Source organism: Mobula hypostoma, chromosome 13 (assembly GCF_963921235.1).
Source record: "Mobula hypostoma chromosome 13, sMobHyp1.1, whole genome shotgun sequence".
Taxonomy (NCBI): Eukaryota; Metazoa; Chordata; class Chondrichthyes; order Myliobatiformes; family Myliobatidae; genus Mobula; species Mobula hypostoma.
In genome coordinates this window covers 84208586-84352764 of record NC_086109.1, presented here as the reverse complement: position 1 = coordinate 84352764, position 144179 = coordinate 84208586, and the positions used below count along the sequence as shown (strand labels likewise).

The 144179-nt window shown below is 40.3% G+C and overlaps 1 protein-coding gene across 4 annotated transcripts; it reads left to right on the top strand.

The window, feature by feature from the left end:
• The first annotated feature begins 24458 nt into the window (after positions 1-24458).
• Positions 24459-125773, top strand: LOC134355745 (monoacylglycerol lipase ABHD2-like). Of its 4 annotated transcripts, none has more exons than XM_063066092.1 (11): positions 24459-24516; positions 46230-46330; positions 48550-48758; positions 71362-71537; positions 72395-72562; positions 84257-84440; positions 98179-98271; positions 102169-102282; positions 104593-104662; positions 106362-106446; positions 115648-125773. In XM_063066092.1, exons 3-11 carry the CDS (start codon positions 48553-48555, stop codon positions 115848-115850), a joined length of 1299 nt encoding a protein of 432 aa, XP_062922162.1. In that variant the 5' UTR covers positions 24459-24516; positions 46230-46330; positions 48550-48552; the 3' UTR covers positions 115851-125773. The 4 variants fall into 4 exon arrangements, with proteins under 4 accessions (XP_062922162.1, XP_062922163.1, XP_062922165.1 ...); XM_063066093.1 differs by having other exon boundaries at positions 24468-24516; positions 46227-46330; XM_063066095.1 differs by lacking the exon at positions 24459-24516 and adding an exon at positions 24599-25946 and having other exon boundaries at positions 46227-46330.
• Positions 125774-144179: the final 18406 nt, after the last annotated feature.

Sequence of the window (144179 nt, the reverse complement as noted above, 5' to 3'; positions counted from 1 at the left end):
ATAATAAGTTATTATTAATATTATTATTATCTTCAAAAGGCGATGCCTCAAAAAGGCAGCATTCCATCACCCAGGATGTTACCATCAGGGAGGAGGTACAGAAGCCTGAACACACTCAATGTTTTAAGAACAGCTTCTTCCCCAACACCATCAGATATTTGAATGGACACTGAAACCATGTACACTACCTCACTATTTTTTTTTGTTTCTTGCTCTCTTTTCACATTACTTATTTAATTTAATTTTATTTATATATTTTTTCCTATTATAATTTATAGTTCTTTATTTTGTATTTCAATGTACTGCTGCTGCAAAGCAATGTATTTCACAACTTATGCTGTTGATATTAAACATGATTCTGGATAAATTTAGGCATGATTGTGTGCAAGGCGAAGTGATTCATTGGTTAGGTATTGGAGTAGCTGGATAATCATGTGACTGGGTTATTGTGTGACCAAAAGATAATGTTACTAGAACAAGCAATTGGGTAATTATGTGTCTGAATGATCATGTGACCTGGTTTATCTGTGGTAGGGAGAGTGTAGCAAGAGATCACGTGTCCAGGTGATGGAGCAAACATGGAGCTGTGAGCTGGGTGATCAAGTAAGACCATAAAATATAGAATGGCTGAATTAAGCCACTCAGCCCATCGAGCCTGCTTTGCCATTATATCATGGCTTATTTTCACTCTTAACTTCATTCTCCTGCCTTCTTCCCATAACCTTTGATCCCCTTACTAATCAAGAATCTATCACCTTCCGCTTTAAATACTGTATACTGAATGTCTTGATCCCCACAGCTGCCTGTGGGAATGAATTCCACAGATTCATCACCCTCTGGCTGAAGGAATTTCCCCTGTTCTAAAGGGATGTCCGTCTATTCTGAAGCTGTGCCCTCTCGTTCTAGACTTCCTCACTTTTGGAACCACGTCCACTCTATTTATGCTTTTCACTATTCAATAGGTTTCAATGAGATCCCCCCTCATTCTTCTAAACTCCGGTGAGTTCAGGCCCAGAACCACCAAACGTTCCTCATACATTAACCCTTTCACTTCTGGGTCATTCTCGAAAATCTCCTCTGGGCCCACTCCAATGCCAGCACATCCTATCTTAGATTTGGGGCCCAAAACACCTCACAATATTCCAAATGTGATCTGATCAATGCTTTATAAACCTTCAGCATGGCATCATATAAGGCCCAAAACTTCCCACAAAACTCCAAATGTGATCTGATCAATGCTTTATAAAGCTTCAGCATTACAGTACATCCTTGCGTTTATATTCTAGTCCTCATGAAATGAACGCTAACATTGTATTTATCTTCCTTACTACTGATTCAACCTACAAGTTAACCTTCAAGGAGTCCTTCATTAGGACTTCCAAGTCCTTAGTAATTGAGTTCTCAGGTCTTTAGGAAAGGACAGGTCAGGCAGATACTATGATCTGGTAAACGTTTACAATTTGACTTTCAGAAATCAAAATAAGGACATAGGAAGGAAGGAAAGGTACATTTGCATCCAGAGTTTCTCCGGTTAGCGGACGATTTCCCTCCACGCCTCTCTGACATCGTGGGGAATCGCGTTCGAGGTAAGTTACAGCAGTGGTTTGCCATTGCTTTCTGCTGGGTGGCTTTCCATTTCCGTACATTGCCTTTGCCAGTTCAGTGCCTGCTAGAGTGGCCACTAGTTGCGAGCAATTAATCAACTGAGAGTTAGGCTAATTGGTTATTGACAGAGAGAAAAGCTGCTGAAGGAACAGTGGGTCAGGCAGCATCTGTGGAGGCGGAGGGATAATTGATGTTTAGGGTTGAGACCCTGCATCAGGACTGAGAGTGGGAGGGGAGAGAGTCAGTGTACTTATATGAGGCTGAAGCTGGCAGGCGATAGGTAGAAACAGGCAAGGAGAGGGGTAATGGGCTGATGGAGCTAGATGGGCGGAGGGAGGGGATAGGTGGAGTTAGAGACAAGAGGTGGAGACAACAATGGGCATCAGATTCTGGATTCTGTTAAGTAAGGGAGGGGATAAATGGACTCGGACATGGGCAGATGGAACCAGTGGGGGAGGGGAAAGAAATGGGTAATGGGTGATGGAGGTTAGAGAAATGGAGTGGGGGTGAGAAGACATGGGTGCATCAGAGGGAGAGAGAAAGGAACACCAGGAGGTGGGGTGTGGTGCAGTCAACTGAAATCAGAAAATTCAATGTTCATACCAGTGGGTTGCAGATTATCCAAGGAGAATATGAGTTCAGTTCCTCTGGTTTGTATTTGCCCTCTCTTCCAGCAGTGCAGCAGGCCAGGGACAGACATGTTGATGTGGTTGGTTGGCTGTCTGAAAACCTGAACAAAACTCAGAAAAGGATAATGTACTGTGTTTTGGATTTAATTCAGTGGTCAAAGTTCAAAGTTCAAAGTAAAATTTATTATCAGAGTACATATATGTCACCACATACCACTCTGAGATTCATTTTCACGCGGGCATACTCAGCAAATCTAGAGAATAGTAATTATAAATAGGATCAATGAAAGAACAAATAGAACATAGAAGGCAACAAACTGTTGAAACATCTCTTTACTGGACATCTTTGGAAATGCGGTTTTCGTTAGCCCCTCACTAGCAGCCACTGGACTCTGCGGCGAGAAATCCAACTTCCTCAGGCTTCATACGTCTAGGGTGTACCTGACTTTGGTCCCGCCAAAGCCGTGAGGTTGGGATGTCTCACCCACCCAAACCCTGCTTTGTGTGAATGCTGCGTGATTTACTGTCCCCAGCAATCGCCCGTTGGCAAGAAATAACAGATCGTACACTGCATACAATTATAAAGAATGTTAACTTAAGCAACCAGTTACTAAAGGAAAGAAAGAAAAAAAACAAAAAGAGCCCATTGTACTTAAACTATCACATGTGCACGGTGGAGATCAAATCTTCCAGAAGCCATTGTTTTTGATGTACACACTGCACCTTCCAAAAGTCACTCAAAATCCATCTCGAGCAAAAGGGCTCCCCCACAGGAGTATTGGTCCTTCTTCCTTGAAGCCATTCATCTGCACAAAGCACCTTGTGCAACAGGGATGGCATCCTCAGCCATCTTCCCTCCTGTCTTCTCCCAGCTCCCACCAACAAAGACCTCAACTCACACCAGTATCCCTCACTAAAACTCCCCGCCCAGCCTAGGGGAATATTCTCCTAGTTCCACCATCCTGATTGGCTGACACCACATTGCGAAGTTGAACAACAAAGCCCCTTATCTCAACTAAAATTCAAACAGACAGAAAGAAGAACAGACTGGTCTTACAGCACTGCTAAAACAAAATACCTACAGCATAGCTGTAAAAATCTTAACTAGGGCATTACCTGTGCAAATGCAAATATAAATGAATAGCAATAAATAATGAGAACATGAAAATAGTTATTGAAGTGAGATCATTGGTTGTGGAAACATCTCAATAGATGAGTGTAGTTATCTTCTTTTGTTCAAGAGCCTGATGGTTGTGGGGTATAACTGTTCTTGAACCTGGTGGTGCAAGTTCTGAGGCACTTGTACCTTCTACCTGATGGCAGCAGTGAGAAAAGAGAATGGGCTGTGTGGGGAAGATCTTTGATGATGGATGCTGCTTTCCTGTGACAGCATTTCATGTAGATGCAGCTAAGCAGCCAATGAATGCTGTAGGATTGAAAGACTATTGTAATATGGACAGTCACCACAAATGAGCTTTTGTGTAGCTCCTACTTAAATAGCGATTGGAACACTGGCTTATATTATCTGAAGAAGAGGAAGTGGACGGGAGCAATTGCTGCGGAGGCAGGATATTTAGCAAGCAAGTTTGTCACTAAGTTGCTGTCAATAACCTTGTGGGCTTACTTCTTCTCTTAAAATGTCAACAGTAAACAATAAATCACTTTTTCCAGTGTTGCAACATTTAGTTCCTTTTTTTTTTGTTTCAATTGCCCAATGTTTCTGCATCTGAAACAAAAACATAGAATGCCGGAAGTGTTCAGGCAAGTCCTGTGGAAAAAAGATAGATGTTGGATTGCAAAATGTCAACTCTGTTTCTCTTCCCATTTATGTCGTCACCTACTGAATGCTTCCAGAATATTCTGTTTTGGATGATTACCATCTGCAGATTTTCCTCTACTTCTTAGTATTGTTCATCACTATCTTTACCCCAACTACCACCATCCCAGCATGTCCACCTGGCCACCCATATTCTGTACTTCATAAGAACGTAATCAACAGTAGCAGGTAGAGGTCAGTTAATCACTCAAGAAAGACCTACTATTCAATAAGATTATGACTGACCCAATCTTGGCTTTAACACAATGTTCCCACTCTCTTACCACCCCATTATTCCCTTGTAGTTCAAACATCAGACATCAGAGTCACAGTGGTGGCAAAGAGGCTTTGCTAATGAAATGACATCATAGGAAGTGGAAGAAGGAGAAGGCCATTGTCAACTCCCAGTCCTTCTCCACTATTTACTAAGATAATGGCCAGTCTTCAACCTCAAATCCATGTTCCTGCTTAACATCTGCATCCCTTCACTTCTCTATTGTCTAAAATGTTCAACGAAACTAAAGTTCTTAAAAGATGTAGTGCAATGATAGATTAGTGCAAGTCATTGATTAAAAGTCATCTTTAAGCAATCAATTTTTCAGATTTAGGATCTTGGATATTACAGGCATGCCAACTCAGAAAAAAAAACACAAATAGAACTGCTATGGTCTTTCAAGCCTGAACTTGAAGCCACGCTTAAAAAATTACCCACATGGTCTACTTGGATAATAACCATTCTCAATAAACCAATGTGTAATTGAAGGGTATGGCAACAGATGACTTATAGCTTTTGACTTTGGAATTATTTTCAATTCAGCTTATTTAACTGGAAAATGCTGATCATAGGTCAATATATGCTGCTTCAGAAGTATTTCTAAACCATTAATTATTGCCTTTTTCATATGTTTCGAATGTTAAGCTCTATAACAACCTACCAATGCTCTCCACTAAAAGCGAGGCGAGAAGATTGCAACTAGCGGGGCGCTGTCTACGCCACCCCGAGCTGCTTGCCAGCCTAGTCATCATATGGGAGCCCAAGCACGGGAAGATGAACCCTGGGCGCCCTCCCAAGACTATGGACAACACGCTCCTAGAAGACAGCGGCACAGCTAATGTAGATGAACTGAACACACTGATGAGGGAGAGGGAGAAGTGGACAGTCCGTCATTGTGTCCAATGCCGGCCCCCTAGGCTTGAGTCGACGTAGTAGTAGTTTTTCATATGATTGTTTTACGTTCCACTCTCAAAGTCGAAAATCTAACAGCCAATCATTGTGGATAGCTTTGCCAGATGAGAAGGAAAGAGACCAGCCTAGGCCTGATAGATCAGATAGACATCCAGCTTTTCCACTCACTACTTCCCCCTACTGGCCAGGATCAACTATCTTGGGTCCCTTTGCTTTGTGCATCCCAGTGGCACACTGGCATCAGGGATTATCACTCTAAGTGTGTCCTGTTTTGTTCGAAGAAACTTAGTACCTCTTGTATGGAAAGGACGTCTCATGGTGCTCATCTCTTCTGGTTTTTGGATGCAACTTTCCTACATTCTCCCAAACTCCTAAACTTTGCCATTAAGAATGAAAAGGGTTGCAGATGTTTGGGAAGTACTGCAGCTTCCTCTCCATCCTGATTTGGAAATATGTCAGCAGTCCTTCATTATCCTGCAACCCATTCCTGGAACTCTCTTCCTAACAGCTTTCTAGAAATACCAAAAAAAAAAGGCATCCGTTAGTCTTGCGAGACCATGGATCTGCGCCCGGAAAATCTACACTTTCCAGGGTGCAGGCCTGGGCAAGGTTGTATGGAAGACAGGCAGTTGCCCGTGCTGCAAGTCTCCCCTCTCCATGACACCAATGTTGTCCAAGGGAAGGGCATTAGGACCCATACAGCTTGGCACCAGTGTCGTCGCAGAGCAATGTGTGATTAAGTGCCTTGTTCAAGGACACAACACATTCCCTCGCCAGGTCGCTAGTCCAATGCCTTAACCACTTGGCCACGTGCCCACACAGAGGCCACATGAAGTACCAACAACTTCACAAATGCAGGTAGGGATGAACATTAAGCATTGACCTTGTCACTGCTGCCCAGATCCCCAAAAAAGGAGCTTCTGCACATCACTATTATTAATATATGCAAAATAATATTATCAAATAGAGAAGTTGTACAGTTTAAGCTGCTTCTTCCACACAGAAATGAATATCCCAACAGACTTTTGTAAATCATCACTATTAATAAAAATGAGAAAGTCTGCAGATGCTAGAAATCCAAAGCAAATCACACAAAATGGTTGAGAAACTCAGCAGGTCAGGCAGCATCTATGAAAATGAATAAAAGGTCGACGTTTCCCTTCCCCTACCCTGCACCTTTTTATTCTGCCATCTTCCTCCTTCCTTCTCAGTCCTGAAGAAGGGTCTCAGCCTAAGATGTCGAATGTTGAATTGACTTTATTTCTAACGTCCTTCACATACACAAGGAGTAAAATTTTCTATGTTACGTCTCCACCTAAATGTACAATGTGCAATTTATAGTAATTTATAATAAATTGTATATACAACAGGACAGTCAATATAGCGTAGAAATAGAATTGTATCACACACAAAAATGCTAGTGAACGCAGCAGGCCAGGCAGCATCTATAGGAAAAGATACAGTCAACTTTTCGGGCCGAGACCCTTTGTCCTGACGAAGGGTCTCGGCCCAATACATCGACTGTACCTCTTCCTATAGATGCTGCCTGGCCTGTTGCGTTCACCAGCACTTTTGTGTGTGTTGCTGGAATTTCCAGCATCTGCAGATTTCCTCGTGTTTGTATCAGCGTGAATTAATCAATTTGATGGCCTGGTGGAAGCAGTTGTCCCGGAGCCTGTTGGCCCTGGCTTTTATGCTGCGGTACCGTTTCCTGGATGGTAGCAGCTGGAACAGCTTGTGGTTGGGGTGACTCTCGTCCCCAGTGATCCTTCGGGCCCTTTTTACACACCTGTCTCTGTAATGTGAAGAGGCGGGAGGAGAAGATGGCGGCGCATCGCAGCACGCGCAGCCTCTCCGGTGAAATGATATCGTATTTGTTAAATAAGGTACCGTGCACAATTCTGATTTGATGGAGACAGTCATGAGAAGCTCAGAGGAACATCTGGAGAAACTTCTGAAATGCCCGGTTCGCTGTCGCTGCTACTGTGCAATCGAGAATCTCTGGAGGGAAAGCCCCATATCCGCGGCTTTGCCTGCTGCTGGCGACCGGGGCTGGGGTCGAAGCGCTCAGCAGAGACGGTGCTCGGTGCTCGGTGTCAGAGGGCTGGTCGGAGGCTCGAAGTTTTCGGACGACTCAGAGTCGGACTGTGGTCGGGCATGGCAGGGAGAGTTTTCTTCCTTCTCCCGTCTGCGTGAGATGTGGGACTTTCAAGAGACTTTGAACTTTTTTACTGTGCCATGGCCTGTTCTTCATCAAGTTACGGTATTGCTTGCACTGTTGTAACTATATGTTATAATTATGTGGTTTTTGTCAGTTTTTCAGTCTTGGCCTGTCCTGTGTTTCTGTGATATCACACCGGAGGAATATTGTATCATTTCTTAATGCATGCATTACTAAATGACAATAAAAGAGGACTGCGTGTCCTCATAATCTAAAAAAAAAGTCCTGAGTAGTGGGAAGTTCGCATCTACAGGTGCGCTGGGCTGTTTGCACCACCCTCTGCAGAATCCTGCGATTGAGGGAAATACAGTTCCCATACCAGGCAGTGATGCAGCCATTCAGGATGCTCTCAATTGTGCCCTGTAGAAAGTCCTTAGGATCTGGAGACTCATGCCAAACTTCTTCAACCATCTGAGGTGAAAGAGGTGCTGTTATGCTTTTTTCACCACACAGCTAGTGTGTACAGACCAAATGAGGTCCTCGGTGATGTGTATGCTGAGGAACTTGTTCACCCTCGCAACCCCAGATCCATTGATGTTAATAGGGATTAGCCTGTCTCCATTCCTCCTGTAGTCCACCACCAACTCCTTTTTTCATTCATTTCCGTAGATGCTGCCTGACCTGACGAGTTCCTCCAGCGTTTTGTATCTGTTACTATTAATGAAAAGTTGTTTTTTCACACAGAAAATAGAACATTACAGCACAGTACAGGCTATTCAGCCCACAAACTTATTCCAACATTTCAACCTACTCTAAGACCAATCTAACCCTTCCCTCCCATATAGCCATCTGTTTTTCTGTCATCCATGTGCATATCCAAGAGTTTATTAAAACCCCCTAATATATCTGACTCTAATGATTTGGATAAATTGATAGCTTTGTGGCCAGGTTTGAAGGTGATACAGAGATTGGTTCAGGGGCAAGCAGTGTTGAGGAAGCAAGGCGTCTGAAGAAGGCCGTAGGCAGATTGGAGGAATGGGCAAAGTGGCAAATGGAATACATTGTTGGAAAGTGGTGGTCATGCACTTTGGAAAAAGGAGTAAAGACATGAACTATTTTCTAAATGGGGATAAAAAACAAAAATCAGAGGTGCTGAGGGACTGGGGAGTCCTCATGCAGGATTCCCTAAAGGATAACTTACAGATTGTGTTGGTAGTAAGGAGGACAAATGCAATGTTAGCATTCATTTTGAGAGGACTAGAATATAAAAGTAAGGGTGTAATGCTTTGGCTTTAAAAGGCATTGGTCAGACCGCATGTGGAGTATTGTGAGCAGTTTTGGACCCCATATATATGAAAAGATGTGTTTGCATGGGAGAGTGTCCTGAGGAGGTTCACAAGAATGATCCCAGGAATGAACAGGTTAACATATGACTAACAAGAGAAAATCTGTAGATGCTGGAAATCCAAGCAACACAGACAAAATCGAGAGGAACTCAGCAGGCCAGGCAGCATCTATGGAAAAAAAGTTGAGGAGTAGATTTGAAAGGTGGGGGGAGGGGAGAGAGAAATGCCAGGTGATAGGTGAAACTTGGAGGGGGAGGGATGAAGCAAAGAAACATAGAAAATCTACAGCACAACACAGGCCCTTCGACCCACAATGCTGTTCTGATCAAGTACTTTAGAAATTACCTAGGGTTAGAGCTAGGAAGTTGATTGGTGAAAGAGACAGAAGGCCATTGAGGAAAGAAGAAAATGGGGGGAGGAGCACCAGGGGGAAGAGATGGGCAGGCAAGGAGATAACATGAGAGAGGGAAAGGGGATGGGAAATGGTGAAGGGGGGTGTTGGAGGCATTACTGGAAGTTTGAGAAATCGATGTTCAAGCTATCGGGTTGGACACAACCCAAACGAAATATAAGGTGTTATTCCTCCAACCTAACCATAGCCTTATCCCGATAGTGAAGGAGGCCATGGATGGACATATTGGAATGGGAATGGGAAGTGGAATTAAAATGGGTGGTCACTGGGAGATCCTGCTTGTTTTGGCGGATGGAGGATAGATGCTTGGCGAAGCGGTCTCCCAATCTATGTCAGGTCTCACCGATATACATGAGGCCACACCAGGTGCACCAAACACAGTATATGACCCCAACAGACTCACAGGTGAAGTGTCGCCTCACCTGGAAGGGCTGTTTGGGGCCCTGAATGGTAGTGAGAGAGGAGGTGTAGGGGCAGGTGAAGGACTTATTCCGCTTGCAAGGATAAGTGCCAGGAGGGAGATCTGTGGGGAGGGACGAATGGACAAGGGAGTCGCGTAGGAAGCAATCCCTGCAGAAAGCAGAAAATGGGGAGCAGCGAAAGGTCTGTTTGGTGGTGGGATCCAGTTGGAGGTGGCAGAAGCTTCGGAGAATTATGTGCTGGACGCGGAGGCTGGTGGGGTGGTAGGTGAGGACAAGAGGAACCCTATCCCTGGTAGGGTAGCAGAAGGATGGGGTAAGAGCAGATGTATGTGAAATGGAAGAAATGCGATTGAGGGCAGCATTGATGGTAGAGGAAGGGAAGCCCCTTTCTTTGAAAAAGGAGGACATCTCCTTTGTTCTAGAATGAAAAGCCTCATCCTGAGAGCAGATGCAGTGGAGCCATAGGAATTGAGAGAAGGGGATGGCGTTTTTACAAGTATCTGGTTGGGATGAGGTATGGTCCGGATATCTGTGAGAGTTGGTTGGTTTATAATAGATATCATAGATATGGTTTATAATAGATGTAAGCTGAATCCAGCGATAGAGACAGTGAGATGGAAAAAGGGAAGGGAAATGTCAGAAATGGGCCAGGTGGATTTGAGGGCTGGGTGGAAGTTGGAGGCAGAGTGGATGAAATCACTGAATTCAGCATGGGTGCAGGAAGCAGCACCAACGCAGCTGTCGATGTAGCATAGGACAAATGTGGGATGGTCACCGGTGTAGGCTTGCAACATAGACTGTTCCACGCAGCCAAAAAACAGGCAGGTATAGCTGGGACCCATGCAAGTGCCCATGGCTACTCCTTCTGTTTGAAGGAAGTGAGAGGGCCCAAAGGAGAAATTATTTAGAGTGAGGACAAGTTCTGCTAGGCGGAGGAGAGTGGCGGTGGAGGGGAATTGGTTGGGTCTGGTGTCCAGAAAGTAACTGAGAGCTTTGAGGCCTTCCTGGTGGGGGAATGGAGGTGTATAGGGACTGGACATTCATAGTAAAAATAACATGATGGAGGCCACGGAATCTGAAATCCTTGTAAAGATCAAGAGCGTGTGAGGTGTCACAGATGTAGGTGGGAAGGGACTGAACCGGGGGCGGGGGGGGGATAAAAAGTTGAGGCATGCAGATATGAGTGCAATGGGGCAGGAACAAGCTGAAACAATGGGTCTACCTGGACAAGCAGGTTTGTGGATCTTGTGTAGGAGGTAGAAACTGGAGATGCAGGGTGCAGGAACTGTGAGTTTGGTAGCAGTGGATGGGAGATCCCCAGAGTCAGTAAGGTTGGTCATGGTGTGGGAGACAATGGCTTGTGTTTCTTTGTGGGGTCCTGTTCGAGGGGTAAGTAAGAGGAGGTGTTTGAGAGTTAGCGCTGGGCCTCAGCAAGGTAGAGGTCAGTTCGTCAGACTACTACAGCACCTCCCTTATCTGTGGGTTTGATGGTGAGGTTAGGATGGGTGCAGAGGGAGCGGAGAGATGAGCGTTTGGAAGGAATGGGATTGGAATAAGAGAGAGGAGTGTTAAAGTCTAGATGGTTAATGTCCCATCGGCAGTTGGCAATGAAAAGGTCCAGAGCAGGCAGAAGACCAGGGCGGGATGTCCAAGAAGTGGAGGAGGGTTGAAGATGGAAGAAGGGGTCATCGGTGTGGGGTGGGGAGACCTTGCGGAAGAACAGTTCAGCATTATGGTGGGCGCTGAACTCACTGATGGGTGGGCTCAGGGGAACAAAAGTGAAGCCCTTACTGAGGACAGAACGTTCTCTAATAAAAGTAAGGCCTTCACTGAGGACAGAACTTTCGGTAACAAATGAGGCATGTTTGATAACTTTGGGATTGTACTTGCTGGAGTTTAGAAGAATAGTGGGGGATCTCATTGAAATCTATTGAATATTGAAAGATATTCAATAGATGGAGAGAGTCGATGTGGAGAGAATGTTTCCTATAGTGAGGGAGTCTAGGACAAAACAGCACAGCCTCAGAATTGAGAGATGACCATTTAGGACAGAGATGAGGAAAATTATTTTAGCCAGAGAGTAGTGAATCCCTGGAACTCATTGCCACAGGTCAAGTCATTGAGTATATTTAAGGTGGAAGTCGATAGGTTCTACATTAATCAGGCCATCAAAGGTTACGGGGAGAAGACAGGAGAATGGGGTTGAGAGGGATGATGAATCAGCTTCGATAGAGTGGCAGACTCAAAGGACCTAATGACCTAATTCTACTCTTATGTCTTATGGTCTTATGGTAATACTTTTTGTCTCAGCAATCTGAAGTTCATTGTCACCATCAAGTAGTCCATAGTCTTTACTTTGGTCTGACAGTGTTACAATGTGCACTGACGGACAACTGAACCCAGGTGCGGAGGAAGACAGAGTCCCACGTTGAGATGGAGATTAGTTTATTCAACAAAGCTCCAACTGAACTTTGTTAGCTTGGCAAAGCGACACCATTAGACAAATCATTCTCGAAACACACAGAAGGACCCCCGCGATAAGCATTAATTGGGAGTCCACGTTAAATAGTCACAGTTGGCTGAAAACCCATGCCAGTCAAAATAAGTTTAATAATATTAAACAGAAAGCACAAGGGCTTAACGACTCTAGATAAGATGACAATCACCAAATACAAGTGCAAATTTGGGAGGATTCATGATAGTACCTCCCTCCCTATTGCCGACATCTGATAGCCCAGTGAGTCCTGGGGAACTCAAGGCAGAGTTGGTAAATTCAAGGCAGATCTGATGCTCTCCAAACAGGGCTGGTAAATTCAAAATAAATCTGATACTTTCAAGACAGGGCTGGAAAATTCAGGAACGTTGCACATAACTTGGAAACAGACGTGAGAGTACAGAGGAACATCTGGATAAACTTCTGAAATGCCCGCTTCGCTGCCGCTGCTACTGTGTGGTCCGGAATCTCCGGAGTAGAAGGCCCCTAATCTTCAGCTTTGCTTGTTTTGGCGGGCGGGGCGAGGTCGAAGGTGCTTGGCAGAGGATGGCGCTCGGGAGGCTGTATCGGAGGGGCTGGCCAGAGGCTCGAAGTTTTTTAATGGGTGGACTCAGTGTCGGCTGTTGTTGGGTGCTTCCAATACATCGGCAGTTGTTGGTGCTTGGAGGTTTATGGCAGCGAGTTTCTCCCTTTTGCCGCCTGCTATCCGGGACTCAGGAGTAGATTGGGACTTTGAAACTTTTTTTTTACCGTCTGCTCTTCATCAAATTATGGTATTGTTTTGCACTGCTGTAACTATATGTTATAATTATGTGGTTCTGTCAGTGTTAGTCTTTGGTTTGTCCTGTTTTTCTGTGATATCACTCTGGAGGAACATTGTATCATTTCTTAATGCATGCATGCATTTCTAAATGACAATAAACGAGGACTGAGTGTTCTCATAATGTAAAAACATAGAATCAAACTTGGGAACACAGCATCAAACTCAGAAACCTGCGATAGTCCTTGGACACCTGGAATAGTCCTCAGAAACTTGGAAGATTCCCTGGAAACCTGGAGGGCCATGGGAGACTCAGGAAATCTTCATGAGTTTGTACGTAGACTAGAGAAGCGTGGAATGTGGACTTGGGAAACTCAGAACTCAGGGCCATCACTGAAAACGGAAGACACCCTTGCCTCCAGCCAACCGATGTCAAGCTGCTGTTGAAACTCTACTGGATTCATTTATGGCACGGGGTCCTTCTGTCACGATGTGCGCAGGCAGGTGACTGAACCCAGGTATGGAGGAACAACAGACTCCCATGCTGAGACAGAAACAAAAGTTTATTCATTTGAACTCCAACTGAACTTCAGTGGCTTGATCAAGTGACACTGGGAGATGAATCATTTGCAACACACACAAGGACCCCGCGATAAGTGCTAATTGGGAGTTCACTTTAAATAATCACAGTAGGCTGAAAACCTGTGCCAGTCAAAAAAAAACTTGACAAGATTAAGCAAAAAGTACAAGGACATAACGACTCTAGATAAGATGACAATAACAAGGTCAGCGGGGCTCTTGACCGAAAGAGTCCCAGATCTGTTTTATTCATTTGGATAATCAGGACCTGATCAGGATCTTGACCCAAAATGTTAACTGTTTATTCTCTTCCATAGACGCTGTCTGACCTGCTGAGTTTCTCCAGCATTTTCTGTGTTGCTCTGTATTTTCACTATCTGTAGAATCTCTCGTTTTTTTTATCTTCATATTCATATTTTGTTAAATATTTTCTCCCACCTTTGTCAAGTCAAGGAAAAGCATGGGAAATGAAGGAAACATCCAGTTGCAATTTTTCAGAAAATAGTCTCAGCATGGACGCCGAATATTTTGAATGCAGGTCATAGCTTAAGAAAATGCTGGGAATGTGAGGTAGATAAAAAATCAGCACTTTGAAATCAAATCAAGAAGAGCAATTCATAAACACAAGAAAGTCTACAGATGCTGGAAATCTAAATTAACACACACAAAATGCTGGAGGAACTCAGCAGGTCAGGCAGCATCTATGGAAATTTTTGCAAAGGAATTTAATGTAAAACCTAAACACTCAAAGTGATCAGATATTTTGTGAATGCATTGTGCAGTTTCCATAAGCTGTGAGGTCTCCTCGCTGAAAATTATGTGCATTGGTAAGGAGGTTGCCAGACATGCATTCCAATGGCAAAGGACAAATTATACACAAATTGGTGTCACTTGCACAGAATTTTAAACACCCAAGGCCAGTAACACAGTCACGTCTTGATGTCGCTGCATTAGTTAAAGGACTACAATCTTAAAAATTGGGTGACTGGGAGAGTGAGGTCAAACAAAAAATAAATGGCTTTATTCCTCACTTTACTACCCACTCACCGACAACTTTTGGGACCTTCTTGTGTCCATTAAACACCAACAATTAATAAGGACTCAGATATGTTGCATGTTTACCAGTCATGCCTTAATATCCAGATATCTGATGTTTTCTAAACTCCCCTTCCCCACTTCCCACTCTCATTCTCAATCCATGTCTGAATTTTCCTACCATCCCTATGTCTAACTTATTTTCCTCCACTAACTCTGAAATGGGACATCCAACAAGGGTAATCAATTAGGAGTATTATAATCAGCTGGAGTATTTTGTCTATTTCTTGGGCAACATGCTTCAAAGTTTAGTGTAATCAATTACTCTTTCATGTATTAGGATCATCTTAGATTTATGTCTTTAGGTTTTTTTATTTGCTTAAACTTGCTTCTGTAGCAACTTACCCAGTAATGCAACCATAGCATCCCCTTGTGATCTTCTTTAGTCACTGTTGTGAATTATATCTTCAATCTCTCCAGTTTGCTTCAATCTGTGATCTTATTTGTTCTTCAGCAAAGATGAATGTACATTGCAATTAAGAGCTCAAACTGCTCAGCAGAAAATTTCATATTTTATACTCACATAATAATACCTAAGAAGTACACACAACCCTCTATGAATGGATTTTAGAATCCTCCTGCCAGTGAAATGATTTAGAGTCAGAGTCATAGAAAAGTACAGCACAGAAACAGACCCTTTGGCCCATCTGGTCTGTGCTGAACCATTTAAATTACCTACTCCATTCGATATGCACCCTGACCATAGTGTTCCATACCCCTACCATCCATGTATCCATCCAAACTTCTCTTAAATGTTGAAATTGAGCTTGTATGCACCACTTTCACTGGCAACTCGCTCCCCACTCTCATGACCCTCTGAGTGAAGAAGTTTCCCCTCATGTTCTCCTTAAATTTCTCTTCTTTCACCCTTAACTCACAAACTTTAGTTGTAGTCCCACCTAAGCTCAGTGGAAAAAGCTTGCTTGATTAACCCTATCTACATCGTTCATAATTTTGTATACCTCTATCAAATCTCCCCTCATTCTCCTACATTCTGAGGAATTACGTCCAAACCAATTCAATCTTTCTTTATAACTCATGTTCTCCAGTCCCAGCAAAATCCTTGCAAATTTTCTCTGTACTCTTTCAACCTTATTTATATCTTTCCTGTAGGTAGGTGAGCAAAACTGCACACGTATTCCAAATTAGGCCTCACCAACGTCTTATACATCTTCACCATAACATCCGATCTCCTCGAATCAATACTTCAATTTATGAAGGTGAATGTGCCAAACGCTTTATTTAAGACCCTATCTACCTATGCCGCTGCTTTCAATGAATTATGTACCTGTATTCCCAGATCCCTTTGTTATACCGCACTCCTCAGTACCCTACCATTCACTATGTAAGACCTACCCTGGTTGATCTTATCAAAGTGCAACATCTTGCACTTGTCTGCATTAAATGCCATTTGCCACTGCAAGCTCTGATGGACTTCCACGCTGCCCACTGAACCCCCAATCTTGGTATCATCCACAAATTTGCTGATCCAGTTAACCACATTATCGATCAGATTATTGATATAGATAACAGACAGTAACAGACTTAGCACTGATCCCTGTGGCACTCCACTAGTCACAGGCCTCCAATCAGAGAGGCAACCATCTACTACCACTCTATGGCTTCTCCAACAAAGCCAATGTCTAGTCCAATTTACTACCTCATTTTTGAATGCCGGGTGACTGAACCTTCTTGACCAAATTCCCATTCAGGACCTTGTTAAATGTCTCGCTAAAGTTCATGTAGACAACATCCACTGCTTCGCCTTCATCCACTTTCCTGGTAACTTCCTCGAAAAACTTAAAAAGATTACCACGCACAAAGCCATGCTGACCATCCTTAATCAGTCCATGTTTATCCCTTAGGATACCTTGCATTTACTTTCCCACTATTGATGTCAGGCTCACCGGACCACAATTTCATGGTTTATTTTTAGTGCCTGTCTTAAACAGCGGAACAGCATTAGCTATCCTCCAATCCTTTGATACCTCTCCTGTCACTAAGGATGATCTCTGCTAGGCCATCTGCAATTTTCTACACTAGCCTCTTACGGGGTCCAAGGTCCTGGGGATTTATCCACACTAATTTTCCTCAAGACAGTGAACACCTACTCCTCTGTAATCTGTATAGAGTCTATGACCTCGCTACTCTTTTGCCTCCCTTCTATAGACTCTGTATTAATCTCCTGAGTAAATACAGATGCAAAAGAATCCATTTAAGATCTCCCCCCATCTCTTTTGGCTTCACGCATAGCTTACCATTCTGATCTTCCAGAGGACCAGTTTTGTCCCTTGCAATCCTTTTGCTCTTAACATACTATATCTTTAGAATCCCATGGGATTCTCCTTCACCTTGTCTGATAAGGCAACCTCATGCCTTCTTTTCGCCCTGTTAATTTCTTTCTTTTAAGTTTTCTCTTGCATTTTTATACTCATCAAGTACCCCATTTGTTCCTACCTGCCTTAACCTGCTATGCACCTCCTTTTTTTCTTAACCAGGGCCTCAAAATCTCTTGAAAACCAAGGTTCCCTAAACCTGTTATCTTTACCTTTTGTTCTGACAGGCACATACAAGCTTTGTACTCTCAAAATTTCACTTGTGAAGGCCTTACACTTACCAAGTACACATTTGTTAGACAGCAGCCTGCCCCAATCCCACACTTGCCAGATCATAAGACCATAAGATACAGAGGCAGAATCAGGCCATTTGACCCATCATGTCTGCTCCACCATTTCATCATGGCTGATCCAATTTTTCTCTCAGCCCCAATCACCTGCCTTCTTCTTGTATCACTTCATGTCCTGACCAATCAACCATTGCCTTAAATATACATGAAGACTTGGCCTCCACAGCTGTCTGTGGCAAAGAATTCCACAGATTTACCACACTCTGGCTAAAGAAATTTCTTCTCATCTTCATTCTAAAAGGACGCCCCTCTATTCTAAGGCTGTGTCCTCTGGTCTTAGACTCTCCGGCCATAGGAAACATCCTTGCCACATCCGTTCTCTAGGCCTTTCACCATTCAACTGGCTTCAATGAGATCATCCTTCATTCTTCTGAATTCTAGTGAGTACAGGCCCAGAGCCATCAGACACTCTTCATATGACAAGTCATTCTATCCTGGAATCATTTTCATGAACCTCCTTTGAACCCTCTCCAGTTTCAGCACATCCTTTCTAAGGTAAGAGGCCCAAAACTGCTCACAATACTCCAAGTGAGGCCTCACCAGTGCTTTAACATTACATCCTTGCCTTTCTCCAGTTTAGGAACTAAAGCTGTGGACCTGCCTTATCTTTTACAGTATTTACTTTAAAACTAATGGCATTGTGAGCACTAGATACAAAATTTTCCCCTTCACAAACTTCTGTTACCTGCCCTAATAGCAGATCAAGTATTGCATGCTCTCTCACTGGGATTTCTTTGTACAGATTAAGGAAACTCTCCTGAACACATTTGACTGACTCTATCCCATCTAGCCCTTTTACAGTATGGGAGTCCCAGTCAATATGTGGAATTTTAAAATTGCCTACTATAACAAATTTATGTTTCTTGTAACTGTCTGAGAACTCTCTACAAATTTGTACCTCTAAGTCCTTTGGACTGTAGTGTGCTTCATAATTTAGCCCAATTAATGTGGTCATAACTTTCTTATTACTCAGTTCCACCCATAGGGTCTCACTAGGTGAGTTCAGTCTGTCCTGACCGAGCACAGCCAACATTTTCCCTGACTAGTAACGCCATTTCTCCCCCTTTAATCACTTCTGATCTGTTGCATCTAAAACATGCAGAACCCCAGAAAATTGAGCTGCCAGGCCCACCCTTCCTGCAACCAAGTCTCACTAATGGCTATAATATCATAATTCCATGCGTTGATCCATGCCCTGAGCTCATCTGCCTTTCCTGCAATACTTCTTGCATTGAAATATATGCAGCTCAGGATATTTGTCACACCATGCTCAAACTTTTGCTTCCTGTCTTTGTCTGAGGTCTTACCAACATTTGTCTCCACAACCTCTCCATTATCCGGTCTGGCACTCTGGATCCCACCCCCCCCCCCGCAATTAGAGTTTAATCTGCTCCTGTACAGCGCTAGCAAAGCTTCCTGCCAGGATATTAGGCACCTTCCAGTTCAGGTGCAAACTGTCTCTTCTGTACAGGTCCCACCTTCCCTGGAAGAGAGCCCAATGATCCAAAAATCTGACTCCCTCCCTCCAACACCAATTCCTTTGCCACATGTTAAACTGTATGATCTTCCTATTTCAGGTCTCACTAGCACATGGCACAGGTAGCAATCCTGAGATCACAACCTGAGAGGGCCTGCCCTTTAACTTAGCACCTGACTCCCTGGGTTCGAGCCCCAGCCGAGGCAGCGTGTTGTATCCTTGAGCAAGGCACTTAATCACACAGTGCTCTGCGATGACACTGGTGCCAAGCTGTATGGCTCCTAATGCCCTTCCCTTGGACAACATTGGTGTCGTGGAGAGGGGAGACTTGTAGCATGGGCAACTGGCTGTCTTCCATACAACCTTGCCCAGGCCTGCGCCCTGGAGAGTGAAGACTTTCCAGGTGCAGATCCATGGTCTTGCAAGACTAACGGATGCCTTTAACTTCCTGAACTCATTTTGCAGAACCACATCACTCTTCCTACCATATGACAAGCTGCTCACCATCCCACTTAAGAATACTGAGAACTTGATCCGAGATGTCCTGAACCCTGGCACCCTGGAAGCAATATCCCATCCAGGAACCTTGTTCTCATCCACAGAATCTTCTTTCTGTTCCCTTATCTAATAAATCCCCGATCACCACAGCTCGCCTCTTCTTCCCCCCTTCCTTCTTAGTCACAGAGCCAGACTCAGTGCTAGACCTCCTCTGCTAGGTCATCCCCCCAAGAGTATACGAAGTGGTAACCTGTTGTTGAGGGGGATGCCCACAGGGGTACTCTGCACTGGCTGTTTATCCCACTTCTCCTTCCTGACTGTCACCCAGACCTCTGTGTCCAGCTTGGGTGTAACTACCCCTCTGAATGTCTTATCTATCACCCCCTAAGCCTCCCAAATTTGTTCTTGTCATTTTGTCAAAACTACTTGTAATGTTAGACATCATTTTAATCTCACTTTAAATTTCTCCGCCCTTGGGATCTTCTGAGCGTCTCCACAGGTTGGAATCCCCTCACTCGCTGCCTTTTGGAACTCACTGCCTGTTTACTTGGTGGTGCTGTCAAGAGGTAATTAGATTCGCAGAGTAACAGAGTGATACAGCATGGATACAGGCCCTTCAGCCCAAAGAGACAATGCCAACCATATTGTCCACTTTCCAATCTCAATTTTGGTACTATCCCTTCAGCCCCCTTGCCTCCATGTACCTATCCAAGTTGTCACATGTGCAAATCCAGAACGTGTTGTCATTTACACTGTAGCTGACTAGTAAAACGGACTAATTACTAGAGTGAGCCACACCAATATGTAGGACTTCAGAACATCAAATGATAACAGCAGATGCTGGGAGCACTCGACAAATCATTATCTCTGTTTCAGACCCATCATTTCTATAATATCTCATCCTTTGTGATAGTGGCTCATTTTTTTTCTTTCTTCTATAGTATGGTCTTACTTAAACATCCCACAGCCCTGCTATTAGCAATACACACTCAGTGGCCATTGTAATAGGTACACATGCACACCTGCTTGTTAATGCAGCAAATTTCAGCTGAGTATGTAGCATCAACTGAATACATAAAAGCATGCAGACATGGTCAAGGAGTTCAGTTGTTGTTCAGATCAAAAATCAGAATAGGGAAGCATATGAGTTTGACATGAAATGATAGTTGGTGCCAGATAGGGTGGTTTAAGTATCTCAGAAACTGCTGATCACCTGAGATTTTCATGCACAACAAATTTTAGAATTTCAAAAGAAAGGTATTGAAAACAATAGGAAAATCCAGCGAGTGGCAGTTCCATGGGCAAAAATGCTTCCTTTGTTTTCTTTGTTTCATGGCTATCTGGAGAACAGAAATCTCAGAAACAACAAATTATGATTATGAAGACACGTAGTCCTCTTTTATTATCATTTAGTAATGCATGCATTAAGAAATGATACATTATTTCCTCTGGTGTGATATCACAAAATACAGGACAAACCAAGACTGAAGAAACTGACAAAACCACATAATTATAACATGTAGTTACAAACAGTGTAACAATACCATAACTTGATGAAGAAGTCCGTGAGCACAGTAAAGTTCAAAGTTTCTCAAATGTTCCATATCTCAGGCAGACGGGAGAAGGAAGAAAAACTCTCCCTGCAATGCTGATCACAGTCCGACTCTGAGTTGCCTACCCTCCGAAAGATTCCTGACCACACAGTAACGACGGCCGTGGACGGGCATTTCAGAAATTTCTCCAGATGTTCCTCTGTGCTTTCACGTCCATTCTCCATCAAATCAGAATTGTCCACGACCCCTACTTAACAGATACAATATCATTTTTTCACCGGAGGGCTGCGCACGCGTGGCGCGCTGCCATCTTCTCCTCCCGCCTTAACACAGGCCTGTGATATTAAACTAACTTAAGACTATTAACAGTACAAGACATGGAAAGTATTTTGACGCAAACAACAGGAATTCTGCAGATGCTGGAAATTCAAGCAACACACATCAAAGTTGCTGGTGAACGCAGCAGGCCAGGCAGCATCTATAGGAAGAGGCGCAGTCGACGTTTCAGGCTGAGACCCTTCGTCAGGACTAACTGAAGGAAGAGTGAGTAAGGGATTTGAAAGCTGGAGGGGGGGGGGAGATGCAAAATGATAGGAGAAGACAGGAGGGGGAGGGATATAGATGCTGCCTGGCCTGCTGCGTTCACCAGCAACTTTGATGTGTGTTGCTTGAAAGTATTTTGACAGTTGCATTGCAGCCTGACATGGCAACTGCGCTGTTCTTGACTGACTGAACCTGCAATGAGTGGTGAACACAACCCAATCTATCATAGGTTCATCACTTTCATCCATCTGGCCCATCTTCACATTGCTTCAGGAAGGCTAATTGTATCATCAAGAACACCTGGTCATTAATTTTTATCTCTTCTACTTTCTGGGAGAAGATACAGGAGCTTACCTGTTGCTTTTGGTTCTTTGCAGGAATGGGACTCGCTCTCAGGGCCTCACGACCGGCCGTTTTTCCATATGCCAAGGATGCAGCCTAGGAGACTAGCGTGCCTTTGGGGTGCTGGACTTTCGTGGCTCTGGAGGCAGGCGGATTCAAGGTCGGTGCCACCACAGAAAACTGGTGTGTCGTGGGAGACGGAAGGTTGTAAGCAGCGGGCTGGCTGCTGCCTGTGTGCCCAGAGACCCAAGATCTTTGGGCACAGAGCTCGGAAAAAGCGACACAACAGACTTTTGACACCATAAATCAGCGAGTTGATTTGTTATGTCTCCTTTCTTTTTCCCTCATTAGGGAGAGAGAGAGCCTATGAAGAAAAAGAATTTCAGGATGTATACTGAATACATTTCTCTGTCAACACACATCAAAGTTGCTGGTGAATGCAGCAGGCCAGGCAGCATCTCTAGGAAGAGATACAGTCGAGATGCTGCCTGGCCTGCTGCGTTCACCAGCAACTTTGATGTGTGTTGCTTGAATTTCCAGCATCTGCAGAATTCCTGTTGTTTACATTTCTCTGTCATTGGATTGAACCTATTGAATCTATTGAACCTATTGAGCTTGAAAGTTTCTATACACTAGACTTAAGAACAGCCAAGATGAGTGTGATCCAGCCAGCTTGGGTGAGGTGCCAGTGTTTGCATAGTCTCTGGAAGACTAAAAGCGCACGTGGTGAAATATTTGTGTGGACTCAGCAGTCTCCTCGAGTTTTTCACTGATGGATATTCATTGGAAACACTGAAATACATGGTCTTGCACCTCATTGTCTGCCTGGACTGCACTTTCTCTAAAACTGTAACTCAGGTACATTCTGTATCTCGTTATTGTTTTTCCCTTGTACTACCTCAATATAATATGATGAAGTGATCTCAGAATGCAAGCAGAATCATGCTTATTATCACTGACGTGTGTCATGAATTCTTTAATTTGTTGCAACATTACAGTGTAAGACACAAGAATTACTATAAGTCACAAAAATAAATAAATTGTGTGAAAGAGGAATAGAAAGAGGAAAAAGGGATCTGTGGGGAAGGCATGCCGGCATGTAAAACAAAATGCTTCACTGTACTTCGGTACATGAGGCAACAATAAACCAATCACCAATTACTTGAAGAGAGTCTTCATTAGAATTCAGATTTTTTTCATTGTTTGCTCCCCTCTAACATGTTCAATTTTGGCCTCAACAACCCAGATTTTGGGTGGTGTTGTGGAGATACTTCTCTGCCAAAGTAGGTATATGGTGATCCTTCTCTCCGCTAGCCTATAAGTCACCCTTGGGCAAACTGTAGCACCTGATTAGCACCCCCCTCCCTGTTCAGGGTCACATGAAGCCATGGGAGCAGGTCGTGGATAGTTGTATGAGCAGCTGGTGCATATCACAAGTCCTGGTTATGTGACCACTGATGCCAAGCAGACAATCTCTGAAGAGTATCGATAATGGCTAGGGTAAAGACACGGCTCAGAAGAAGGCAATGGCAAACCACTTCTGCAGAAAGATTTGTCAAGAACAATCATGGTCATGGAAAGACCAGGCTCATCCGCAGCATACAACACGGCACATAATGAATGAATGAACACCAATTTTAATTGTTGCCTTCAGGTATCAGGGCCTTAGGATTTGTAATTCCCTTTCCAAATCTCTTTACTCCTTTACAGCTATTTTCCTGCCATAAGCTCTTTAAGGACTAAATGTTTGTCCAAGCATTAGGACAGGGGTCAGCAGCCTTTTTGCCTCTGTGGGCCGGATCGCGTATTAATGAGCGGACGGTGGGCCAAGTAAATGCCATAAAAAACTTGAAATATGGGAATTATTCATTTAAATACATCTATTTATGTTTTGCCTCAAATTAATGAATAACGCATGCTAGAAAATCACTTGTGCTTAAGGTTGTCTACCCCTGCATTAGGACATCAGCCATGTAGCCTTGCGTTAATTTTATTTGTTTAAATAAGCACATTTGTTAATGATTAATGTGAATATTTGCTATATTAAAGGTGCCATATATGTCAAAGTTAGTGATCAAGTTTCAAGTGCTTCTTTTTAGCTATTATCCAACTGAGGCACAGCGGTAGACCAGATAATACCACAGTCTCACAACTCCCACCACCTAGGTTCAATCCTGTTATCTGTATGGACCTTGCACATTCTCCAGGATTTCAACCCAAAACATTTGGGGCAGTTCCTTTCCCTTCAAAGATCCTGTTAGACAGATTGGGTTCTTCCAGAACTTGATTCTGATTCTGAAATAAGTGGGGAAAATTGGATGGACAAAATTGCACGAGAATCAACAGGGCAAATGGCCTCCTTTGTGATTGTTGGAAAAGGAACGTGTGTACTCCAGGTATACAATTTAACCAGGGTAGGCATAATGATAATCTTTTGGAGACACCATGGTCAGTTATGAAAAATTCTGTCTTGAATGTTCAACATTTCCAGTAATTCTAATTTACTTCAGAAGTGAATTGTTAACTCTGTCTTGACTTAATAAGTCATTGATTACTCTTTTGATTTTAGATTTCTACAGTACTTTTGCTTTGATATAAGGGTTCCAGACATCTTACTTTCTATTGGTTGACTGCATTGTCAATCATCAATATTGTGTTGAATCCAATGGGTGATGAGCGGCAAATAGGGAGAGAGAGACAGGAGGCTAGACCTATACTTGTGACGTAATTAGGACAAGGGCGGCTCGGTAGCTGGTCGACGGGCTTCCGCAATGCCCAATAGTTATTCAGAAGTCAGCGATGGAGGCGGGACTATGAGAAATTCAGGCCAATGACGGTGAGTGGTGTCCGTTGGGCGGGACTAGTTCATTGCCCGGCGTAGAGGAGCCGTTCGGTGGCGTCTCGGCTCAGAGGTGAGGAAAGTGCTGGAATGTGAGGGGAGGTGGGGAAATGAAAGGGTGGGAGGGGGTGGTGTCTCTATGGAGGAGAAATGGATGCAGTCGGAGTGTGGGCGCTGGCCTGCGGGTTTCAGGAATAGGAAGCGCCGGCATTACACCACCCCGTCAGCTGCTGGCTGGCCTTTCCCCTCCTGCAGCCGCCGGCCAGTATCTTTCTCTCTTTACCCGTTAGCCTCCCTCAATAATCAACTCCTACCCCTTTCACTCACACCAATCACCCTATCCTCTGTCAGTCACCCTCTCCACACCCCCCCGATCAGTCACCCCTTCCGTCCGCTTCCCCTCCCCCGTTAGTCATCCCTTCCCCTCCCCCGTTAGTCATCCCTTCCCCTCCTTCGTCAGTCACTCCCTGCCCTTCCACTTCGGTCTCCCTTTTCAGTCCCTGTCAAGTCATCCCCTTCCCCTCTCCATCAGTCACCTCCCTTCCCACCGATCAGCCACCCCCTTCCCTCCCCTCTCCCCCGATGAGTCACCCACTCCCGATCAGTTACCCCCTTCCCACCCCTTTAGTCAACCCCTTCCCCCAATCAGTCACCCCTTCCCCTCCCGTCAGCCATCCCCTTCCCCTTGTCAGTCTCCCCCTTTCCTCCCCTCCCCATCAGTTACCCCCTTCCGTGTCAGTCACTGGCTTCCCCCCTCAGTCATCCCCTCCCCTATCATGTCAGTAACCTCTCTCCTACCCCATCAGTCACCCTTTCCCCTCCACCATCATTCACCCCTTTCCCCCGATCAGACACCTCTTTCCCTCCCAGACAGTCCCTCTTCCCGCCCCCGTCGGTCACTCTCCTCTCACCTCCATCAGTCGTCCCCTTCCCACCCCTGCCAGTCACCCCCTTCCCCTCCGTCAGTTACTCCCTCTCCCCCTGATGTTGCCTCCATCCTACCCCTGCTGGTTTCCCCCCTCCTCCTATCATCACCTTTTCTTCCCCCTCCCCCCTCAATCATTCCCATTCCCATCAATCATCCTTTGTTCCTGCATTAAGCATCCCCCTCTTACTCTCATCACCCCACTTTCCCTTCCCTTCCTTATCTCTGCGGTCACTAGCCTTTGCCTCCCAGCACCTGAGCAGGCAAAAAAGTCTCCATTTCAGTGCTGAAGGAAGTTAAGGCCACCGTCTCTCTATTCATTCCTGTTTGCTATTGCATTCCTGTCTGTTTGAAGCAATAATTGAATTGCCATTGGAAGCCTGTTGTGTTTTACATTTGGCCCATCCTACTTCTGGAGAGTCAAGCACAGAATTGGAAGTTGCCAACCTGCAGTGGTTCGTTGCATTCACCAGCCTCTGATGTAATTCTGAGTGATAATGGAGCATGGGGTAGATAATGTCCCTTTGTGGTCAATCTGGTCTCTCTCTTCCGTCCTATCTGTTGGGGGAATTCTACCTGTAAGTTAAACAGATGAGAAAGATGCTTTTTTTCTCAATGTGATTACACTGGTTTTAGTACCTAGACTGTGAGGATTCAGTTGCTCCTTAGCTTTTGATTGAGTACACAGCCTGGGAGAAAGTTGTACCAATGAGGAAAATATCACTGCACCTACTTAAAAGTCAACCTGTGGGGATGTTTTTAGTTACTTGCTTTCAATACTTTTAAGGTTCCTGTGTAAACTAACTTTACTAAAAGTGTTACAAATATCTACTATATTTTAGATGTATGTTATTAAACTAAAACTTTGTGAAATAGTTTTAAGGGTCCATCATGTCAGCTATTCTATTGCCTTTTTGATATTACATCAATAGGGAAATTTTATATTTGTCTTTTATTGTAACGGGGTAAACCACATTCTACATTCAAACAGGTATGCATAACAAAATGGACTATGTAGGTGTCTGCAGTTTGGGTGATAACTTTTTGGTTTAAATATTTTTCTTATGGAATGGAAACCAAGATACTGGATTTCAGATGTTTTATATAAACCAGAAACCTTTTCTCAAGATTGTGGATCAGTTAACTTTTCTTTCACTGAAAATGTTTCTTTTAATTTTGAACTGTTTCCATAATCACTCCCTGTGACAGATAAACTGAAAAAAGATCCAGTGCTTTTCCGGTATATATGATGAATAAACTCTTCTTGGGCTTCCAGTCAGGTACAGGTATTGATTATAACCAACGTTTCGATGATAAACTCTGCCATTTTCATCAGGGATGATGCCTGGGCATGTCTAGTCCAGTGGTATTTATACACCCAAGATCTGTTCCCCTCGATTGGTTCGTCCTCATCCAGTCAAGTTTCTGCTCTCCCACCTTGTTTAAAATCAAATTCCAGTCCTTACTTAGATCGAGACCTTCGTCTTTGTTAAAATTCTTTTCCTCTACTTTTAATTCAGTAGTTTCCTTTACCAGGCAGTCCCAAAAATGCCACAGAAGGGGGCGACCGACAGAGAAATCGGCAGTAACAGAACATTGCATTTGCAATTACTATAGGATTGATTTCAATGACTCAAAACCCTTTGGCCGGAAACGCCGACTGGACTTTTTTTCCATAGATGCTGCCTGACCTGCTGAGTATCTCCAGCATTTTGTGTGTGGATGAGGACTAACCAATTTGAGGGATGGACTACGCAGATATAAATACATCCGGACTAGACATGCCCACACATCATCCCTGATGAAGATGTCAAAGTCTGTCATCCAAACGTGTTAAAATCGATACCTGTACCCGGCTGGAAGCCTGAGAAGAGTTTATTTGTAGTATATAAGCTTTTGGAAAAGGATTACACATGAATATGATCAGCTTGTGTATCACATTTGTAATAAAATGTTTATTTGACTGTAATCTGGAATTCATTGGTGTAATACCTGGTATAAAATTCATGCATTGTGTGCATGACTTTGACTTCATGACACTCTGCATTTCATTCTTAAGACTTAAGCATTGATAACAAGGCCAGCATATATCACCTTTGCAGAGATGCCCTTGAGAGGTGATGATGAGATTTATTTTTGATATTTTTGAATTCAGACTCTTGAATTGCTGGATAAAATTTTATTTTGTTGCTATATGCTGATGTAGATGCAATGCTCATAATTACAATTCTGCAGGCGATGATTTAACTGCAATTGTAGCTCAAACGGTTTCATCCGTCATTTAAATCCTTTTGTGTGCTGACCTGAAAACTGTTTTCACTGCATATTTTTCATTGTAGAACATTCACAATTAAAATGTTTACTGCAAGAATGTTCAAATGAATTAAATGCTAAGTGAATGGGTTTACAAGTGTCCTTCAATCTGTTTATTTTCGTCTTTAAATTGATTTTATTATTAAACAAAAATATTCTCGATTTAATAATGACTGAAATTAAGCGGAAGAAATTCTTCTGTTGTCCAATGGTTTGAACTGCAACAGTATTAAAAAATTATTTAGTATTCATAATTATCCTTGGGATCATTGCAGAAGAATTTATTTACAACATTTTTAACCACTGATGGTGTTTTGTTTGTCAGTAACTTGCTGCTGTTTTGTACATTGTTGCTTGTGTGGTGTGTAAAAGTGCCGAGCGTACTTAACATATCTTGTTTTTTCATTAACTTAAATGCCATGTGTCAGCTGGGTATGCATTTAAGATCGGGAGTTTAATTTTTACTGGCAGGAATATCTTCAATTCTGCTTTAAATCCAGAGTATGTTGCAGTTTCCAGAGAGCAAAGAGAAAATATGTCATGAGCCGTCTTACTGTTCTCCATAATGCCTTTGAATCATCTGTCACTTTCCTTTGCCCGAAGTGCCTGGTATGTTCAGATTTCTGTTGTGCCATCCAGCCCGCTCCCTGGACAAGGCACCTACTGCAATTGGTGTTTTTGCATGTGGAGGAGTTCACACTTTAATCTTCACACCTGAGAGATATCCTTTAAGGTGGAGTGAGTTCTAAGAGGTAACTCAGTCTTGGGAGGTGCGCCACTGAAGCTTTATCATGGAACTACACAGCATATTTTGAAGATCACTGCTGTAAAATGCTTTAATCATAGATATCTAAAAACTATTAAAAGACGCAAGATGTATTTGGTGTATAAGATGATGAGTGGCATTGATTGTGTGGATAGTCAGAGGCTTTTTCCTAGAGCTGAAATGTCTATCACGAGAGGGCACAGTTTTAAGGTGCTTAGAAGTAGGTGCAGAGAAGATGTTGGGTATGTTTTTTACGCAGAGTGGTGAGTGCGTGGAATGGGCTGCCAGCGATGGTGGTGGAGGCAGATACGATAGGGTCTTTTAATACAGTAGTCCCCAACCTCCGGGCTGTGGACCGATATCAGGCTGCGAAGCATGCAGGGGCGGAGCGGTAGCCGGAGCACACCCAGCACATCTTTAAGAAAAAAGCCAAAATAAACAAGCTAATTAATTAGGTTGTCTTCGTGAGAGGAACTGAGGTGGAGAGGGTCAATAACTTCGGCATTAAGGATCGACGTTTCTGTTTCTGAAAAGTGTCAGAGAATCTGTCCTGGGACCAGCACGTAACTGCCATTACAGAGAAAGCACGGCAGCACCTGTACTTTATTAGAAGTTTGTGTAGATTCAACATGTCACCTTGATCCTGACAGTCCTGTCTTTTCAGCCTGTCTGGGCTGGCGTTTAAATTGACCAAACAATGGAACAGCTAAAGGCTCCAGCGCCCTGGAAAGAGGAGTGAACATCACGTAGAGCAAGTGAAATCAGCAATTGCCTCTGATCTGGGCCAACATTTACGTGCCGGGCAGCACCTAATTAATTAGCTTGTTTATTTCGGCTTCTTTCTTAAAGATGTGCTGGGTGCACTCCGACTACTGCTGCAACCCTGCATGCTTCGCGGCCCAGTATCGGTCTGTGGCCCAGAGGTTGGGGACCACTGTTTTAAGAGACTCCTCGATAGGGACATGGAGCTTAGAAAAATAGAGGGCTATGGGTAACCCTAGGTAATTTCTAAAGTAAGTACATGTTCAGCACAGCATTGTGGGCCGAAGGGCTTGTATTGCGCTGTAGTTTTTCTATGTTCTAAATGTAGTTAATAGATTGACACTGTAAAAGTATTAAAAATCTAAAAACATAGAGGTGATATAAATAAACCATTTCCATTGATTAGGGATGTTGTCATTGCTTTGTCCTTGGGCTCACTGGTGAGTTCAGCAATTGGAGGGGTGATTGCATTGGACTTTCACATTTGCTTGAGCATACACAATCGATAGAAACACACTAAACTGCAAATGGCTGAAGATAGCTGGCAATCAGCTTGGTTCAGTCCACTAGCTTTATTTACTTTTTATATGGCCAATAGCAAAATTGTAAGCACATGAACTTTGCATGTATTAATGGGATAAGAAAATTAGTTTTTTTCACATTTATTTATGCCACAATAGATTTCCTATTGTCCAATGTGGTGTGAACTCTGCACTGAGATGATATTTCACTGTAGAGGAACATTTGTGAACCCTTGTCTCCAAACAGAAAATCCAAAGTGAATATTGTTCTATTAATTGTGTTCAGTCTTACAAGCAAATCTTTAGAGCAACACTTCTGGCCCCATCGTCCTTTGTGAAGTATTTATGTTGAGCTATAAAGTTCCATTTACATTTCCAATCAATAGTTAATATTTTTAAAAGAATACTTGTTAGTTGATTTTGTAGCTGTTCAGTGTGTCCACCTTGGGTAGGTGCCAATTTTTTGTTTTGAGGCCAATTAATTTAAAATTTGTAGCCTTTAGCATTCTGTCTAGCCTGTGTTACATCCATAGTCTGGTGTTTGGTTATTTCTCAGATTACAGGAGTGAAATTTCCAGTTGGTATTATCAAATGAAACCTGAAATTAGATACGAGTCTTGGAATTATTCATAAACATCTATTGTTAGCAATGATTACATTATATTTCACTGCACTCATCTCTTCAAGGAAATTTGCATGTGCTGACTAATGAATTTTATGTCAGTGTTGTAGGAGATTCTTGACCTCTATGAATTGTACACAGCGTAATCGATATCCCAGAGTGACTTTAGGACAATAAATCAATTTTTTAGTCATTTAGTAAGTATTAAACTTGTGGCATTTTGATAAGACAAGTTGCTTTCTAGTTCAGAGTTGTAATTGATAATTAAGAACAATATGTAATGTGTTACATATGACAAAAGTACTTGGATTTCTGTGTGTTCAATTGTGGAAAGAACTTCTGAAGAAATATCTTTTAGTTTTAAATTTTACATTGGAAATTCTGTTGATGATTTTTTCTTCCCTTGAGCATTTGATTTATTTTCCTATTTTTTCCCCCCCTGAATTGATTCTGGAAGACCAGTATCTAACCCTCCCCCCTTTCCTTCTCCCTGGGCCTCCTGTCCCATGATTCTCTCATATCCCTTTTGCCAATCACCTGTCCAGCTCTTGGCTCCATCCCTCCCCCTCCTGTCTTCTCCTATCATTTTGGATCTCCCCCTCCCCCTCCCACTTTCAAATCTCTTACTAGCTCTTCCTTCAGTTAGTCCTGACGAAGGGTCTCGGCCCGAAACGTCGACTGTACCTCTTCCTAGAGATGCTGCCTGGCTTGCTGCGTTCACCAGCAACTTTGATGTGTGTTGCTCTAAAAGGTAGTCTTCTTGAGTACGGAAAAGCATATAAGCACCAGAATTATTGGAAAAAGTAAACTCTTTAGTAATTGGTTAGTTTCTATTTGAAAGGTTTCACCTTGTGTATGCAAAGTGATATGATCAGGCAACTTGGCCTGTTAAGTGATGAATCAAGCATTAATGTACTATGTTCCAAACTGTATAAAGTGCAATGCAGCTTGCAATAATATTTGTGAGTGGTTTCTTGAAGTTGTTTGCTTAGAAGGAAAATTACTTTCTTGGGGATTTAAACCTTTATAGAGGCACTTGGGATATTTTGTCTAGCACTAATGCTGCACACTTCAGGAACAAAGCCAAAGCCTTATAAGAAGAGCTTGACATTTACCAGAATGATACCAGATATAATGAGTGCTTATAAAAGCTGGAAATGTTCTTCGTAATGCACAGGATGGCAATAGGAGATTTTTAGAACTTGGTCAAATTATGGAAGGTTTAAATTAGAGCGAACAAGGGAATTTTGTTTCCTTTCTCAGGATAGTCAATAAAAGCTGGACAAAGAATTAATTTTGAATAACTAGTTGTTGTCTGTACAGATGCTGCTTAATCAGCTGAGCATTTCTAGCTTTTCAGTTTTAAATCAAAGATTTAATGCATTTTTCCAAAATAACTGGAGGAGATTTTGCAAGTTATGATCTGGAATTCACTTCCTGAAAAATTGATACAAAATTGATAGCAATTTGCAGAAGGGAATTTAACATAAAATTGAAAAGAGGGAAAAAGTGGGTTATGGGAGGAACAAGCAAGGTTGTGGAACTCTTTGAATAACTTGTTAAGAAAGGAAAAGATTCCATTAGCTCAATGACAATCTCCTCTACAATTCTATGATGTAACCAAGGTAACTTAAGAAGGGAAGTGCTTTATGAATTTGCCCCGATTGTCTGGTAAGAGAAATATTGACATGATCTCCATCTTTCTTTGCTTTTGTTAAGAGTGCAGCCGTTGGAGCTAAACTGTCTCTTGGGTAGCCTTAGTCTTCATGTCCCATATGTGTAATTTGGAAATCTCTGGCATAATTGCATTTGAGGTATGGTTCACCAGAAGTATCTCAGTTTGAGATCCCCACAAGAATATTGCAAGCGGTGATCAACATTACAGCAAACTTCACACTGCAAATAGCTCCTCCGGTCTCAATGCTCATGTTTTTTACGAATTGTTCTGTTGAGCTTGATGCAGATCTTAATAAATTTCTTGGTCATACCAGTGTAAAAAATATTCTTCATACTTTGGAAGCCTTTCAGTAAATATTTACCTGATAAATACCTGGTATGGGCTTTTTGTTTTATAAGAAAAGGCTGGAAAAATAGGCTGTGTGCTCAGAAGAGTGTGAGGTGATTTGAATGAAAGATTCAAGATCCTGAAGGTTCTGATAGGATAGACGTGGAAAGTGTATTTCCATTTATGAGATAATCTAGAACCATGGTCATTGTTTTAAAAATAAAGCATTACCGATTTAAGGCATGTGTGAGGTGCAGTTTTCTCTGAGGGTCATGAGTCATTGGAACTTTTTTAGGGGTGATGGAAGCAGCTGTTGAATATTTTTTAGGCTGATGTAAAGGTTACAGCAGGTAAATGGGAAAGCAGCATTGAGATACAGAGTTTAGCCACAATTGTTAGTGCTCAGTTACAAGCAAAACCTCCTTAACCTCCTAAGAAGGTAAGAGTGCCTTATCTGTAATTACAGCTGTGCTAGACTTAGACAGGTGGTCTGATAAGTTAATGCATAGAAATTTAAAGCTGCCAACTCACTCTGTCACTGATCCTCCAATGTAGACTGTGGCATGTTTACCCTCCTCTACTTCCTAAAATCAACAACCAGCTCTCTAGTTCTACTGACATTGAGAGAGATGTTGTTGCTGCAGCACCATTCAACCAGGTGCCCTATCTTGCTGACTCATCATCACCTGTGATTTGTCTAATAACTGTTATTATCAGCGAATTTGTATATAGCACTGTGAGTCATGTGTGCACAGAATAGAGCAGGGAACTAAGCATTGAGACATGAGGTCCACTTGTCAGCGAGGAGGAGATGTTGTTACCAATCTTCACTGATTGAGGTCTGCCAGTGAGGAAGTCGAGTATCCAGCTGAAGGGAGAGGTACAGAGACCCAGACTTTGAAGCTTGGTAATGGGTTTGGATGGGATGATTGTGTTGCGTGCCCAGGTGTAATTGATGAACAGCAGCCTTGTGTATAATTTTCTATTGTCCAGATGATCCAGAGTGAAGATCCCATCAGGGATTCAACAAGTTAAAATGAACGTCCAGGCAGACCAGAGCAGAGCCTCAGAAATCACATCAAGAAGAAGATCTCATCAGAGATTCACCAAGTTGCAATAAAGGGGGACCCAGTTCTGTGGATAGAAAAATAGCTGGAGGAATAGATTTTAAGATTGAGGGAAAGCTTATCAACCATGAAAGTTCTCACCTTAAGGCTGTTGGTTATTAAACTGACAAATAATCTGGAGGTAACAGTTGAGCTGACATTAAGTAGATTAGAGCCCAGTGTTTGATATTAGCAGTATTTGAGAATTAGAGTGGGTGAAGGGAGGTGGGGTTTGGAGAAAGGTAGGAAGAAAACTGCTCACTAATGTGAAAGAATACAAGAAGATATCTACAAGCTAGCAGGATGGTTAGACTGTTGCTTGCTGCTAAATACAGTATCTGAAATAAAAATACAGCATGTGAAATAATACATTTTGGATTCTTTTTGTAATCATCCTTGCATGGGAATTGTTCTTAATCTTGCTGAGTGGAGAATAAGGCCATAAAAGGTAATGTAGATAAGATCATTTATAAAAAGCCCAATAGAATTGGGCTACATTTTTCTTATGGTAATATGGAATTGGGAAAAAAATGTATGTTTACATGTTAAGCCACATTTGGTTTTGGAACACTATTACAGTACTGCACAAAAGGCTTAGGCACATATATATAGCTAGGGTGCCTAAGACTTTTGCACAGTACTGTGTTTGTCAATGTGAAGCAGAGAGCAAGGTTGTAAATCTGGCAGGAGCAAAGGATGTTGGAAATAGCGAGGTTGAAGTGTCACAGGAAGGGTGTGGGACAGGTGGCAGAGAAGGAGTGTCGGGGCAGTGGTGGGTGTGTGGGGTGGCACGAGTGCAAACACACCCAGCCTTGAGACACCAGGCACCTGCCCCCTTCCCAATCTCAGTCCACAATAGAGACCCATATCAGAATCAGGTTTATCATCACTCACATATGTTATGAATCTTTGCAGCAGCAGTATAGTGCAATGCATAAAATTATTATAGTACTGTGTAAAAGTCTCAGGAACTCTAGCTATATACACACGTGCGCACACACACACACACACACACACACACACACACACATATATATATATATATATATACACACACATACATACATACACACACACACCCAAGACTTTTGCACAGTATTATATATAGTGCCCTGATGAAGGATTTTGGCCTGAGTCATTGACTGTTCATTCCCCTCTGTAGATGCTGCCTGACCTTCTGAGATCCTGCAGCATTTCGTGTGTTGCTCTGGATTTCTGGTGCCTGTAGAGTCTCTTGTGTTTATTGTATGATGCTTCTTTCATGGTAGATTGTATCTTTGCTGCTCTATAGTACAAAGGTGATAAGACTTGTATGGCTTCCTCTTGAAGTTCTGAGAATTGCTACTGTCGAGCTGCTACATTGCGTAATCTGCAAATAGCAGTGAACTGTATCATGGCTATATTTTGAAAGCTGCTTTGCATAGGAATCGAGTCTTTCACAGTACATCCTTAAGATTTGTTGTTGTAACTTGTTGATTTCTCTTTTTAAGAAGCTTTTTCAATTCTTCTAATTTTGGAAATACATTTTTATTATTTTACAGTGTCTTCTTAAAAACCTTCCTGACCTATCACTGTTACCATCATTAGTAAACATTTCAGAATGTGGATCTTTATCATTTCTTGTTAGTCACCTTATGTACAGACATTCCTGTGCCTAACGTCACCTTTTGGATATACAATTAATATATGTATGTAAGCTACATATGTAAGTCCTGTGGCGCGTGGCCAAGTGGCTAAGGCATTGAACTAGCGATCTGAAGGTCGAGAGTTTGAGCCCCAGTCGAGGCTGCGTGTTGTGTCCTTGAGCAAGGCATTTAACCACACGCTGCTCCAGTCCACCCAGCTGAAAATGGGTACCGGCAAATGCTGGGAGTTAACCTCCTGATAGACTGGTGTCCTATCTGGGGGGAGTCTCGTGTCAGTCGCTTCATGCCATGGAAACCGGCATAAGCTTCGGCCTGATAAGCCTATAAGGCTCGGGACAGGCTTAGCTTTTTATTGTGATTTTTAAATTATTATTGTCTTCCTTTTTGTGTTAGTTTTATGCTGCATTGGAGCGAGATTATTTAATTCTCCTTTACACTTGTGCACTGGAAATTACTTTAAGCAGTTTTGGACCTTGAATAAACAAGAATGTACATCTGTTTATATGATGCTGTTATAATGAGATGAGCATAAGCTCAGTATGCAGAAAACGATTATTAGTAGAAGGCATTGATGCAGACTCTAGGATCAATATTATCTGTTAGCTATATACTACTAAAACTCTCATGCTCTGTCTGTTTGTGACCTCCAATTAGCGCAAACGGTGCATTAGAGTGGCACTTTTTTGACTCAATCAAATTAAAATGCGCTAACTTACAGAATGCAGGCAAAATTCAGGGTTATATATTCGTATAAAATTGCTCATTCGCAAAATCAACAGGCTCCCTTTTAGCCCAAGAGCCGATCGGCCATCATGGAAATCGGGACGCAACAGCCCGACGCATGCGCACGGCCCGTCTTAGCAGCGACACCTACCGGAGCAAAAGAGCAGGGCAGCTCTATTTCCAGGGGTCACATTCTGCTAATCACCAGCATCAGCATGTGCAGGATTGGGACAGATCTAACTGCCACCCATCAATAAGAGATAATTAAATCTTATTGTAATGGCATACTTCGAGACACCCATAAAACCCTTTGCTGCAGTCAAACGACAGCGGTGACTATATCATGTCCATTTAGGAGAGCACCAACCACATCATCAAGAATAATCAGCATCCTTTGGTGTTACTTCTTCGTATCTTCTATCCAGCATTAGGGTAAAAAAAAATGGTCAGCCTAATTTTGCCGCGTGGAAAGGGAAGAGGGACATTATGGTCAAGAGATGATGCCAAATGTCGTCGGGAAGCGGCAAGGAGAGGGAGAGAACAAGAAACGGATGAGGCCAGGGCTGTACGACTCCAGGAGCAAAGAGTCAGGACAAAAAAGATGAGAGAAGAAGAGACAGAGGAGGAGAGGTATGCACGTCTCCAGGATCAGAGACAAACAACAAACAGCAGAAGGGATGAAGAGAGGGGGGATGAAAGGGCTGCATGTCTCCAGAATGACAACGAGAGGCACAAGGGTGGCAAATAAACCAGAAATAATGCCATCAAAAGTGTCCTTCGTTAAACGAGGAGGAGCTATATTTGAGCAACACACATCAAAGTTGCTGGTGAACGCAGCAGGCCAGGAGGCATCTGTAGGAAGAGGTGCAGTCGACGTTTCAGGCTGAGACCCTTCGTCAGGACTAACTGAAGGAAGAGTGAGTAAGGGATTTGAAAGTTGGAGGGGGAGGGGGAGATCCAAAATGATAGGAGAAGACAGGAGGGGGAGGGATAGAGCCAAGAGCTGGACAAGTGATAGGCAAAAGGGGATACGAGAGGATCATGGGACAGGAGGTCCGGGAAGAAAGACAGTGGGGGGGCACCCAGAGGATGGGCAAGAGGTATATTCAGAGGGACAGAGGGAGAAAAAGGAGAGTGAGAGAAAGAATGTGTGCATAAAAATAAGTAACAGATGGGGTACGAGGGGGAGGTGGGGCCTTAGCGGAAGTTAGAGATGTCGATGTTCATGCCGTCAGGTTGGAGGCTACTCAGACGGAATATAAGGTGTTGTGCCTCCAACCTGAGTGTGGCTTCATCTTTACAGTAGAGGAGGCCGTGGGTAGACATGTCAGAATGGGAATGGGATGTGGAATTAAAATGTGTGGCCACTGGGAGATCCTGCTTTCTCTGGCGGACAGAGCGTAGATGTTCTGCAAAGCGGTCTCCCAGTCTGTGTCGGGTCTCGCCAATATATAAAAGGCCACATCGGGAGCACCGGACGCAGTATATCACCCCAATCAACTCACAGGTGAAGTGTTGCCTCACCTGGAAGGACTGTTTGGGGCCCTGAATGGTGGTAAGGGAGGAAGTAAGTAAGGGCATGTGTAGCACTTGTTCCGCTTACACGGATAAGTGCCAGGAGGGAGATCAGTGGGGACGGATGGGGGGACGAATGGACAAGGGAGTTGCGTAGGGAGCGATCCCTGCGGAATGCAGAGAGAGGGGGGGAGGGAAAGATGTGCTTAGTGGTGGGATCCCGTTGGAGGTGGCGGAAGTTACGGAGAATAATATGTTGGACCTGGAGGCTGGTGGGGTGGTAGGTGAGGACCAGGGGAACCCTATTGCTAGTGGGGTGGCGGGAGGATGGAGTGAGAGCAGATGGGCGGGAGGATGGAGTGAGAGCAGATGTATTTGCTATATTTGCTTTGCTACGCATCGTTCTTCTTTAATAAACTGAGGTTTTCTACTTCAGTTTCCAAAGCAAAGCAATACCAATAGCATTCAGGAAAATTTAATGTTCATTTTGGTCACATCAGACTGCACTACCCTTCTCTCAAAGGGTGCCCCAACGGGTCACCCCGTTGTCTAGTTTAAATATTAACAGCTGGCATGTAGAAAATAACACACAGAAGTTGCTAACAATAGAAACCAAAAATGAAGTTCAGATAAATAAAACATAATTCTTTTGTTGCTACACACACAAAATGCTGGAGGATCTCACGGAGGTCTTGATGAAGGGTCTTGGCCTGAAATGTTGAATGTTTATTCACCTCCATGGATGCAGTCTGACGTGCTGCGTTCCTTTAGCATTTTGTGTGTATTGTTCAAAATTACAAGCATCCGCAGAATCTCTTGGAAAATCTTTGGAACTCGCAAGGGATTTTTGGAGTTAAATAAATGTATTACTTAAAATAGGTGGTGGAGAACAGGAAGCGAAAAAGAGTTTTTGTCTGCTAAGTGTAAGCTATCATAGGAATGGAGTGGTTTATCTCCATAGCAATTGAACAGAAACTTTACCAACATTTAAGAGAAGTGGGTACATTTGGACGGATGGAGGGAAATGGCAGGAGAGTGGGATTAGAATAGGTATTTTGGTTGAAACTCTGCACAGCAGCCAATAGCAACATGACTTTTCTTTCTGTATTGCAATCTTTGTTTCAAATATTTGTATGACAGTAGAGCTTTGACTTCTGTATTTTAGATTGTTATTCCTATCTCTGGGTGAAATGTTTCAACAGTTGCTTCTAAGCATCAATGAACTTAAGTATTAGCAGGCTACAAATTGTGATAAGTTATGGCAAAAAATAATTCAGGCCATTATGCTTGTTTAGAAATTACTCTAAATGTTTTATTCTTAAAACAACCGTGACTATAAATAGAATATCCTAATGTAGTGCAGTATTAGCAATAATATTTGATCTGTACACCCTTCCAAAGCACAATATGCAAAACCAGTGTTTCATGTTCAAAACCGAACAAATATAAGATGAGATAAAACTTTATTTATCCCGAAGGAAATTATTGTTGCTAGGTTGCTCAGTCAGAAATACATACGTCAAAATACAAAATGTAAGCATTGAGGTATGAAAAAAAACAAAATGGGCATTAAAAAGTAATAGTGCAAAATACGAATATGCAATGAAACCATATACTTATATACTTAAGGAGGAGGAGTTGTAGAGTCTTATAGCCACAGGGAGAAAGGATCTTGGTGTGCCTTGGTATAATACCTAATGAGGTAGTAGAGGTTATTGAATATTCATTTGAGAGTTTTTGTATATCCGGCAGGATAACAGCAACGTTGTTGAAACAAAACTGATTGATGATTGGCTATGTAGGTTCAGACCAGTTTCTCTGTTGTTGTACAGTTTAAGATGGCACTGGTGAAACCCAGCAACTGCTTATCAATGGCAAATAAAGCAAAGAATGCAACTAAATATTTTATTAATACCACTTTTTCTGGTAAACAATCAACGCAAACAATGGAAGTGAGGCAGAGTCAAGGCGAGCGGATGGGAAGCGGAGTCGAGGCAGAGACAGACGAGCCAGTTCATGGTAGAGTTGAGCTCAGTGAAGGTGAGGCCTGTTCACCAAAACCAAGAGCAAAGAACGACCCAAGGTTTGATTGATCTAAGCACTAGTCCTATTTGGAAAGGTCGAGTATGAGCTAAAATGTAGTGGCGAGGTCCAGGCCCAGAGCGTATCTTATCGACAGGGCTTGGGTCCTAGAGCAAGGAACGACCTGATGTTTGGACGATTTAAAAAGCAGGATGTTGGGACCAGAGGTGAGGGTCAGGCCGATTCTGCTCGCTGCTCTGCAATGTATACACGGCTCTGTGCTGAGTTGAGGCTGTGGCTTGCTCTGGCTGCAGTGATGCTGGGTTTCGTGTCTGTAGACTCTCTTTCATTCTGAATGCTATTTGCTTATTTTTATTGTTTGCACAATTTGTTTTTTTCTCTCTTTACACATTGTATGTTTGATGGTCTTTTTTAATGGATTCTTTTGGGTTTCTTTGTTTTGTGGCTGCTTGTAAGGTGACAAATTTCAAGGTTGTATAATGTATACATACTTTGATAATAAATGTATTTTGAACTTTTAAAAATTTATTGAATGCTCTTTCAAATGAGAAATTATCTTTCACTAAATATAAGTTTCCTCTTCTTACACTCATACAGAAGTGGACAGTTTTCAGAAGAAACTGATGTCTGCTTGGTGTAAAGTTTATATTGCTTATACATCTTTAGGGAGCGGTGTCTGAGAAAGGCAGCGTCCATTATTAAGGACCTCCAGCACCCAGGGCATGCCCTTTTCTCACTGTTACCATCAGGTAGGAGATACAGAAACCTGAAGGCACATACTCAGCGATTCAGGAACAGCTTTTTCCCCTCTACCAACTGATTCCTAAATGGACATTGAAGCTTTGGACACTACCTCACTTTTTTTTAATATACAGTATTTCTGCTTTTGCACATTCTTTTAAATCTATACAATCTACGCAATTGATTTACTTGTTTATTTATTATTATGTTTTTTTTCTCTCTCTGTGCTAGATTATGTATTGCATTGAACTGCTGCTGCTAAGTTAACAAATTTCACATCACATGCCGGTGATAATAAACCTAATTCTGATTCTACTGTATGTCTGGTCTAGATGTTTCAAGCACTTGTGAGATTGAAAATCAGTTAAAAAATTAATTTTTCTTATTTTTAATCCACCTTCCACATGTGTTTTTAATTGCTCAACTACAGACTTAATCATAGTGTTGCTTTCAATATCTTATAGGGAATTTGGTTGTATACAGACTTTGTCATGGATAGCATCACAGGGCACTGCAGCACAAAAATAGTCTCTCCTGCTTAAGATGGTGCCAAGCTGTGCTGTCAGTCAAGGTCATGGCTCAGACCCCGTCACTCTTTAGGTTTGTAGAGATGGCTTTGAAGACAGCACGGAGACTTAGGAGTCTGTTTAGAGCTTAGGATCAGAGAGCACAGAGAGTTGTAGGTCAGGGGTAGTAAATGCAGAATTAGGGGCAAGAGCTGGATTTTGGAATGTTACAGGGTTGAAAGGCAGTGATTTCCAGGGGTTGGTTGGCCGGCACTGAGTACGAAGACCAGCGATCCCTGTAGTCAAGGACTGGGGTCAGTGGACCCCGAGGACAAGGGATTGTAATCTCTGAGGTTGGCAAGACTCAGGGTAGGAGGTCTGTGTGTAGGAGTAGGAAAGGGTGTGGTTTGTTGTTGTTGTATTTGCCTTGTTGTACATTGGCTGTGTGTAGTCCTGCTGAACATTGTGGGCATGCTGTGTTGGCAAGGAAGCATGGTGACACTTGCGGGCTGTCCCCAGCACACTTTCAGACTATGTTGGTTGTTAACACAAACAACGCATTTCACTGTATTTTTCGATATGCATGTGACTAATAATCTAATCTGTTTCAATTCCTTTGAGCCATCTAGTCCATGCCAACCTAGTCTTCTGCTTGGTCTTCCTGCACCTGGACCAAAGCTCTCCATATCTCTCTCATCGACATAACCTGTCTAAACTTATATTAAATGTTAGTAATGAACTTGCATCTACTGCTTCCACTGGTAGCTCACTCCACACTGAGAAAAAGACTTCTACAGATGTATTGAGAGCATTTTGACTGGTTGCATCACAACCTGGTATGGAGCCTCCAGTGCCCAGGATTGCAAGAGGCTGTAGGGCGCTGTAGACAGCTCTATCATGGGCACAACACTCCCCATCATGAGGACATCTTCAAGAAGTGCTGCCTTAAGAAGGTGGCTTCCATTACTAATGCTGAGGATTACGATGCTGAGGATCTTCTACGAGTCTGTGGTGGCCAGTGCGATCATGTTTGCTGTTGTGTGCTGGGGCAGCAGGCTGAGGGTAGCAGACTCCAACAGAATCAACAAACTCATTCGTAAGGCCAGTGATGCTGTGGGAATGGAACTGGACTCTCTGACGGTGGTGTATGAAAAGAGGATGCTGTCCAAGTTGCATGCCATCTTGGACAATGTCTCCCAATCACTACATAATGTACTGGTTGGGCACAGGAGTGTATTCAGCCAGAGACTCATTCCACCGAGATGCAACACAGAGCGTCATAGGAAGTCATTCCTGCCTGTGGCCATCAAACTTTACAACTCCTCCCTTGGGGGGTCAGACACCCTGAGCCAATAGGCTGGTCCTGGACTTATTTCCTGGCCTAATTTACATATTACTATTTAATTATTTATGGTGCAACTGTAATGAAAACCAATTTCTATGACTATGACTAAACAGCCTCACCATCTGAAACATACCATGATGAAAATGTTTTAACAATACAGATGCTGTGTCTGAAATAAAAACAGAAAATGCTGGAACAACTCGGCTGGTCAGGGAACATCTCAGGAGCTAAAAGACTGTTCCATTTCATTCCCCCCTCTTCCACCCACCCACCCATCTTACCCCTCACCTACACTCACCTGTTGCCTGACAGCTGGTACTCTTTGTCCTCCCCTCAACTTCTTTTTCTATTTTTCTGCCCCCTGCTTTTTTCATTCCTGATGAAAGGTCTCGGCCCGAAACACCAACTGTTTCCCTTCATAAATGCTGCCTGACTTGCTGAGTTCCTCCAGCATTTTGTGTGTGTTGCTCAAGAATGTATTGTGTCATGGTTGAGGCCTAAAGCTGTAAATAATAAGAGCAATGGAAATGGAGTGTGAAAAATTATTTCCAAATCAATCAAGTACTTCAAGGATTTTAATAAATTGGAACTGAATTTGGGTTGTCAGTGAGAGGTACTTGTTTGGCAGTTCTTCCTTTCCTTGCTGCCATTCTTTCTTAAGTCCCTGAAACATGCTATCTATAAGATGATGACTCATGGTGTTCCACAGTGACTATTTAGTGACTAATGATGTTCCACAGGAATCTGTTCTGCGACCCTTGCTCAACGTATTTTTTGTAAATGATTTGGAAGTGGAGTGGTGAATTACTAAATTTGCAGATGCCACAGAGGTTGGAGGTGTTGTGGTTAGTGTGGAAGGTTGTTATAGGGTACAATGGGACATAGGATGCAGAGTTGGGTGGGGAGTGGCAGATGGAGATCAATTTGGAAAGGTGAAGTGATACAGTTTGGAGTTCTGGTTTTATTCCTCAGGGGTTTCCTATGTGTAGATTGAGAGCACACAATTTTCTTACTGTTTAAATAAGTTGCCGATGTTGAGATGAATTACCCCCAAAGTAAATAGTGAAGTTGAATGATGAGTAATTATGGTAAAAGGAGAAGGAAACGAGAAGTCTGAGTAGAAAAGGAGTCAGAATTTTCCATGGGAAATGGATGGGGGTCTATCAGTGCAAACTTGTCCATTCATAATGTGGTACAGTGTGGAATCAGGACCTTGATCCACCAAGACCACGTCGACCATCAGCATTTACACAAATACCATTTAATTCCAATCACATTCTCATTGGCCTTGTTGTTCTATGCCCTGTTTGCCAATGGTACTTTACTCCCATGATTTCAAATTATATTGTACGGCAGTTAGCCACTTGGCTTAACACTCCTTGCAATTCACCAGCCTTTCTTTATACAATGGTGTTAGAGAGTTTGTTAACCCTGTAGAATTTTCTCTATTTCTGCAGAAATATGACCTAAAGTATGACCAGATCTTCACTCGTCCTAAAACTAGATAAAGAGAACCCAATTAAACAAGTAACACAAAAAACATAATACTTGTTCATTGATTTATTGAGAAAAATGATCCAATATTACATGTATTTGTTGGAAAAAGTATTAGAGCCTTTGCTTTCAGTAACTGGTGTCACCCCCTTGGAAGCATTAACTTCAACTAAACACAAACGGTAATTGTTGATCAGTTCTGCACATCAGCTTGGAAGGATTTTAGGCCTTTTCTCCTTACAAAACTGTTTCGACTCTCGGATGTTGGTGGGCTTCCTTGCATAAACTGCCTGCTTCAGGTCCTTCTACAACAGTTCTATAGGATTAAAGTCAGGACTTTGACTCAGCCATTCCAAATTACAATATTCTTCTTTTTAAACCATTCTGTTGTTGATTTACTCTTGTCTTTTGGGTCATCGTCTTGTTGCATTAGCCAACTTATATTAAGCTGTCCAGGCCTTGAGGCAGTAAAGCAGCCCCAAACCATGATGCTCCTTCTACCATGCTTCACAGTTGGGATGAGGTTTTGGTATGGGTGTGCAGTGTCCTTTTTCCTCCAAACATAGCAATGTGCATTTCTGCTAAAAAGTTCTTTGGTCCCATCTGTCCACAGAACATTGTCCCAGAAGGGTTGTAGAATATCCAGGTGGTCTTTTGCAGCAATGCTTTTGGAGTAACTGTTTCCTCCATGGTGTCCTTCCATGAACGCCATTCTTGTTCAGGGTTTTTCTTATAGTGGACACATGAACAGAGACTTTAACAAGTTCTAGAGATTTCTGCAAGTCTTTTGCTGTTACCCTTGGTTCTTTTTTTTTTTACCTCTTTTAGCACTGCACATTGTGCTCCTGTGGTGATCCTTGCAGGACGCCCAGTCCTAGGGAGAGTAGCCTCCATTTGTAGACAGTTTCTCTTACTGTGGACTGATGAACACTTAGGTCTTTAGAAATGCTTTTGTAACTTTTTCCAGCAACTCTACAAATCTTCTTCTAAGGTTCTCTGAAAGTTGTTTTGATTGAGGCACGGTGCACATAAACAGATCTTTCTTGAGAAGACCAGGTTCTGTCAGTAACCTGACTTTGTGGGGCAACTCACACCTCCAATCCCATCTCATTCATTGGAACTCTTGACTCCAAATAGCTTTTGTAGAAGGCATTACCTCAGAGGCTCACATACTTTTCCAACAAATGCGTGTAATATTGGATCATTTTTCTCAATAAGTGAACAAATGGACAAGTATCATGTTTGAAGTAGAGAAAATTCTACAAGGTTCACAAACTTTCTAGCACCACTGTATGTTTAAGTGTCTGTGTTTACGCTCCCCATTGGATTCAGGTCACCTCGCTTCATCTCATCTTTGTTAATACAACCACTTACTACTTTTTCTGCCTTAAGCTTCCTCTGAAATACATCTGTGCTACTCACTTTAATTACTATGAAGAAGAATTTCTATGTAAGAACTATTCAAAACTGCATTTCTGTATTTATGATCCACTAAGGACCCAGAGGTCCTTCTGCAGTTGTACAGGGCCCTGGTGAGACCACACCTGGAGTATTGTGTACAGTTTTGGTCTCCAAATTTGAGGAAGGACATTCTAGCTATTGAGGGAGTGCAGCGTAGGTTCATGAGGTTAATTCCCGGGATGGCGGGACTGTCATATGTTGAAAGATTGGAGCGACTGAGCTTGTATACACTGGAATTTAGAAGGATGAGAGGGGATCTGATTGAAACATATAAGATTATTAAGGGATTAGACACGCTAGAGGCAGGAAACATGTTCCCGATGTTGGGGGAATCCAGAACCAGAGGCCACAGTTTAAGAATAAGGGGTAGACCATTTAGAACGGAGTTGAGGAAAAACTTTTTCACACAGAGGGTTGTGGTTCTGTGGAATGCTCTGCTTCAGAAGGCAGTGGAGGCCAATTCTCTTGATTCTTTCAGGAAAGAGTTAGATAGAGCTCTTAATGATAGCGGAGTGAAGGGATATGGGGAGAAGGCAGGAAAAGGGTACTGATTGTGGATGATCAGCCATGATCACAGTGGATGGTGGTGCTTGCTTGAAGGGCTGAATGGCCTACTCCTGCACCTATTATCTATTGTCTATTTCATGTTGATAGCCCTCCTTAACCGTTCAATCTCACTGCCTTTGATCAGTAACATTGACCTATTCCTCTTGGCCTCTCTTGTGACTCACATTTATAAATAGTCTTTTCAACAGTTCTGCTACTGCCCCTGATTCAGCTTAAATATAACTCCAACTTAAAGTAGCTACCCATTTTAAAGGTACCCTGTGAATGCATGTTTTTGTTAGAGAGCCATAAATATAGCTCATTATATAATGCATTGCACTGGACTCCCAAATTCTTGAAATATGAAAGAAATCAGTAATAGTTCATGTGTGTAAGAGCAGTTTTCCTGAGGTGTATAGTGTTGGCAACAAGAAGAGTGGTGGAGTAACGACAGCTGAAGCACCTTTGATGTTCCAGATGGAGCTAGAATTTACAAGCTGATGGGATAACTGAGAGTTAAAAATAGCAATGTAAATTTAGTGAAGAAGTCAGTCTGTGAAGGATTGTCTTCATCGTGATTCATCTAAAACAGAATTATTTTCCAATAGGTGCAAATGGTATGTTTGTTATGATGTGAATTTCATGTGAAACCCTATTTATTGCCTTGTTTTTGCAATTTATTAGATCTTTTTAACCTCAGACCATTTATGCCTATACATATATTAAAGTAGCTTTTGTTTTAGTAGGTTGGCAGTCAGAAGTCTAAATCCTGTTACTTGAAGAGAACCATTTTTTCACCACTATTCTGATAACTGATTTTGCCTTTGATCAGTGGCTAGCTTAATTGGTAAGTTCTTGTTTCTCTTTAATTTTCTTATTTTTACTTTGTGTTGTGAAAGTGAATTATTGCAAAGATGGGAAAAGTGGTTTAAAGGTTATGTAATCGCTCTGCCATGCAACCCGAATCCATGCTTGAACCTCATGTAATGGAAGTGGGCTTCTCCTAGAAATGTGCCTATGATTGTTTTTAACATTGGTGATTCGAGGTAATAACTAACCCCCTAATGTAACAGAAGAAAGGCAAATTAGTGTTTTTTAGGGCCCCTGAGATTGGTAAGATTACTAATAACTTGTTCATAACTGTCACTTAGAGCAAATTGAATTATATTATCTTATGAGTCAAGATGGACTGCTTTGTCTCAGCAAATTGCAGTGTGAAAAATTATCATTGTAGACATTTGGTACTTTCTGTGACTGTCTGTGAATTATATGCAGGTCTGCAAATTTGTTTTGATTTTCTCCTCTCAAAGAGTGACTCAATTTACCGTATGTAGTATTGTGCTTGGGAAATGCTGGCTAAGTATAGAATCAGAATCAGGTTTATTATTACTGGCGTGTGTCGTGACATTTGTTAATTTAGCAGCAGCTGTTCAATGCAATACATAATATAGAAGGAGAAAGAATAGTAATAAAAATAAGTAAATCAATTATATAGTATACATATAATGAATAGATTAAAAACATGCAAACACAAATAACATATATTAACAAGGTGAGGTAGTGTTCACAGGATCCATGTCCATTTAGGAATTGGATGGCAGAGGGGAAGAAGCTGTTCCTGAATTGCCAGCGCATCATCCTCTGTAACTTTAGCTACTTCCCTTCCCCTTCCCCCCCACTTTCTTATTCCTGGCTTCTCCTCCCTTTTTCCAGTCATGATGAAGGGTTTCAGTCAAAATGTCAGCTCTTTTTTCCCCTCCATTGATGCTGTCAGACCTGCTGTGCTCTACCAGTATTTTAAGTGCATTGCTTTGGATTTCCAGCATCTGTAGAATCTCTTCTGTTCATCAAATCCAACTGATTCCTCTGTAGTTGTTTCTCCCCAGGAACTAAATATTCATTTCTCGCCTGTCACCACACAGATCACTTCTAAGGAACTATTTTGTGTTAACTAGAACCAAGTAAATTGATTTGAGTTGGGCAGTTAGCAGTCTTGTACCTAAAGCATAATGCCAATGTATTTCAAAGATTTGAACTATTTTTATGGTGTCAGTTTTATGAGAGGTGTGTTGGCATTCATCTGCCTCAAAGGAGAATGGGTGATGATCATCATCACAAGCTTGAGCGGAAGGTATGGAGATCCTGAGATGCCCAGTCATCAAGATCCCCCTCTCAGCCTCACCAGTGTAGTCCAGAGAAAAGTTTATGAAGCAATAGGTTTGGCACCAGCTTGGCTGCAGAAACTGCCAGAAGGATGTTCAATAACATCCAGCCGCCTTAGTGTAGTGTAGTGGGTGGTGCTCTAGATCCACTCTGGATTTGCTGTCTGGGTTTACTCCCATAGCCTTTATCTCTCCCAAAGCTGCCCACAAGGCAATAGGGCTTTTAACCCATAGCTGAGGATCTGGTTCATAAGCACCAGGGCGTGTCCACATACTGGTGGGCCTGCATGCTTCGTGTGCAGGGATCAGACCTCATCCCCATCCTCTGTAGCCTGAGTCCGAAAGGAGTTCAGTTTCCCTGTGTTGCCAGTGAGGAGGTACTGCATGAGGTTTACTGTTGGAGAGGCTATGTACTGGCATGGAGAGGCTTACATATTCAGCTGTCCTTTTTGCAAAACTGCTAGCCAGCAGTGGAAGCTGAAAGTAAGAGTGACAATCACTACCCATTACACTACCACACTAGGTGGGTCACAACAACCATTTTGAGGTATACCATGAGAGGTATAGGTCGGGATATTGCAAGCAGACTCTTTCCACTGAGGTTGGGTGAGACTAGATGTAGAAGTTAAGGGTGAAAGATAAATTTTTTTCAGGGGAACCTGAGGGGGATTTTCATTCAAAGGGTAGAACGAGTCTAGTTCAAGCTGCCGGTGGAAGTAGTACTGGTTTCATTGCAACGTTTAAGAGTAGTTTGGATAAGTTCATGGAGGGCTATGGTTCAGGTGCGGGTTGCTGGGACAAGGCAGAATAATAGTTGGGCATAGATTAGCTGGGCTGATGGGCCTGTTTCTGTGCTGTAATGCTCAATGACTCTATAATCATTTTTTAAAAATAATACCTACAGGTAATGATGGCAGACTCTGAAAGTGTAAGGATTGCTCCAGAAATGCCAGCCATGTTTGATGGGATGAAGCTGGCTGCAGTAGCTGCAGTGTTGTATATCATTGTAAGATGTCTGAATCTTAAGAGCCCCACTGCTCCTCCAGAGCTGATGTTCCAGGACACCCCACTGACTCGATTCTTGCTGAAATCATGCCCACTGCTGACCAAAGAGTAAGTAACTTAATTGCATTTCCATTATATGTAGGTGTACAACAGTTACGTGTGTTGTTAAAAGCCCAATGCCTTAATTTGAAAGACTCTTCAATGCACATGATTGAATTTTTGTTGCAAGGAAATTGCTATTAAACTGCCTCCTACCTAGATCTGATAACACTAATCGTTACATTTTTCAGTTAACTTGTGATGCAAAGTACAAATATTTCTAGTTCAACTCTCTTTTTTTGCCCCTGCTGGCTTTATTTAATATTTGGCAAAATCAGGTGTGATTAGTTTTTTAAAAAAAGTTCAGTCAAATGAAGACCTTCTGGTCTCGAAGGTCCAATTAAATTGCAATTTATGATAATACCAATTCGCTCATATTCCAAGTTGTATTAACTTACTACTGTGTACCATTGTTAACGAGCTAATGACTATTACATCACTGATCATATAATAATGCCAATTTGCGCACATTCCAAGTTGTATTAACTTATTAATGTGTACCATTGTCAATGATGTAATGACTATTACATCACTGACCAGCACTTTCCACAAGCAACTGGGATTGAACATCTCTTTATAAAAGTGTTTTAAAATCCACAGACATTTTTTAACTGCTTGTGCTAATTTTATCAAAATTTAAATGATTTTTTTCCAAGTTTGCAATTGTGCTTTTTAGATTTTATCTGCAAAAGCTGGTAAAATACATGGCTGAATGTAGAATAACATGTTTCTTTTGACAAGTGAACAATTGAGATCATGCTACATGAAATACCAATGTATAAATTTTAAACTGCTAAGTTATTGCAATTATCTGAATCGTAAAATGTTGATAGCTGCCATTGATATGTGTAAAGAAGGGGGCAATTTTGAGTTTGAAGTATATCTTTTCATTCGAGCAATTCTGTTGATCTGTGGCACTTCCAGTAATATGTTCCTTACAGTTATAATTTTCAGGAATTCCTTAGGAGAATATCTAATAAATTTCCCAAAGTTTAGTGTGTACTGACAAAAGCCGGCACAATTGATTACTTGGGATCTTGTTGAATGATTATGTAATTCAATTTTACATAACATATCCAAAATGCTGGAAGGAGCTCAGAAGGTCAGGCAGCACTCATGGAAAGGAATAAGCAGTCAACATTTTGCCCTGAGGCCCTTCATCAAGACTCTCACATGCTGATGCAGGGTCTCAGCCAAAATGTTGACTGTTTATTCCTTTCCATACATGCTGCCTGACCTGCTGAGTTCCTCCAGCATTTTGTGTGTGTTGATCTGGATTTCCAGCCTCTGCAGAATGTCTTGTGTGTAGGATTCATCTGTAAGTATTGGGGTATGTGGATCATGGATATGGAAATTCTTTTTTTTTTTTTCTTTTTAAATCTTTTTATTGAGTAAGTATACAAAAAAGGTAAGCCATATAAACATTAATACAATGTTAAAGTATAATAAAATTCCAAAAGATAACAATACCAAAAAGAAAATACTACAAACAATGTAATTTAAGCATAAGAAACCAAGATAACATAATAGTATACTAGATTTTATATATATCAATGGAAAAAAAAGAAAAAAAAACCCCCCAAAAAAAAACCCACCGTGCAACTAACTAAGAGCAAAGCAAAGCAATGGGCTAACTTGAAACCAAACAGAGTTAAACTTAAAATCACGTCCTCAATCCCGACCTCCATTAAAACAGTGAAGAAAAAACAAGAAGGGTAAATATTACATTAAATGAAAATATCGAATAAAAGGTCCCCAAATCTGTTCAAATTTAAATGAAGAATCATAAAGGTTACTTCTAATTTTCTCCAGATTCAAACATAAAATCGTCTGAGAAAACCAAAAAAAGGTAGTTGGAGCATTAAGTTCTTTCCAATGTTGTAAAATACATCTTTTCGCCATTAAAGTAAGAAATGCAATCATTCTACGGGCTGAAGGGGAAAGATTACTAGAAATTTTAGGTAGTCCAAAGATAGCAGTAATAGGGTGAGGAGAGATATCTATATTTAATACCTTAGAAATAATATTGAAAATATCTCTCCAAAAAGTTTCCAAAGTAGGGCAAGACCAAAACATATGAGTTAAAGAGGCTATCTGCCCCGAACATCTATCACAGAAAGGATTAATATGCGAGTAAAAACGCGCTAACTTATCTTTGGACATATGTGCTCTATGAACCACTTTAAATTGAATTAGGGAATGTTTAGCACAAATAGAGGAAGTATTAACTAATTGTAAAATCTGCCCCCAATCATCCACAGAAATGGTAAGCCCCAATTCCTGTTCCCAATCTACCCTAATCTTATCAAATGGAGCTTTCCTAAGTTTCATAATAATATTATAAATCATAGCCGATGCACCTTTCTGACATGGATTAAGGTTAATTATCGAATCTAAAATATATATAGGAGGAAGCATTGGAAAGGAAGAAAGTATAGTACTTAGGAAATTTCTAACTTGTAAATATCTAAAAAAATGTATTCTTGATAAGTTATATTTATTAGATAATTGTTCAAAAGACATAAGGGAACCATCTAAAAATAAATCCAAAAACCGTAAAATACCCTTAGTCTTCCAAGTTTGAAAAGCGCGATCCGTAAAAGAGGGAGGAAAAAATATGTTACCTAAAATAGGAATCGCTAACCCGAATTGATTAAGATCAAAAAATTTTCTGAATTGAAACCAAATGCGCAAAGCATATTTAACTATCGGGTTAGAGACCTGCTTAAGGCGTTTCGAATCAAAAGGAAGAGAGGAACCTAAAATAGAACCAAGTGTATAACCCTGAACAGATTGTAATTCCAATGCTACCCATTTAGGAATAGATAGTATGTCCCGGTCAAGTAACCAAAATTTCATATGTCGAATATTAATAGCCCAATAATAAAATCTAAAGTTAGGTAATGCTAAACCTCCATCTCTCTTAGCTTTCTGTAAATGTATTTTACCCAGTCTCGGATTCTTATTCTGCCAAATAAATGAAGAAATTTTAGAGTCAACTTTATCAAAAAAAGATTTAGGAACGAAAATTGGTAATGCCTGAAACACATATAAAAATTTTGGCAAAAAAAACATCTTAACTGCATTAATACGACCAATCAAAGTTAAATATAAGGGAAACCATTTAGATGAAAGTTGAGTAATATGGTCTATTAATGGTAAAAAGTTAGTCTTAAATAAATCTTTATGTTTACAAGTAATTTTAATCCCAAGATATGAAAAGTAATTATTAATCAATTTAAATGGAAATTTATAATATAAGGGAAGATGTTTATTAATCGGAAAAAGTTCACTCTTACTAAGATTTAATTTATAACCTGAGAAAAGACCAAATTGTGCTAATAACTCTAAAACAGCAGGAATGGATCTCTCAGGATTAGAAATATATAAAAGTAAATCATCAGCATAGAGTGATAATTTATGGGACTTTAATCCCCGAGTTATCCCAGTAATATTTAAAGATTCTCGAATAGCAATTGCAAGAGGTTCTAATGCAATATCAAATAATAGGGGACTAAGAGGACAGCCTTGTCGAGTACCACGAAAGAGAGGAAAAAAAGGTGAGTTTAAGGAGTTAGTACGAACCGAGGCTACAGGGGAGTGATATAACAGTTTAATCCAGGATATGAATTTCAAGCTAAAATTAAACATTTCAAGCACCTTAAATAAATAAGGCCATTCTACTCTATCAAAAGCTTTCTCGGCATCTAAAGAAATAACACACTCAGGAACATTTTGTGAGGGAGTATAAACGATATTTAACAATGTACGAATATTATAAAAAGAGTAACGACCTTTAATAAAACCCGTTTGGTCTTCCGAAATAATAGAAGGAAGTACTTTTTCTAGTCTATTTGCTAATAACTTAGAAAAAACTTTAGAATCAACATTTAATAAAGATATTGGTCTATAAGATGCACATTGAGCAGGGTCTTTATCCTTCTTTAGTATTAAAGAAATTGATGCTCTATTAAAAGATTCCGGAAGTTTACCAAGTTTCAAAGAAGCCTCAAAAACCCTATAGAGCCAAGGAATCAATAAAGAAGCAAAACATTTATAAAATTCAACGGTAAACCCATCAGGGCCAGGAGCTTTCCCCAGATTCATAGAAAAAATAACATTCTTAATCTCATCCATTGTAATGGAAGTATCTAATAAAGAAGACATATCCTGTGAAATCTGAGGGAAGTCTAACTTATCTAAAAAATCATTCATATATTTAGAATCTCGAGGAGACTCTGATTGATATAAAGAAGAATAAAAATCACAAAAGGTTTGATTAATCCCCACATGATCCAATATCAATCGATCATTTTGGTTATAAATCTGATTGATTTGAGATTTAACATAATTAGATTTCAATTGATTAGCCAGCAGCTTGCCAATTTTATCACTGTGAACATAAAAATCACTTCTTGTTTTCTTTAATTGGTTTACAATCGAGGACGAGAGTAGTAAACTGTGTTCCATTTGAAGTTCAGTTCTTTGTTTGTATAGCTCCTCAGAAGGAGCCATAACATATTTCTTATCAATTTCTTTAATCTTGTCCACAATTGCCATCTCCTCCTGCTTCTGTTTCTTCCTCAAAGCAACGGAATACGAAATAATCTGACCCCGAATATAGGCTTTAAAAGTGTCCCAAAGAGTGTTAACCGAAATATCTTCTGTATGGTTAATTGTAAAAAAAAGCTCAATCTGTTCATTCATAAAATTAACAAAGTCCGAGTCCTGAAGCAACAGCGAATTAAAACGCCATTGTCTATTGTTTGGTATATTGGCCATAATTTTAATAGAAAGCTTAAGTGGAGCATGATCCGAAATGGTTATAGAATCATAATCACATTTAATCACTGAAGGAATGAGACGAGAATCAATGAAAAAATAATCAATTCTTGAATAGGAATGATGAACATGTGAAAAGAAGGAAAAATCTTTTTCCTGAGGATGCAGAAAACGCCAAATGTCCGTCGACCCAGAATCAGAAAGGAAAAAATTAATCAAATTTGCAGATTTATTAGGTAAAGTCCGTAAAGGAGCCGAACGGTCCAAAGCTGGAGATAAACAGGTATTAAGATCTCCGCCCCAAATCAATGAAAACTCGTTCAAATTCGGAAACTGATCAAACAATGATTTATAAAATTCCGGACAATCCATATTAGGAGCATAAACATTAACCAAAACTACTTTTTTATTAAATAGTAAACCACTAACCAATAAAAATCTACCATTCGGATCAGAGATAATATCTTGTTGTATAAAAGTAACTGAGGAGTCTATAAAAATAGAGACGCCTCGAATCTTAGCATTGGAGTTCGAATGAAATTGTTGTCCCTTCCAGAATTTGAAAAAACGTAGTCTGTCCCCCCTCCGTACATGGGTCTCTTGTAAAAATAAAATTTGTGCTTTAAGTCTCCGGAACACTTTAAAAACTTTTTTCCTTTTAATAGGATGATTAAGACCATTAGTATTCCAGGAGACAAAATTAATAATAGACTCCATAAATCCTAAAGTCAACCCACAACAAGGAGGATTGACAATAGGCGCGACCCACAAACCCGGAGAGGAAACAGAACATACAAAAGATACCGGGGAAAAGGACGCAACCAATACTTCAATAATGTATATAGCCCAAAGAGAAACAAACTAAAACGTGAAGCCCCTCCCACCACCCCCCACCCCAAGACCCCAAGGCGAAATCTAAAGCAGACCCGCCAGAAAGAAGCAAGCGCTAAAACTACCCCCATGACTTCCGGTATACGCTCCCTAAAAAAAAGGTATAAATATGAAAAGGATCAGCTAATTGTAAAACAGTAAAAAAATAAGTAAAAAAAAGTTAGCTCAATTAAAATACACACAGAACAGAACAAAAGCCGGAAAGTATATATTAAAAAAAACCACAATAAACCTCAAACTCATGAATAGACACAGCAACAAAAAAAAAATAGGATTATTAACATAAAATGATTATAAAAAGCAAAACAGAATAAAATTTAAAAAAAACTACAAAATTTAAGGCCGCACAGGAAATACGTAAGATGACAAAAGGGAAGTAACCACCCAGAATCCCCTGGGAAAAGAAAGAAATGACGCAGTTAAAAAGAAAGTTTAGCGGCCATATTAAGAAATCGAAAGTAAACTTTTCTGCCCAAGTAGGGCACAGAAAAGTTAAAACCAACCAATTCACAGCCTCCGATCAACGGAGAAAATTAAAAAAAGGCAATTAAGATGTTGAGGATGAAAGTTGATCCAGATAACTCTGGGCATCCGATGGAGAATCAAAAAAACGAAGGGCTCCATCTAACATGCGAATCCTTAGACGTGCAGGGTACAGCAGCGCTGGTCTTAAATCCATCTTATAGAATTCCGACATCACGGATCTGTAACGGACCCGTTGGTCCCAGATTGGTTTACTGAAATCTTCCACAAATCGGAACTTAAGATCCGAAAAATCAATGAAACCTTTAGATCGAGCGAATCGAAACAGTCTCTCCTTGTCTTGAAAGTAATGAAAACGTAAGATAACATGCCTAGGTCTATCTGACCTAGACGAGTATGATGGGATTCTGTGAACACGATCCAGTAGCGGTGGTTGGTCAGGAAATACAGTAGGGAATGCATCTTTTAAAAGTTGGGAGAAATATTTCATAGGGTTGTTAGCTTCCACGGCTTCCCTGACGCCAATCATTCGTAAATTCTGCCGTCGCATTCTAGATTCCAAGTCAGAGTTTTTAAAAGTCAAAAAGTCAAGTTTCTTCTTCATTACATTAATTGTTTCTTCGATTTTCCCCATCTTAAGCTCACTTTGTTGCGCGGATTTTTGAAGATCAGATATAGCCGACTGATGTTCCGCAATACATGTTTGCATCTTATCAATTAAATCGGCAATTTTCTGGAACTTAGTTGAGATTTCCGTATGAATCAGGAGACTTCCGGTAGCGCTCATGGAGTGAAGTCGCGTTCTTGACTCGCTCCATTACCTCTGAGTTTTTTCTCTCTATGGTCAGCTATAATTTAATTAACTATTAAGGCATCAATTTTTACAATACTTTGAATTAAACTGAATTCTCTGACAATTGGATGATACTGAGATCGGCTATGTCTAAGAACGGGAAAGACGGCAAGGATGGTAAACCTCCGGTTAAACCGAAAGCTACGGATCTCCCTCCGACTGAATCACCGGTGACTTTGAAAGCGATATCGGAGTTAATTCAGAGGGAAATTTCAACCTCTGTTAGGGAGATGATTCGTACAGAAATTATGGGCTTTGTTAAAGACCTGATTCATACGGAAATTCTTTTCAAGGGGTTTAATTGCAATAAACTTGAAAGCACATCCTTTGGAAGTTCAGAATGAGTGAACTTATGTTTTTTGGTCGAAAGCAGTCCTGCTGGTCATTTACTAATACAAGGATATTAAGAAACTTTGAAGATAAGCTTGCAGTTTGTTGATTTCAGTTTCAGCAGAGCAATAATTCAACATTTACTGGCTGCAGTAATATTGATAATGGAAACATTTTCCTTTGACACAGAGCACTGAGTTCTTCCAAATGATATACAAATCATGCTAGGACTGTTAACAATCAGTATCACATCAAAATTTATAATTTAAGACTTATTTAAATGTAGTATATTAATAGACCTTTCATAAAGATGTATTAGAATATGCCAGGTCTCCTCTTAACCATTTTGACAGCAATGTTTTTATTTAATAAATTTTAAGTTTTTATCTCTATTTAATTTATGTTCTGCTTTTTCAATAAAATATCATAAAGAGTGCAGATATAAGTTATAAATTAAAACCTTGAGGTCCTTAATTTTAACTTGAAATGTCAAACTGATGTGAGGTAAAATGGTCACCACCTGAGCCATACTGATCCTGTGTTGTCCCAACTTACATTAAACCATAAAATTATAAGACATAGGAGCAGAATTAGGCCACTCGGCCCCTCGAGTCTGCGCTGACATTCCATCATGACTGATTTATTATCCCTCTCAACCCCATTCTCTTGGCTTCCCACTATAACCTTTAATGTTCTGAATACATTACTGGTGTCCATTTTATGACTTTTTTTTTCTCCTCTGTTTCTTTTGACAAGTGAACAGTTGAGATCGCGCCACAATAAATACGGATGTATAGATTTTGAATTATATAGTATAGTATAGTCATACTTTATTGATCCCAGGGGAAATTAGTTAAATTGGAATTACCAAATTATTGCAAAATTATCCAAATTTTAATATCCCTATGATTTCGGGACAGTGCCATTCTTCGCAGTGGCAAACTTGTAAATTTGTCAGGATGGTCTTTGTTCAGCAGAATGAGTGCCTCATGTTCGCAAATTTCCTCTAGCCCTCCACTCCTTTGCCAAAAGGCCTGGTACCCACTTGACATTCTCCTTTTCACAGCAATAGACATCAATAGCTTTATGTGTCAATACCCATATTATATCAATCATTGGAAATGACATTTGTTTACTTTTTAACATTCATTGTTCTGCTATAATTCTCAAGGGCCTTTAATATAGGAAGACATAGGCAAAAATTGCCTTTGATATTGAGGCTAAATGGAGATTGATGAGGTGAATGTCAAGGAAAGGTTTAATGTAAGGGAGATTTCAAGGGGGAGGGGGAATTCCAGAGTTTAGAATTTGATTGCTAACAGTGGAACAAACTAAGTGGAGGGCAGACAAGAGGCTGCAAAGATATGGAAGGTTATTGTGCTAGAGAATATTCTAGAATTAGATGGGGTGAGGACAAAGATAATTATAAAATTAAGATGGCAAAAATTATTTCTCAAATGAACATTGTTCTGTTGAAATGGAATCAAACTCTTTACCTTTTAAAAATGGATTGAGACTAGCTAGCATTAACATTGATTGAATCTTCTCTATTAAATAAATGTTAGCTCTGTAGGCCTGACTGGAGAGACTTGCAGACAGAAGTGGATTGTATTTCATTTGTCTGACTGCATCAGATTGGATTTCATTTGCCCGACTGATTCAGGAACTTAAATCCTACACCCAGCTGCTCAGCCATTTTCTGTAGTATATTTAAATACTGAAGAGAGACAACTGGTCTTCTTGAATGGGAAGTTTAACATCACAGTTTTGTGGGATATAAAAATTAGTTTGGTGAATTCAATTATGTTTCTGTGAGATGCTGAGAAAGATAAACATAACAACACACATCAAATTTGCTGGTGAATGCAGCAGGCCAGGCAGCATCTCTAGGAAGAGGTACAGTCGACGTTTCGGGCCGAGACCCTTTGTCAGGACTAACTGAAGGAAGAGCTAGTAAGAGATTTGAAAGTGGGAGGGGGAGGGGGAGATCCAAAATGATAGGAGAAGACAGGAGGGGGAGGGATGGAGCCAAGAGCTGGACAGGTGATTGACAAAAGGGATATGAGAGGATCATGGGACAGGAGGCCCAGGGAGAAGGAAAAGGTGGGGGGGGCGGAACCCAGAGGATGGGCAAGGGGTATAGTCAGAGGGACAGAGGGAGAAAAAGAATGTGTGTATATAAATAAATAATGGATGGGGTACGAGGGGGAGGTCGGGCATTAGTGGAAGTTAGAGAAGTCAGTGTTCATGCCATCAGGCTGGAGCCTACCCAGACGGAATATAAGGTGTTGTTCCTCCATCCTGAATGTGGTTTCATCTTTACAGTAGAGGAGGCCGTGGATAGACATATCAGAATGGGAATGGGATGTGGAATTAAAATGTGTGGCCACTGGGAGATCCTGCTTTCTCTGGCGGACAGAGCATAGGTGTTCAGCAAAACGATCTCCCAGTCTGCATCGGGTCTCGCCAATATATAGAAGACCACCTCTCTGAGTAAAAGATTTACCCCTGACATCTCCTCTGTACCTACTCCCCAGCACCTTAAACCTGTGTCCTCTTGTGGCAGCCATTTCAGCCCTGGGAAAGAGCCTCTGACTATCCACACAATCAATGCTTTTCATCATCTTATACATCTCTATCTGGTTACCTCTCATCATGTTCATTCTCCATACCACTCCTTCCCTGATCTCTGTCTTTGGCTGACTAAACCGATCCAGCGATGGCCTATCAGGAGATGAGAAACAGGATTTCATCTTCGAACTGGACACATAGCAGTCTTCATGACTCAATACTGAATCCAACAGTATCAGATAACTGCCCTTTTCTATTGCATTAGAGCCATCTAGTTCTGATACAAGCTCATCTACCTGAAACATTACCTGTTTTCTCTCTCCATGGCACTGCCAGACATTCTGGGTATTTCCAATATTCACCTTTGTTTCAGATTTCCAGTAACTCCTGTGTGTGGCATCACACAGTTCCAGCATGTTCTTTTGTCCCTTTTCTCTCTGTACTCATTCATCGATTACCCAGATAAGACTGAAAGGAATTTTGTTCCCCAGATAACTTCAGTCCCTACCCAGTCACAGACATTCTCTTTCCATGTATCACTGCAGCTTAAACCTGCATGTTTTCTCACTTTTTCCGGTTCTGATGATGGGCATTACCAAAAATGCAGTTTCTCCTTCCATAGATGCTGCTGTTTCCAGCATTTTGTATTGTTTAAATTTCCAGCATTTGAAGATTTTTCTTCAATTCCATCCATCTATCTCATGTCCTTTTATAATTTCATTCAGGCTTCTGGCTTTCAATGTTTTAACACAGTTGACATTCAACCGAACCTCGGAGTTTGGTCATATGTTACATTATGCCTTGTGGTTAGAATGAATTGTGACTCTGGTAAAAGGAGGGAGGTTTTCAATTCTGGGGCTAGAAAGAGATTTGCAAGGTGTAAGGGTAATATTTTTTGTTGAGGATTCAGCTAATATGCTTGAATAATGTCTGCCCCAAAAGGTGGCCATGCTGGTTGTATGTAATGTTCATGATTTTATTGATGGTGTTTTGACTTTAGGCCCAGGCAGTAGTGACAGAATTTAAACCCAGGGTTTAAATGAAGCTGATATTTTATTGAACAATGAGGATAATGGTATTAGGAAGCAATGTAAGGTAACACTTGTTACAAGAATCACTCCTTGTAATAATGATCAGTTAGATAGTAATACCGTAAATAAATGAGTATTTTCAGATTGAGTTTGATTTTTTTATTCTGTTCTAGGTTGGTTGTCAAATGAAATCCTACTGCTTGGTTTGATATTTGGTTGGTCACTTTTCCCATTCCCATTTACTCTAAAGGTTTTCTCCTCCTGATCTAACCAGAGTTATGATTCTATGAGTTGGCAGTGTTTTTAAATCTTATCCAACTCCGGTGCTGCCCAAGTATTTAGTTAAACTATCAATGCTATTTCTTCTGAATTTTTTTTAAATGGATGGAGCTGCGTGACTGGTTTAGATCAGAATCAGGTTTGTTATCACTTGTGTATGTCATGAAATCTGTTATTTTGCAGCTGCAGTATAGCGAAAGTCATAAAAATGACCATTAGTTACAAAAATGAATAATGCAAAAGAGGAATAGGAAGATCATGTTCATGGGTTTATGGACTGTTCAGGAAAATGAAGCCAGGGAGAAGAAGCTGTTCTGAAAAAGTTGAGTATGGATCTAAAGGCTGCTGTACCTCCACCCCGATGTTGAGAACATAAAGGGGGCACGTTCTGGCTGGCGATGGTGTTTAATGATTGCTGCTGCTGCCTTGAGGCACAATCTTTTGGAGGCTTCATGTTGGACTCTGATGCAAACAGAATGTTTTCCACAATGCATCTGTCGAAATTTTTAAGTATCTTTGGTGACATACCAAATCTCTTTAAGTCTCTAATAAAGTAGAGCTCCTGGTATGCCTTCTTTGTGATTTCTTCAAGTGTTGGGTCCAGGATAGATGTTGAGATAGTTGATGCCCCAGGAACTTGAAGCAGCTCACCCTTTCTAGCACTGACTCCTCAATGAGGACTTGTGGGTTTTCTTGTGTGTTTTCCTGACTTCATGCTCTTGAAGTCCACAGTCAGTTTGGTGGTCTTGATGACATCAACTGTGAAGTAGTTGTTGTGCCATCATTCAACTAGCCTGTTAATCAGTTCACAGATGAATTGGTTTCCTGAAACATGCTTTTTCTCTTTTCTGTAGAGTTAAGTTTTTCAGAACAGTCAAAGATGGGGTTCCTGAAGAAATCACTGTTAAGTGAATTCATTGCTATCTTGTGGTTGTAAATAGGTAATGATTTCACTGAAAGAATCTGGAGTATGCTTATATGGAGAATACATGTGTATATGAGAGATATTTATAGGTGGAGGTGTGAACTAAAAGCAATATAATTCTGTTTAACTTGTACAAGCATCTGTTTTAGTTGCTGCTATAATGGTAATGCGGTAAGATGTGGCAAATTTATTTTGTTTCAAAATCCAGTTCACAATCTGAGTATTTAATCAACACTGAGAGATGGATATATTTGAGAGTACTTTTCAGCTGGCAGTCCATGCCTTGTCAGGTGAATATATGCAGAAAAGGAAGTTTTGTAAATCTTGGGCATGAAACTTGCAGGGTGGAGGAGCGGTTGCTGGAGGAAGGCCACTGGAAATAAAAGGGAGTGTATTGTATCAGTCAAAAATTTTAATTTTGTTTTAATACCAGTTTCCTCTTGGTTTTGAACGAATCCTAAATTTAAATGCTGAGGTTTTGCTTGAATTTTTTTGTATATACTTTAGATATCATGAAAATGCTGCTTTAGATAGCCTGTGCCTAGGGAAATAAAATGTTGTCTTAAACATATGCAGTGGATTCTGGTTAATTGGGACACATTGGAACCAGTACATTTTGGACCAATTGAGCAGCTACCCCTGTTAACAGAAGTTTCTTGGAAATAGATAAAAAGGTATAAAAAAAAGACAGACTACTATTTAACTGAATAACAAAGTACATAAAAAATCAGACAATACCAATTTTACTACTACAGTACTATAAAACTATGTTTTAGTTCCTAATAGTCATCAACAGAGAAATTCACCCAGTGTACACTGCTGTGTTTGTTTGATTGACTGTAAATGCACAAGTTCAACAGAGACATACCTAGTGCAGATAATGGACTTTAAAAGTCCATTTTTTAAAAGTCAAAATAAAAACAAAATTATCAAAAGTTACACACAACTGATGCTACTTAAAACTTGTTCACTCAAAGCATGGTGTTTTGTCTAATGAACTCATAACTGCATGTGATTGTTTGGGAACAGTCTCCTGTCCTTTGTGGCTTAGTGGCCCAAATAAACAAAGGGAGTCCTGGCCACTTTTCGATTAGATTTTGTTCTTTAATAGTTGTCCCAAATAAGCAGCTGTCCCAATCAACCGAAGACCCAATTAACTGGAATCCACTTTAACTGGAATTTGCTTTAAGACTAAGCATTATTCATAGGTTTGCCATTGTTAAATCTTAGTTTGCAAAGTCTCAGTTCTTTTAGGTTCTGAACTTTAAGGTTTGATAATATTCTCACTGCTGAAAATGTGGTTCCATGTTCACCTTTCACCCCATTAATGTTCTGGTTTTATGAGAAGGGGAGAGAGGGGTCATTGAGCTTTGTGATCTTTGAATACTGTTGAGCCACGTCCCACACACCCGACTGAATGTTTAATATCCTTTGCTATTAACTTTATATATGTGTAATTTGAAGTGAACAAAATTATTTCCTGTTTGACCTTAGAATCATATAATTAAAGAGCTTGTCCCAGTTTTTTTAAAATCCCATAACATTTTGAGAAAATTACATTTTAATGCTGCCTTTAGTGACTTAACTAATGGCAACTTGGGTACTTTAATTACTGGAGTGGTTCAGCAGTAAACTAATTTCTAAAAAGTTGTGCTCTGCTGTAATTTTGATGGGATCATATAGAATTGCTTTCCTGTTGATGAAAACTTTTGGTTGCATGTCTATGCAAAGAGTGTATGATGAGACCATGAGTAAAGAGTGAATGGCAAAAATGTTATGTAAAATGAAAAAATATGAAAACATTCAGCAGTTTTTCAAGCTCAAATCTTTTGAATGATCTCCATATGCCCAGAAGTTAGTGTTTTTATGTAATTATGGTTAGTGCATAAATACTGAATTGAGGCATGAGATTCATCAGTGTAACTCTATATCACATTGTAACACCATCATGTACCAACCCTACTTTATTTAATAATGGATGGGGCCTCATACAGTCTCCATGCAAGGAAATTAAAAGACATACCTAACTTTGGATAGCACTGCAGTTATTTTAAATTAACCTTAATTGCATTGCTTCTGTCAATAGTGCTTGATGCAGCGTCTATTATTTAGTAAAGTAGAAGCTAATGTTCTTCCAGGTTGGCATAAATTAGAGACTTGAGATGACAAGCAGTTATTAGGTCTAAAATGGCCTGACATTCAGAGCCTACAATTTAAGCTGTTTCCTCAAATAGTCCTTGATACTGTGACTTATAATGTTTCATGTAAAGTTACCTAATTTGCTTTTAATCTGATGGCTAGTGGTCAAAAGATAATGTAGAAGTTAATTTGTAAGGAAGTCTGTTAGTCATTTAAAGAATTTTAATGTCCCAGAGTCATACAACACCAAAGCAGGTTCTTTATGCCACTGTGTGCTTAAGGCTGCTTACCAAGTTAAGAGCCATGGTATTACAGGTAAGTTACTAGCATGGTTAGAGCATTGGCTAATTATTAGGAGGCAGCAAGTGGGAATAAAAGGATCCTTTTCAGATTGGCTGCCAGTGACTAGTGGTATTCTGCAGGAGTCGGTGTTGGGACCGCTTCTTTTTATGCTGTGTATCAGTGATTTAGATGACGGAATAGATGGTTTTGTTGCCAAGTTTGCAGATGATATGAAGATTGGTGGAGGGGCAGGTAGTGTTGAGGATACAGAAAGACTACAGAAGGACTTACACAGATTAGGAGAATGGGCAAGAAAGTGGCAAATTAAATACAATGTTGGAAAATGCATGGTCATGCACTTTGGTAAAATAAATAAATATGCAGACTATTTTTCTAAATGGGGAGAAAATCCAAAAATCTGAGATGCAAGGGGACTTGGGAGTGCTTGTGCAGAACACCCCAAAGGTTAATTTGCAGGTGAAGTCAGTGGTGAGGAAGGCAAATGCAATGTTAGCACTCATTTCAAGAGGTCTAGAATATAACAGCAGGGATGTGATGCTGAGGCTTTATAAGGAGTGGTGAAGCCTCACCTTGAGTATTGAGAACAGTTTTGGGCTCCTCATCTAAGAAAAGATGTACTGGCATTGGAGAGGGTTCAGATTCTGGGAGTGAAAAGGTTATCATATGAGGAATGTTCGATGGCTCTGGGCCTCTACTTGCTGGAATTTAGAAGGATGGGGGGGGTGGGGTGGAATCTCATTGAAGCCTTTTGAATATTGAAAGGCCTAGACAGAGTAGATGGGAAAGGGGGAGTCTAGGACAAGAGGGCACAGCTTCAGGATAGGGGGGCATGTATTTAAAACAGAGATGTGGAGAAATTTCTTGAGCCAGAGTGTGGTGAATTTGTGGAATTTTTTTACCACAGGCAGCTGTGGAGACCAGGTCATTGGGTATATTTAAGGTGGAGACTGATACGTTCTTGATCGGCCACCGCATCAAAACTAGCAGGGAGAAGGCCTGGGAGTGGGGCTGAGGAGGGGAATAAAGGATCAGCCATGACTGAATGGCAGAGCAGACTCGATGGGCCAAATGGCCTAATTCTGCTCCGATGTCTAATGGTCTTATGGCCTTGCCAACCTTTTTTGCCCTTCCTCATTAATGCCATTTACCTACATGAGGTCAGTATCCTTCTAATCCTTGCCTATTTAAGTGTCTATCTAAATGCCTTTCAATTATTTCAGTACTGCCTCTGATATCATCCATTCTGTGTATAAATAAAACACAGTCCTCAGGTTCTCATGAAAACTCCACTTCATCTTAAACTTTATGCCCTCTTGTTTTTAATGCCTTTACTATGGAGAAAAAAATTTGGACTATCTACTCTATGTATGTCTCCCATAATCTTACTTTTTTCAATCAGGTCTTATATATTTCTATCAGATAACAATTCACCTTCTGATTCCTTCTACTGAAGTGGATGATCTCCATATTAAACCCCATGTGCCAGGTTTTTACCCAATTGCTCAACCGTAGATGTTTTTTCTCTCTTTTAGTACAAGAGATTCTACAGATGCTGGAAATTTTGAACAACACACACAAAATGCTGGAGGAACTCAGCAGGCCAGGCAGCATCTGTCGAGGGGAATAAACAATTGATGTTTCGGTCTGAGATCCTTCATCAGGACTTGGAAAGAAAGGAGAATAAGCTAAAATGAGAAGGTGGTGGGGAAGGGAAGGTGTACTTTGGTAGGTGAAATCAGGTGAGGGGAAGGTGGGTGGGTGGCAGAGGGAGATGATAGGTGGATAAGGTAAAGGGCTCTTTTGTTTAGTCATTGGTTTAAAGAGCCAGTCTCATTGGAAGTGCTGTGGACTATTATTTTCATGTTGTTGAGTAATTTCATTGCTTTCTATGTACAGTAATCTTTTCGTGAAGAAGGGTCTTGGCCCGAAACATCAACTGTTTATTCCTTTTCATTGGTGCTACCTGACCTACTGAGTTCCTCCAGCATTTTGTGTGTGTTGCTTTGGATTTCCAGCACCTGCAGACTTTCTCGTGTTTATGACTTTCTACTTCCAGTTAAAAAATGAATCTGCCATGTAAGGCACTATATCAGTTACAACAGTTCCTCTAAAACTTTCTTTGTGTGTTCCATCTGTTTCAGACATTTATGGTGGTGTGCACAAATTGTGCTTGAATTGCCAGTAGTATTTTTGTCTTGCATGGGTTTTGACCAGTGGTTAACTTAATGTTGAACTTTTCTAGGGAAAGGTAGCTCGAGACCTGTTAGTTTGCAAGTGTTTAGTGGGTAAATGCTAGATCAATTAATGAAGCAGCAGTAGTGAAGTTCATTATGGTTAGGCAAAAGTCAGCAGTTTTCTGGAAATAAAATCACATTTGACATCTACGGACATGATTGACATGTCTGATTTGTTTTGATAACGAGAGACAGGTAAAAATATAAGAGAATTAAGCCTTTTGGCCCACTGAATCTGCTCCACCATTCCATCATGGCTGATTTATTATCCCTCTCAACTCCATTCTCCTGCCTTCTCCACATAACATTTGATGCCCTGACTAATCAAGAACTTATCAACCTTTAAATATACCTAATAACTTTGTCTCCACAGCTGTCTGGGGGCAATGAATTCCATAGATTCACCAGTCTCTGACAAAAGAAATCCTCATCTCACTTATAATGGGTTGTCCTTGTATTCTGAGGCTGTGCTTTGTGGTCCTGGACCCCGCACTGTTGGAAACATCCTCTCCACCTCCATACTGTATTCGATTTGTCTTTCTGAGGCCTCCATTGGCTAGAGATGACCATGGATATTACGCAAGCCTGAGGGGTATGATATGGAGAGCAAGCTCCCCTCTCCACGCAACTGATGAACCCAAAGGAACGGCAGAGACCGATACAGTTTAGTACCAGCAGCATCGCAGGAGTTGCCAGTTAGTATTGAGCTCAATGAGGGAGTGCCTTAGGGACTCCACCTCCGGATTTTTCCGTCGGGGTTTACTCCTGAAGCCTTCCCCATGAGTGGGTGTAGCTGCAAGGCAGCGGAGGTTTAAGATCAGAATTTTTCTTATCCTAGATGAACTGCCAACCATGCCCGAAACAACTGCTTTTAAGGTGCCAGTAACCCGCCTTCGCCCCTTCTCCTGTCAGCGGAAACAGTTCCATCGGCCACGTGTGAAGGCCAGGAGCTGAACTTGGTTGTCAGAGGCTATTGCGGTGCATGCCATTGGGAGCACTTAATAGGTCGTGGGAGCTTGTCCCCATTACCATCCCCAGTTATAAAAACCTTAAGAACTATATTCAATAGGCCTTTCAATATTCAATAGATTTCTTATTCTTCAAAACACCAGCGCCAGCGAGTACAGGTCCAGAACCATCAAATGCTCCTCATATATTAATCCTTTCATTCTGGGATAATTCTTGTGAACCTGTTCTGGCCTCTCTCTGATGACAGCACATCCTTTCTTAGATAAGGGGTACACAGCTGCTCACAAAACTCCAAAGCCCTATATAGTCTCAGCATTACATCCTTACTTTTACAGAACTGTGCAGAAGTCTTCGGCGCCCTAGATTTTTTATATGAATTTTGTTTTAGACGTTTATTTTTTGTCTTCTACATCAGTATGTCAGTAAAAGAGCAAATTTTAGATTTCCAAACATTCATTTTCCAAAAAATTAAATGTTGCAGAGAAATTTTTGTATTTTGTTAAAGAAAGTAACATACTAAGTAATAGGCCACTTTTCAAATACAAATTTAATTACTTTGTACGTATATAATCCAGAGCATGATTAAACAAAGACAACAAAATGATCAATTACATAGTTGAATGAACTAAACTGATTAACTGACACAGGAAAGGGTGTAGAATCAAACTGGGTGAAGAACAAACATACTAAAGGGTGAGAGTGTGGAAAATTTGACAGTTTAACCTTCAAATCATTAGTTTGTACACCATGGCAAGGGTGAGCTTAGCAACAAGACACAAGGTAGTCATCCTGCATCAGCAAGGCCTCTCCCAAGCAGAAATTTCGTGGCAGACAAGAGTTTCAAGAAGTACTGTCCAGGCCCTTTTGAAGAAGCACAAAGAACAGGCCAGGTTGAGGACCAGAAACACAGTGGACAGCATGGAATCTGAGTGCAGCAGATGAGAAATGCAACAGACTGATGTCCCTTCTAAATTGGAAGAAGTCCAGCACTGCTTTCAGCTCTGTACTCACAGAAACCACTGGAACCCAAGTATACCCCTCTGCAGTCCAGAGAGGTCTTGTCAGAAGGGGTCTTCATGGAAGAGATGCTGCCAAAAAGCCTTTCCACTGAAGTTGAAACAAAGCCAAGAGACTTACCTACGCACAGAAACACAAGCACTGGGGTGCTGAACAATGGCAGCAGGTGCTCTGGACTGACGAGTCAAAATTAGAAATTTTTGACTCAAACAGGAAACCGTTTGTCTGTAGAAGAGCTGTTGAGCACTATATGGATGAGTGTCTGCAGCCAACAGTGAAGCACGGCAGAGGATCCCTATAAGTTTGGGCTGCATTTCTGCAAATGGAATTGGTTATCTGGTTAGAGTTAATGGAATCCTCAGTGCTGAGAATTACAAGCAGATTCTGATCTGTCACACAATACCATCAGGGAGGCACCTGATCGGACCCAACTTCATTCTGCAGGGGACATTGACCCCAAACACATGGCCAAGGTCATAAAAATCTATCTTTAGCAAAAAGAAGAACAAGGGTTCTGGAACAGATAGCCAGAAGCAAGCAAGACAGCCAAAGTCTGCAGGAGAACTTGACAAGTCTCCAAGATGCTTTGAACAACGTACCAGCAGATTTTCCTATAAAACTACATGACAGTGTGCCTAAGGGAATTGATGCAGTTTTAAAGGCAAAGGATAGTCACAACACATGTTTATTTGATTTATTTTTTTTTACTGGTTCCAGCTCTTTATAGTCATTTTTTTTGATATTTAGAAACTTTCATTTCATTACTTTTGAAGCATCTTCGCTTTACAATTTTTTTTAACTTGTGCTTCAGACTTTTGCACATTATTATATATTCTAATCTTATTGAAATGAATGCTAATATTGCATTTACCTTCCTTACCACCAGCTCAACCTGCAAGTTAATCTTTAGGGAATCCTGCACGAGGTCTCCCTAGTCTCTTTGCATTTCCCAATTTCGGAATTTGCTCCCCAATTAGAAAATAGTTTTCACTTTTATTCTTTCTATTAAAGTTTCTTTGACCATTCTCCTAATCTGTCAAAGTCCTTCTGCAGACTCCCGGCTTCCTCAACACTACCTACCCCTCCACCTATCTTTGTATCATATGCAAACCTGGCCACAAAGCCATCAATTCCATCATCTAAAGCATGTAACGTTAGGAGAAGCGGTAACAACACTGACACCTGCGGAACACCACTAATCACTGGCAGCTAACCAGGTCGGGCCCTCTTTATTCCCACTCTTTGCTTCCTGCCAGTCAGCCATGCCAGTATCTGTGCTAGTATTTTTCCTGTAATATTCTTGTTCTTGTTTAACAGCCTCACGTTTGGCGCTTTGCAAAAGGTGCTGTGCAAAAGATAACTGAAAGTAAGAGTTTGTGGAGTTGGTGAAAGTTAACCATGAGATGAAGAATGTTTATCAGGAAATAAAACAAAGGTCATTTTTGGGTTGCTAAATTGTTACTTGATGTGCAAAGTTCAGAGTAATTGACAATTAATTTTAATAGCTGAAATGATAAAACAGTGTAATAAATTTAAATCTACGGTCTGTATAAAGGTAGCTGGGAATAAGTTGCAAAGCACGCATGAATAGGTGGGTTGTTTGGGTAACAAGTTGGTATATGGAATATAACAGTAAGGACTGTTACTCCATTTTGATAGCGGAAATGTTCCTTTAAAATATAATTGTAAATAAAATGGTTCAGGAAGGCCTTTGTGTGTTCTTGTGTATTAACAGTACTTGAGGCAATGAAAATGGCGCTAGCGAACAACATAACCAAGGTCGACATGCTTCAGATAGTTCACAAAACTACTTATTTCACTTCTGTTTACTTTGTCTTTTTCTTTCAAATATGATCCTGCTGCTGTTGGAGCCTGTTTTGGTGGCATGTTTTCAGGCTGACCGAGCGATCTGACACTTTGCTGTCTCTGAGGAGTTTCGATGAGGCTTTGAGTGAAGTGTGTGGCCTGGAGGCCAAGCAGCCTGAAGAAGGAGCGCAAGCCCATGCTAGACTCTATTTCTCACCAATCCCGACGATTAAAGTGTTGAGGAAAATTGAAAACATCGAGGATGAGAAAGGAAGGTGAACAGGTGCTCACCACCGTCTACCTGTTGATGACGAAGAGGGACTCTCTCTCCTTCTTGCTTGCTGCTCCCAAAGGAAGGTCTCTGAATTTGGATAGTCTCTCTCATCCTCTCACTCGATGCAGCCAGAATCCTGGGTTTTGGGCAATATTCAATCAATGCGGTTTGTGAATTGGACTCTGTAGTTCATGTTATGATGTGTTTCTGGTTGCTGCTTTTTTTTGTTCCGAGAAAATCTGCAGGTGCTGGAAATCCAAAGCAGCATACACAAAATGCTGAAGGAACTCAGCAGGCCAAGCAGCATCTGTGGAAAAGAGTAAACAGTCGACGTTTTGATCCGAGACCCTTCTATTTTTGTGCGATTTTTGATTGGAGCAGAGTAGTTCTGCAGCCTGAAGATAATGAATCGATACAACACTAGATTGAACTGAACTGAGCTGAACTAAATATGCCTGGATGGTTTCAATGATTTGTAGTTTGGTGTTTTATATTCTGTGTGTTTTTACTTGTTTTTTGCAATTTGCGCAATTTGTTTTTTTTGCACGTTGGGGGTTTGATATTTTTGTTTGAACAGGTTCCATGGTTTTCTTTCTTAGTTTCGTGACTGTCTGTGGGAAGACGAATCTCAGGGTTGTTTACTGCATACATAGTAATAAAAAATGTACTTTGAATCTTTGAATCTTTTGAATCTTGAAGGTGCAGTGAGTGGTTAGGAATGCAAATGATATGTTGACTTTTATTGCAAATGTTTTATGTACAAGAAAGAAACCTTGTTATCATTTACACAATTTTAGATTGAGCACATCAGGAGTACTACGTAAAATTGTGCTGTCCATTATCTCTGTGAGGTTAAACTTGGAGGCAATGTGACGTAGTTCAGTAATCGCAGTGATTTGATGGATATATGGGGCTGTCATCTGAAGAATTTGCTTACATTCTTGGAGCACGAAGAATGAGAGACAACTTCATTAAAAACAATGAGCGGGACCAATGGAGTGGATACCTAGAGGATGTTTCAATTTTTTGGCTACAGCGTTAGACATGGTTCTGGTTAAATTAATTATTTAGTAAGCTGGTGGATTTTCCTTTCCTCTCTGGTTTTTTATGCACCTTGGGGATTTTCTAGCCTACCAAGCTATGGATGACGAGCTGTGCAACGATTTAAAGCTAGGTGATAAATTTTTGAACACTGGAAATTAAGAAATGAAGACTAGGAAGGAAAAATTAGGTAATTGATTACCTACTTACCGACTTAATGGATTGATTTTTGCAGTTAGCAAAGTATGTTTGAAATTTCTTGTGGCGTATGTCTCCTGTTATTACTTATTTCATAAGTAGGCAAATAATTTTAGTAAAATTTTACTAAATTTCCTTAGTTTAATAAAGTTTTCCTTATTAAAATGATTAATCAGTTTAATAAGGAATACCCAGACTTATGATTAATTAAAAATTCAGTATGGCAACCAAATAAAAATATTACTTTTAGTTTATTTTATTGGGTCTCTGGAGAATTCACTTTTCAAATGGCAGTGATAAGTGAAAAGTGGAAAGTTAGACATCTCATAAAATGTCTCTGGATAAGATTAACAGTACTGCTGGCAAAACACTTCCAACTACTGAAATATGTGGCAAGAAGGAGAGATCTGTTTACGGAGAAAATGGGATGTAGAATAATGTGCTTATGAAGGGGCTAGTAATTTCGATGTTTATATTGTTGGACAGATACATTCCACCCCTCATTTGGGGAAAGAGTGGACACGTACAGACAGCTTTATATGGTAAAATGGGACGTGTAAGTTCTCCTCATCCCTATGGTTTACGCAAGTATCTCCCTATGCCAGATGGAGCTACTGCAACGTGGGATCTTTTTGAGCCTTTGGCAGAGCACAACACTGGAGGTAAGTGAAATCAAGTGTGACTGTAGAGCATTTTTGGTGGAATTTTGAATAATTCATACAATTGTCATTCTTCCATCCAAGTACGTAAAAGAAGGGTGATTGATTTGAATTCCAGTTTGTGACCTCGGCTGTTGCAGCGATAAAGTCATTATATTGCCTTCTACACAGCAAGATTTGGGAAAGCTGAAAGTAAATTATCATGTGTTCTTTTACTTCTATTCATTATCCAGAAACAATTTAAAAGCTTGGAGTGCTTGCTGAGTAAGGATGCTATTTAATTCACTGAAGCTTTCAGATGAATAGTACATCAGCTGTAAGTTGACGCACAATGCTAGGTAATGCGTTGGTCATACACTGTTGAGGGTTCTGATCCCCTAATCCATGAAGGTATTGGTCTTGATAAATTTCACGCATACACATAGCTCAATGAGCAAAATGCAAAAGTAGTTAAAGATAAGTGGTATATTTTCAAATGAAAGGTAGTAGATTTATGGAATAACAACATACATCAAAGTTGCTGGTGAACGCAGCAGGCCAAGCAGCATCTATAGGAAGAGGCGCAGTCGACGTTTCAGGCCGAGACCCTTCGTCAGGACTAACTGACTGCGTTCACCAGCAACTTTGATGTATGTTGCTTGAATTTCCAGCATCTGCAGAATTCCTGTTGTTTAGATTTATGGAATAAATAACTTTCTGTACTGCATATTGGCAGAGGGGACAGAATTAAAGGAAATGCGCACAGTCCAGAGGACTTGGTGTCTAGGTCAAATACCCTTTTTCTGGGAGAAACAAATTTCTTATCAAGCTGTTTAATAACACTCACTTTATTAATACCATGAATTTATTGTATTGGATAGAGGATATTACTATGGTGATTTGTCCTGGGATCGCCAATCACAGTGAAAAGCAGTATATTCGAACATTTGTCGATTATGCTCAGAAGCACGGATACCGGTGTGCTGTTCTCAACCATCTCGGTGCTTTGCCAAATATTGAACTCACCTCTCCTCGTATGTTTACATACGGTAAGGCAATTTTCACTTACCATTTTCTTGCTAATAGAAAGAAACATTTTACAGGGTTGTCATGACATATTATGCCATCAATGTGCAGTTACAGAGAATCTAAACATCAGTAATATTCCAATATTTATGTAAGCAAAGACTTTGTCATACAATATAACTCTGATGTTCTAAACTAATGCATTTTCCAAATACTTCTATTAATATTACAACATTTTAAATTCACTTTTTAGATGTTACACAGTGTCATAATGAATTTTCCAGTGTACCAGGTAAATTCAAAAGGAGCCTGGGGACAGAAGCCCTAGTGAGTGGAAAGTGAATGAAGCAAACATCAACTGCTGAGTAGATAGCAAATCATCTGCAGTACCCCTCACCCCCACCAAAAAAAAGAGAATGGCAGTAACATTTCCAAATAGATAGATAACAAATTATCAGAGTTTTGTTAATTGGTTGCTGACAATTAATTGCACTAAAAGCAAAGATGAATATACATTAATATTTATTATGATAAAAATTCAAGTTTACACCTTTTTCCATAAATTGGTCATTTGTATGGTCGTCATTTGTCACATCCACACATGGGTTGTGCAGATAATGCAATGCAGATATCCTTTCCGAACTTGATCTGAAATCTCAGCAGCAAGCTTTACTGATCTCTTTACCATCACCTGTTTGGGGGGGGGGGAGAAGGGGGGGACGGGCTGTGGGGAAGAGGATTGCAAAACAAAACTCCCCACTCTCAGAAATTGCAGAAATTCTGGTTCAGCAATTCATAGGTAAACAAAGTACCTCCATTTGTAGGTGGTAGATGAGGAAGATAAATGATAAGGCAAGATGGACTGTGTTGCAGTTCTCAATCTCCTTGATGTCTCATTCTGACTCTTATTCGAAGAGGAATTTGCAGAGTAGAATGGTCTCAGCCTGAAACATTGACAGTTTATTCCCCTCCATAGGTGCTGCCTGACCTGCTGAGTTCCTCAAGCATTTTATGGGCATTGATTTGAAGAGTAGACAAGTCTTTTTCCTATTATGTGGGGATTGAAAGGGAAATATGTAGATGCTTGAGGGAAAAAAATGTAAATTAGATGACCTTTTAAGAGTACTTCTGATGACCCTGCATTTCCAATCACTTGTCATTTTAATTCTCCATTCTACACATAATCTCTCACTTTCATCAACAGTCTTCCAGAAAGGCTTAATGTAAGTTTGAGAAACAATGCCTCACCCAAGTAGACATGCTAAAGACCCCATAACTCAAAATTAACTTCAGTAGTTTCAGGTAATCCATCATTCTGATTTGTCAGAGCAGACTGGTATTAAAATAATGACATCCACCCAGTGTTAATTCAGTTTCCCTCTAACTAATCTGCTGAATAGTTACACTATTCTTTTCTTTCAGGTATCTAGCCACTTCTGTATTCTGGACCTCACTGTTCCTGTACATTTTTCTCTCTCCAAATTAATTTTCTTTTCCACTGTTTACATTCCTCCTGATGGAGCTTTGATTAAAATGATAGCTTTTGAAAGCAATGTGTTGCCTGAGTAAACCCTTTGTTTCCACACTATGATAGACATTTCTTTTACTTTCTCCACTACAATCATCCTTTTGGTTCTTGGAACTTAAAACATAATTATTTTCTTTCTTTTGCACTTGGAAAATCATTCAATGGAAGATCAGCTTAAAACTTAAAAAAACTACATTTCCCTCTACAGAAATGCTGAAGAAATGATCTACGAACACACAAATTACGAGCAGAATTAGAGCACTATACCCGTTGTGCTAGTTAAAAGGACCTTGTTCTAATTTGCTCAGTATTTCTAGAATACAGTTTATAATTAGTGTTATGTAGAACCCCAGTGGGATTGTATCTGGAATGTTGTGTACGGTCTGGTCTGTTTACCTTGGGAAGAATATTCATATGATTATTGGATTAGGATTGTGAGTTTGTCAGATGAGAAGCTAAGAAGACTGGACCTATACCCTCGAGTCTAGAAGAATGAGAGATGATTTAACTGAAACACAACAGCGTAGATGCTGGGTTGAAGTTTCCCTTGGCTGGTCTGTCTACAACAGTATTAAAATAGAAGTTTGGCTATTTGGGGCTGAGACAAAGAGGAATATCTTCACTTTGAGGCTCATAAATCTTTAGAATTTTCTACGCAAGGACAATCACTGAATATATTCAAGAGATTTTTACATATTAGGGAACTTGAGGAATATGGAGCTTGTTCAAGGAAATGGTACAGAGGTAAAAAAAAAATTAGTCATGAATTAACTTGAATGGTGGATCTGCCATCTGAGAAGCCAATGTCTGCCTACTCCTTCTGCTTTTTGTGTTATATTTGGCTACTTGTTTTTACTTGTGATTAATTTGCTGTGCTGTTGTCTTAACAATAATGATACCTATTTTGGAGGCTGGGTTTAGTATAGTCAAATGTTCTCTGCTCCTTAACAGTAAGTTAACAAATTTCACGGCACATGCCGGGGATAATAAACCTGATCCTGATTCTGATATCACAACTCAAAGTCTGGAATATTGCCCTTTTAATTTAGTGGTTTGGCACGCCATTTGCAGACTGGTTTGAAAAGTTGATCCAAAGCCTGCTATCTGGTGAGATATAACTAGCTAGCCTATTATCCACTTCCCCATGTGTATACACTCAGTGGTCACTTTATTAGATACACCTGTACACCTGCTCATTATGCAAATATCTAATCAACCAATCATGTGGCAATAACTCATTGCATAAAAGCATGCAGACATGGTCAAGAGGTTTGGTTGTTCAGATCAAGCATCCAAATAGGGAGGAAATGTGATCTACGTGACTTTGACCATGTTGTTGCTGGTGGCAGATGGGTTGGTTTGAGTATCTCAGAAACTACTGATCTCCTGAGATTTTCATGTGCAATAGTATGTATATAATGATCTGAAACAAGTGTGTAGCCTTTTGTGGTTAAAGTTGGGCAGGAGCTTTCCATTTTTCATGGAGAAAATGTTTGTGGATCAGAATTTTATCAACTGTAGCAGCAGGTGTAATAACAGGGAAGTCATAAAAGAACTACATAAAATGCGAGTTACGTCATAAATAGAGTAGTCTCTACTAGTCAGGTCACAGACTAAGAATGTGATGGTATTACAAAGAGTGCAGAGAATCTTTCTAAGGGTTTTGTCATACTAAGGCAATTTTGATTATGAAGCGAGATACTAACTAAGCTTGGGGTTTTCTTTCAAAGAAGGTTGAGGTAGATTCTATTCTCTTTTCAAGGTTTATTTTATATTGATGAACAGGAATGAAACAATCCGTTGAATAAAAGTAGTCAATAATTAAAGTGACATATGTTTAAAATGATTACTGAAGGTTTAAAAGGGAGTTGAGGAAAAACCTATATGCCCAAAGACTGTTAGAGGCTTGAAAGGGTGGCAGGTGCAGAAATTGAAAGCGTTTAAGGGCGTTGAGCTATAAGGTTTTAGATCAGGAGGTATGAAGTGCCTAAGTAGCACTGTCTTTTGGCTGGCATGGACACAGTGAGCTCATTGGGAGTCACCTGTGTTGTAAGTATCTATGATTATATGCCTCTAATCACTACTGGTAATTTAGTAAGTGCAATGATTGAAGATCACATTAGGATTAATAGGTTTTCTTGGGGAAAATTAGACTCCCCTGTGCTGCCTAATGTGTAAAGAGTGGCAGTCATAGGAAAGAGCAAAGGTAACCACTTTCAGGTGAGGGTAGGGAGAAAAATGTGTTCCAGTGATGTTAATTTGACATTTTAAAGTATATAATTACTATTTGAAAATTATCCATTAATATCTAGTTATGGCAAAAACTTTATTGTAATTTGTTATCCTAAGTGTTAGAAGTATGTACAGTTATATGAGAGGCAAAAAAAAGTTTAATAGTCTTTTTCCCAGGGTGAAAATACTTGAGGATATAGCTTTAAGGTTAGGGGGGTAGTTTACTTTCCTTCTACTTCCTTATGAGTTTTCAGAGATTCAGCATGACATCTAAAACTTTGACAAACTTGTGTAGATGTGTAGTGGAGAGTATATTAACTTACTGCTTCACTGCCTGGTATTTGGAAACACCAATACCCTTGAACAGAAATCCTACAAAAAGTAGTGGATACAGACCAGTCCGTCACTGGTAAAGCCCTCCCAACCATTGAGCAAATCTACATGAAACGCTGTTGCAGGAAAGCAGCGTTCATCATCAGGGACCTCTACCACCCAGGCCATGTTCTTGCTGCTGCCTTCAGGAAGAAGGTAAAAGAGCCTCAGGACTCGCACCACCAGTTTCAGGGACAGTTACTACCCCTCAACCAGAGGGGATAACTTCACTCAACTTCACTTGCCCCAACATTGAAATGTTCCCTCAACCAATGGTCTCACTTTCAAAAACTCTCCATCTCAAGTTCTCAATATTTATTGCTTATTTATTTACATTATTGTTTCTTCTTTTTGCATTTGCATAGTTTGCTGTCTTCTGCACTCTGGTTGAATGCCCAAGTTGGGCAGGCTTTCATGATTCTGTTATAGTTACTAATCTATAGATTTGCTGAGTATGCCCACAAGAAAAGTGAATCTCAGGTTGTATATGGTGACTTTGATAATACATGTACTTTGATAATAAAATTTACTTTGAACTTTAAAGATTTGAAATACAAGTTTATTCATAGAATAATAACTGCCCAGAACATACTGCTGCAGAAGTATGCTAGAAACAGTTATGATAGCAACAGTTAAGAGACATTTAGACAGACACACAAATGGGTAGAAAGTAGAGGAACACGGATTGTGCGCAGACAAATGGAATTTTTTGGTATCATGGTCGACATGGACATAGTGAGTAAAAGGATCAGTTCATGTGTGTACTCTTCTAGGTTTCAGTTTTTGATCCATATCCATGCAAATCAAAAAAACTACCAACCTAATTTCACCTCTGTCACGGGGTCAATCACCCTGCAGGTCAGGCCTCAGCAAATGCACATTCAAAAAACTAACTTGCTGGTAATGAGCTCCAGATTGTTGGATGAAAAATGTTGCTTTATTCTTATCTGTTATATTTAAAGATGATCTTAAATCTGTTTTCCACCCCCCCCTGCATTTCTTCTGCTTTTGACATCTCTATGAGAAACTGGTCCTTCGTATTTACTGTATTTAGGCTCCTTTATACACTTCAGTCAAATCTGCCCTTCAGGTGCCTTTGTTTTACAGAAAAAAGCACCAGCACTACTTATCTTTCTTAGCTCAAACTTTCCAGTGCTTGTATCATCCTCATAATTCTTCTCTGTGTTTCTGTAATGTGACCGCAGTTGTATGTAGTTCTCGAGTTGTGGTCTAGCAAGTACAGTGCACACTCCTGGAATAAAGTTTCTACTCTTTTTTTTGTGGCAACTAATAAAGCAAAGCAGCTCATATTCCTTTAAAGTAATCTTTCAACCTGACCTTTTCCTTCTAAGAATCTATGTTACTTGAAATTTTATACACAATTTTCCATATCTCAAGTAGCTGCTAGAATTTACAGCTATGTCTACTGAAGTTGTAATAAATTAGAACATAATTTGCATGGTCAAGAGAGTTCTTTGGTAGTGGCATGAGCTCTGTATAAATCAAAAAAGAAAAACATCTCTGAGAGTTAATTTATTATTCACAAGTGCGTGATGCTTCATGGAGGTGTATACACTCAGTTCCACTTTATTAGGTTTACCTGTTCATTTGCTCGTTAATGCAAATATCTAATCAGTGGCCACTGTATTAGGTACCCCTGTACACTTGCTCATTAAATTAAACATCTAATCAGCCAATCATGTGGCAGCAACTCAGTGTGTCAAGCGGTTCAGTTGTTCTTCAAACAAACATCAGAATAGGGAGTGAATGTGACTTTGACCAGGTGGTGCCAGTTTGGGTGGTTGACAGTTTCAGAAACTGCTGATCTCCCGGGATTTTCACACACAACAGTCTCTATAAACGTCCAGTGATGGCAGTTCTATGAGCGAAAATGCCTTGTTAATGAGAGAGGTCAGAGAAAAATAACCGGACTAATTCAAGCTGACAGGAAGGCGACAGTAACTCAAATAATCACGAATTACAATATTGGTGTGCAGAAGAGCATCTCTGAATGCACAAAACATCCCCATGAAGTGGTTCAGAAGACCACAAATATACACTCAGTGGTCACTTTATTAGGTACTGGAGGTGTATAATAAAGTGGCCACTGTGTGTAATTTATTACGTTTTCTTGCTTGGAGATGATTATGAATTTAATTTCACTTTCACCTCAGTTTGTGATGATAGCTCACTACAGAAATGTAGCTCTGTCTTAATATTAGATTTCCTGGGATTCTCAACTTCACAGTTAAATATTGTTGATGAGTTGGAGAGTTGGGTACTGCTTTTGACATTTCTTTTAATATGAAAATATCTTCAGGAATTTAGCTTGGTGTAGACTTGAAGACACACAAAAGAAGGGATTTTTTTTGCACCTTGCTGAACAGTATATTGAGGCTGTGTTTTTGTCTAACTTCTTGAGTGTTGCTCCAAGACTTATTTTGCTGTCCTTGTACTCTCGTTGAAGTTAATAGTTAACGTAGCAGTTTATTCTGACTCTTAAGAATGTCTCTGTCTTTCCTTTCTTGTACAATTTACAGGGATGTGAAAACAGAGTTTGTAAAATCAGACAGCAGACTGTTAGTGACTTTAGGAAAATGCAATTATGATGTGTTTAAAGAGTATAGATTCAAAGAAATCTAGCGATCGGACATAATATCTGCAAATGCAAGTAGATACATCTGACCTAAGTTATTAGCCTGAGTTTGGACAATCATCTATAGGTACAAGAGTGCTAAATTTAAACACACAAGGCCACATCCACTGTGCTTTCTAGATCAGCTATAAAAAGTACAATGAAATTGTTGGGAGTATATATTTATCAGAATGAAAGCGCAAACAAAAATCGTTTGAGACACTTGAGACACCGGGACCAGAGAGAACTTCCAATGATCTGTGTAATTTGGAAGTTTATATGATATATTGATGGCTCAGTGTGTTCCCCAGAAACTCACTGAGGCCCGTGTTTCCACATATCCTTTAAATTTGCTGGGTTTACTAGAAAGTTCATAATATCATGTAACATCTTTAAAAAATGAGCTTAAAATGTGTTGAGACGATAATGTGTATAACATCCAATTGTCAGTAGAATGTGCCATTCTGGCAGCATCAAAATTCTGACTACAGGATCATTAGCATTTTACTGTATTTTCACTGGAATGAAGTAGTCAAAGAGGCAAAATTATACAGGCAATACCCTAAAAAATATAAACCGAAAATGCTGGAGCCATTGAATGCCTGTAAGAGTGATTAAAAACTTGGAGTACTGGAAGGTAAGAGGCAAGTATGCACATGTCATCAAGACACTAAAGAAGTTTTAAAGTGAAGAATTTGCTAATTTGGGTTGCTTTTGCAAAGTATTGGCATAGATGCTTTGAGCAAATAATTTCATGTACTTCAAAATTCTATGACATTTGAGCAGTATAACGTGCCTGCTTACTACTTCATCAATCTTGCTGGTGTCCAGCATTATGACCCTAGGTTCCCTAGCTGCATTTTTCCTGTTTTAGATCTGGATTAATGTCGTAATTTGTTTCTGTTGGTATGAGCTACTGTAGGAATTTAGCAGGAAAGGTAGCATCTATGGAAAAGAGTAAATAGTAGACGTTTCAGGCCAAGAGCCTTCTTCAGAATTCTTTAGGTCAACTGTTTACTCTTCTCCATAGATGCTGTCTGACTTGCTGAATTCCTCAAACACTTCATGTGTTTTGCTTTGTATTTCCAGCTTCTGCAGATTTTCTCGTGTATGAGTTACTGTCACTGCTTTACTTCAAAGTTCTGCTTTTGTGTTGAATCTCTTTTGTGATTCTGTTGATTAGAATTGCCAAAGGCTGTAATAATACATGTTCAGGTAGATAGTATTTTTGTATGAAGTTCGGTATGTCATGACCATTAAATGTTATCTACTATTTGATCCAGGCTGCCTGAATGCAGGTCTAAATTAAAACAAGGGATGTTTTTATATGGGAACTAGATAATTAGGAAGGCCTAAAGCCCTTTTCTAATAAACTTTTACCTGAATTTCACCCATGGTTGAGTAGTGAGAAAACATGTTCACACCTGTGGATATTCCAGAACTATTGAATCAGATGTGCTTCATGGATGTTGCTATTTTCAGATGCTGGTGCCAACTGATTATAGTGTTTCCACAGCTCATCAATTAAAAATCTATCGTTTCACATCTGTTTGAATTTCAGTTTGAATGGAGTTTTCAACATCAGTTAAATGATTAAGATTCATTAATCATTCAAGTTTCGGCGTATCATTTGTTTTAGTTCATTGTCCCTCATAATTACATTTAATAATCTAAGTATATAATTTTGGAATAATTGAAAGATCACTAAGATTATGTTTCACTTACATTTGGAAAATTTTAGTATTAATAACTATACGCTATGAGCACATCTCAAAACCTTAGTTTGGATGTGTAATCAAAGAGCAATGTTCTGTCTCTTATGCTGAAGCATAATTTATTTCCACTTCCTTTTTTGAATTGCAGAAAATACCTTGAGTTGCTTTTGTCTTTTGGCATTAGGTTGTACTCTTTTTCTGTCTTTTATTAAAATAACATTTTGATAACTTGCTCACATTTTGACCAGACTGAATTAACCAAATGCAAATGAAAAGGCTTTTCCACTATTGATGGTTACATCCCATAAATAAAAGCACAGAGCAAAAGCAGAGACAGGTCATTTTGTTTTAAAAGCTATATCTGTTGTTCAGTCAGGTCATGGCTGATCCCCTGTAATTAATTCTTCATTTGGATGCTACAGCTTTCATTCTTTACAAATACATTTCCCATGCATGTGCCAGAAGAGTATACATATAATTAAAAATTTATTGCTATTAGTTAAGCAAAACTTAATTTCATTTAATTCTCTTTAAATCAGTCTTAACAGTTGTAAAGGATTGTACCAAGGAGATGTCCAGCTGTTTTTATTTTTTTTTAAGAAAGGTAGCTATTTGGAAAACCAGTAAACTTTATAAATTTATTTTGCCATGAAAACCTTTTTATTTTATTACAAATTCAGAACATGAGATTATTTTGTGAATTTTTCGATGCATTAGGTTTGACATAGCTGTTCTGGTACTGTGACTGACTAGCACTCTTCTCAAGACTATTTTGACGTACTGCAGGAAGATGGCAATCAATTGAGAAACTGAACAACCTATAAACTCAGTTTGGTTACAAGAGGTGGAAAGAAATAACCCAGATATGTTATTGCACTTCTTCTGTATCCATTCTCGTACCTTCTGAAATCTGATGAAGTCCCAAAGTTTCTTGCGCCTGAATGCTCTTTTTTTTAATCTTCTTTTTCTATGCAGACATGATTCTTCCACTGTCATTGCCAAGAATTGCCTTCTATTGCTATGGGAGTTGGAAGAGAAATGGCAATGTTAAATTTTCTTGGTTGATTCCTTCCAAGATTAATGCTTGATAACTTATACAATAAAATTTATATCATAAAATTTCCTTATTTTATTGGTTTAATCACACTAATAAAATGAACAGAAAGTTTCTTCACTTGTTCCTTTTTAGTTGCATATTCACTGAGTTTTAAAATCAAGCTAATACTGCCACCTCTAATTCTACCCTTTTGTAGAAACTCAAAACTTGAGATCTCTTTGCCTGCTAAATGCTTCCTTCCAACTTGGTTTTACAAATTTCAGCTGATGTTTTTGGCATTTACAACATAATAAAACATAAGACCAGAGTCTGGCTACTTGGCCCAAGTCCGCTACACCATTCCATCATAGCTGATTTATTATCTTTCTTGACCTAATTCTTCAGCCTTCTCCCATAACCTTTGAAACCCTTACTAATCAAGAACCTATCAGCCTCTGTTTTAAATATACCCAATATACTGCCCTCTTTGAATGTCTGTGGCTATGAATTTCCACAGATTCACCACCATCTGGCTGAAGAAATTCCTCTGCATCTCTGTTCTAAAAGGACATCCTTGTGTCCACAGGCCATATAGCCGTATCCATCTCTTACTTTGGTGTTCTGCTCTGTGGACCTTGACTCATTTTTTATTCCTTTATCATGACAAGATTAACATGATAAAGGAGTTGGTTACTTGAGGGTAACGCACATAAAATGCTGGAGGAATTCAGCAGATCAGGGAGCATCCATGGAAATGAATAAACAGTCAACATTTTGGGCTATGACCCTTCATCAGGACTGGAAAGGAAGGGGGAGGATTCCAGAATAAGAGATGGAGGGGCGGGGGGGGGGAAGGAGGACAAGTTAGAAGTGATATGTGAAGCCAGGAGGGTGGGGGATGAACTAAAAAGCTGGGAGGTGATAAGTGGAAAAAGCAAAGGACTGGAGCAGGAGGAGCACCGGGGGAGGTGAGGAGAAGAGGTCAGAGGCCGATATGGGGAAATGGAGAAAAGAGAGGTGGGAAGGGAAAGCATTACTAGAAGTTGGAGAAATCAATGTTCATGCCTTCAAGTTTGAGGCTACCTAGACAGAATATGAGGTGTTGCTCCTTCAACCTGAGAATGACGTTATAGTGGCAGAAGAGGAGGCCATGGACTGACATGTCGGAATGGGAGTGGGTGTAGGAATTGATATGGTTGGCCATGGGAAATTCTGCTTTTTGTGAATGAAGTCGAGATGCTCGACAAAGCAGTCCTCCAATCTATGTCAGGTCTCACCAGTGTAGAGGAGGCTCCATTGAGAGCAGTGGATACAGTAGACAACACCAGTAGATTCACAGGTGATGCATTGCCTCACCTGGACAGACTTTTTGGAGCCCTAAATGGAGGTGAGTATGAAGGTGAATGGGCAGGTGTAGCTTTTCTGCTGCTTGCAGGGATAGGTTACCCACTCACCCCATCTTTCTGCTGCCTTAACAGGAACAGAGCCTCTTGTCCACATTTACTACCCTGTGAGGTTCCGCATCCAACACATCATCCTCTGCAACTTGTGCCATCTTCGACGGGACCTTACCACCAAATAGATCTTCACCTCTCCACACTCTCTGCTTTCTGGGATTTCTCCCTCCATGATTTCCTTGTCCATTTATCCCTTCGCATTAATATCCCTCCCGGCATTTGGAGTTGTATCCATCTGCAGCCTACCTGTCTGGCTGAATTCCATTCTTACTTTTGTTAGTATAGTTGGGCAAAATTAAAGAATTGCAGAATATATTGACTTTTTATAAAAGAAAAATATTTGTTCAAAATTACTGTGGAAATGGTCTGTTCTGCAAACCTAGGATTTGTTAGGTACATCTTCCAACTTAAATATAATACAGAAAGATAGAATGAAAGTGCATGTAATATGGTTTATTAGTCAGCCTTAATTTGAATTAAAAACCTTGAAAATGAATTCTAAAACATTAGCAGCATTTGCATTCTGACAATCATTGGAATTCATTAAAATATTCGTCATTTTGAACCATTTTAACTCTAAATTAGCATTTTTAAATTTGTCAGATTACTGGAACATTTGGATCACAGTTTGTGTGAGAACTGAAGTAAAATGGTGATTTAGGTCTTCAAATAAATGGTTTGAAATTTGTTTTTATCTTCAATTGCTTTGAAAATTAATCTTTTTTTTTTAATATGTGTGTAGGTTGTACGTGGGAATTTGGCGCTATGGTAAACTACATAAAGAAAACCTTCCCTCAGACCCAGCTGGTGGTTGTGGGTTTCAGTCTTGGTGGAAACATAGTTTGCAAATTTCTAGGAGAAAATCGAGCCAATCAGGAAAAGGTTCTTTGCTGCATCAGTGTGTGTCAAGGCTACAGTGCACTACGGTGAGTTGAATTAAAATCAAAGATATAATTGTATGTATTCCTTATCAAGGTGCAAAAAAATGTTGACTGTACTTAAAAACCAATTACCTCTTGTATTCAATCCCAACCAAGACATACTTGGTTGCTGGGGTTGGCTTCAGTGTTCTGGAGCTAAGTAAGTACAAATAATGAATTCTCATGCACATACACAAAAGAACTTGGAAAAATAGTAACCAAGATTAATGCACAAGGTCAGGATCTGATCCCTCTGTGATGGTCTCCTTTATTCAGTAATAAATTGACGTTGATTTAAAGCCAGGCATGAATAGTTCTTTGTATGCGGGAGCAAAACCCAGGGGAGCCCTTACACCCTACAATCAGCCTTTACTTCCTTGATGATGGAAAATATTGAAACTTTGGTTATGAATGTATGGCAAGGCAGTTTAGTGGATACATAATGAGGCTAATAGTTTAGAGACCCAAACTAACAATTTGGAATCACAAGTTCAATTTGCTAGGAATTTTATATGAAAGGTTTAATAAAAAGTGAAATGAAAAGCTGCTTTAGAGGCAACTGGACCACAGTTGAATGCTCATTTTAAAAAAAAGTATTTCCTTTTAAGGAAAGAATGAAAGTACCCGTTAACTTCTGAAAGAAGTAAGAGGTACATGATCGGCCATTTGTTTTTTTTTAATTTCAATATTATGATGAATAACTCAGATGCTTACTGCAAACAGAGGCGAATACAGATTAGTTGAATCACGTTGACTAAGTGTTGGGAAAAATGGATTTTATGCAGATTGATCGAAGGGAATCTTCTAGATTAGTAGGGCATTTTACAGTTCAAAGTTGTGACCTTGAATGCATTGAATTAATTTTTGTACAAACGTTCACTTGGGCCTAAGGAGACAGTACGCTTTGTAACATCACTTTGGGATTGCAGTTTTGAGTTCAGTTTAGGAGGAATTTTGTTCCGACTTAATGTTTTCAATTTTACTATGTATTTGAACGTTACAAATATTTAGTTGTAGAGATTCAGATTGTTTCTTTTTCCCCCCATCAGTCTTGTACATAGCTGAGACCTGAATTTCCTTTCAAATGGATTTCAAGACATTAACTTTAAACTGTTGTTTTGGTTCATTTTGAAAGGATGTTAAAATATATAATATTTTAAAATATTTTGCCTAATCTAGTGGATCCAATGATTCTATTCCTTGTATTCAATAAAAAAGACTTGCTGCTCGCCTACCTATTCTCCCTATATAAATAAAGAAAATAGATTTAGTTCAACTCAGTGCTCTTAGATCTTTCTGTACAAAATGGTTGTAATATACCTGCACAATATTGAAAAATCATTTTTCAAATTTCCAAATTTCCAAATTTAGCAGCGGAGGCCTTTTGAAGGAATAGAAAGATAGCCGGTATCTTTTACCCAGCATCGAAACATCTAAAATTAGAGGAGAGGTATTTAAGATGAGAAGTGAAAGTTCAAAGGAGGTGCATGGGGCAAGTTTTTTTTTACAGAGTACTGGATGACTGGAATGTGGTGTTAGGAGTGGTGGTGGAGGCAAATAACATAGGTTTTTAAAATGCTCTTAGGCACGTGAACGTGCAGAGAATGAGGCATTTGGGTCATGTGCAGGCAAAAGGGATTAGTGTCAATAGGTGTTACCAGCTTAATTAGTTTGGCACAGCCTTGTGGGTCAAAGTGTCTGTTCCTATGCTGTACTGTTCTATGTTCTTATATTCAGGACAATAAAGTGTGTCAAAGATTTAATCTAGATTCAGTAGCAAATTATATATCTTTGGAAGGTGGTGTTTTCAGAAGTGAAGAGTGTAGCAAAGCATCATATTACAGAGGATGAAATAAAGGGTTTGTAATCTTTCATAACTCAGTGCCTGGTTACCAGGTAGCCCTGAGAGGCAAATGAAGAGTCTTGGAGGTTTTTATGATGTTTTTGCAAAATAATGTGTAACAGCTGCAACTTTCTGATAAAAGTCCTTAGAAATCAACTGACAGGAATAAACTGAGAATCAACCTAGTACTTTAGAGCTGATGAAGTTCTCTGTAGAATTTCCTTTTATCCTCTCTAGTATTAAAGTGCCAGTTTTTGTTGAAGTTACACACATAAAAGTTGCTGGTGAACGCAGCAGGCCAGGCAGCATCTCTAGGAAGAGGTCTCGGCCTGAAACGTTGACTGTATCTCTTCCTAGAGATGCTGCCTGGCCTGCTGCGTTCACCAACAACTTTATGTGTGTTGCTTGAAATTTCAGCATCTGCAGATTTTCTCGTGTTTGCGTTTTGTTGAAGTTCTGTGGGTTTGTAAAATCCAGTAGTATAAGTAAGTTTATAGCACTTCTAGTGAAACATGCACTGAGTTTTTGTCGAGATTGGAACATTTCCCTTTGGCAGAGTTCCTCTATAAAATTTGAGCCTAAACAATCCCAAAATGATCTTTTTCAACATTTCGGATCTTATGTTCCTAGTACACTGCATGAGACCTCTAGTGTTTGAATAACTGCCCTGCAGCTGTGGAACACTAATCCCTTTAATTAAATGGTGTTGAAAATGTTTTTCTTTCATTGTACAAGGTGAATGGGTTTTCGTTATTTACAAGACATGTACATTGTGTTACAGAATGATCAGTATCACAAGGAAAGCTGCTTGTTCCTCTCGTTAGTATACAATTGGTGCTAACTTTTATCGTCTGCTCACTTATATTTGGTAGTTAAATACAGAAGCCAGAATCAGGTTTATTATCACCGGCACATGATGTGAAATCTGGTAATTTAGCAGCAGCAGTTCAGTGCAATACATAATCTAGAAGAGAGAGAAAAAAATAACAATAATAAATAAACAAGTAAATCAATTATGTATATTGAATAGATTTTAGAAAGTGCAAAAACAGAAATACTGTATATTTTTTTAAAAAGTGAGGTAGTGTCCAAAGATTCAATGTTTCTTTTGGAATTGGATGGCAGAGGGGAAGAAGCTGTTCCTGAATTGCTGACTGTGTGCCTTCAGGCTTCTGTACCTCCTACCTGATGGTAAAAGTGAGAAAAGGGCAGCCCTGGGTGCTGGAGGTCCTTAATAATGGACGCTGCCTTTCTGAGACACTGCTCCCTGAAAATGTCCTGGGTACTTTGTAGGCTAGTACACAAGATGGAGCTGACTAGATTTACAACCTGCTGCAGCTTCCTTTGGTCCTGTGCAGTAGCCCTTCCATACCAGACAGTGATGCAGCCAGTCAGAATGCTCTCCAAGGTACAACTATTGAAGTTTTTGAGTGTATTTGTTGACATGCCAAATCTCTGCAAAGCCCTAATAAAGTATAGCTGCTGTCTTGCCTCCTTTATAACTACATCGATATTTTGGGACCAGGTTAGATCCTCAGAGATACTGATACCCAGGAACTTGAAGCTGCTCACTCTCTCCACTCCTGATCCCTCTATGAGGATTGGTATGTGTTCCTTCATCTTATCTTTCCTGAAGTCCGCAATCAGCTCTTTCGTCTTACTGAAGTTGAGTGCCAGGTTGTTGCTGTGGCACCACTCCACTAGTTGGCATATCTCACTCCTGTATGCCCTCTTGTAACCACCTGAGACTCTACCAACAATAATTGTATCGTCAGCAAAGTTATAGATGGTATTTGAACTTTGCCTAGCCACACAGTCATGTGTATATGGAGAATAGAGCAGTGAGCTAAGCACACACCCCTGAGGTGCACCAGTGTTGATTGTCAGCGAGGAGGATATGCTATCACCAGTCCACACAGATTGTGGTCTTCCAGTGAGGAAGTCAAGGATCCAATTGCAGAGGGAAGTATAGAGGGCCAGGTTCTGCAACTTCTCAATTAGGATTGTGGGAATGATGGTATTAAATGCTGTGGAGAGCCATTGAGATTGCGTCTGCTGGAGACCTATTGTGGCAGTAGGCAAATTGCAATGGGTCCAGGTCCTTTCTGAGGCAGGAGTTCAGTCTAGTCATGACCAGCCTCTCAAACCATTTCATCACTGTCGATGTGAGTGCTACCGGACGATAGTAATTAAGGCAGCTCACACTATTCTTCTTGGACAGTGGTATAATTGAAGCAAGTGGGAACTTCTGCCTGTAATAGTAAGAGTCATGTCACAGAACGTAAACCAGCACTTTGGTTTTGCCTCAAAACATCATTTGATTTATAAAATTCAGTTTTAACTTTAAAATCTTTTCCATAGATGCTGCCTGACCTGTTGAGTTCTTCCAGCATTTTGTGTGTGTTTCTTTAGATTTCCAGCTTCTGCAGAATTTTCTCGTGTTTATTAACTCTAAACACCAACCTATCCCCAGAAAATTTACTTCTCCTGAACGGAAGGGGATTGCATGCTTCTTTGGCTTAGATTTTAAATAACATGTATGTATGGAGTGTATTTATATACATATACAGAGGATTCTAGTTAATTGGGACACATTGGGACCACTACGTTTTGGCCCAATTCGGCGTCTGCCCCAATTAGCCGAAGTTTCCTGAAAGTAGTTAAAAAGCTATAAAAAAAAGTTGAACTACCATTCAACTGAGCAACAAATTATGTACTTAAATGAAATACAGAACAAATTAGAATACTACTATTGCTATAGTACTATTAAATTGTCTATTGGTTCATATAGCTGTTGACGGAGGAACATCCTGGGAACACTGCCATGCTCTTTTGATCGACTGTAAATAAAAATTATCGCAGGCACCTAGCAAATAATGGACTATTTTCATACAATATTCATTTTCATTGTAACATTCAAAATGATTGTTGATACCTACAAATTCTTTGTAGTTCCTAACTTGTTAAGGTAGTGAAATTGCTTCATTTCACTCCCCACTGTTTTTGGCTTCTCCAAGCCTGAATGTTTGAATTGCAGTGAGCAAAGTAGTTCTGAATTGTTTTACTGCTTACTTCTCAGTGATAAAAATCCCTGCTTTTTGAACACAAATACATGCAATTGATTGTTCTCTCTAAGCCCACTGTAGTGCCTTAACGGCCACACAAATGCACACCAATGACACTATTTAGAAACTGTTCGACAACAGTCTTCTGTCCCAATTAAGTGGCATTGTGTCCCAAATAAACAAAGGGAATCCCTGCTATTTTATCCATTAGTTTTAGTTCTTTAAGAGTTGTCCCAAAAAAACAGCTGTGCCAATTATTTGGAATTTACTCTTAATATATACAGTTGAAGTCAGAAGTTTACATACACCTTAGCCAAATACATTTAAACTCAGTCTTTCACAATTCCTGACATTTAACCATAGAAAACATTCCCTGTCTTAGGTCATTTAGGATCACTACTTTATTTTAAAGAATGTGAAATGTCAGAATAATAGTAGAGAGAATGATTTATTTCAGCTTTTATTTCTTTCATCACTTTCCCAGTGGGTCAGAAGTTTACATACACTTTGTTAGTATTTGGTAGCATTGCCTTTAAATTGTTTAACTTGGGTCAAACATTTTGGGTAGCCTTCCACAAGCTTCTCACAATAAGTTGCTGGAATTTTGTTCCATTCCGCCAGACAGAACTGCTGTAACTGAGTCAGGTTTGTAGGCCTCCTTGCTCACACACGCTTTTTCAGTTCTTCCCACAAATCTTCTATCGGATTGAGGTCAGAAAATTATGTCAAGTCTGGTTCATCCTTGGGAGCAATTTCCAAATGCCTGAAGGTACCACATTCATCTGTACAAACAATAGTACACAGGTATAAACACCATGGGACCACGTGACTGTCATGCCGCTCAGGAAGGAGATGCATTCTATCTCCTAGAGATGAACGTACTTTGGCGCAAAAAGTGCAAATCAATCCCAGAACAACAGCAAAGGACCTTGTGAAGATGCTAGAGAAAACAAGTAGACAAGTATCTATATCCACAGTAAAACGAGTCCTATATCAACATTACATGAAAAGCTGCTCAGCAAGGAAGAAGCCTGTGCTCCAAAACCACCATAAAAAAGCCAGACTACAGTTTGCAAGTGCACATGGGGACAAAGATTTTACTTTTTGGAGAAATGTCCTCTGGTCTGATGAAACAAAAATTGGACTGTTTGGCCATAATGACCATCGTTACATTTGGAGGAAAAAGGGTGAGGCTTGTGTTACGAGAATAAACATAAAATTAAGATGTTTTGCTGGCCTGGGCTAGCATCAGTGGCATCAGCAGTTGGTCTGCCACCTGCCCTCAGGGGAAGGAGAGATAAGGAACAATGGAGCAGCGTCTGGAGATGTGTAATGAAGGGATGTGGGAGGGAGAGCTGTCTGGAGCGGCTCCCCCCTTTGAACCCTGAACTGTTTGAAGTGATGGACAGGCGATACCCCAGCAGGGGGATAAAAAGGGGACAGGTTTGCTAAGACGGACACACACGCCACCCGAGGTAACGAGACCCTGGAAGCGGTGCGCTTCTCACGAGTGGGTGAGAAGTCCCAGACAACGACAAGGGTGGAAAGGTACGATCAGCGGGAACCCGGTGTGTGTCCGCCCTTGCCTGGGTGCCGGGTTCACTGCAGAGGATCGACCGCATCTGGAGGAGGGGTCACAGTCGGTGACCTCAGGTGACATCACCAAGGACCTGCCCAAAAGCTGTTGTGAGCCATCCCGCTGGTCTGTGAGTGAAGCAGTGTTCTGAATGATCAGTTGTTCCTATTCTGTCTCTCTTCCCCCACCTTGTCCATCGCCATGGCAACGATTACTGCGAACTGAACTACAAACTGGACTGAACTTTGAGTCATTTTGAAATTGGTCATTTACCCCTAGACAACGATAGAGCTTGATTGATGCTGTTATCTTAATTCTGTGCACATGTGTGGTTATCATTGTTGAATTGTTGCATTTATTATCCTTTCGATTACTGTGTTGCTTGTTTCTTTAATAAAACTTTCTTAGTTCTAGTACTCCAGACTCCAACTGAGTGATCCATTTCTGCTGGTTTGGCAACCCAGTTACGGGGTACGTAACATAAGTGGGGTTCTCGTCCGCGATTTTGAACGCTAAATTTGGGACGGAGTAAATTGATTGGGTTAAAATTCCCGAAAGAAAGAAAAGACAAACAGCAGAAATGGAGGTTGAGGAATTTATAAAGGCGCCGACCTTGGAGGCATTAGAGGATGCCAGGAAATCGGAATTGATAGCTGTGGCAAAACGGGTGAATCTTGCTAAGGTGAAGTCGACAATGAGGAGAGAGGAGATACACAGAGCTATTGTAGAGCACTATGTATCTAAAGGTGTGTTTCCCCAAGGTGAGCTGGGGGAGGTGTCTATTGAAAAACCTGCTGGAGACGCGGTACAGGTACAGCTGGAAAAACTGAGACTCGAGCACGAGTTCCGGGTACGGCAGTTAGAAAGGCAGGAGAAAGAGAGAGAGTTAGAAAGGCAGGAGAGAGAGTTAGAAAGGCAGGAGAAAGAGAGAGAGTTAGAAAGGCGGGAGAAAGAGAAAGAGGTAGAAAGGCAAGAGAGAGAAAGACAGTTGGAGAGAGAAGAGAGAGAGAGGGACAGACAGTTGGAGAGAGAAGAGAGAGAGAGGGACAGACAGTTGGAGAGAGAGGAGAAACAGAGGGAAAGGGAATTTGAGCTGGAGAAGTTAAAGATAAGGGCCGAGCAGGGGCTCGTACCGAACCAAGGTGGAGGGTTCCGGGCGACCCAGGAGGTTAGGCTGGTTCCCCCATTTGACGATACCGATGTGGATCGGTACTTTCTCCATTTCGAAAAAGTGGCCATAAGTCAGGAATGGCCGAGGGATAAGTGGGTTGTCTTACTTCAGAGTGTACTGAAAGGGAAGGCCCAACAAGCTTACTCCGCTTTATCCGCGGAAGATGCCCAGAAGTATGAGGTGGTGAAGGAGGCCATCCTCAGGATTTATGAGTTGGTCCCGGAGGCATACCGGCAGAGGTTCCGGAATGCGAGGAAGCGGTGGGACCGCACGTATTTGGAGTTTGCTCGCGAGATGCAAACATATTGTGAGCGTTGGTGCGCCTCGAAAGGGGTAGAGGGGGATTATGACAGACTGCTGCAGCTGATTCTGATTGAGCAGTTTAAAGGTTGTGTCCCTGAGGGTATGAGACCCTACCTCGATGAGAAAGAGGCAGCCACGTTAGCCGCAACTGCTAAGTTAGCGGATGAGTATGCGTTGACGCATAAAATGAAGGTTGCCCCGAGTAAAGGCTACCAGAAGGGTAGTCAGGACGGCGGGGAGAGTCCGCCGGAAAAGTCAGAAAGTAAGCCGGGGACTAGTGAAAAGGATAAGGTAGACCGGGAGCAGCCTGGTAGGAAGTCTCCTGGGGTCGTCTGTTATAATTGTGGGAAAGTCGGACACTTTGCGTCCAGGTGCTTTGCCCCAAGGAAGGAGACGGGGAAAGGAAAAGCGGAAATTTTGAATGGCTGTATCGAGCTGTTAAGCGAACCGCTAGGGAAGGACAGGTCTGAAAAAGTCCAGGAAGGGCGCGAGAGGTTTATCTCGGCCGGACTGGTGTCAATGAAAAAGAGGTTAAAACCAGTTCCAGTGCGGATCTGGAGAGACACGGGAGCGTGTCAGTCACTAATACTGAAGAGTGTATTAGAGTTTAGCTCAGAGACCCAGACTGGGGAGGTAGAGGTCAAAGGTGTTGGGGAAGGGACAGAGTCAGTCCCTTTGCACCAGATACATTTACAGAGCAACCTGGTCTCTGGACTAGTCACGATCGGGGTGAGGGTCCGAATTACCGATGAAAGACGTGGAAGTCTTGCTCGGTAATGACATCGCCGGAGGAATCGTGTTCCCAGTCGTGAGATTGACGGGTCAGCCTGCCAGCATGGAGGCCCCGCCCGCGATGGTGAATTTGGCTGAAACATTTCTGCCAACCTTGTATGAGACAGAGTGTAGTGAGATAAGAGGTAGTGAGGGAGCTGGGACGGACGTAGCAGTAGCCAGGAAAGAATTTGTGCAGACGCAGGAGCGAGGCGAGGGGCTGATGGGTTTTGCAGAGACCGCTCTCTCTGACACAGCCTTGACAAGCTATTGTGCGGATGAGGAAGTGCTAAGGAAGAAAGGGAAATCAAGTACAGCATCCGCAGATGAGGAGTGGGGGGTGGTGCAAAAGAGTTATGGGGATGAGGTTTTTAACATGGCCCACGAGGTACCCCCCGGTGGACATTTTGCGGTGCTGGAGGAAACAGTTGGTGGAATCATGAAAGAGAGTTACCGGCTGCCCAGGGGGAAAAATGTTATTGATCATGACCGACGCGAACTGAGACGGTCACCGGCTTTTGATATGCTAACAAACCTAGTCGGTGTTAGCGTGGAAATCAATGAAGCTAGGGGCCCCTTGATAAGAGAAAAAAACCATTTTGAAAAGATTAGGATGGGATCGGTCAGATGGGAGAAGGCTATTGTTTTGGCCAGGTCTACTGATAAGGTCTCTCCCTTAATCCCCGAAGGAGTAATTAAACGACTCGCACCCATGTGTTTGATTGTCCTGAGGAAATGCAAAGAACTGGGACGTTGGGTTATGTCTGTTACAATAGGGCAGCCAAGTAAACAACACCCATATTTTTTGAGTAATTCAGTGACTAAAGGGCTGATGAACACAGAGGTGTGTATTGGCAATTTAACACGGCTGTCTGAAGCCAGCTTGATAGTGAACCTTGGAAAAAATGAATTCGGCCACACGAATGTCACTTACCTGGGAATTGTGGTGACACAGGGGCAGCTGGCAGTGATGCAAGCTACAGTGCAGGCTATCGCTGACCTCCCAACCCCGACAGACAAGAGGGCCCTCAGAAGGCTTTTGGAGATGGTGGGGTACTGCAGGAAGTTTTGCAATAACTCTGCGGTCAATACCCGTCCCCCTCCTACTAAGCCCTTGCGAGGGAAAATTGAGTCGGAATGGGACGACCCTTGTTATTGTGGTCCGGGACAAAACCAAATGAGAGGTTACATTGGTCGCAATTCATCAGTGTTTTTGGCCACTATGAAGTTTGCTGAGTTGGAGCCTGGTCTAAGGGATTATTAATAACACGTGTAAAAGGAACAGAAAATGTGATGACTGTCTGTCAAGGTGTTGACAGCTTCAAATTCTCTGTATTAGCTAAATAACTGTTAAAGATGTATATTGTGTATGTAGCAGATAATGTAGTCATGTTTGTAATTTTTACCTCCCGGTAAAAATCCTTAAAGGGGGGAAGTGTTACGAGAATAAACATAAAATTAAGATGTTTTGCTGGCCTGGGCTAGCATCAGTGGCATCAGCAGTTGGTCTGCCACCTGCCCTCAGGGGAAGGAGAGATAAGGAACAATGGAGCAGCGTCTGGAGATGTGTAATGAAGGGATGTGGGAGGGAGAGCTGTCTGGAGCGGCTCCCCCCTTTGAACCCTGAACTGTTTGAAGTGATGGACAGGCGATACCCCAGCAGGGGGATAAAAAGGGGACAGGTTTGCTAAGACGGACACACACGCCACCCGAGGTAACGAGACCCTGGAAGCGGTGCGCTTCTCACGAGTGGGTGAGAAGTCCCAGACAACGACAAGGGTGGAAAGGTACGATCAGCGGGAACCCGGTGTGTGTCCGCCCTTGCCTGGGTGCCGGGTTCACTGCAGAGGATCGACCGCATCTGGAGGAGGGGTCACAGTCGGTGACCTCAGGTGACATCACCAAGGACCTGCCCAAAAGCTGTTTGTGAGCCATCCCGCTGGTCTGTGAGTGAAGCAGTGTTCTGAATGATCAGTTGTTCCTATTCTGTCTCTCTTCCCCCACCTTGTCCATCGCCATGGCAACGATTACTGCGAACTGAACTACAAACTGGACTGAACTTTGAGTCATTTTGAAATTGGTCATTTACCCCTAGACAACGATAGAGCTTGATTGATGCTGTTATCTTAATTCTGTGCACATGTGTGGTTATCATTGTTGAATTGTTGCATTTATTATCCTTTCGATTACTGTGTTGCTTGTTTCTTTAATAAAACTTTCTTAGTTCTAGTACTCCAGACTCCAACTGAGTGATCCATTTCTGCTGGTTTGGCAACCCAGTTACGGGGTACGTAACACTTGCAAGCTGAAGAATACCATCCCAACAGTGAAGCATGGGGGGGGTGGCAGCATCATGTTGTGGGGGTGTTTTGCTGCAGGAGGGACTGGTGCACTTCACAAAATAGATGGCACCATGAGGAAGGAAAATTATGTGGATATATTGAAGCAACATCTCAAGACATCAGCCAAGAAGTTAAAGCTTGGTCGCAAATGGGTCTTCCAAAGGGACAATGACCCCAAGCATACCTCCAAAGTTGTGGCAAAATTGCTTAAGGACAACAAAGTCAAGATATTGGAGTGGCCATCACAAAGCCCTGACCTCAATCTGATAGAAAATTTGTGGGAAGAACTGAAAAAGCATGTGCGAGCAAGGAGGCCTACAAACCTGACTCAGTTACAGCAGTTCTGTCTGGGGGAATGGAACAAAATTCCAGCAACTTATTGTGAGAAGCTTGTGGAAGGCTACCCAAAACGTTTGACCCAAGTTAAACAATTTAAAGGCAATGCTATCAAATACTAAAAAATTGTATGTAAACTTCTGACCCACTGGGAAAGTGATGAAAGAAACAAAAGCTGAAATAAATCATTTTCTCTACTATTATTCTGACATTTTACATTCTTAAAATAAAATAGTGATTCTAACTGACCTAAGACAGGGAATATTTTCTAGGATTAAATGTCAGGAATTGTGAAAAACTGAGTTTAAATGTATTTGGCTAAGGTGTATGTAAACTTGTGACTTCAACTGTACATATATATTACATATGTATCAAAAGAATGTGAGACAAGGTCTGTAGATTTAAAATAGACAGCTGTTCATGTGTATATTCTGTAGAAAAAAAATACATCTTACACAACACAGATGTAAATCAGAGTTTATATGCTGTTGCCTCAGAGCTCTGTGGCTGATGCAAGTCCATTAAGTGTGGCCCCATTTGATACAGAGCAGTGATCATTTAGTCTGCGTTTTTGATGCATCGGCAGATGACTCCATAGTTGGGTCAATTTCTGGCTTGGCTTTCTATAATTAACAACAAGAAGTAATTATTTGGAAGTAAAAACATCTGGTTGTTGCCATTCTCTTTATTGCAGCAAGGTTGATTATATACAGCGGAAATCAACTTTTCTAAATATGCAGGTCGGATACTGACCCTGCAATGAGGAATGTTACTGTTTTTAGGCTCCCAATCACAAAAATTGGCCTAATGTACATAAATTGTACTTTCTCCCTTGTGAATGTATACTGAATAAGTTGGATGCATAATTGAATGGATTAGAAAATATTTGAAGAAATGGAAACTCTGCTTCATGAAGGTCATTCCTCCCATAGTACTTGCACTACATATGAACCTCTCCTGATTTTCTCTGGCATTTTTGTATAATGTTATTTCTTTGGATTATTAATGCAATATCTGCTTTCAATTTATTAGTTATTTAATACTTGAATTTTACCACTATTCCTACGGTAGTGTAGCAGCACAAGCAATTGGAAGATCTGGGTTCAATTCCTGCTACTGTCTGTAAAGAGTTTGTACATTCTCCCTATGACTGTGTGGATTTTCTCTGGGTTCCCCAGTTTCTTTTCATATTCCTAATGCATACTGGTTAAGGGTAAAAAATTGTGGGCATGTTATGCTGGTGCTGGAAGCATGATGACACTTGTGGAGTGTGTTGGTCTTTGACACAAACAACACATTTCACTATATGTTTTGATGTACGTGACAAATAAAGCTAATCTGATATAATATCTGCCAACCAGAGGGCACAAGCTCTGATTATAGGATGTTTCCTATAGTGCGGCAGTCTAGGACCAGAGGGAACAGCCTCAGAATACAACGACAACCCTTTAGAACAAAAATGAGGATGAATTTCTTTAGCCAGGTAATGAAATAAAATGCCACAGATACCTGTGGAGGCCAAATCATTGGGTATATTTAAAGCAGAGCTTGATAGGTTCTTGATTTTTCAGGCATCAAAGGTTACAGGGAGAAGGCAGGAAAATGAGATTGAAACGGAATTATAAAAAATCAGCCATGAAGAATTGGCAGAGCACGCATGATGGGCTGAATGACCTAATTCTGCTCCTGTGTCTTATCCTCAATTATAGTAGAGTTGTTGCAAGTTATTTATTGAAGTGGTTATTTTTATGAAGTCTGCTGTTGTGTCAGCTGCCTTTGTCTAGATTGAGGACCAGTTCCCTTTTGAGTAAACCAGTAGTAGGGTCAAAAATGAATAATGGGAAACCAGTTAACCCAGTCATGGTGTTGAATTTTGGAAGCGTTACAGGGCTCCATAGTTTTATTATCCTAAAAGGAATCATTTGGTGTAAAAAAAACACACCATGTAATGACAAGAGTGTAAGGTGTAGCCTTGTGGGATATGTCATGAGTAAATTTTGGATATATAATGATTACAGGATCTGTCGATTAGATGCACCCTAGAAAAGTTGTACTGAAGAAGCCAAGAGTGCTAATTGTCCAATAGACAGGAAACTGCTGCTTGCCTCCTGGACAGGAATGTCAGGACTGTGCCGAAGAGCTTCCTGAGAATTGAAATTCAGGTTTTTAGCTAGCTGCAAATGTAGATAACAGGATATTACTTCACTTCTTAAATTTATAATGCGGTCTGATTCTATCTGTCTCCTAACTTACTGGAGGAACCAACTTTGTATAATACCTCATGAATGAAGTGTTTATGTTGTTGAACCTTATGCTTAAGGTTTTTGTTTTTCTCAGGGCACAGGAAACTTTCCTGCAGTGGGACCAGTGTCGGAGATTTTACAACTTCCTAATGGCAGACAACATGAAAAAGATTATTTTATTTCACAGGTGACCTTTATTTTCATTGTTAATTTTCTTTTGTGATTAGAGATGCATTTGAAAATTAAGTGATCCTTGGTGAACAAGAGCAACCTATGTAGCAGCCAATTAGTAAAGTGTTATTGCATAATTATGTGCTCACTGAAGGGGAAGCTTGCAGGTCCTCCCCAGTCCTCCCTACTTATGGCAAGGTTCTCTTCCTGAGAACTCTTTGTCACCTGAACTTTTCACGTTGAAATTTGACCGTGAACTGAGTTACAACGTGGAATAAGATGCCTGCAGAGGTGAGATATCCCAGAGGAATAGTCTTGGAGAAGCATTTTAAATGTTATTTTTCCATTCCTAATAATAAAGCTAATGTAAAGAATTTTAGCCCGGGCCTGTATCTGGCTAATGGTTTAAGAAAAGATTTTACTGCAGACAAGGTTTTAATGTTACTGATGGTTTTAAAAAAGGACACTGCCACTGACCTGGATGTATTCTTCTTGGGTTTGATGTGGCAAAATTCCAAAAGGCCTGCAGCCCCATAACAACTAGAAAATCCATCCTGCCGGTCACCTGTATGTATGGGCTGAACGTAACTGGGGTGTTTGTAAGCCGGGGAGGACCTGAACTTGACAACACAGATTTTTATGTTTACCCATTAGTTCTACTTTGATCTGTAATTTATAAAGCAGATTTAATGTACATTTTCATATTCAAGAGCACTTTATCGTAAGCTAGTTTTATATTGTACTTACTGTCATCTTGGTTCTTCTGATCCTCAGACATATTGTACACTTAGTGGCCACTTTATTTGATATACTTTATTAGTGAACTTAATAAAAGTGGTCCTGGCCTTTTGCTGCTGTATCCCATCCACTTCAAGGTTCAATCTGGTATGCATTCAGAGATGCTCTTCTGCACACCACTGTTGTAATGCGCAGTTATTTGAGTTACTGTCACCTTCCTGTCAGTTTGAACCAGTCTGGCCGGTTTCCTCTGAATTTACATTTCCTCCACATTCTGATGTTTGGTTTGAACCTGTTAACCACGTCTGCTGCCACATGATTGGCTGATAAAATATTGCATTAACGAGCAGCTGTACCCAAAAGTGGCTACGGAGTGTACAATCCACGAAGAATAGTAACATAAAAGTAAACTTGCTGGATTTGGCAATACTTCAATTTTTCTGTTCATTAGCTTGGGCAAGTTTACCTTGCTGGTGTTAATAGTATTGCCTTATTAGCACTCATTGTTGCTTGTGCCAGTGCACTGTTTTTGACAATGCAAATGGAAAATTATTTTGTAACTTCCAGTATTGTTTTTTCTGATGTCATCTATAGTTTTAAAAGAGATCCCTTAGAGTTCAGTTTTATAAAGTTGCATCTCTACCAACTACTAAAACCATTTTTTATGGGAACCAAGAGCTCTTAAAATATATGACTGTTGGCTCTTCCACAGACCCAGTGGCATCAATGTGTGGCTGTCTGATTTCTTGCTAACCTGGTAGCTATATTTGTTGAGGTTTTACTGCCACTAACTTTGGCTTGGCCAGGGCTGGAATGACTGGGAAGAAGGAGCCAAGGTTGTTTGTTTGAGATGTTCAATGCTGGTTAATGTAACTACTGCTGACTATGAAGAAACAAGGAGGTTTGTGTGTAAGTGTGGTGGCTATACTCATTTTATGAAAAGGCTGTATTATGTAGAATAGAAATTAGATTTTAAAATCAGCAAAGAATTTCATTTTATCGTCTCCTTTGAAGGAATTGCATAGGTAACATCAAAAGAGTACAAATAAAAGTTTGTTCGTTATGTGCCATGTTGTATGACGTAAGCAATCATGGTCTAATGACCAAGATTGTTCTTGGCAAATTTTTCTGCAGAAGCTATTTGCCCTTGCCTCCTTCTGGGCATTATCTTCACAAGACAGGTGACCCCAGCCATTATCAATACTGTTCAGGGATTGTCTGCCTGGTGCCAGTGGTCACATATCCAGGACTTGTGATATGCACCAGCTGCTCATATGACCATCCACCACCTGCTCCCGTGGCTTCATGTAACCCTGATAAGGGGGGGGTGGGTGTTAAGCAGGTGCCACACTTTGCCCACGGGTGACATGCAGGCTACCTCCTTTGATAGAGATGTATCTCCACCCCACCACACAATAAATAATAGTACAAAAAGCAAAACAGCAAACTTGAGGAACTGAATGGGTTGCATATGTTGGAAGACACCTAATACAAACAGGACAAGTGAAAGGAAGAGACGGGGTCTCAGAGGTGATCGGTGGACTGAAGAAGAGTGAGGGTTGATTGTCAGCAGGAGGCGGGTGGGGGAAGGATGGAGCTGGGAGACAGAGGTGTGCATGAAGCAGTCAGGAGGAAATGAGCAGATGGAATCAGGTCAAGGGAGGGGAGATTGAAGTGGAGACAGGACTGGAGGATAACAAGCAAGGACTCAACGTTCATCACTGCTGAAATCTGGTAAGTAAGAAAGGTGAATGGGATTTAACAAGGGAGAGATGGAACCAGATCCGGGAAAGAATGCAATGGTGAAGTATGTGTAGTAGGTTGACAATACCAGGAAGTGATTGGGGGAGAATAAAAATAGGTGGTAGGGGCTGGAGTGGGCTGCTGAGGGAAATGGTATAAAGTGGGAGGACTGGGTGGATTCATAGGTGGCAACAAATGGAGTTACGGCTTGCCTGTAATTGGAAAATTCAACATTTTCAATGTTTATACCACTGGGTTGTAGACTACCCAGTCAGATCTGAGGTGTTGTTTGAATTTGCATTGGGCCTCAATTTGGCATAGGAGAAGGCTGAGAACACTCGGTGGTGTAGGAAAGAGAAGGGGAAATCGAAATAGCATGCATCTGGGAGATCAGGTGGGCATTGCAGGCAGAGCACAGGTGCTTTGCAGACCAGTTGTGGAGTCTTCACTTGGTCTTGCCAATGAAGGTGAGGCTACATTGCAGCAGTGAGTGAAGTTGTTGGAGGAGCATTTAATTTTTTTGGATTGCGTGGAAGGTCTGTTTTACCCCTGGTGAGGAGGAGGTTTAGGAACAAGCTTTACTGTGGAAGGTGAGAGGTGAAGATATAGCTAGTGGTGGGTTCCTTTATGAGCAGGCAGAAATGACAAGTGCAAGCAGAATCCGAATCAATTTATTATCAGTATATGAAACATACCAGAACTGATAGTGGTTTGGTGGCAAAGATAAAACATAGGACAATACCATAACAGACTACACAATATCAATACACATTTGCAAGGCAATAGTGCGAACAGACATGAGCAATCGACAATTAGCAGAACAGTCACATGAACAAATATCAATAAACAAACTTAAATAAATGTGAAGATATGAACAGATTCAATAATGATCAACAGAACAAGGAGAACAGGAAAGACCATTTAACGGATGTTGTGCAGGGACAGTTAGGGTTTTACACCTGGTGAGTGAGTGCTGGATGCAGTAGGATGAAGAATAGAGGATCTCCATCTCTGTTCTGTTTGGAGAAGGAAGGATTGTGAAAGCAGAAGTCCAGGAAATGGAGGAAATGTGAGAAAGAGCTCCACTGAACACAGTAAAGGGGAAAAAAAAACAAAGATGGTGAATGGTGAGGGTGAGACTTAAGACACTGTTGGCAAAGTTTTTAATGCCAACTGGCTTCATATTTGTAGAGAGCAGAATGAGAGAAATGGGTCCTGAAGAACTTTGGAATAGTCATTTCTTTAGATGATAGAGACAAGGACGAGGATTTCAGCAGCAGTTGAATTGAAATAAAGTTGACGTTGATGTTATAGATCTGGAATTATCTGGTCTTAGTGGTTAATATCTGTTCGTGATCTTAGACTTTTTCAATTGTTTTCTGTGAATATTAATGAATAATATTCTGTTCTTGGTTTTAATATTTTCTTGCAGAAAAATATTGTTTGGAGAAAATGGTTGCAAATCACCTAATGCTCTGGTAGATGTAGATCTCAGCAAACTTTACACAGCAACTTCCCTCATGCACATTGATGACAACATCATGAGGTAAGTGACAATCTATTTCCGTGGTACTGCAAGTTGTGCTTTACCATCTCTATAGAAGTTCAGCCTATTAATCTAAATTGATACTCCAGCAAATTATGAAGGGAGTGCTACATAGATGGAGGTGCATGTTCAGATGGATATCGAAGTGCCCATGAATTTCAATGAAAAACCTGACACCAAAACCACTGTACTCTTTCAAATCCTAGATGCCAGTACAAGTTAACTTTAAATATTTTATTCAATAAATGGCTGAGGAGATTACTCCTTTGGACTTGCATCTTTTGGTTCACTAATTTATTTATTGACTATAGTAGATTAAGTTTTCTTTTATACTTCAAAAATCAACTTTTCATGATAAAAAATTATATAGAGCAACCCGGGTTCATTTCCACCACTGTCTGTAAGGAGTTTGTGTTTTCTCCCCATTACCTCATGGGTTTCCTCTGAGTGATCCGGTTTCTTAACACATTCCAAAAACATAGGGGTTAGTCGGTTAATTTGGTCACATGGGTGTAATTGGGCAGCATGGGTTTGCTGGGCCAGAAGGGTCTGATACCGTGCTGTATCTCTAAATTAAAATTAAAAAAAGTTTCCACCTTTATAGCATCACCCCCTGTCCAGTATGTCTCATCTTTTGAAATTCTCAACTGTTCCTTTGCTATAAAGATGGAATTTTATGTAGACAAGTGTGAGGTGTTGCACTTTGGGAGGACAAACCAGGGTAACTACTTGCATGGTGAGCAATAGGGCATTAGAATAGAGGGATCTGGGAATACAGGTCCATAATTCCTTGAAAGTGGTGTCACAGGTAGATAGGGTCGTAAAGAAAGCTTTTAGCACATGGTTCTTCATATATCAAAAGTATTGAGTACAGGAGTTGGAATGTCATGTTGAAGTTGTATAAGATGTTGGAGAGATGTAATTTGGGGTATTGTTTGTAGTTCTGGTCACCTACCTACAGGAAAGATGTAAATAAGATTGAAACAGTGCAGAGAAAATTTACAAAGATGTTGCCAGCACTTGAGGACCTCAGTTATAAGGAAAAGTTGAATAGGTTAATGTTATATTCCCCAGAGGAGAATGAGAGGAGATTTAGTAGAGGTGCATAACACTATGAGGGGTATGTTCCTCCTGTGCCTCATTTGGTGCATAGGACGTCAACTTTGCTGTTTCTTTAGCGTTTGTCTGTTTTACCAAGTTGCTAGCTTGATGCTCAACCCAGCACAGGTGGACCTTGTGCAAGGAGCTGGATTTAAATCCGGACCCATTATAAGGGCTATAGGTGGGCTAAATGCAAGCAGGCTTTTTCCACTGAGGTTGGGTGGGACTAGCACAAGAGGTCATGGGTTAAAAAGTTCGAAGTATGTAGGCAGAATATAACTCTGAGATTCGTCTTCTCCAGACAGCTACAAAACAAAGAAAATTATGGAAGCCGTTCAAAGTTAAGGGCAAAAGGTGAAATGTTTAAGGGAACTTCTTCACACAGAAGTTGTGAGAGTATGGAATAAGCTAACAGCAGAAATGGTGGATGCAGGTTTGTTTACAACTTTTAAGAGAATTTTGGATATGTACATGGATGGAAGGACTATGGAGGACTATGGTCCAGGTGCAGGTCAATGGGTGGGACTATGCAGATTAATAATTTGGCAGGGGCTAGGTGGTCCAAATGACCTGTTTCTGTGCTGTAGTGTTCTATGACAATACGGCGTTACTTGTTCCTTTGATTTCCTGGCCATTGTGTATAAACCGAACAACTTTTAAAACCATGCTATCATATCTTGTCTTGTGTCATTGGTGTGAATCCTGAAGTTTAAATAACTTTTCTTAATTCTATTAATTCTCTTAGTTCACCCAGTAAATACATGGATTGTGATTATATAGGGAGATGCTAATATTCCAATAATTCAGACATTGTGTGTTTGACTTCTAGTTGTTCTAATTGAATGTATACTTTTATTGTAACATGTAAAATACACAATGTATAAAAATGAATTACCAGAACATCAGCAATGTGCTGCTTTAAAGAATGCTATATGAGGTCATTCTTACCCTCGGCCATTAGGCTCTATAATGAGTCAACCTATAGCCGGGGAAGTGATGACCTCTCCTGTTAGACTGTTTGCAGTAACTTTTATTCCTTCTACTTCTCGAAGTATTTATATCTGTGCACTTGTAATGCTATTATGACTGTAATTTTCTTTGGGATCAGTACCTATCTATCTATTTAGCTATCTACCTACCCACCTATCAAAATAACTAGCAATTCTGCTTGGTGCATTTTGAGTCTACAATACTATCTGTCTATTTCAGGAAGTTCCATGGCTATAACACACTAAAAGAATATTATGAGCAAGAAAGCTGTATGCACTATCTTCACAATGTAAGTTACTAGATTCTGCTTTAATTTGTAATGGTTTTTGCTTTGTGCTATGCATTGAATTCCCCAAATTCAATAAAAGCTTGCTAATGTAATATTCTAAAGAGCGAAATTTTTATGTATTCAGCAAGATAGCCCTGATTATGACAGGCAGCAGCAGTTTACCCCACCGTTTCCTATTTGTCCTCGGTGATAGCTAATTTAAAACCCAAGCATTGCCCCTTCAGGTTTCAACATTCCTCAAAGGCACATGTATGCTGCCTGCTTCTTCAGCATGCCCATGGGTCAAATGCAAACTGAAACACAAACCACAGTGTTCAGTGGAACAATTACAGAACTACCCGGCTTGGAAAACTGTGTCCTGACAAACACGAGGAAATTTGCAGATGCTGGAATGTCAAGCCACACACATAAAAGTGGTATCCTCTTCCTAGAGATGCTGCCTGGCCTGCTGCGTTCACCAGCAACTTTTATGTGTGAAACTGTGTCCTGAAGCTTTTTTGTGGCTCCCAGAACTTGTCATCTTTCAGCTCAAGTACAATTCCATACAGGTGATGGAAAGCACTAGGAGGTCATGTTACACATGTCTAAATTGTTTCAAAAGCATCGTGTGCTATTGACGTAAGAACTGTATTTAAATCACTCTTTTTAATCCCTAGCCAGAAAGTGTGTTGCAAGTCTGTCTTGCAACTGTTAAATTTATGTGTACTTTTCTGGAGAATGGACTAGGCAGAGCTGTGGGGTGCCCACTTAGAATTGTTGTTTAAGGTAAAGAGGATTAGAGGTTTTGTTTTCTTCATTTCCCAATACTTTTGTTTAAAAACAAAAGTTGATTTAACCAGGTGTAATGCTTATCTTCCAAAATGCAGGTGTTGATGCTTATGCACATGTGAATAATGCATATTCTTTATGAATGTTAATGATGATTTCAGTGGTTGCATTTTAAGTACCTTCATCATGGTGAATTTGAATACAGTACTGGAACACTAGTTATAAATGCCCCTGGCGACAACAAGCTTTTATATTGGTCTTCAAATTTACTATTGTATAGGTTATTTAACCTTAAACATTAGGGAAAATTGCAAAAGTCAGATAATTTGAATTACCACCTTTCTCGCCACACCCTTCGCCTCTCTGTGCCAGCCATTTTGCTTCTCCACTTTCAGCCCTGATGCAGGGATTCAGTCCAAAATGTTGACAGTTCTTTTTCCCTACTACTGATGCTGCTCATCTTGTTGAATTCTTACACCAGATTGTACAGTATGTTGCTCCAGATTCCAATATGTGCAGTCTCTTGTGTCTCACCTTATTTTCCTTGCTATTCTTGGAGGAAACGCCCTAGCAATACTGATCCGTAGTCAGTGGTATCCTCGCAAAAAAAAGCCCCTGAGACAATTAATATTTATCTAAGTACTATTTTTCCACATTGAGAAACAAACATTCACACGTTCTTCTTTACTGATATTCTGGATTTTGAGCCCAAGCAAGACAAATTTGCCATGTATTTCATAAAGCATTCTCTTAAGCGCTATTAAGTGTTCTGAATTATCACTTCTGTGGCCCTTGTACTTGGGAGAGAAGGGCTGGCTAAAACTGTTACAAAGACTTAATTGAATGCCAATGAAAAGGTGAGAGATACTTTTTTCTTCTTCCTATCAGTAAATAGCATCTATTAGTAATATAATGTCTGTACCTTACACAGATCCAGGTCCCTCTACTGCTAGTGAATGCTTTAGATGACCCCCTAGTGCATGAAAGCTTGCTGACCATTCCTCGTTCACTTGCAGGTAAGTTAAATAATAATGCTGTTTAAAACAGAATGCCTTTTTGACGGCTTGATATTTAGAGACCCATCAATCTTTAATGCTCTTTAACAGACTGTGCAGATGAGAAATCGAAAATCCATAAAATCAAACTATCCAACTACCTTAGCATTCCTTCCCCAAATCATTTTGTCTAATATCCACAAGCTATCGGGAAAGAAGGACTTATTGTATCCACATGTGACATCTTGGGGCATGTATGAGACAGGATATCCAAGGATCACTGGAATAAATTTGCCCTTTGTACCAAAGTTTCAGCAGTTCTATGGAATGTGTTATTGGTGAAGCCTCATTGCTTCGTGAACTTTATACATGGAAGAGGTCAATGCCTAACACTTTGATTTGATCTTGAAATGGATCTGCATGTAGTAATGCAGATGCAGTCTGTATCCTTTTTGACTTATGAGATGCATACAGTTTACACCTTAATGTTTGACAGAATGTTTTATTGCAATTTAATCCAGGTTCAACATATTATTTTTAGCCATCTCATGGGCTTTACAAAAAGTATAACTGACACTAGGGGTAAAGGGCTGTACATTCAAGATCCACTTCACAGATTGTGTGAGTGTTTCCTGGCAGTGGATAAGACCAGAAAACTTTCTCTGCTCTACTCCCAACCTTTCCGAAGTGGAAATCAACCAGGGTTTGACAAAGGTTTGCTTGTTTTAGGCCTCCTAATCACTTTAGACTGCGCATTGCACCTTCTAGATGGAAGGCGTGTCAAGTTCAAAAGTTGTGCATGGGTAAGAGAAAATCGGGAAGGTAGAGGGAAGAAGTGCACACCTTCCATTACAGGCAGTTACGTAACACACAGAAAATGCTGGAAGAGCTCAGTGGGTCAGGCAGCATCTGGACAGTCTTCCAGTAAATTCTGTGTGTTCTGTGAGTTCCTAGCATTTGTAGAATCTCTTAGTTGTTTTTCACATTGTTACATGCTCCCATTGGGCTCAAACTAATATATAATAACAGTAAGATGCTAAAAGAGGGGTCTATCCCAGTATTTGCTGCTTGATTTTCGAGACTGATTTAATTTCCACCCTCTACAAAAATGGTATGATCTTCAATAAGCTTTTTTTTCCTCCTGTAATGGCCTGTGAGCGCCTTCTGTTGGTTGAAGTATACAAATGCTTGCAGTTACCAGTTGTACAATTACATGCATCCAGTGAATGAACTTTATATGTACAGGACACTGTGTGTGATACTGAAAGGAAATTGGGAAGAATGGTGCTAATTTTGCAACACAGGGTTAATTAAGGACTGTAGGCTGGTAAATCAGCATTTTAATTGTTGCCATTATTCCAAGTTGTAAACCTTGCCATGCAAAGAACCTAATATCATTCTTCACTAAAATAACTTATCTGCACTTGTAATATTTGTACTTGGTTTTACAAATGCCTCAAAAAGGCAACGTCCATCATTAAAGACCCCCAGCACCCAGGACATAACCTCTTCACATTGCTACCATCAGGAAGGAGGTACAGAAGCCTGAAGGCACACACTCAACGATTCAGGAACAGCTTTTAAATGGATATTGAAACCAGGAACACTACCTCACTATGTTTTTATTTCTGTTTTTGCATTACTTACTTAATTTAACTATTTGACATACATATACTTAGTGTAATTCAGTTTTTTTCTATATCATCATGTATTGTATTGCAGCTGCGAAGTTAATAGATTTCACGACATATGCCAGTGGTATTAAACCTGATTCTGATTTTATAGGCTTCAAGCCTTTCAAACGTTTTGCTGCAATACATGTCTAGTATTTAAATAAACTTGATCTGCTTCTTAACACCCAGCAGTCAATGAAATTTTGGTTGAATTCTGCCAATGAAATGTTTGTAACAGATGTAACAAAGCAGTAATTGAACATAATGATTTGCTGTTATCCTATAATTCAGACATCAAGCATAACTTTCAGCAGCCAAAATGTAGCATTAGTCAGTGGCTCTCAGTTAATTTGTTTGTGACTGGGGTCAATTGCGAGACCATAGTAGAATATTGGATGGTGATGTAAAGTCAAATTGTCAGCAGGAGGATGTTTTCAGTGAAACACATATGTTTTTGGTTTAGAAACCCCTTAAGATATGAATTAGTAATGATAACACTTATGGAACTGTCGCAAGTTGAACTAGGATCAGAGTAGTATATACACTCAGTGGCCACTTTAGTAAATACAGCTGCTTGTTATTCAAATAATTCATTAGCCAAATATGTGAGAGCAACTCATTGCATAAGAGGATGCAGACGTGGTCAAGAAATCCAGTTGTTGATCAGACTGGACATCAGAGTGGGGAAGAGATGTGATCTAAGTTGATGCCAGACTGGGTGGTTTGGGTACCTCAGTAACTGCCGATATCCTGGGATTTTCATGCACAACAGTCTCTAGTGTTTACAGAGAATGGTGCAAAAAAACAAAAACGAATATCTCCCTAGGGACAGTTCAGTGGGCGAAAATGTCTTGTTAATGAGAGAGGTCAAAGGAGAATAGCCAGAATGGTTCAAGCTGACATGAAGGCAATAGTAACTCAAGTAGCCACACGCAGTGATGTGCAGAAGAGCACCTCTGAACAAACAACACATCAAACTTTGAAGTGGATGGGCTGCAGCAGCAGAAGATCACAAACACACATACAGGAGATGCACTGGAAAATATATTGAGTGTATTTTTCAACTGTAACAGCTTTGGATTGTAGCAAAATGAATTAGTGAATACAGTTAAACAGCAGAGACATTCGACTGCTGTGAACTCTTCCTCTGCATGGGCAGGAATTCATTTATTCGCTAAGTAGTAAGTGGCTAAGTGCTCTTGTACAGTGGTTATGTTCCATCTTTGCAACATAGATTGTAGATGACAACATTCTGTTGCAAAATGTGTTAACAACCAGGACAGAGTGGCTGTGTTCAGTCAATTTTAAATATTTTAAAAGCATCTAGAGAAGCATGTGTGGTTGACAATCTGAAAGAGGAAAATCAGGTTAAGATTATGAAGTGAAGATGACTTTGTCAAACCAATGTGATCTGTGTTCTGTATATATACAGCACTGTGTAAAGGTCTTAGGCACATAGGTATTGCTGAGGTGCCTAAGACTTTTGCACAGTACTGTGGTCATTTTATGTATTGCACTGTACTGCTGCTGTGAACAAAAAATAAAATGTATTACATATATGAGTGATAATAAACTGGATTCTGATAAGGGTCTCTTTTGTTGACTGAGAATGGGATGGGGCAGGGAGAGGGGAATCATGTTGGGAAAAGGGGAAGGGAGGGAAAGGGGAGGGAGCGGGAAGCGCCTAAGGCATTCTGTCATGATAAGTAAATGAATTATTTGGAATCAAGTGACCTTGCCTGGTGTCTCGGGGCTGGGTGTGTCTGGACCTGCTCCATCGCCTCAACCCAGCAGTCCTTCTCTGTCACCTGTCCCACCCCCCTCCCGCAGTGCTCCACCCTTGCCAGTCTCAACATCCTTTACTCCCGCCAGATTTACAAGCTCATTCTCCACGTTGACAAATACAGTAATATGCAAAAGTCTTAGGCACGCTAGCTATGTATATATGTGCCTAAGATTTTTCACAGTATTGTATGTATGTCTATTTATATATGTTTATACAAAATATATTTAGGATAGATTATGGTTGTCTGGTTTACTTCATGAGGTTTTACTGAGATATTTGGCAAACTTGAGAGAAACTTTGTAACATGCATTGGTAATTATTTGGGAAGTAGGAAAGGTAAGTCAGAATAAAAGGTCTGTTTAGTGATTGACACGTTACATTGAATACCATTCCCCAATGATCTATTTCAGGCTTCCAGTTTTTATATTAGTAACTTGATGAAAGAATTAAAAATCTGAGTTTATAGTGGGCATTAATTTAGAAGGGCGATTATTTAGGCAGAAGCAGAAAATTAGAGAGAGTGAGACTAATTAAATATGGGCAAAACCTCAGCATACTGTGTAGATACAAGTAAACAAAAGGCTTTCTTTATTTGCTGGGAAATATTAGCATAGTGTCCAATATGATTCTCATAGTTAATACAGAATGCTAAAGTAATCAAAATATGCTAATTAAATCATTGGCATTCTTAAGGGGTTTGGATCTCTAACTTGTGGAGATGCTGCTTCAGATACGGAGTCCGGATCATCTGGATTACTTGCTCTCATAATTTAATGGTTTAAGTTTTGCAAGCAAGTTACATAAACTCTGTTAACATCCTTTTAAATTTAAACAAAAAGGTGATTTATTCAAGACACCTGAATTGCTAGAGTCAATAAAATATATTCATTGTTTTCCAAATAAGTGGTGATTTTACGTTAGAACTATCCATAGGTGATTACATTGGATCATTTGATGCAATGGAAATTTGGAATGACAAACTGGACATACCAGTGTAAATTTGAAGTTTTTGAGGGTTGATGTGGATAGATTTTGTTGGCTAATGCAAAAATATGGCAAAATTTACATTGCAGTAGGGTTACCTATAGATTGTTCATGACCTGATTAAGTTGAGGAGCAGATCTGGAATGCTGAATAGCCCATTCCTGTTCCTCTATTTAACATTTACAAAGAGACAATAATCATCAATGCCTAAAGACTGTGGGCCTAAAATTTAAATTTGAACAGAACTCATATTAGTTTCCTGGAGGTGCTGTGCACATTTAGTTTAACTTTCCATTTAAGATTTTAAGGTTTGCAGTTTTTGACTGTAATGCTCCTCTCATGCCTCTGTGAACAAGTTGATGATTAGCTGAAGCTTGCCAGCAAACATTGCTTAAATTTAAGCATCATCTGCATATTGAGTTTAACCATTGAAATAGAAGTGACATAGGTTGAACAGTTCCCCATTAGTTTCCCAATATAACAGTTTCCGTGGATTAGTTCAATCCCACTAGGAAGCTTATAGGATGTGAGGTGCAGCAATGGACCAAATAATGTGGTGATTGTAATGCAGCCTTGTTTGATACAGGTCTATAGTAAGCTTGCCTTTGTTATTGTGCCACTTTATTGGTTCATGGCTGATAGAAGTCTATAGCTGGGAGTTTAATATCCAAGGATACATTGAGGATAGAGCTAAGGAACTGCAAGGGTAAAAAAAAACCCTGATGGGAATTGTGTACAGACCTCCCAAACAGTAGTAAGGATGTGAACTACAAATTACAATGGGAGATAGAAAATACATGCCAAAAGGGTAATGTTTCAGTAGTCATGGGGGATTTCAATATGTAGGTAGATTGGAAAAATCAGGTTGGTGCTGGATTCCGAGCGGGAGAATTTCTAGAATCCCTATGAGATGGCTTTTCAGAGCAGCTCGTGGTTGAGCCCACTAGAGGATCAGCTGTTCTGGATTGGGTATTGAGTAATGACCAGAATTGATTAGAGTTTAAGTTAAAAGAACCCTTAGGGGAAAGTGGTAATAATATGATCTAATTCACCCTAAAATTTGAAAAGGAGAAGCTAAAGTCAGATGAATCAGTATTACAGTGGAGTAAAGGGAATTACAGATGCATGAGAGAGGAGTTGGCCAAAATTGATTGGAAAAGAACACTGGCAGGGATGATGGGAGAGCAGCAATGGCTGGAATTTTCAGAATGCACAGGATATATACACCCCAAAGAGGAAGGAGTATCCTAAAGGCAAGATGACACAACTGGTGCTAGCAAGAGAAGTCAAAGCCAACATAAAAGCCAAAGAGAGGGTATATAGAGCAAAAATAAGTCAGAAGTTAGAGGATTGGGAAGCTTTTAAAAACCAACAGAAGCCAACTAAAGAAGCATTAAGAAGGTAAAGACTGATTACAAAAGTAGGTTAGCCAATAATATTAATCAGGAAACAAAAAGTTTCTTCAGATACATAAAATGTAAAAGAGAGGTGAGAGTGGATATTGGACTGCTGGATAGGTAGTAATGGGGACAAGGAAATGGTGGATGAACTGAATAAGTATTTTACATCAGTCTTCACCGTGGAAGACACTAGCAGTATAATGGAAGTTCCAGGTGTCAGAGGTCATGAAGTGTGTGAAATTACCATTACTAGAGAGAAGGGTCTTGGGAAACTGAAAGGTCTGAAGGTAGATAAGTCACCTGGACCAGATGGTGTACACCCCAAGGTTCTGAAACAGATGGCTGAAGAGATCGTGGGGGCATTAGTAATGATCTTTCTAGAAACACTGGATTCTGGAATAGTTCTGGAAGACTGGAAAATTGTAAATGGTGTTCTAATCGCCAAGAAGGGAGAGAGGCAGAAGAAAGGAAACTATAGGCCAGTTAGTGGTTGGGAAGATGTTGGAGTTGATTATTAAGGATGAGGTCTCAGGGTACTCGAAGGCACATGATAAAATAGGCTATAATCGGCATGGTTTCCTCAAGAGAAAATCTTGCCTGAAAAATCCATTGGAGTTCTTTGAAGAAATAACAAGTAGGATTGACAAAGGAGAATCGGTTGATGTGGTGTTACTTGGATTTTCAGAAGGCCTTTGACATGAGACAGATTAACAAGCCACGAGCTCATGGTATTACAGGAAAGACCCTAGCATAGATAAAGCAGTGGCTGATTGGCAGGAGGTTAGGAGTGGGGAAAAAAGGGAACCTTTTCTGGCTGGCTGCCGGTGATTAGTGGTGTTCCACAGGGGTCTGTGTTGGAACTGATTTTTTTTACATTATATGTCAAATATTTGGATGATGGAATTGATGGCTTTGTTACAAAGTTTGCAGATGATATGAAGATAGGTGAGAGGCAGGCAGTTTTGAGGAAGTAGAGAGGCTACAGAAGGACTTAGATTAGGAGAATGGTAAAAGAAGTGACTGATGGAATACAGTGTCGGGATGTCTATGGTCATGCACTTTGGTAGAAGATATTAAAGGGTTGACTATTTTCTAAATGGGGAGAAAATATGCAAAACTGACTTGGGAGTCCTTGTGCAGGCTAATTTGTAGGTTGAGTCTAGTGGGGAAGGCAAATGTGATATTAGTATTCATTTCAAGAGGACTGGAATATAAAAGCAAGGATGTAATGTTGAGACTTTTTTTTGTGGAGCCTCACTTGGAGTATTGTGAGCAGTTTTGGGGCCTTGTCTTAGAAAGGATGTGCAGAAACTGGAGAGAGTTCAATGGAGGTTCACAAAAATAACTCTGAGATTGAATGGATTGTCATATGGAGAGCACTTTATGGCTCTGGGCCTGATTTCATTAGAATTTGGAAGAATGAGGGGTGACCTCATTGAAACCTATTGAATGGTGAAAGAACTTAATTCGTCTGCCACAACCCTGAGAGATATTCAGGGAGAAGCCGCTCTGGCAAAGTGGAAAGATGCAAAATTTCCCCAGGTTTTGGATGAAGTGACTAAGTAAATCCTTCCATAATTTTTTAAAGCATTTTCAAGGAAACAATAATAATATGTTGTGAAATTCATGAAAAATCAGATAGAGCTTAAATTCTATTTGCTTTATTATGAGTAGTGTTAAAATGAATGTTCAATAAATGAACCACAGTAAGTGTATGTCAAGCACTACAATTGAGTTATCATTGAAAATGTAGGTTTCTGATTTGTGGAGAAATCAGTATATAGACAATTCTTAGGCACTGAGCCCTTTCATAACCTGGGGACTGAATGTATTGTTAATTAGAAGATTCATATGATTGTGGCTGCTGCTCAATTTTCCCCATCCTTTTGCAGTCTTTGGGTTATTGTAAAAGTGTAAAATATTTATCCTAACTGTGTTTTATTCCTAGAAGCCATTTATCGTAGAAGAAAACAAATTTGTTAAAATGCGGGTCAAGTCTGCTGTTTACTGAGTGATATAAATACTGTGACATCTATGGCACAAAACTTCATTTTCATTGTTGTTCAAAGCTTGTGGGAAAATATTTTGATCCTTTAGTTGTATCTTTGATCGTCCAATCTGATTTTGCCTGCAGTAAACATAACTCCCCTCTTGGAACAAAGATGTTGTTTAAAACCAATGAAGCTTCTCAACTGCATCAGCAGAGCAGTTGATTTCCTGTTTTGTACACAGAAACAGGGCTTGATCAGTGAAAAACACTATTCAGCATTGGTGACTTCTAGAGTTCTTTTATGATTGTTTAGTTACCTTGCACTCACACTGTGCTGATTGACTAAGAAGCCATCAAGCAATTAATGCTGTTGGTAAATATTTGGTTTCAGCACCATCTCCTGAACAAATATTCTACACTTTTTGCCACAGTTCTTTATCTTTTAAAGTGGATGTATTCAGAAGCTGGAGTAACTTAAAGTTAAATAGAATTGTTTTGTGTTTAACTTTGTGATGCATCATACTGTTTATTTGGATTAAGACCATAATACATAGGAGCAGAATTGTCCATTCAGCCCATGAGTCCTCTCTGCCACTCCAGCACAGTCTTTTTTTAGATAAGGGGCCTAAAACTGTTGGCAGTACTCCAGGTGCAGTCCAACTAATGTCTTATAAAGCCTCAGCATCTGAAACATTATTTTAAAAGATGGTACTTGATAAACTGTGCAAAGCACATGCTTCACTAAATGCAACTGAAGGTTTAATTTATATTTGTGTGGGATTTCAACCTCTTATTGACTCTCCCGCTGCCATCACGACTTGGCTCAATTTGTCCCTGCCTACCATGCATAAGCAAACATTCTGGCAGATGTTATTGGATAATGACCAACGTTTCTACCTCCCATTTGATAGGCATTCTGAAGCAACTCCTAGTTCCTCAGTTGAGATCCTCTAATTTGACACAACATGAGGTTTTAACTTGGAATGTTGGTGATCTGAAGACATTAAGACAATAGGAGCAGAATTAGGCCATTGGCCTATCAAGTCTACTCCATTATTTGATTGTGGCTGATTCATTTTCCCTTTCAACCTCATTCATCTGTCTTCTCTCGCACCCTTACTAAACAAAAATCTATCAACTTCTATCTGATTAGTGAAGCACAATGTCTCAGTGACCCATTTAACCTACTGAGCTATGAAATTCTAAAAAGTTGGTATGAAATTAGGACAAGAACAAGTTAAAGTTGATTTTAGTAGAAGAAATGTTAGTTTTTTGCGCTTATATAGAGAAAGGTTGGTAGTTGCAAATATTTGGCTCTAGTTTATAGCATTTACTATTGTGTAGCATATTCTTTGTGAATCTCTGGTAATTATTTTTTTCTTTATATAGAGAAAAAAGAAAACGTCATGTTTGTGTTAACTCTACATGGAGGGCACCTTGGATTCTTTGAAGGCGCAGTGCTCTTTCCAAAACCTTTAACTTGGATGGATAAGCTTATTCTCGAATACACAAATGCCATTTGTCACTGGGAGAAGAACAAGCCACAATGTACAGCAGCAGGAGATCAGAACTGCTCAGACCACAGCGAGTAGCCACTGTACAAACTTTATTTGCCAAATTCTTCAATCATTCAGTCCTTTATCATCATTACATTCCTGGCTTGGATTTGATTATCTTAACAACTCCCAGCTATTAATGTAGTTCATCTGGCCAATTTATACTCTTTTATCACAACAGATTAGATGTGATTGTAAGACCCTTTCTGTATCTTTTTTCAGTCAAAGAAACATGGGTGCACAAGACATGACAATTCACTGTGCTTGACAATAACTTAGTTTTATATTCATCAGGACATGGAATAAGAGTTTCTGTATCACAAGAGATCTGCTGTCAATACGAGCAAATGAGCCAACATTTAGAGGTCCCAGAAGTTTTTTCAGGAGTTCATTTGTTGAAAACTTGTGCCTTCTGATATATATTTTTAAGTTATGGTTTCAAAAAGACATTTATTTTTCTGCCCCTTAGAGAGATTAATCTTTTGTTTTGTGGTCATGTGATCAGGTTAAGTGCAGTAGTGTTTGAATTTAAAAATATGCAGACGGTTAAGTCTTTCACAGGAAACAAACTGTAGAATTCTTACATGAAAAAATTCTTGCAGAACACATTTATTACCTCCATTTGGTCGTTAGCGATGCCTTTTTCAAATTCACTATTAAGGGGCAACAATGAATTCCTTTCAAAATAGAGTATTTGTTCCTACATGGCACATATTAGCACGATGTTTGTTCATTGTCATTTTAGCTCCACTTAGAATACTCCTAATACCTAAAGGCAAGCAATTTTTCCATAAAATGTTGTCCAAATTTTTCTGAAAATTCCTCAAAAAGAATGGTACGAATGGTACATTTGTAGCGGTAAATGTTAAATAGTTCTTCACACTTTGAAAATCCAGGTTAAATAGAAGTTTGTACTGTCTACAGAATCTATAAATTACCTATATATAGAAATCCTATCTTGATCATTGCACTGGAGGACAAGGTGAATGTTCTGCCATTCCAGTAAAGTATAAATTTGGATATTATCCTTTCCTGATTAATCTGTTGCTTTTGATGCTGAGTCAAGTACCTAAGTATTGTAACAGCTCGACAACTGAGAAATGGAATAAGTTGTTTAGGCATTTGCTGATGCTTTGCTCTTGATTCATTCTTTAGAATTTATCTCATCAGTCCTATAGAATTCTTAGTTCTATAGAATTTTAATACCAGGGCATTCTAAAATCATACTGAATTGGTTGATTTTCTCTGGCTCCATAAGCAAGAGGAAATATATCAAATAGATTCTGTATTTCCGGAATAAAAAGTAGAAAAGTCCTTGCCTCCATTTTAGATGAGCACTTTCCACTATTTTCTGCATTTAATTAAGAAATATCCACTCTGGGAATGGATGCTCCTCAAGCACAATTGTTACCAGGGATATTTAGCATTAGCACCATCAGGATTGGAGAAGACTGAAATAAATATTGATGCCTCTTCACTTCCATTGTGGGTTTGCTCCACAGTTCCAGGAGTAGCTGTGTTGTGATTACTGGCTGCTAACCATAAGTAAATATGAGATTTAGCAAAGTAATGTGATTTTTTGGGAGGTTTGAATGATTGCAGGGATGGGAATTTGTCAAGATTGGATTCCTGAATGCCAGAATATATATTTGTTGTAAAAAGCAACACATCAATATAGTAAAAAAAACATTCAGCTCATTACCAGAGATCTTTCTACCTCTTGAATGATGTACACAAGCACAAGATAAATTGATATCCATTCAGGCGGATTTTGTATTCTTACTGCATCTTGTGGCTGATGGAACCAAACACTAGTTCCTCAGGATTACTTACCAAGCAATACATTTTTCTCAATTTTTCCCCTCTAGACTTGATTGCAGTTAATTTTGCTGTTTGTTAAGTCAAACTTATCTTGGTCAGGTTTAATTAAAATTGGCTTTTTGATTAGATGACTTTTAGAAATTCTGTTAGAAAATGGTCACAATCCAATTACACTTAAAAATTATAAAAATAAAAAGATAAATTTAAATCAATTTTAAATTTGAGATATATCCAGTAATAATTATCCATCATGTGGAATCAACCACAGCTTTTTCATGTTGTAACTTAATAAACTGGAGACTGTATTTAATCACCAGTATGATGCCAGCAACAGTCTCTTTGTAGTACAGGCTGTTATTGACTATGTCCAAAATATAGTCAATGCTGCACTGTGTTTGCTACTTTCCACTTGAGAAGGAAACTCATTCATTTGTGCTTTAGTATTTTAAGGTTTGTGAAATAATTTATGATTCACAGCCCCCATTTCTCATGGCTCTTAAGTTTGCCTTGTAAGAGTACAACACGAAGTGCAAACATCTGTACACAGATGCATCAGTTAATAATATTGTGCTTGAGTAGGTGGCAGAGTGGTGGAAAGGTAAAAACATTGTGACACTTAACAAATCATTTTTTTTTGCAGTGCAACTATAAGTCTTAATACCATGGGAAATTTCCTTCTATTGCTTCTAATATTATACAGGGTCTTGTGCAAACATCATGTTAGAAAGCCTATTACTGACACATCTATTCCATCATATTTAAAGGTTTTTCCCTGATATTTGACAATGTTTAAAATTTAAGTTTATCATCTTGAAATATTGCTGTGGATGATAAGGTCTTGTGAGCTATTGCAACATAAATGCAATCAATGCTCAATATATATAGGCTATGTACCAGCTTTAAGCATCCCATTTAGAAGGATATTGATTGTAGCTTCAGCTTCTGATAATTAAAATTATTTCCTGGATTCTGTTAGGCATCCTTAAAGATCCATTAATTGGTACTTGTGTAGTTGTTTGTTTTAGATGCCTCTTCTCATTCATGTAGGTCACTGCACTTGTATAATCTTTATCTAGTGTAAACCAAAGAAAACATGCCCCATTTTTCTTCTGGTTAGACTGTACAACATTGAATTCAGATTTCATTGAAATAAATGAACTGCAGTAGAGGAGTTAGGCTTGAGGATTTAATGATATCTATTGGGATGTTTGAAATTTTTGAAGTGAATCCATGCCAAATCCATGGACAGTTTTCAAGTTTACGTTACTGCACTGGTATGAGTGACTAGCATGTGTAGTATTAATGGCTTTATGTAAGGTAAAATTGCAAAGAGTTTTGCTTGCTCTTGAATAGTCAGCCTATGCAAAATCTATTATCAAATATCCCTGCTAACGTATAGGGCATTCAGAAATTGATGGGAGTTTTTTTTTAATTAGCCAATGACATTGATACCTCAACTACATATTTCTGCATGCATTTAGCTGCAGATATTTTGAATCTCAAAGTGCAGAAAATAACTATAGTTTAAGTATTGATGTGTTTGTGAATATAGCATATTTTGGGAATAATAGTGATTTAATAAAGTTAGTAAACTAGGTTAATAATAACTTGAGCAGTTAAAAACATTACAGTTCTTTTGCATTGTGAATTGATTGATATTTTTTGGTATTTAGGAAGTTCATTGGTAAGATGGCACAAATAAATTTTGTAAAACAGATGCCATAATTGTCCATAGATGTGCATTTTGCTTTAGAGGAATTATTTCACAATGATGCATCAGTCGATTGCTGGGATGAAAAGTTAGATTTTTAAGGTCCTGGCTTGATATGTGACGATTATGATTCCTAAATTGTTTTCAGTACTTAGGTGAGAATGAGTTGGAGTGGATCAGGAAGGTACAAGGCAAGGTGTGTTGTGTTAACTTTTTGTTTGAGGATGTTCCTTGTGTTTAACGTTGTTATTGCCATAATTGATCTGGAAATGGTATCATTAATAATGGTAGTGGGAGATAGTTTGGTTTTGGTAATAGTTTTCATTGGTCTCAGAATCTTCATTGGCTTGCAAATTTCAATAATATGTTATATCAGTGACTATTTCTACCAGGTAAGTATGTTTTGCATTTCCTGTGCCTTTAATTACTAGACTTCTTTCAGATTACTGGAGGCTTGAGCTGCAGGCCTGTCCTGGGGTTAAGGGACACTTTATGTACTGTACATTGCTAGTAACAAGGCTTGTTTTTGCTGTTGTTGGTTGTCGTTTGTTGTGTTCTGTGTTGATTTGCTGAATATTGTGGGCATGCTATGTTGACGCTGGAATGCTGACACTTGTGGGCTGCCTCCAACACATGCAAACAACACATTTCACTGTGTGCTTTGATGTACATGTGACAAATAAACTTTAGTCTTGAATCTTAACTGGGATGCATGTGACCTAGCAGATTAGCTCAACATTTTCTTCTACTCTGTTCACTTATGCTAGGTGAAAATTCAGGGTTTTGGCTGCTTTCGAGTGCAAGGTCTTCTAGGGCTCATTGCTAAAGATCAGAGAAATATGAGAAGGAAGTTGCAGTTGCTTTTAATGCCTTGAAAATTAAGTTACAAAGATTTCACTAAGGTATAAAAACTTGTCATATTTTCATTGAAGAAACTTGAAGAATGGAGGACATGTACAGGGACTTCAACTCGGTGGTTGTGCTAGCAAAAAAATCCCAATTTCAGCACAGTATTGTACATTTCAAACATAATTCCAATCAGTTCATCAGTTTTGACTGATACATGGCTCTAACTAGAGTATTTCAAGGCAACGACACTGGAGGTTAATTTTGAATTCTAAGTTTGAGGAACTTTAGTTATTTTTTACATTTCCGTTTTTGGATCTGCCAGTGTTGGTGGAAAATAGGTTTTTGAAGTAAGGCATTATTTTGAGGTGTGCAGTTTGCAAATTGGCAGCAATGCACCATATAAAAGGTGTATCAAAATGCTGCAGTGTTTTAAACATGCTCTAACTAGATTCAAAAGGGGTTTCAGTCACTCGAGGTCTTTGTTAACTTAATCCTAACCAAAGATCTTCACTGCAAAGAATCTTTTGCATTTATTTAGATCCAGCTGGTGATATCTGAAAGTCATCTGATGTTACATAAACTGTTAAGTCATCTCAAATGAGGTAACCATAGGATCGCAATGGGGTTTTCTCTCCTCGTGCTTTTCTGCTTGAAACTCCAACTACTACATTAAAATTTGAAATCAAGCTCCTGATACATTGCTGCCACACATATTGTGCACTTCCAGCCAAAGCAAACGTCGAAAGAAGTATCCGTCTTCACCTGTTATTATGTTGATTTCCTACCTGCATGCAATAATAAAATCAGATGTTTTTACCTGACTGTAGACTCAGAAGTCAGAAAGGTCTGGAATCAATGCTGAATATGCATTATCCTGATCCTCCATCGTCATTTTTACTTTCATAATTTAAGACTCTCCTTTTATACAAAATGTATTTTGATAGTAAAGCATAGTTTTGTCAATGATGTGTACTTGATTTTAATTAAGCATTGTATTTAGCTTGTTCCAATTTCTATGCAGGTAATTTCAATATTTGATGGGACCAGAGAGGGAATAGTAATGTTAGTTATTTATTGACTTTAGATCTCAGGTAGATATTTTCATTGCACAATGCAAAGGTTCTGGAGAAATACAGTTGACTTGTAATAGTTCGTAGTACTTAACTGGCAATATTCTACTTGAATGTTTGACTGAATTTGTCAATAAATATAGGAAGACATAGTGTATGTAGCAAATGTCAGCTTTGTCAGGCGCTAACAGTATTGCAGGAAAAATCTCCCATTATTATTATTATTAATGTTTGTGCTTTGTCAGTGTGCCTCAAAAATAATTAATTGTACATGCAACAATGACTTGTGTAGATTCTGGGAGAAGAACATTATAATGCATGGAATTTCTTTTTACATTGGGAAATTTTCTTTTAAATTATCTACTTGATGAACATATTTATTATCTCCAATGACTTTTATTATCTTCCTACTTTGCCTGCGATTTTAAAATGTTCAGTTGTATACTGAATTGTGAAACTATTTCCACTGTCCTAAGCAATCTTTCCTCTATTTCCTTTAAGCCATTTTCTATTTTGTGCAACTCTCATTGCTTTGAATGCTTGGAAGACAGATCCAGGAGATGCAGTAAGGATTCATTAGTGTTGAGCCTGTTCCATTCAGGTAGTCTACATAATTTCAACATTGAGTAACTTCATTTTCCTGGTTCCATTTTACCATTATTAACCCCACTTGTTAGAATTAACAGTGTAAGCCTTTATTTCTGAATTACGCCACAGATTAGATTCCGCACACATGCGCACACACACAATTGACATTTAAGAGAAATAACTTGCATTTATACAGTGCCTTTCATGATCTCAGGACGCCCCAGCATTTCAAGACACTGGAGATGCTGAAAAACTGAAAGTAAGAATAGAAAATGTTGAATTTAGAGTAACACACACAAATTGCTGCAGGAACTCAGCAGATCAGGCAGCAACTATGGAAAGGCAAAAAACAGTTAACATTTCGGGTTGAGACCCTTCATCGGGACTGGAAAGGAAGGGGGAAGAAGCCCGAATAGGAAGGTGGGTGGAGGGGAAGAGGACAAGCTAAAAGGCAATAGGTGAAGCGAGGTAAGTGGGAAAGATAGGTGGGTGGGTAAATATTGAATTTACTCAGCAGGGAGGCTGAATCTGTGAAGAGAAAAACAGCTAATGTCCCAGGTTATTTCCAAAGTATTTCGTAGTCTATGAAATGGTCTTTGAAGCAGCATAAAGAAGCATCCACCACCACTTTGAAGACCAGTACTATTCCATAAACACCTTTGATTGTTTATTGGTAATGTTGTTTGTGAGTGGGGGTATATTTGCAAAGAATGAGCACTCCTTTATCCACACCCCATATGTCTGTGCACTTAGATAACTCTCTGGGATCCTTTAAATTCATTTGAGAGGGCTGTCAATATCCTGTTACACTAAACTCTGTGTCATTAGCTGACAGCAAGTTAAAATGATTTCAGTGGTTTAAGAAACCCAGATGGATTTTTTTTATGCAGAGATACAGCATGGAATAGGCCCTTCCAGCCCAATAAGTCACACTGCCCAGCAACCCTCCTAGCCTAATCACAGGACAATTTACTGTGCAGTGACCAATTAACCTACAAACTGGTATGACTTCGGATTGCGGGATGAAACAGGAGCACCCAGAGGAAAGCCATGCGGTTGCAGATAATTTGCAGAAACCAGTGAATGAATTAACTGGTGAAACACTATTCACTGCCACTGCAACAAAGGGGTACAACTACTTTCTTCACTGAACTTTAGGACTTGCATTTGTCCAGTAAATATTTCAATGAAAAGCTTCTGTATTTATCTGATTGGCCTATTGATATAGATGGCTACATGGATTTAAATTAGTGGCATAGTACATCCCAGATTAAACATTTTTGATGTGAATTTAGCATGAATGCATATATATTTATTACTTGATACTGATTAAGATCCAAAAAAAACAATTCCCATTTCTGCTCTCAAATTAGTTATCCAGATTTGAGTATTTTTTCTTAAAGATAATTGGTTATGATCTCTAAAAATGTCCAGTAAAAATAAAGTATGTTTATGGGAACCAAGAATCAGCAACTATAATATTTAGAAATAAACCTTTGCAGATTTGATAAAACCCAGAAATCTGAGTAAATTTCTGGCAATGTCCCATGGTAAGCATTCCTATACCAGCTTCCTGTTGGTTCTTGATTCTGATCTGTCCTTTTACAAGTGTTGTTGAAAGCACTGATTGGTTTGGCATGTCTCAGCCTGTGTCATGTAAGCTTCCCCTGAATAATGTAGTAATAGACGTGAATTATTTTTGGGGACAGGGCATGCATTTAGCTCCAGCTTGTTCTGGCAGGATTCGGGTCAAAGTTACCCAAATGCTACATAGTGAAAATAATCCACAAATAGACAAAAATAAGGCATGTTCACCAGTTAGCATCCAAAATGGAGAGATGAAGACCATGTGTGTGTGTGCATTTATGTATTTTGTCTTTATCCATTTCTGATGCTAACCAACATATTGTTCATTTCCAGTATTTTCTGCCTATACAGGTTCTCCCCAGATTATGGCAGGATTCCGCTGCTGTGAACTGTTCGTAGCCAGAACAGTTTGCAAATCGGAAATGCGGCCACAAACCACCTTTGCCCACACAGCAAAAATGCCTGCAGCCCTGCAGCAGCCGGCAAAGCCATCCCACTGGTCTTAGAAACATTTGTTTTTGTGTATGATCTGTACATAAGCTGGGCATTTGTAAGATGGAGAGGACCTGTATTTGGAAACTCAGTTGTAAACTGTTTTTAAGTTTGCATATTTTTAATTTAAAATCCATTTTGATGCTGACTGCAATTTCCCAATACTGTATATGAAATTGTCCCCCCACCCCCTTATTGAGAGGAATTTGAATCCAATCCAGGTGGAAATCTGGATGGACAGGTGGGTTTTGCCCTTCTGTTTAAATACTGAAGTCTACTGAAAAACTACAATTCAGCTACTAATTATTTTCAAGATCTTCATGATTTATTTTCAACATTGTATCTTTACTAACTTTCTCTTAAGGCGACACCTTTCATATGCCAAAAATACGGCAATTTAACAAAGATTATTTTTCTCCTTTTTAAAGGAAAGGCAGTTTCATCCTTTCATGTGTTGTTCTTCATCAAACATTCCCCTAAACATAATGCATGGCTGAGGCCTAATTTTCCACAGCCAGACACTGCTCACAGAGTAAATAGAATAAAATGACATGGGAAAAGAAGTAACAATATTCAGTACAAATGTCAAGTGAGGAGAAAAGTGGGATGAAGATTTTGGAGTTCTTACATTAGGTTCTTATTGTATAAATGCATTATGGCTAGATTCCATTCCTAAACAATGGAGCTGAGGGAGCAGTCACCCATTCCATTCAGCAGAGATCAAGTTTAAAGCCTCTTGATACATTTGTACAAGGTCCCGAAGAGGGTCAAGTGGAAGAGATGCAAAACAAAACAAAAGTTTAAATAAAAATACAATGCCCATTAACTGATGCAAGCAGTTATTGATTGAGTTATAATGTGCAATGGAGAGGGGAGAGGACTGCAGTTTTATTTATAATAAAAATTCATTCAAAAATGAAATTATGAAACACCAATGAAAATATTATGGCCTTTTGCAAAGCGACAGCACAAACCTGTTTATTTTTTATCATCCTTTGTATTTCAGTGTTCAATGAAAGACTGACTTCTCTTCCTCCAGTTTTTCTTTATATTGTTACTATTGCTGTAGCTTTTGTTTATAGAATGAATGAAGATCATATTTGTTGGATTTGTGTGACTTGAATGAGTGCTCTCTATTTCACTTGCCTTGCACTGTGACACTTGCACAGCTTTCTGGATAATCAGTCCATTAGTTGGGATATGTAACATGGAACACACAGAGGTGACCAATACCTGAGAGCCGGTTATCAGATACTGAATAAACAGTGTGAATGGCAACAGATTGGTGGTAAAAGTGAGAGATCTTAATCTAGGGATTCGATATTTATGTTGAGAACTTGTTTTGGGGGTTGAAGAAAGAATATTTGAACATGAAGATGTGCCTACTTTAAAGATTGTGCCTGTTAAGTGAAAGACATAGTACTAAAAATCACTAAATCACTCAAAGTATATTCCTGGCTTTGGGAACTGGATGTCCTAACTGCATCCTTTAGTCTGTTAAATCTGGTAGGTTGGTGCCTGGTATTGGAGATCCCTTTTGTTTGAAAAGAACCAGTGTGTGTTGATCTGTTTTTCCAAGCAAATAAGTGATGAAATGAGATTTTGAAGCAAGAAGCAACTAGCAATGCAATGTTTGTTTATCTACATGTGCAAAATGCACAAGTTCTTTGTGCTGATTTTTAAAACAGTTTGCTTATATGGAATTGTGCAATGTAATTAAAGATGTATTAAAATTATTTTCTTTATTACATTAATACTGTTGCAGAATTTTATAGAATTGTTTTCCTGAGTTTGTGTGTTTTATGTTCTGAATTGTTGAAATAAAGGTTGTAAATCTGAGGAATTGGTACAGATGTTTCAACTTTCTCCTTTTTAAATATATTCATCCAATCCCATTCCTTGCATATATTAAACAGTCTTTCGCAGTAAATGAGTGCTCTGCAGTGACAGGGTTTCTTTCACATTCTGTCCTATAGCCTGACTAATGTTACTGTTTAAAGTCTAAATTCTAAGTAGTTACATCTTTCATAGCATTCCACTGCTGTTTTTTTTATGGAAATAGGAGTCACTGTTGTGGGGTATGTGGTAGCTAATTCACACAACACTGACTAATGTGATGATGATGAAGTATGATGTTAGAGGGGTGAAACATTGGCTAGGATACTGGTTAGAACTCCCTTGCTTCTCTTGAACAGGTGGTACAGAACCTTTCACAGAAGTTTCAACAACAGACTGATTTTGATTTTGTTACATGGGAGATGTAATCCCTCTAATCATGCAGTGTTTCCTGAGAACTGCACTGGTTTTTCAGTATCTTCTGACAATTTTTTTCTTTCTTCTGTTCTCCGCTTTGGCTGCTTACCTCTTCTCCTCACCCACCTATCACCTCCCCTGTTGCCCTTCCTGCTTCTCTTTCTTCCACGGCCTACTCCTTTTTCCTATCAGATTCCTTCTTCTCTAGCCCCTTACCTTACCTTTCCTACCCACCTGGCTTCACCTATCAACTTCTGGCCAGACCTCCTTCCCCTTCCCCCCACCTTTTTATTCTGGCGTCTTCCCCTTTCCTTTCCAGTCTAGAAGAAGGGTCTCGGTCTGAAATGTCAACTGTTTATTTATTTCCAAAGTAAAAACTCCTTACAGACAGTGGCAGGAATCGAACCCCGATCGGTAATCACCAGCTCGGTAAAGCATTGCACGAACCGCTACGCTACCGTGCCATAGGAAGCTGGATCTGGTCTGGCCAGTCTGTTTGAGGACCCTGATATGGGTAACGCAGAACTGGTGCACGCTTTTTGACCCAAAACAATGATAATTCTTTTCCTCCCAGAGAACCTGCTAGACCTGTTGAATTCATCCAACAGATCGTAGGTTGCTGACATGGTAATTCTTGAAGGAACTTCCGGCTGGTCCGTAGAATGGAGATCAGGAGTACAGAGGGCAGGTGGAATGGTTATCAGACTGCCGAAGAAAGAGCAGCTTGTTGTTTTATTAGTGGGTGTAGTGGAAATATTTATGGCCATCCAATGTTGTGGCATAATAAGCTTGTAAAAAGAAACTTGCCTGATGTAAAACTGGCCCTTGGCATGTGAAGAATTTAGGTCTCTCAGTCAATAAGTCACTCCACATCTTGCAGCTCCTGCACCTCCACAGTACTACTATTGTCAGGAAGGAAGCTACACAGCATCCATTGCCAGGGCCACAAGACTCAAAAACTTAAGTTTCCCTAAGCCTTAAGGCTGATTAACAAGTCCACACTCCCCACCACCACTACTTTGTCATTTCCTGTCAGAGTCACCTTATGTATAGACACATGTGTACCTAGCGTCACTTTATGGATATACAATCAATCTATGTATTTAAGCTATCTTATGTATTTATATTTATTGTGTTTTTAAATTATTATTGTGTTCTTTATCTTATTGTATTTTTTGTGTGTTGCATTGGATCCAGAGAAATAATTATGTCATTCTCCTTTACACTTGTGTACAGCAGATGTGGCCTGATTTCCTCCAGCATTTTGTGTTTGTTTCTCAGTGCAGACTGAGTTCAAGTGTGTTTGTTTTAACCTTTAGCCCAAGTGTGGAGTACAAACACTAGCTATAGCTAATAGCTCATAAAGTTAGAGAATGTTCCTTCTGCAGTGAGACTGCTCAGTGTGGGATTTTTTAAAGAAAACCTAAAGTTAATAGAACAGGAAAGCACAGGAAGAGGCTTTTCGTCCCTCCATAATATGAAATTAACTTATCCCACCTGCCAGCACTTGGTTTGCATCCCCAACAAATGAAGGCACATGTGCTTACACTGTCTTTACTTCTCTATAGATTGAATTTGGCATTTTCAGGAAGAAACAGAATTATACCCCAAGATCCCTCTGTATCAATGCTCCTAAGAGTCCCGCCATTTGCAGCATACCTTTCTCTTACATTTGACTTCCCAAAGTAAAACTATCATTCAATTGTCAGGATTAAGCTCCACCTGTGAATTATCCACCCATATTTCCAATTGACTCTTTCAGCCAAATCTCTAGTAAACCTTCCTCGATGTCAACAAGACCCTTGATATTTGTATTGTTTGTAAACTTAGTTGCGCTGCTTTAAGAATTGAAGATCTGGAATTTTCTGGCTGGAAAAATGCTGAATAAAATTTCAGAAAGAGGTTTATACAAAGAGGTTTGACCATGTAGCACTCTGGGAAAGGTTTCACTGGAAGGGTTTTCTGTAGCAGCAGTGTTTGGGTTATGGCTAGAGATAACAGGGGCTTTGGAATGTGCGCCATCCCGTGAAGGGAGTGTTTTTTCTTGTCATGTGCCTGAGACCGGGGTGCTCTGGGTCTTTTGTTCTGCGGAGGATGGAGAGAGATGGTGCCAGAACGGAGAGGTCATAGACACCAGAAAGAAGTGAACTTGGAGTGGGGCCAGGAGTCAACGAAGCCCGAGGAAATCAATGGAGGACCAGCGGAAGGGAAACCGTGAGCTCCAACTTGTGCACTTTAGACTGTTTCATTAAAATTGGCCTTTTCTTTTTGTTTTACTTTACTAACACTTTAGTTTAATTAAGAATTATAAAGCTAAATTGTTTAATTGCTTATGGTGTACCGTCTGTTATTTTGTGGTACTGATTTGTAACAGGGTGACACATCACGCAGCATCCACACAAACAGGAGGTTTTGCACCTCAATCTCAGACGTTTGGTGGGGCCAGAGGTTGTCTTCCCTAGACTTTCGCAGCCAACAGAACCTGAGGGTTACACTATTTTTAAGAAACAAAAGTAAGCATCTTTAACCTCCATTCCCATTCCTTCCAAGTTGTGCAAAGAAGTTCTACAGGAAGTTGCCAGTAACTCAAATGATCATGTGTTACAAGAGTGGTGTGCAGAAGAGCATCTCTGATGCACATGCCAAATCTTGAAGTGGACGAGCAGCAGCAGCAGAAGACCACACTGGGTTCCACTCCTGTACCCAATAAAGTGAAACTGAGTGTATATGGACAGTGGCAGTTGAGTGTGCACAGTAATGTCAAATAGTAGGCAGCAGATATTTCAGCATCACTTGCACAGGCTTGTTCAGCATGTATAAGGCCTTTAAATGTCATGGACCTTATAAGATCATAAGACAATGAAGCATAGGCTAATCTCTTCTCCGGAGTCAAGCTGGTGAACCTCCAATCAACTATTTGACTAGTAATGTATAGTCAGCTCTAAACACATTTTTCCAGATCAGGAAATAATGATTAAATGACTTGAAGTTTGTTCAAGTTTAATTGTTATTCAACCATACATTTGTCTACAGCTAAGTAAAACAACCTTACCTGGGGCCAAGATGCAAAGCACAGTCCATAGCTATGTAGTCATTGGGTATACTTAAGGCAGAGGTAGATAAATTCTTGATTAGTCAGGGCATGAAGGAATACGGGGAGAAGGTAGGAGACTGGGGCTGAGAGGGAAATGGATCAGCCAAGACGAAATGGCAGAGAAGACTCGATGGGCCAAATGGCCAAATTCTGCTCCATTATCTTATAGTCTTATATTCTTCTGATACAACATACAGTCACAAAAATAATATTAATTCATCCCTGAGTGCCATTAGCTGAAGATTGATGATGGATGGGATGTTGTCCTGGAGCCATATTTCTGCAAGAACAAGCACATAGCAGTTCCTCATCACACGCTAGTGTAGCTGCAGGCAAACTGAGTGAACATTAGAGAGCAACCCTGACAGGAGGGAACAGCCCTCAACCCCTAAAAAACTCCAGTCCACTCACCACTCCTCTGCTCTCTCCTACACTGCCTTCGGCACATCCTCCCCTGGGCAAGGAAAGAGATTGGGTTAAACTGAAAATGCAAAACAATTCCATAGTTTTATAGTTCTGCGACTGTTGATATTACCTTATGACGTACAATTTTCAAAATGAGCCATTTAACTATAAAGTTGGTAAATGGGGAGTGAATACCTCATAAAGATGTCAGTTGTATTTTAAAAAGGAAAGCTTTCAGAATGCTGTAGTGCATAAGCAGATTTCTGATCCATTTATTTATCACACATACATTGAAACATACAGTGAAATGCGTCCTTTACATTAACAAGAGCATGCCTTTAAGCGGGGGGATAATTTCAAAGGTGTTGCGAGGGGCAAGTTTTTTAAATAGAGGGTGGTGGATGTTTGGGGAGGTGATAGATGCAGAAACATTAGAGACTTTTAGAAGACGTTTAGATAGGCATGTGAATGTGAGGAAAATGAATAGAAATTATTTAACCCATTCTTCCATCCTCTTTAGTAACGAAACTGCTGCAAGTTAACACATTGCCAGAGTTGGGTCTAATCATCACTCTGATATTTCAAAGTTCTCTCTCTCTGCTAAGAGAATCAGTCAGGAAATGGATGAGATGGAAGATTAGATTGTTCGGCTGCATGGCAGAACAATCACAGGGATGTAAATCCAACTTCTGTTTCCTCTGTCCTTAAATAGCAGCAGCTATCTAAATTCAGAAATCGGAGGTGCCAAGAGACTTGGAAGTCCTCATGTGGGATTTGCCTAAAGGGTAATTTGCAGGTTGAGTCGGTGCTAAAGAAGGCAAACACAATGATAGCATTTATTTCAAGAGGACTAGAATATAAAAGCAAGCATGTAATGCTGAGGCTTTATAAGCCATTGGTTAAGCACACTTGGAGTACTGTGAGCAGTTTTGGGTCCCTAATTGAATTGCTGGATTTTAGAGGGTTCAGAGGAGGTTCATGACAATGATCCCAGGAATTAAAAGGTTAATGTGTGAGGAGCATTTGGATGCTCTGGGCCTGTACTTGCTGGAGATTAGAAGAATGAGGGTGGACCTCACTGAAACCTGCCGAATATTGAAAGCCCTAGATAGAGCGGACGTGAAGAGGATGTATCCTATCATGGGGCAGTGTACGGCTAGAGGACACAGAGTCAGAATAGAATGATGTCCCTTCAGAACAATGGTGGGTGAATAATGGGATTTGGTGAGAGGGCAGACCTCTGTCAGTCACCTAGGAATGTTCCAGATACAAATTCGGACCTTCTAAATTTAGTGCCCTATTCCAAGCAAACCATATCCTAGGAGAAGTTACGCTTATATCCCCTCTAACCATTGCAGTATAGGGCATCAGATATGACCAGGGGTCACTGGCATTTGCTCTGGGTTGAAGAATGAAACAAACTCTGTGTAACAAATTCCTAGTTTGAATATCATTATCTCTATGTCAAATTCATTCATTGCTTCTAGTGGAAGATCAAAATCAGACTGAGAAGCCTAGGTTTAACTATTTTCAATTCCACTACTAATAATAGTAACTATAGTCTAACACTTTTTTATTGCTATTTTGAATGATTTTGATTAGGGCGGATTGGCTCTGTGGTCAACAAACAACACAGTGTTAAATTGAACTGAACTAAACATTCCTAGTTTCAGGTTTCGGCCGGAAATGTCGACTGTACTTTTTTCCATAGATGCTGCCTGGCCTGCTGAGTTCCTTCAGCATTTTGTATGTATTGCTTGAACGTTCCTAGATGTTTCAAGGACTCTGCGGTTTGATGTTTAATAGTCTGTGTGTTATTTGCTCATTTTTTGCTGTTTGTGTGATTTGTACCTTTTTTGCGCATTGGGTGTTTGATGTTTTCGTTGTACGGGTTTCATGATGTTTCTTTGTTTCGTGGCTGTCTGCAGGAATATAGTGTCAGGGTTGTATATTGCATACATATGTTGATAATAGATAATCTCTGAATAATCAACTACAGGAAGAAAGAGACTGAACTGACCTGTGCTGAGTGCTATAGCAATAAACCACACATGTTAGTGAAGATTAACTGGATTTTTATTCACATAACACAAAATACTTGGAAATCTGAAAGAGAACTAAGCAGGCCGTCGGGGATATCATGTCTATCAGTGGAGGAGCTAGGAAATTGACCAACACAGATTTGCATTCAGCAGAAGGTTGGGATGAAAGTTTTTGGGATGAAAGGGGACCAGAAACCATTCTGAAAAAAGTTATCATATTTCACTCCAGACAAAAGTCACTTTTCAGTTACTTAACAATGAGAAAACACTGAACCAATTGAGCCAATTTCCTTCAAAATCTTTCAATTTCCAAATCTTTCACAGCCAATAACTTTAACCTTTTTCTCATAACCCACTGTCTTGATACTGCTATCATCGCCATTAACCTCTCAGCACCCTCTGGCCGTAACAATATTTCAATGAGAGCTCTGTGACCCAAAAACCCCATCCCATTGTTACCCGCACTTGCTAGTTCAGGTATTTCCCTTAACAGCTGCCTGCCAGATGTTGTGTTATTTGTTCAGACTATTCCACAAGCATGTGTTCCATAGTTAAACAAACATTTAAACAGTGGGAATTAGCTGTGTAATCTTGTCAGCTTGTAAATTCAGCCAGCCTTCATTACTCTGTAGGGTTCTGCTTTCTGTTAATTTCAGCCTGAGGGTTTCTTTCAGCTCCGGACCTGAGTTGTGTTCACCCATGACCCAGAGACACGACTCTTTCAATCTCTTTACGCTTGTTTGGCTTGCCACAAGCTTCCCATTCAGCGGGCCACGAGAGCTTGATATGTTCACTACCCAATTAAACGTAGGATTCTGATTGGCTAGGTGTAGGTTTCGGCTTCTGAATCTGAGTCTGAATCAGATTTATTATCACTGGCATATGTCGTAAAATTTTGTGGCAGCAGTACAGTGCAAGATGTAAAAAATTACTATAAGTTATAATGAAGAATAAATAGAGTTAAATAAGAATAGAGAAATAGTGTTCGTGGGTTCATGGACCATTTAGAAATCCGATAGCTGAGGGGAAAAGGTGTTCTTAAAACACTGAGTGTGTGCCTTTAGGCTCCTGTACCCTCCTCCCGATGTAGCAATGAGAAGAGGGCATGTATCAGATGGAGAGGGTCTTTCATGATGGACGTGATTCTTTTGAGGCATTGCCTTTTGAAGATGTCCTCAATGGTGGGGAGTGTTAGAAACTAGAACACAGGAACAGGCCACTCAGCCCACAATATTGTGCCAAACCAGCTAGAAAGCATATCAAAGACACCCAAACACTAATCCCTCCACCTTCCTGCATCTATGTGCCTGTCCAAACATCTCTTAAAAGTCTCCAATATATTTGCCTCTACCACCATTCCAGGCATCCATGACTCTCTGAGTAAAAAAACTTACCCCTCACATCCCCCTTCAACCTACCCCTCTCACCTTCAGTTCAATGTGTTGTGCAACCCTCCGCACTGCGGCCTCTTCGACCAAATTGGGTTGTATCCTCTGGAGTGCTGGAGGCCAAGGAGAGACTCGATAAAAGTTTATTAGAGGCATAGATAGCGTAGACTTGTCAGAATCTTTTTTTCCCAGGGTAGAAATGTCAAGTACTATTTAAGGTGAGAGGGGAACATCTGAAGATATGGCAAATACAAGGGGGGGGGGGTAATTTTAAGGTGATTGGAAAAAAGCATAGCAGGTGTCTGAGATAGTTATTTTTTTACAGAGTGTAAAATGAATGAAAGGTGTGCCAGAGCTGAGATAGAGGCAGATTTATTAGGGACATTTAAGAAACTCTGAGATAGGCATATGGATGAAAGAAAAATGGAGAGGAATGGGGGAGGGAGAGTTAGATTGATCTTGGAGTAGGTTAAGAGGTCTGCACAAAGGGCCCGTAATGTGCTATAGCGTTGTACGTTCTATGTTCTCTGAGCAGGGCAAGCTTTTAACACACAGGCTGTTGGGTGTCTGGAACAGAATGCCTGGAGAATTGGTGGAAGCAGATACAGCAGTGATGTTAAGAGGATATGAAACAGACACATGAATACGTTTGTAAGTAATGGATGGATATGGAACCATCTGCAGGCAGAAGAGATTTAGCTTAATTTTGCATTGAGATTGGGACAGACATTGTGGGCGTGCCTGTGCTGTACTGCTCTACCTTTTTGGGACAGAATAAGCTGCGATCAGCAGTGTCGTGAGATTGCAATGGTGCACAAAAAGGTAGAGTTGTATGAAATGAGAAGGAAGCACTTAAAAACCGTATGAATAAAATAGAGATCAGGAGATTTAAACAAAGGTTGGAAGCTTGCATGGACCCACGTCTAAACACAAAGAGATTCTGCAGAGGAAGAAAATAGCCAGTCGGTGGTGTAGTGCATCTGCACCAGGTTCAAATCCAGCAGCTCCCTGCTGGGTTGAGAAAAAAAACTAAAGAAATGGCACGGAAAGGAACACCACCAACAACAAACACATAAAATGCTGGAGGAACTCAGCAGGACAGGCAGCATCTATGAAGGGGAATAAAGAGTCCATGTTTTCGATCCAGACGCTTCATTAGGAACTGTGTCCATTTTGAGCTCAGAAGTTCTGCCTGCAGTACCCACTGACCTGCTTTCATCCAATGTGCATCATACAGTATGCCTTCAAAGATGATTCATTCCGTTTTCTGTTACCTGCTGATGTTGTCTCAGTAAGTTGAACACTTCAAGATTCAGCACGAGTTTGGAAGCTTTCATGGACCCCTGTCTAAACACAAGAGATTCTACAGGTGCAAACACGAGGAAACCTGCAGATGCTGGAATTTCAAGCAACACTCTTAAAAGTTGCTTGTGAACGCAGCATCTCTAGGAAGAGGTGGAGTTGACATTTCAGGCCGAGACCCTTCGTCAGGACTGATTCTACAGATGATGGAAATCCAGAGAAACACACACAAAATGCTGAAGGAACTTAGACAGCATTTCCAGTACACAAGTGTAAAGGAGAATGAAATAATTGCTCCTCCAGATCCATTGTAGCACAAAAACCCCCCACAATAGTCCAGACAAAGAACAGAATGAATGAAAATACATAGATAGCTTATGTACATCTATTGATTGTATATCCATAAAGTGACGCTAGGTACACATGTGTCTATACGTAAGGTGACTCTGACAGGAAATGATAAAGTAGTAGTGGTGGGGAATGTGGACTTGTTAATCAGCCTTAAGGCTTGGGGAAACTTAAGTTTTTGAGTCTTGTGGTCCTGGCATGGATGCTGTGTAGCTTCCGTCCTGACAACAGTGGTACTGTGGAAGCGCTGGAGCTGCACGATGCGGAGTGATTTATTGACTGAGAGACCAAACTTCTTCACATGCCAGGGGCCAGTTTTACATCAGGCATGTTTCTTTTTACAAGCTTGTTATGCCACAACATTGGATGGCCATAAATATTACGACTGCACTCACTAATAAAACAACAATCACCTCTTTCTTTGGCCATCCTGATAGCCATTCCACCTGCCCTCTATACTCCTAACCTGCGTTCTACACACTAGCCTGAGGTTCCTTCAAGAACGTCTATGTCGGTAACAAATGATCTGTTGAAGCAATTCAGCTGGTCACGCAGTGTCCCTGAGAGGAAAAGAATTATCAATGTTTTGGGTCAAAACCGTGCACCAGTCCTGTGTTACCCACATCAGAGTCCTCAAACTCGGACCAGGCAAAGCAGATCTATCGGCAATGCTTTACCGAGCTGGTGATCACCAGTCCAGGTTTGACTCCTGCCACTGTCTGTAAGGAGTTTTTACTTCTCCCTGTAACTGTGTGGATTTCCTCCGAATGCTCTGGTTTTCTCCCATATTCCAAGGATGTACGGGTTACGGTTAATAAGTTACGGGCATGCTACGTTGGTGCTGGAAACATACTGAAACATATGTGCCCCCAGCACGTAGAATCAGAGTCAGTGGAAATTACAGCACAGATTAGTCATCGAAAATCAAAGGTAGGCCCTTCAGCCCATGTAGTCCATGCTGAACCATTTAAACTGCCTACTTCCATCCAGCTGCATCAGGACCATAGCCCTCCCCACCCCTACCATCCATGTACCTATCCAAATTTCTCTTAAGCATTGAGATTGAGCTAGCTTGCATGCACCAGTTCGCTGGTAGCTCGTTCCACACTCCCATGAAATTGGGACCTCATGGGTCGTTGGCAAGCAGGTTGCCATTGGGTGAATGAGGCAAGGTTAGGGGGAATGAATAGAGTACATTCCTGCCCAATTCATATCCATTCCCATCCCAAAATGGGGATAGCCATCTTCCCAAATTAACTTTGCATATACTTGAAATGCAATTGCACTTACTTCACTCTGTGTAGTATATAACTAAATATGTGTGAGACAGGCTGAGAAAAGTTTTGATTAAAAATGAAAGTAGCTCAAATATTTTACATACTTAGTAGATGGGTTAGACAGCCATAGCATTACAAAACCGTACAGCCTATAAACAGGCCATTCAGCCAACAGTGTCTGTGTTGACCATCATGGTGTACTCTTGCCTGCACTAATTATGAATCCATCTATGCCCCGCTCATTCAAGTGCCTTTTAAGATCCCTCTTATGATTAAATAATTCTTATTTATCAACATCAGATCATTTTCACATCACTTCTGTTCTGATGGCAGTGATGAAGTTCTCTTTGCACATGAAACCAGGCTTTCTAACTTTGGGGCAATTTAATTTTGTTTCTGTCACCACCTTCAGACAAACCACATTCCTCCCTCTGTAAGACCCAGACTCTTGACTTACGTAGCCTTACATAGACTTACCCTGACTCTGGGATCCAGCTGAACCTATTTATCGTGTAACTATGTTTAACCCCTTGCTCAGTCCAACTTCCCACCCTTATCACAAATATGTGTTCCGTAATAAGCAAATAACTGAAGAACATTTTGTACCAAAGAAATTCATTGTTTTTGTTGTACCTACTTTATGGTCAGTAGCTGTATCAGTTCTCTATCCACAATTAAATTGACATCAGTCAATGAGAATATTTATACCTATTAAATCTTTGTCTACGGAAACCATTTAACAAAGTTAATCCAGCAAAAACATAAACATGAGGAATTCTGCAGATGCTGGAAATTCAAGCAACACACATCAAAGTTGCTAGTGAACGCAGCAGGCCAGGCAGCATCTCTAGGAAGAGGTACAGTCGACGTTTCGGGCCGAGACCTTTCATCAGGACTAACTGAAGGAAGAGCTAGTAAAAGATTTTCACTTACTAAAGCTCTTACTAGCTCTTCCTTCAGTGAGTCCTGATGAAGGGTCTCGGCCTGAAACGTCGACTGTACCTCTTCCTAGAGATGCTGCCTGGCCTGCTGCGTTCACCAGCAACTTTGATGTGTCCAGCAAAAACATGTTTTCATTGCAATAATTTAACAGCATCTTCAGTAGCTTCTTATCATCAACAAAATCCAAACTACTTTTTAATCTTTTTATTTGGTTAATCAAGAAGAATTATGTAAGTACTGAAAAGTCAAATACTTGTAACACAAGATTAAGTTGTCCTAATTTTCTGGACGATATGTTAGCTAGAACCCTTTAGCTGTTGTGAAGCAAGGTAGACTTGAATTGCCTACAGAAGTCTGAGTCTCCACACCACCAGGTTCAGAAACAGCCACGTACTTTCCTGCAAACACCAGGTTCTTCAAAGTTCAAGGTAAATTGGTTATCAGAGTTCATATACATCACCATAAACTACCCCAAGATTCATTTTCTTACAAGCACACCCAGTAAATCTGTAATAGAATAATAACCAAAATAGAATCAATGAAAGATGCCACCAACTTGGGCATTCAACTAGTATGCAAAAGAGAACAAACTGCGCAAATACAAACACCAGAAAAAATAAAAATAAACAAACAAATAAATAAGCTATAAATATCCAGGACATGAGATGAAGAGTCCTTGGAAAGGGCACATTTCACTGATGGGGCAAGTGAAGTTACAAACAAGAGAAAATCTGCAGATGCTGGAAATCTGAGCAAAATGCTAGAGGAATTCAGCAGGCCAGGCAGTACCTATGGAAAAAAGTACAGTCGACGTTGGAAGTTATCCAGTTTGGTTCATGAACCTGATGGTTAAGGGGTAATAACTCTGCCTGTGAGTTCTGAGGCTCCTGTACCTTCTTCCCGATGGCAACTGCACAGCTCTAATCACTACCTCACAGTGAAACACAACAGACCATCACTTCTTGTACTACCATTAACTTGTCTCTGATTGTGTCTTTTTCCCCCACCAATGATTTTAGACGTTTTCTCTCTTTCTTTATTTACTATCTTGTATAACTTACGTCCAATTTATAATTTGTGTGGTTGTTGTCTGTACCTTTGAGCCTGCGATGCTGCTGTAAGCAGATTGGTTTATAATTGTGCTTGTACCGCACGGTACGTACACCCATGACAATAAACGAATTGACTTGATGTTTACCCACATTCCCTCATCCCAAAGCACTAAAAAAGGAAAATGGAAGCAAGTTGATCAAGATTCTCGGGAAACCATCTGCTTGTTAAAGTCTGTCGTAGCAATTTTAACCTGATTCACCAGGAAGGGTGACATAGCCTCACTTTATCCAGTCTATAAGTGCTTAGTTCTAAGAGTTCACACTGGATTTCAATCAGCCCAATGATGAGAATATTTTCTGTTCATCCTCGCAGTAGTAGGGGCGAGTAAATTCCTCTAAATTATATTTCACATACTCCATACACGTTTTAAACTCTTTGCTTAAAATTTGGACCCAATCATCTAATGGCAGATTTACGACCAGCGAATAGTCTGCTAATTTGATCTGTTTGTAGAAAATCAGTCACTTGAGACCTCGCAAGTGGTGGGTTACACCACCCTCTAGTGGCGGTTCACTTCACTGCCATGCAGCAAGACGGTGACTCGAAGCAGCCCTGACAACAGGAATCAGGTGGCAAAAATACTGAAAGATCTTTTTAAAAACTTTCCTGATAAAACTGAAGGCAGGAGGGCATTTTGCCTGAGCGTAGATTCGAATGTATAAAAATAATCTAATCAATGGATGAGTAAAATCATAAATCTCTTTCGTTTACCGCGGTTGTTTCTTACTCCTGGAGACAGAGCCCTTTGCTAATTAGCCCTGAACGTTGTATATCCCCCCACCAAACTTAAAGGCCTTGAATAGATCAGGAGTGGAATGCCACATATTAGAGAGGAGGGGAGGGCAAAGATTCCGTTAACACTGAATCATTTTCAAGCAAATTCCTTGAAATGAACCTCTGGCCCCGAAGAATGAGTAATTATAGTGTTATTAAACACCTCAATGAACTGCTGTCTGGGGCAAATTTCTTAATCATTGGCATGTGTCCTACTGCATCAGCATTCATTTCCTGAAGGAACCTGACCCCACTCCCTCGCCTGGCTTCGCGGTGAATACAAGAGCCTTCATCCGCACAGCACAAGCGGCGATTCTCCAAAATAACCGACCCCGGCTCCATACTCACAGGGGCAGTATTCAGCATGAAGCCTGCATTTGAGCAGGGTAGACTCAATCTTCCAAACCCGAGGAGGTGATTTGACAGAAGTATTTAGAATTATGAAAGGTGGAGACGGAGTCAGCAGAATGGTGTTTTGATGCGATTGACTGGCCTCGAATGTGGAACTTTAGAAAATGTAGCCGATTTAGTGCCAATAGTGAAAGAAAACATTCTGATGCGGGGGATTATGTGACTGTGACCCACACAACTAGCTACTGATTACACTGAACTTTTTTGTTTGTGTGTTTGTTTGTTCTTTGAGATACAGCGTGGAATAGGCCCTTCGACCTGCGCCACCCAGCAACCGCCATTTAACCCTAACCTAATCACGGGGCAATTTACAATGACAGAATAACCTTTAGGAACGTCTTTGGACTGTCTACGTTTAAGAATAGTATAGGAAGGTGGTTGATGAGGGATATTACAATAAGGTGGATGTAATGAATTAGGATTTTAGCTCATCTGAGAAAAGAGAGGAATAACATTCTCTCTGTCTGTGTCACTGTCCCTAGATTTGTGTGCATGCTTATAGAAACATAGAAACAGAGAAAATAGGGGCAGGAGTAGGCCATTCGGCCCTTCGAGCCCGCACCGCCATTTATTATGACCATGGCTGATCATCCAACTCAGAACCCCGCCCCAGCCTTCCCTCCATACCCCCTGACCCCTGTAGCCACAAGGGCCATATCTAACTCCCTCTTAAACATAGCCAATGAACTGGCCTCAACAGTTTCCTGTGGCAGAGAATTCCACAGATTCACCACTCTCTGTGTGAAGAAGTTTTTCCTAATCTCGGTCCTAAAAGGCTTCCCCTCTATCCTCAAACTGTGACCCCTCGTTCTGGACTTCCCCAACATCGGGAACAATCTTCCTGCATCTAGCCTGTCCAATCCCTTTAGGATTTTATACGTTTCAATCAGATCCCCCCTCAATCTTCTAAATTCCAATGAGTACAAGCCCAGTTCATCCAGTCTTTCTTCATATGAAAGTCCTGCCATCCCAGGAATCAATCTGGTGAACCTTCTTTGTACTCCCTCTATGGCAAAGATGTCTTTCCTCAGATTAGGGGACCAAAACTGCACACAATACTCCAGGTGTGGTCTCACCAAGGCCTTGTACAACTGCAGTAGTACCTCCCTGCTCCTGTACTCGAATCCTCTCGCTATAAATGCCAGCATACCATTCGCCTTTTTCACCGCCTGCTGTACCTGCATGCCCACTTTCAATGACTGTTGTATAATGACACCCAGGTCTCGTTGCACCTCCCCTTTTCCTAATCGGCCACCATTCAGATAATAATCTGTTTTCCTATTTTTGCCACCAAAGTGGATAACTTCACATTTATCCACATTAAATTGCATCTGCCATGAATTTGCCCACTCACCTAACCTATCCAAGTCACCCTGCATCCTCTTAGCATCCTCCTCACAGCTAACACTGCCGCCCAGCTCCGTGTCATCCGCAAACTTGGAGATGCTGCATTTAATTCCCTCATCCAAGTCATTAATATATATTGTAAACAACTGGGGTCCCAGCACTGAGCCTTGCGGTACCCCACTAGTCACTGCCTGCCATTCTGAAAAGGTCCCGTTTATTCCCACTCTTTGCTTCCTGTCTGCCAACCAATTCTCTATCCACATCAATACCTTACCCCCAATACCGTGTGCTTTAAGTTTGCATACTAATCTCCTGTGTGGGACCTTGTCAAAAGCCTTTTAAAAATCCAAATATACCACATCCACTGGTTCTCCCCTATCCACTCTACTAGTTACATCCTCAAAAAATTCTATGAGATTCGTCAGACATGATTTTCCTTTCACAAATCCATGCTGACTTTGTCCGATCATTTCACCGCTTTCCAAATGTGCTGTTATCACATCCTTGATAACTGACTCCAGCAGTTTCCCCACCACCGACGTTAGGCTAACCGGTCTATAATTCCCCGGTTTCTCTCTCCCTCCTTTTTTAAAAAGTGGGGTTACATTAGCCACCCTCCAATCCTCAGGAACTAGTCCAGAATCTAACGAGTTTTGAAAAATTATCACCAATGCATCCACTATTTCTTGGGCTACTTCCTTAAGCACTCTAGGATGCAGACCATCTGGCCCTGGGGATTTATCTGCCTTCAATCCCTTCAATTTACCTAACACCACTTCCCTACTAACATGTATTTCACTCAATTCCTCCATCTCACTGGACCCTCTGTCCCTTACTATTTCTGGAAGATTATTTATGTCCTCCTGAGTGAAGACAGAACCAAAGTAATTATTCAATTGGTCTGCCATGTCCTTGCTCCCCATAATCAATTCACCTGTTTCTGTCTGTAGGGGACCTACATTTGTCTTTACCAGTCTTTTCCTTTTTACATATCTATAAAAGCTTTTACAGTCCGTTTTTATGTTCCCCGCCAGTTTTCTCTCATAATCTTTTTTCCCCTTTGTCCTCCTCTGCTGAACTCTGAATTTCTCCCAGTCCTCAGGTGAGCCACTTTCTCTGGCTAATTTGTATGCTACTTCTTTGGAATTGATACTATCCCTAATTTCTCTTGTCAGCCACGGGTGCACTACCTTCCTTGATTTATTCTTTTGCCAAACTGGGATGAACAATTGTTGTAGTTCATCCATGCAACCTTTAAATGCTTGCCATTGCATATCCACCGTCAATCCTTAAGTGTCATTTGCCAGTCTATTAGCTAATTCACGTCTCATACCTTCAAAGTTACCCCTCTTTAAGTTCAGAACCTTTGTTTCTGAATTAACTATGTCACTCTCCATATTAATGAAGAATTCCACCATATTATGGTCACTCTTACCCAAGGGGCCTCTCACGACAAGATCGCTAATTAACCCTTCCTCATTGCTCAAAACCCAGTCCAGAATAGCCTGCTCTCTAGTTGGTTCTAGTTATGTGCATGAAAGAGAGAGGGAGGGAAGGAGAGAGAGATGGGAGAGAAAAAGAAAAGGTGAGCGGCTTCCTTTCTGCTTACGTGTTGTCAAAAAATCATAAAAAACCTACTTGAATGTAGTTATTCACAGCACTGAATTCACCCAGAGTGGATCATTTTGGACATGACTTCTGGGTGAAATTGGACCAGGCCTTCCATGCAGTTCTCATGTCTGCCGGCTTCGTGTTTACCCACCATCAGGTAGGTACCTGGTAAAGTCATTGCTCAGAAGATGCTCATTTCTGGTTGCATGAACATGTTGATTCTCAAACCTCCACACGACATCATGTGTTGAAGAGTCCTGGTTGAATTGGAGTATATTGTGTGAGCTCTTTGCTTTGTTTTGCTGCTTAAAAGGAGATTTTCCTGATAGGCTGCTTTCAGAATTAATCATGGGCTTCTCAAAGAACTTCCAAGATTCACAGAGTTGCTTCAAGTAACAGGGGTGTTTTGTTTTGCAGAATTTAGCTGTTCAGATATTCTGTGTGTTCCTGAATATCTCAACCTCATCTGTCACAATGTGCGCTGGCAACGTTGGAACCCAAGTGCAGAGGAAAGACAGACTCTGGTGTAGAGACAGTGTCCAGAGTTTATTCATAAGAATTCTAACAGAACATCAGTGGCCACTCAGGACAACCTCAGTCCAGGAGCTGCAGACATGCCGGTTTGCAGAGTATTCCCTCCTGCAGATCACATCCTATTTGGACCTGTCTGACTACAAGGTATTTGCAGGTTCTGGTTCTCCAGGGTTGTTGCTACTGAATTCTGCGACATTCTGCCAGGTAACCCCCGCCACACACTAATACCTGAACTGCTTCCTCCCTGAAGGTCAAAGTGAGTCTCGGCTTCCTCCCAGAGGTGGCCACTGAACTGAGATGCTGTGACCTGCATCAGGTATAGTGACATCATCTCTGTGTAACGCAGAAGCCAGCCAATCAAAGACAGAAGCTGGTGCTAGAAGGGGAGCAGCACTGCGGCTCTGAGCCTGAGAGACACAAGGCAGAGCCTGAAGAACAGGAGGTGAGAAAGGAGAAGGAAAACTACAAAAGATCAATGTTTGGCAGAGCAGAGGCCTGCGTGGCCTATAATAGTTACAACATGGCTGGTCAATTTTGGTAAGGAGCGTGCCAAATTACTGTTACCAGTACAAATAGAGTGACCCTCCTCACATACGAACCCTTAATGCCAATGTACCAATCCTTATTTCCAATACAACCCAGCCCAGATAAAGGGTTTCAGCCTGAAATGTTGATTGTCCATATCCCTCCATAGATGCTGCCTGACTTGCTGCGTTACTCCAGCACCTTGTGTCACTTCAGCTTCCAGCATCTGCACTTTCTCCCCTTCTGTTCTTCAGCCCCCACCTCATGTGCCTCAGGCTTGGTGCTTGTATACTCCTGATGGATGCAGGCAAAAGAATCTCATTCCTGTGGCCACTTCTGAGAGCCCTATGGTGAGGGAGCTCGATTAACCGAGAGGTTCCAGATGTTACGGCACATCTCCTCAGCCATACCCAGAGTCACCTGCTAGCTCGCACCTCAGAGAATGTGGGGGCTGTCTCTTTCTATCCTTTGCCTTTATTGATCCAAGTGATTAGGTGCATTGCTGCTGTCTGGTTGCTGAGGGGAGGACAGGGTGCTTTTAAGGGTTGATGTCGTTCCCTGAACCCTGTGCCAAAAGATATTGGAAGTTGCATTCAGTCATGACTGGAACCATCAGGGTCTGTGTTGGTCACATATATCACTTGATTCTGGCATGCTAACATTATTGATGGCATTTTAAATTGGATTTTCTCAACTTGATGATTTTATTTTAATGGGAATCAGCACTAAGTGCAGTCATATTTCAGCACACCAAAACAGGCTACATCCAACTTTTAAAAATTTCTCTTTTTACAGTGCTTATTTTAACTTAACTATTTAATATTCATATATATGCTTACTGTAATTCAGTCTTTTCCTATATTTTTCATGGGTTGCATTTT

What these genes read in the sequence shown, in the direction of transcription:
- LOC134355745 (XM_063066092.1), top strand. Translation starts at nt 48,553, where the DNA reads ATGATGGCAGACTCTGAAAGTGTAAGGATTGCTCCAGAAATGCCAGCC. An exon ending in TCCTCGTATGTTTACATACG is followed by an intron (nt 72,563 to 84,256) that starts GTAAGGCAATTT and finishes ATATGTGTGTAG; the next exon opens with GTTGTACGTGGGAATTTGGC. An exon ending in GTATGCACTATCTTCACAAT is followed by an intron (nt 104,663 to 106,361) that starts GTAAGTTACTAG and finishes TACCTTACACAG; the next exon opens with ATCCAGGTCCCTCTACTGCT.